This window comes from Acomys minous (assembly GCF_964271855.1).
Source record: "Acomys minous genome assembly, chromosome: 14".
Lineage (NCBI taxonomy): Eukaryota > Metazoa > Chordata > Mammalia > Rodentia > Muridae > Acomys > Acomys minous.
In genome coordinates, this window is record NC_140496.1 from 104,371,258 (window position 1) to 104,515,436 (window position 144,179).

The 144,179-nt window shown below is 36.0% G+C and overlaps 1 long non-coding RNA gene across 1 annotated transcript; it reads right to left on the minus strand.

The window, feature by feature from the left end:
• Positions 1 to 15,537: 15,537 nt before the first annotated feature.
• LOC311582823 lies at positions 15,538 to 74,435 on the minus strand. The gene is made up of 4 exons (XR_014774257.1): positions 74,359 to 74,435; positions 61,372 to 61,433; positions 17,786 to 18,042; positions 15,538 to 16,077 (listed from the first exon to the last, which is right to left on the minus strand). It is a non-coding gene; the product is annotated as an uncharacterized lncRNA (long non-coding RNA).
• Between the last annotated feature and the right edge of the window lie 69,744 nt (positions 74,436 to 144,179).

Consider the following 144,179-nt stretch of genomic DNA (forward strand, 5'->3'; position numbering starts at 1 on the left):
CTTCTTTACTCTGCTGATGAGGGTGGCAAGGAGACCCCAACTAACTGCAAATATAGAAAAATAAACGTATGTGTTTTTTTTTAAATGGTATGTTTGGTGCTTCCATCTTTGATTTTTCCATTCCATATATCTTTAAAGATACAAATCAGTTCCCGCCTCATAGATACTGTTTGTATTTACTTGGATTGTGGAAATGGTAGAAGCTTTTTTCTTGTCCTAATCAGTTCTGTCTACAATAGGAATGTGCCACAGACTAAGTGATATAAACAGTAAAAGTTAAGCCACATAACTATGAAGGTAGCAATTCTTAGCTAAGCTTGATAGTTTGGTGGGCTTCACAGGTCTTGTACATATTCATAGAGAGCTACCGTTTATTTTCTCATTCTAGAGGAATTAAAAAAAAAAAAGAAGACAAACTAACATCACACATCTCCTAGTTTCCTTTATCATGGGATGGAAAATACTTATAATATTTATACCCTCATAGCTCAGCAAACTTCCTAAAATTCTTTCTTCTAGTCCCATCACACAAGCGATGAAATTTCAGCATATACTTAGGAAAGACCAAAAACATTCATTCATTACATTCCACCAAGGTCACTGATGTAATGCACATTTATGGATACACAAACACTCATTGTATGCTGATCAAAGATGCAGTTTTTATATATACACTAGCTATAGATACACTGGTGGTCACAGATATGCTCATCATGAGTTCAATGGCCATGAATGTACTAGTGGTGTGCATTTCTTATGAAGATGCAAAAATCATGGATATACAAGTTTTGAATGCACAGTTCTTGGGTCCATTGGTCATCAATATAATGTGTCATGAACGTACTTGTCACAGATATATTGATGATTGTTGTACCAGCCATCGATACACAGGTCATATACACAAGGGATGCATTGGTCATAGATAAACTACAGATTAATGTACAGCATTAACACATTGATCAAGGATCCTATATTTTTCCACACTATTGTAAAATGCAGATGTTAATTCACGAATGTCTACAGACTGTCTAACTCCCTCCTTGTCCTTCTAGAGAACTATATTGACTATTTCTCAAATAAAAGGTTTACTATCCCTGACAGATAAATTTATTACTGTATCCATAAAATAGTAAATAAGACAGCCACAGGTCTACTTTCACAACTCAAGGAATTTTGTGAGCACTGGATTATTTTGTAAAGCATTGCTGATTATACAGGTATATGTTTTATGGTTTTATTGTTTTGTGCTTTGAATTTCCATGTGTAACATTAAAGAGCAATACTTGTTGTGTGACTATGGAAGGCCATTTTTGAACTCTGCCAACTCCACACTGGGCAAATCTATAGATACGAAGACATATTCACATAACATGTCCCTACACCATATCTTAGTTAAGTATGTTACTGACCCTCCTAGTTTCAGTCATGTGAATTGTATAAAACATGGCTTCAATGTAGTGTTCTATTTCAAAAATCAATATTGTTCAACACAGGAAAAACTTGACCTTTTAGAAGTTTCAGAAATAACTTTTCCAGTAAGGATGTCTTTCTGGATGGCCAAGGACATTAGTCACTGGAACATTTATCTCTCTATATATGTACATCAATGGGTATATCGATGTCTATAGAGATCAATCTTTACATCAATCTATCATCCATTGTATGATTTAAATATATTATATTGTGTTAATGCACCTGTAAAATATATGAAATACCATTCAACCACGTGGTAAAATACTGAAATCCTCTCATTGATGAAAATAGAAAAAGTAGGTAAAATTCTATTTCATAAATAATCCTGTCAATAATATTGTAGCCTGCATATTTTCACTTTGGGCAATGGGTTACTGTGGTCACATGATCTAGAATAGATGAGGACTAGTTTTTTTTTTATAAAAATATGAAATTTGTAACCAGTTTTTTTCTTTTGCTTTAAATTTAATTAAAATAAATCATACCACAATGTATGTGAGAACCTCTTTAAACTACAGTTAATTCTATCTATTCATTTGTCCTCAAACCTGTCTGGACGCATTTATTTAGATGTCCCAGAGGACCAATAAAAGTGCAAATATAGTTCACTTACATGAGATGCTGCTATGACCAATGCAGGCACGGTTGATCTTTTACAAAAGAAATAGGAAGATGATTGTTATCCATGCTTTCATTTGAACCAAGGACTGCCATCATTGGTATAATCAAAATGCATAAACTGCATGAAAATTTACCCAGACATGTGCAAACATATTATCACATACTTCTTCTGTTTAAAGAAAATGGCTGTTTAGTTCTCTTTGTGATCCAACTTGGACATATCTTTTTATACTTTTCCCTGTATTTCAATAGAAAGCTCCAAATCCACTACATAAATAGGCCACTGAATCCTAGTATGAGAAGAAATGTAACTGCATGACGATTGAAGTCTGGTTCATTACTCAACAGAAATAAGTAGTAGTGGCAATTAGATTGTGCCAAGAAATTTTAATTTTCATTTCCCTGATGACTAAGGACTTGAGCATTTCTTTATGTGTTTCTTAGCCATTCAATATTCCTCTGTTGAGAATTCTCTGTTTAGTTCTGAGCCCCATTTCTCAATGGGGTTATTTGATTTGGTGATGTTTAATTTCTTGAGTACTTTATATATTTTGGATATTAGAAATGCAAATCAAAACAACTTTGAGATTCCATCTTATACCCATCAGAATGGCTAAGATAAAAAAAAAATTCAAGTAACACCACATGCTGGAGAGGATATGGAAAAAGAGAAACATTCCTCCATTGCTGGTGGGAATGTAAACTAGTACAGCCACTTTGGAAATCTACCTGGTGCTATCTCAGAAAACTGGAAATAGGGCTTCCTCAAGACCCAGCTATTCCACTCCTTGGAATATACCCAGAAGATGCTCCAGCACACAACAAGGACATATGCTCACATCATGTTCATAGCAGCCTTATTCATAATAGCCAGAACCTGGAAACAGCCTAAGTGTCCATCAGTAGAAGAATGGATAAAGAAACTGTGGTACATTTACACTATGGAATACTAGTCACCTATTAAAAACAGGAATTCCCGAAATTTGTGGACAAATGGATGTAACGAGAAATGATCATAATAAGTGAGTTAACCCAGAAGCAGAAAGACTCAAATGGTATATACTCATTTATATCTGGACACTAGCCCAACAGGCATGTCCCATGAAAGTCTTCACTTACCAGGAAACTGGGACAGAGTGGAGGACATCCTATTGGGACTCTAGGTGAGAGAAGCATGGGAGAACGGGGAAATAGAAGGATCCAGAGTGTCCTAGAAACATACAAGAACATTATGTTGTGTAGATCTGGGCCCAGGGGTCCTGTTCAAACTATGGCACCAGCCAAGGACAATACGTGCAGTAAACTTTGAACCCCTACCCAGCTCTAGCCAATGGACAGGACATTCTCCACAGTTGAGCGGAAAGTGGGGTCTGACTTTCACATGTACTCTGGTGTCCCATATTTGACCACGTCATCTGGATGGGGAGGCCTGGTAGCACTCAGAGGAAGGATAGCAGGCTACCAAGAAGTGACTTGATACCCTATGAGCATATACAGGGGGATGACGTCCCACTCAGTCACAGTCATAGAGGAGGGGAGTAAAGGGAAAGTGGGAGGGAGAGAGGAATGGGAGGACACAAGGGATGGGATAACAATTGAGATGTAATATAAATAAATTAATAAAATATATTTAAATATCAAAGCAAAAAAAGAAAAACAAACAAACAAACAAAAAACCCAAAAGCTTCCCTGAGGTACACATGCTTCCAAAGAGTAAAGGCCCACATCCAGCTGACTGATAAGAAAAGCAACATATGCGCATCTGTAGATTAAGTATTTAAATTTGATTGACTTTTCCTTGATAATGTAGAGACAGCCAATGCATACTTGTTACTGTGCAGTGTTATGGTAGAAACAGAGAAAGTGCTTAGTATAGGAATTAATGTCCAAGAATCCCAGAATTACCTCTTTTATTCTTATTGAAATGCCAGGGACCAAAGGCCTGAGGCCGACCCCCACCCATTCAGCATTTGCAGCAAACATCCTGCTGGGCCACTCATTAGGTATGCAAGGCATCAGGCTTAGTCCTGAGAAGACAGCGATCTGATCCTAAGATAACCACAGAGACATCCTGCTTTGTCTCACCTGGAAGACCCCTCCCCTTGCAAATGTTCCCGGGGCTCACTCCCAGAAGATTTTGTACTTTTCCACTACTCTCCTTGCGTACCTCCGCCCTCCCTAAAGCAGGTTTTAAAAAGCCTGCCATTACCTTCAATAAACGGCTCTTGACAAGCAACTGTTCGCTTGAGCTCTGCGTCTCTCTCGCCCATGTCTTTAAATACAGGTTGCGACCCCCCTCGGCCCCCCAATAACTGACCAGCTGGACTGGTCGGTGGACTAGTTACATGGACTAGTTATCGTTACATGGGCTAGTTAATTGAAAGATGTTTTTGGTGGGGCTGGGGGGCTTATTTTTTGTTCTTTTTTCCCCTAAGTTTTCAAAGAGAAAAGTGGGTCTTATGCTGAGCAGGGATAGGATAGGGAGGCTGTCTTCTTTGGAGGATGTGGAAAGATGTGTGTCATATTAGAAGATATTTGACTAAGGCATCAAAATTTCTTAGGTGTTTTTCACTACCATGCTCCTCATCTGGCTGGTTGGAGAGTAACTTACAGCTAACTGCATCCTGTGCCTATCCTTTTTCTTATTTGTAAACATAATTTAATCTCACAATGCCCTTCTAATTGGTCTCCCATAATTGTCCCTTCTGACCACCTCCTTGATGTCTATTCTCACAATTCTTGGAGGATACTTGATTTTATGACATCATCCCAAGGAGCAATGTCAAAATCAGAGTGAAGTATCACCTATAACACTTGAAAATGTTAACTCTGCTTTTAAATTGGGCTGTAAAGAGGGTCGTTAATTGTTTTTTGTGTATCTTCATGTACAGGCGCATCACATGCACTACAAAGAATAAAACAGTGTGAACACAGAAAGTCCTTCTCTTCTTACCACTTCTAGCAAAGGTTGTCTGACAAAAACAGAAGCATTCCCTATCAGCGTAATAAAAGATTTTTTTACTCCAACACCACACCACCTAGGAAACAATATTCCATAGGATTTGAGCCACAAGTCTATACACTATTTTCTCTCTATATATTTATTTCTGTTCTGGAAATTACTATTCATAGTCAGTCATTTAGTCAAATGTTTGTTCCTAAAATATGTATTTGACGTATCTTACAGCAAAATCTGGCAGTTGGCCTGGAGTTCGTAATTGGTCCCAGAGAAGCCGGCATTCTAGGACTCCACACACATGTGCAGCCCTCTAGAGTTGGTCTTAGGTTTTCCACTCTTATACGTTGTGTGGTAATTCAACTTTACAAATATTAATTGTTTACTTGCATATGTGTTTACGTCAGCAGAGAAATAATTGTTGTGGAACATAGGAAAACACATTCCACGTGTATGTTGTAAAACTTTATTTTGCTAAATGGGTTTTTAAAGAAATCGTTTTTGTGGGTCTGTCTCAGGTGGGCTGTTCTGGAATCATCGTGTGGCTGACGTACGGAGCCTGATGTGAATCTGAAGGCCTATTGCCTCGCAGATGCCCTCCTCACCAAGAAGCTGCTGGACCATGGGCAGCAGTCATGTAACTACAAGCAGCTTCAATGAAGCCACCAAGACACTCAACAGGGGCATCTCTGAGTTTACTATGATGCCAACAGACACTGGGCCCTTGGAGGTCATCTTGGAACTTCCACTGCTGTGTGAAGACAAGAATGTCCCTTATGTTTCTGTGCACTCCAAGCAGGCTTTAGGACAGGCTTGTGGGGTCTCCAGGCCTCTCATTGCCTGTTCTGTTATGATCCAAGAAGGATCTCAGCTAAAGCAGAATATACAGTCCATTCAGATGTCTGTTGGAAGGTTCATGATGTAGGTCTCTGGCATCTGACCTTTCCTATCTACTTCTGCCCTATTTGTGTATCATATTGTCTTAAGGATGCAGTGTTTTCATCTAGTTTCTATTATAAATATTGTACTACAAAGAAAGATGTATGTTTTTATCGATTCTTTGACACTGCACCCTGAATGCTTTGGGATATAGTTCTGAAAGGATCCCCACAACTTCTCTGGTGAGATTTGAGGGATAAGAAATTAAATCAACCTGAATTTTGTTCAGATTCACAAAAGACAATAGCATGCTATTAATTGTAACAAAGAAATCTCATTATAAGTTCCACTAAAATCATTAAGTATTGTCTTCTCTCTAAGAATAATTACCTACCAAATAGAATTTTGCTTTTCAACAATTATCTGTGATTGCTATAAAGTGATGAATTTAGTCTCTTAAGTTTTAAGGCTTTTTTTTTTTTGTAGTATTTATATGATCTTTAAAATAAACTCATTTCTACTCTTAAAACACTCTTAACTTTTCTATTGACTATAATATTTACTAGTAATGTGAAAGATTCAGAAATGGATTAGTGAGTAAAATGCATTATTATTTTATACTATTTCTAACCCATGTGAATTTTCAACTTGTGCACAGACTAATGTAGTATATTTTAAAACATTGTTGCAACCTGACCTACAAGAGAAACATCATAGAATATTTTAAAGTCCTATTACTGTGAAAATTTATGCAAAATCCTATGGAAATGTAGACACAACTTTCTCTTCATCTGTAATGATTCATGTTTTCATATGGAATGCATGCTGGACCTCTTTGTCAGTTTATATTGCCTCTCTAGGGTACTCATTTTATAATACAGTTTGATGATGTTTCATAGAACAAATCCTGGTGTTAATTTACTTCAAATGACATAGGAATATTAAATAGTACATTTAGGTCTAGACATATACTCTTTCCACTTAGTCCATGAAAGTGAAGGAGACAAGGAGGAGGTTGCTCAACAATCATGAGTTAAAGCAGAATTTGATAAATGTACAAGTTATTGTGACATTTGTCTCATTTGAAGGACGTAGCAATGAGATGTACAATACAACTTTTTCAGGCTCTCTATATAAAATATACATCTTATTAGTACACATGAAGCATTAGTTTTCCACTCTAAATTACAATTATAGCTTTGAACATGGATAATGAAATAGCCAACCATGGAATGGGAAGCCATTTGTCCTGAATATTTTTCCCAAGTGAATTTTGAAACAGTCTATGCAGTATATATATTTTTCTTTTTCCTCAAGTGGCAAAGGAAGAACTCTAAAGATTATCATATTAAAACACATATGGTGTAAGACCTCTTTTTACTTACCAAAAATATTTTTGACAGGATAGGGAAAGGGATGGATTCTGAGAGGGCAAGTTGACACGTCACTTTTAAGTTTTCTTACATTGATTGATTTCATAAAACTAGCGAACTCTAAGCATTACATTTTCTTCACTTATCTCCTTGTAGATTTTACCAGATGGCACCCAGTGAAAGAGGCAAGCCATCAATCATTCTGTGTCTTGCCCAGCACTTTTCCTGTCCCACTTTTTTTGTGGGTGTGCTTTTCAGTGCCATTTGCCACTGTGGCAGCTACACAAATCCATTTGCTAAAGCAGTCAGCTGCAGTAGCTTGGCTTCCTTAATCATTTGGCCCGAGTTTCAGTCTCTCACTAGAAAAATGAAATACAATGTATCTTGTCCACATGTTCACATAAAGAAGTGACTGTCTTATCAAAGGGCATGTCAAAGGAGACGTAGTCTCCATTTGCTGTGAGAAAGGACTGCACACAATTCTATCCACAGGTATATGTTGTGGGCGTCTCATCTCCGTGCGACATCATTGGGTAGTCTGAGTCAATAAATCCTTGCATGCTGAAGCACCTCTAAGATTCTGTCAACGTGGCAAATTAATTTCACATGTGTCATGAAGTGGCCCTCCTGACAGTATCCTGTCATTCACTTGACAACAAGGTGCTTCCGTTGTCTGCATTACAAGTGTGATCTGTCTCAGAAGGGCTCTTCCAAAGGGCAATTGCAACCATGTGCTAGAGGAGAGTACGCATGAAGTTCAAAGGAGGCAGGAATTAACTTTCACTAGGTCAATGTAAGTCTAAACTCTTCATTGCTATTGCTTTGTTCTTAAAACCCTCTACTATCTGTCTGAGCAGATGCTATTTAGTGATGTTAGTGTGCCAGTTGAAAACATTAATGTTTTTCATGGAATGCTAATCAGTTTTGTTGGAATTGAGTGTAAACTCTATTTCTACATGATCAAAGACACCATAGGACCATTGGTGGCTGTAGTGATATGGTTTGTATAACCTATTCCTGTTATAGATGATCCATTCAATTCCATAGGAACATCTTATATGCAGGATAGACTGTAGGTGGAAGGTTTTTTGCCAGGGTTGGTGTCCCAGTGCCGACATTGGAAGCCTTGCCTGGTTACAGAGGATGGCCATTCAGGCTTCAAATACCCCATTACTACAAGTTCTCATTAGCATGAACATTGTAGAATCTTGGAAATTTTACCTGCAGGAACTTTCAACAGCACCATTCCAAATAGCGTCCAATCCAATCGTCTCTCTCCATACTCCATCCCTCCATCCCCACCAATTGATTCCTCCTGTTTCCATCCCCACATGTCCCCAGTCCACCCATAAAAATATATTCTATTTCCCACTCCCAGGGAGATCCATGTGTACCTACCCCTAGCCTCCCTTGTTACTTAAACTTTCTGGGCCTATGGGTTGAAGCATGATTATTATTTATTTAACAGCTAATATGAACTTAAAAATGAGTACATACCATGTTTGTCTTTCTGGGCCTGGTTACATCACTCAGGATGATTTTTTTCTAGTTCTATTTTCCTGCATATTTCATGTTGTTGTGTTTTTTTTTAACAGTTCCACTCTCCATTCTGTAATGCTCCATTCTGTAAATGTACCACATTTTTTTATCCATTCTTTTGTTGAGAGATGTTTAGGATGGTACCAGTTCCTGGCTGTTACTAATAAAGCCTTTATATACATAGTGGGACAAGCGTCTTTACAGTAGGATGGAACATCCTATCTTACTACTATGTGTATTAAATTAAAAATTGCAGTGGGTGATAATGTTAAGATGTACCTATTATATTGTTCCCATATAGAATTTCCAGTTGTCCTTATAAGACAAAAATTTGGATTCCTATAAAGACAGCCCTTATTTTACTGAAGATTTTATGGTTTGCATCCATTTTAAGTATATTTAAAATGAAATACACTTTATAACACTACAGTATGTTACAGAAAATGTAATGATATTCTTGAATCCTTCCTGTGTGGTAGAATTTTATGTGACAACCTGGCAGCTTGGAAAACAGAAGAATCCAGCCCAAGGTCACTAAGGCAAGCAAATGGTTCCCCAGACAGAACGATTTCATGCAATAGTTTTTTGTTTCCATGTAACATCCATATCACAACATCTATTCTCCCATTGTTAGCTTTCTCGGTAATTGAAGATTGCACTAAGAAAACCGCATCTTCTGTAGGCGAGGATAATACCTTCTCAGATTTCATCAGTGTTAATAATGGTCAAGAGGGAAAGTCAACACAAGTTAGGATTTACCCCAGGACCCAAAACCAGAAGGAATAATAAGGAGTGGTTTGGATCATTACTGTAAACATTTGTATTTATATGCTAGATTTCACCATGCTGTCTTCTGACTAAATTATTTAAACTGTACATGTTACATAGCTGGGAATGAAGACTGCAAAATCCATGTATCTGCAGCTAGATAGCCACGCAGAGTACACCTAGCTCTTTATGGATGTAGGAAATACTGGCTGTAACCTCAAAGGTCAATTAGCATTTTATGAACAGTTAACACATTTACAACTTTTTCATTTGTCTTTTTCCACACATCCTGATAAAAAGGTGAGGCTTTTAATGGTGATCACGTAGTGTTTGGATGGCTCTGTTTAGAAGATATGGTAGAAAATCTGAAATCTCTTCCAAGCTGAACACTTGCAAGGCTGACCCATTATTTCCAGCCACAGGGGGATAAAATGATGGTTTCCCTCATTTCTGAAGTGTGAAATGAGAGCTATGTCTTAGGCAGTGTTTAGATTTCTAACCATGTGAAGGATAGCAAGTGTTCTTCTTCTAACGCAAAATGAGAACTCCTTGTGTTTTCAGACTACTCAGCCCTGAGAAAAAGACAGAAAAACAACATTTTCCCCCAGGTTGTGGGCCATTTATTTATTTGTTTGTTTACTTTCTCTCTTCTGTTTTGATTTTCAAGGGCTAGCATGTAAACCACTTAAGAAAATCACAAACACCTTTCTCTGTATATTTCTAAGCCTTTAAACCACTGAGGCAAACTCCAGTGAAAAGGTGATAGCACGTTCTGCTTCATATCAACAACGAAACTGTGGTGGCAGCAACACTGGGTGTGGAGCCATTTTTCACAAGATCCAAGCAATAATTGCTGAGTGAATTTTCTTAGGTGAAAGATAATCTTCCATAAATGTAAAAGTATACTTTTTCACCACACCCTTTTGTTTCTTTGAATTATGTGCCCCCTTTTTGGCTGGTGCTGATTGTGATTGGAGATATGGCTCAGAGCTTAAGAGCAGTGGCTACTCTTGTAGAGGTCCCAGGCTTGGGTTACAGCATCAACATCTCAGCTCAAAATATTCTGTAACTCCATTTCTATGCCAACTGAGCCCTTTTCTGGTTCTTGTGTGTACTAGGCAAACACCATTGTAAAGGTTTGTGATCATAACATGAATGACTTTTGATATAAAAGGAAGCAGGTGACACATTATGGGTATAGATAGTTTCTGACATTCTGGAGACAGTCATCTCCCTTCACCTAGCTCTTACTATGTTTACTGAATGGTCATGCCTGAAAACTATGCAGAAAAGTAACATGATTTCTGAGAAGACTGTATTTCTGTGGGTATGGACCCACAATGTGACTTAATCGTAATCTCAAAAATAATTTACAAAGGAAGCAGAGAGAAAACTTAAAGGCCTCAAGCTGCTGAGAAAACTAGGAAAGAGCCAAGAGGAAAGCCACTAGACACATCTGATGAATTTCTCCCTGTAAAAATACACTTTCTTACATGACTAATGGCCTCTGGAGTATTTGATCTCCACAAATCCAGTAATGTTTATTCTTATGCAGATGAATACTTAACATTCTATAATTTTTAACATCTAGCATTTACTTGAAAAATATATACAGTTTCCAACTCTGTATTCCTGCCCTATGTAAACTAATGTTAGAGGAAGCATGGTCTGGCATTAGATCAACTTATGTCTGTGAATACAATAGCTCAGAGTTCCCTGAAGAACAATGCTTCGAATATTTCTAAGAACATTATTGGCTGGACAAGGAAACCCAGTTGCTGAAAAGAGTCCCAAGAGCAGGAAAAAGAGTCAGAGACCAACTGGCTCCCACTGTATAGAATCACACGGACTCACCAAGCTGGCAGTCATAATTCACACCCAGAGCACCTTGTGCAAACACATGCAGACGCCATGTTGCCACTTTAGTCTTTGTGAGCCTCTGTGAGCCTTGCGTAGTTGATTCAGTGGGTCATGTTCCCCTGGTATCTTCCACCTCCTCTGACTTCTACAGTCTTTGCTCCCTCTCTTCCACCTGGTTCCCTGAGTTCTGAGGTGCGGGAACCTAATGGAGACCTCCCATTTAGATCTCATTCTGCATAATGGCATAATTTCTGGTGGTAGGCCTCTGCATTTGCTCGTGTGTGTGTGTGTGTGTGTGTGTGTGTGTCTGTGTGTGTGTCTGTGTGTGTGTACCAATTGTGTTTTTTTTCTACGCTAGGTTTCTGAGTTATCTTGTCTCGGGTTCCTTGCCATCCAGGTAGTGTAGGGCATGGGATCCCTTTTAGGCCTCAAGTAAAACATGGGTTGGCGACTCCCACAGTTCTGCACCACCATTGCCCCCACACACGTTTCAGGCAGGACATATTGTAGATTAAGGGTTTCATAGGTGGATTGGTGACCAGGCTTCCCTTTCTGTAGCCTGCAGTGTACCCCTATGACCCAAGGAACATTCTTACAATGCCTTTAAATCTATAAAACATAGATTATCTATATACAATATATAAATATATATTAATTTACTCTTCCTAAACAAGCAGTCAATTTATCTTTCCTTTCCCTTAAAATAATTCAGTGTTACAGCAAATTTACAAATAAAGCTTGACCTCAAAAATTGCCAGTAAGGATTTTCTACAAGATCTATGGTGATGCGTGATATGTATTTTCACCTGTTCATTTCTTTTTTCCCATAGGATTTTGACAATGGCAGTCTTTGGCACATCTGATTTTTCTGGATTATGCTTATTTATTCCTTACATGTTTAAATTTTGATTATTTTTTGGAGGGAGGCTAAATCAAATTCTAATTCACAATCTTTGCATTAAATTCACCTTACATAATCTCACTTTTCTGATGGTGCTGTGATGGTGCTGACCTCCTCTGGGTATTTGCTTCTTTAAACACAGTACAATAGTTTTCCATAAAGCAGAGCATGCATACATGCCTTATTTCCCTCTCTCTCAACACATGTTCTCAGAGGTTCACATCAAAATGTGTTACTGTCTCTAACATAGCAGGACCATTTGCTTAGCCCTTCCAAAGTAGACACACACACACACACACACACACACACACACACACACACACACACACACAAAATTAAAATAATTTAAAATAAATATGTATATATTTAAATAACAAGGAGAGATTACAGTAAACCTAAGGAAATAGTCAAGAATGAATTCCTTGCTATTTCTAGACTCACACAGAAGATGTGAACAGAAAATAGAAAGTGGAATTTTTCTTTCATTAACATAATAAAATTTCATAATAGCCTCCAAATATTATAGATGATTTATTAATATAGAATAGGCAATCACTTTTTAAGGAACAACTACGTTTCCTCTTCACTTCTATCCACAGTATGACTTTCATAAAGAGTTTACATTTATGAAATTATTTGAACACTTGGATATTTTAGAAAGAAACCTTGCACAATTTTGCATTTGGGAATATATTAACATCTTTAAAATTCTCACAGGCATATGATAATACTAAGCTGTTAGCATTACATTCATCTAAACCACAATCCTTGGCAAATTCTGGAAATCCCTAATTTTGAGAAGTGCTATGACCAATTTCAGTTGCATATTTCATTGCCCACAGCTTTCCCGAGGAAGGGAACACAGTGACTCCACATACCCAGGGTATCTTGAAGTAATTCACATTCACAAACTAGCCCTGCAGAGAATATTAGAAGAGTTTTAGAATAAGAAAAAATAATGAGCTTATCTAATAGACTATGCAAATAAAACAAAGGGCACCATATTAACTGAAACACAAAATACAAATAAGAACACAGACAAGACACAAAACAAAATAACACCAATGAAGGCACTTCTTTCAATAATAACTTTTAGTATTAATTACTTTAACTTCCTCATTCAAGGTTTGTGGTTACAGTCTGTATAGAGATAATTTGATAGTGGGGTAAATGTGATAACATGCTTTTTGGAACTCTTTTGATTGACCTAAGCAATAACTTTAATGAATCATTCTTGTGCAAATTCCTTAATCTTTTCCTAAATATATTCTTAAATGAATTGAACTCCACAATTATAAGAAGCCATTGTTATTTCTACAAACTTTGATAAAAATACATCTCCATGAGCAATGAAGCAATGATATCTTAACAATAATACATTCTAGTGGGTCTCTAGATGAGAGAAGCATGGGAGAATGGCAAAGTAGAAGGATCCAGAGGGTCTTAGAAGCCTACAAGTAGAACATTATGATAGGCAGATTTGGGCACAGGGGTCCCGCTCAAACTAAGGCACCAGCCAAGGACAATACAGGCGGTAAACCTTAAGGCCCTACCCAGATCTAGCCAATGGACAGAACACTCTCCACAGTAGAGTGGAGAGTGGGATATGACTTTCTCACATACTCTGGTGCCTCACCTTTGACCATGTCCCCTGGAGGGGGAGACCTGGGGGCACTCAGAGGAAGAACAGCAGGTTACCAAGAAGAGACTTGATACCCTATGAACATATACAGGGAGAGGTAATCCCCCTCAGGAGCAGTCATAGGGGAAGGGAATAAGGGGAAAATGGGAGGGAGGGAAGAATGGGAGGATACAAGGGATGGGATAACCATTGAGATGTAACAAGAATAAATTAATAAAGGAGAAAAAATAAAAAAATAAAAAATAAATAAAAAACAATAATATATCTCAAAGTCTTACAACACTTTGCTACGTGATGCAGCCATATAGCTTCATATGGGAAGATGGTGGTTTGCACGGCCATTGTCCGTCCCTCGAAAGCCTTTCCACAAACAACAGTGCACAGCCACTGTCGGTGCTGTCCTCGCTACACATACTCTATTTTGCAGGAAAATTAGAAGACGTTTTTGAACTTGTAAACTTTGAAAGAAACAAATTACTCATGCTTAGCTTATCTACTCTTTCCTGCTGAAACGCTTCACCATGCATATTTATCAAATTAGAAAATTGTTCCTATTCTGCATTTGATTATCAGGGGCAGTGTGATTTTAATAGTTTCAGTTATTAGATGGTGAGTTAGATATGGTCACAGGGTATAACCTGGACGTTATTAGTATAGGAGGAGCAAGAAGCAGACCAGGAAAGTGTGCAGATGGGTGTAGGGAAGAAGCGGGCTGTGAAGCGGAATAAGAGGGAGAGGAGTAGGGAGGAGATGGAAGACAGCAGAGAATTAAAAAGAGGAAAAGAAGTGCAGAGAAATGGGAGTAGGAAAAATAGAAGAAAAGACAAGATCCTTTTAAGATATACATTTCTGTTCTCTTAAAAAGAAAAACCTATACTTGCCTTTTTGGTGGAATGAGTATTAATAGCATCTAATTTTTTTTTCTTTATCACTCCTAATGTGCTGCACAAATCTATGGAAATGGGGGTATCTTAACCGTTATGAATCTGATATCAGAGTTTCATGGTTTTCCATGGTAAGATTTCATGGATTTTAATAACACGAGCCTCATTTTTATCAAATTTGAAGTGTTATAAATGTATCCATGGTAATCTGATATTCTCATTGGCAGAGATTAATAAAATGTGATTAATAAAAGCAAGATATATTTTTCTCTTTGACATTTGAGATGATGGTGTCTCTGAAACCTTAATGGATTATGCCAAGGTTATGAGGCAGAGAAATCTTCCAGGATTATTTGAAGCCATGTTTGTGTTAATGCAGGGATAGCTCTCTTTCTACTGTACTGGGCTGCCTGTTAGGAGAGACTGTATATTATAACTTGGCGAAATAATAAAAGGATAGTGAGGAATATCTCATTACTGAATATTCTTTTATTATTCAGTGACTGTTCTTTTATTACATAGTTAATTTTTAATATATATTCATGTGTAAACAAGGTTTTTTAAGAAGATAACCTTGCCGAGAATAAATTTTACATTTTAAAGCATTTGAAAGGCTCTAAAATAGACCATAAGATAAACAATAATTTTTAGTGTGTACAACAATGATAAATCTTATCTACTGAGTAATATGAAGCCTGCTTGAAAATGGAGCAGAGGGATTAGATGTATTTCCTAAGATTCATTTCTTCTCTGAAGCCAGGCTGTTATTACTGGTCAAGCTGCCCTATCTATCTTTTAAGATTCATTATTTTACATTGCAAAATAGATCGCATGATAGGCTGTGCCTACAGAACAGAGTTTGATATAGTTTAAGAAGCAGCTGTATGCCATTCTCGTGATAAGCACAGAAAATAAAGCAGGAGATGTGATGCAATAGAATATTCAGCAATTCCTGAAGTTGTGGCCAAGATCAAGAGAGAGATAGGCAATCCTGAAGCTAGGATGTCTGGGATGGCTTTATAGACTGAAAATGTGGCTTTTCCATATTTTCTGTGTTAATGAATTTGAACTCTGTTGTCTGACCCACATAGTGCAAGCTTCAGCTGGTTAGTCCATGATTTTTTTGCTCGGATTTAATGAATGAAGTTCTAAGTGGTGGTCCAGAAAGGCACAAACATTCCCTGCATGAAAGAAGCAGCAAGATTATTAGGATGTAAATCTTTCTTTTTTTCTGTAGTGCTGGAGAAAGACAGATACAATTCTACTGTATACAACTGCCTGTGCAGTCATTTTGTTAACTGTTACTTTGATAGCTTCTGTGATGACCAACCTAATTCTTTGATTATTATTGGCTATAACATACAAATTCTTATTCCTGACACATGTTTTTATATAATGTTACTCATATTTGTTTTCTGGGCTGACCATCTGGTATGTGATAACCAGTTTGTGTGCTCTTCTCTATAGAATATTATTTATCCCATTCTCACATTCCTTACTTGTGTATCAGTCTTTTTGTATGGTTGGGCCTCATTTTAAGACAAGGAACTTCAAAAAGCCAGACACATCAATAACTGGGGATAATCATGTACTCTAAGTAGTTTAATGTGCAGAACAGAGAATTCACTAATGGATGAAATGAATATGTGATACCACAATGTATCTAACATTATATATGATGGGAAATAAATCTTCAAGTGAAAAACAACTATTTAATATTTAAGAACTCCCATGACAACAGACAGAAAAGTGTCAGTCAGGTCTGGAAAGTTTTTGAAGGTGCTCTGTGTTCTGAAGTAGCAAATGTTGACATGATTTAATTCTTTATGTAAAAATAAACAGACACACGTCTCATGAATATGCAAGTTTGGCTTTCACCATTAATAAATGAAAAAATCTTTAACAAACAATAGCTATTAAATGGTTTTTATGATTTATTATCTGTAAATGTTTGATTTGTTTATCTATTTTATGTGCCTGGAAGCATCTCTTGAATGTAAAAGTGTTCATGAGTGGCAAAGGATTAGAATGTTCTGTTTTCATACATTTCAATATAAGGAAAATACGGGAACAAATGCCTCTGTAGCATTTACTCAATGCCCTTTGTAATTGAAAAATAGTTGTATTTGAATTGAACTTCATAACCATGGGACAATAGATTTAATTATGCTCTACCTCATCTGAGAACTGGGCTTTCTATGTCAGTAAGCACAAATAAATTCTAGGCACAGAGAATCAAGTCTTTCAGTAGCTCGCATGTCTCCTTGCTGTCTGACAAACAAAGAAAATGTCCGTTATAAAAACCATTCCTCACTTCAAACAAGCTGTAGCATTTTGTCCTCACCACATCACCAAGGCAGAGCTTGTATAGGTTACAGTAATCAATCAAAGTCCCTGTTAAAAAGTTATCTCTATTTTAACTACTCTAGAAATTCTCATTTGGGGATTCAATTCACTGAGCCATATCAATCCATACTAATGCAGACATCGTGACCTTTATCTTTATTTTCCTCTTTCAAAAAATGCAACAGAAACATAAATAAAAGAGAAAACAATTCCCATCAAGTGAACTGTCATTCTTCTTTTTTTTTTGTCATTGTTGACTCGTGTGTGTGTGTGTGTGTGTGTGTGTGTGTGTGTGTGTGTGTGCGTGCGTGCGTGCAATGCAATTGCCAGCACTAGCCTGAGAAACCATAAAGTCACTTTCAGCCTTTGGCTGTTGTTATGTGACAATATCTTTTTTGTGGGGAGAGACACAAAACATCTGTGTTCTCAACCCAGATATGGAGCCTATGAGAGGCCAAAGTATGAACACCAATAAAGTCTGATTGGTGAACCAGTGAATTTTATTGGCATTACTTACTAGAATATGAGTGAGTAAATACTTACAGGAGCAAAAATGACTCAAAGACAGCCATCAACAGAGTCCACCCCATATGACGAAGCTAGGAAGCTGGATCACACTGAACAGCATGTAGGCAGCACAACAGGTTGAAGGAGGCCCTTTCTCAGTGACTTCATTTATCTTAACCTCTTCCAGGCAGCTAGGCTGGTTTCTGCTTCTTCCTGGCAGCTGGTCTGGTTTCAGAGTCTTCTTTAGAGATTAGTGCCTCTGATTGTGCCCTTAACAGTGTTCATTGTTTACTCTAGAGAGAGAAACATACTGAATTGCATCAGTTTCAGGGACTTCCTGAAACCTTTCAATATCAGGGGAAGCTGCTATGGAACAGCTGTGTGGCAGATGTAGTAGAATGAAGCCCTGCTCCTCCTGAGAGGAATGAAGTTCTCATATCAAGGCTGTGGATGGTAGAGCAACAAGGTGAAGGTTGTAGAAACTGTTTCCTCCCAGCTTGATACCTCCTAAGAACTGACCCAAAGCACCTCACCACAGATATATTATTTTAGAATTCCAGTGATTACATATACAGAAGTCAACTTGACCTCAATATTAGAATAGCCAGAGGGCCATGCTTGCTTTTAAGGTTGAGAGCCTTGTAGCCTTTATATAAGTATTCATCTTTCCTCTCTCCTCTTGTTTGTACTTCTCTGGACATATGCTAATTCTGAGAAGATGAGTGTCTTCATAAGCTTAGAAAACTGACGTAAGATGAATATCATGAGCAAACTCCATAGATCATATTTGAAAAATAAAGGAGTTCTCCCTTAAGGAAGCATTGCTCTTGTTATGGCAGGCTTATTTCACATTATGTAAGGTACCCCAAATTTATTCATGTAGTCTCAACTGGAAGACTTTTCCTCAACTTAGCCACTGTATAAAACTCTATTGTGGTATTAAATCACAACATAGATCGAAACATTAAGAATCTTTTATGTCTCAGCTACTGTAAACCATGTTTCTATCCATATGGTAGCCCCAACATTGGTTTACAATAGTACTTACTTACAAATTTTTGTGAATGCTATTTCAAAAATGAAATGATGAGTTCTATATTGGTTCTATTTTTTTTTTTCATTTCAGGCATCTCTTTGCTATTTCTCCTCATAATATCTGCACCACTTTACACTCACAAACTACAGAATCCATTCTTTGAACTTCTTCACATCTTTTCCACTTCTAATCTCTTGTTATTTTATAATAGTCATTACGGCAGGTGTAGAGTGATGCTATTTATTTTTTGTATCTATTGAGAGGATGTCTATGTAGCTGGAACTTTTATCACTCTGCCATACCCTTCTATGCCTGAGCCACTAAGGCACTAAAGCTATGTCTACTGTGCAGCTTTTGCAGATCCTTCTCACAGTTTAAGTAAGACACGGAGACTTCTATACAGTTATGAACATATACAGGGGGAGGTAATCCCCCTCAGGAACAGTCATAGGGGAGGGGAATAAGGGGAAAATGTGAGGGAGGGAAGAATGGGAGGATACAAGGGATGGGATAACCACTGAGATGTAACAAGAATAAATTAATAAAGGAGAAAAAAATGAAAAAAATAATAAAGCTTTGGCCTTTGGCTGGGGCTGTCTCCCAGCTAGATGTCTAAACTTAGCCTGACTTCTCGACCCATCCAGAAAAGTCTGTCCACATGGTCCTTCTTCATCGCTTCCTTCTAGCTCAACCCATCCAGAAAAGTCTGTCCACATGGTCCTTCCTCATCACTTGCTTCTAGCTCCACACATCTCTCTCCTGCTCTCTTCTGTGTCTGTGCAAGTCTTCCAGTGAACAATTGAAAATACAGGAACACATCTTCTCAATGTGAGAGAAGATTGTCCCAACATATATTTCACTGTATTTTGATTGATATTCCCATCTGAGTTGCAAGAAAATTTTGCTAATTTATCTAAAGCTCACTAACTTGCCTTCTGTGAGAAATTCAGTGCAAATCTTTATGTAGTTTTGTTGAGTTTAAGTTTCTGTTACTGAGATGTTACATATCTTGGAATTTAACCCCTTCTCAGATATATGACTTGGAAATTTTTCTACCATCATCTTCCAATGAATGATGTTTCATTTTATCAAGAGTTTTTTATTTACAGACGTTGTTAAGTTTGACCTCTTTATATCTATCATGAGTTACATTAGGGAATTAGTTTCTGCATTCATTATATTAAGTTTACTGAAGTACAATAAGAGCATTTGCCTACAAGTGTTGACTGACTATAGTTGTCTAAAAATATGAAAAGCAATTATCTAGCCTAGAAACTTTGTTCTCCATGGGTGTCTTAAAAGTACAAAATATATATTTTGTCCTAAGTTGTGTATTATGTATTTTCTGTAGATAGTTGAATATGATTTATATATACTTTTTATCACAGGTATTAGATTTGTAGGGTAAAGTGTTATCAATGAGTTAGGATTAAAACAACTGACTAAAATCTTCATGATAACAGTATAAAATTTATCATTCTAAAATTATGTCCTAGTTTTTAAATAATATTTGTTCTTAGTAAATAATAACGCATCATTTTATTTGTTTTATAACTATCTGAAAAAGCCAACATGTAAAATTGCTTCTTATAAAACAGGTTTTCAAACTCAGTCTAAATTAATAAAAAAATGTACAAAGCAGACTTATGCCTCAGGAGGATAAACACATTTATGTGGTTGACATACTTAACTACTAACATTAGTTTTTTAATCTGATTGATGAAGTTCTTGTTTCAAAGTACCTCCTTTAATATGATTTCAAACTCCTCCAAGATGTCATCTTTCTAAATACCTCTAACTGCAGTTCGAATGTGAATTTGAATTTGAACTCTGAGGCTTGATTGTCATGCATGCCAAGTGCAGACAAAATGATAATCATTCAACCATTTATTTCACTTTATTACCATGTTAATTCAATTCATTCAACATTTGTTGAGTGTCCATTATGGGGCTGTCATTATGCCAAGTACTTATAACAAAATTTGTGTGAGCTATCAATGTTTTAAATTTGTTTAACAAGCAACAATAATCATATTTCAATTTTATATAGCCCATTATTTTTGTAGCTATAATCTATCATTTTTAAAAAAGAAAAGTGTACAAAAGTGATTGTTGTCACCTATGTATAATTTATGGCCTTGAAATAATGATAATGATTACTGGGTTTCTATTACACTTCCATTCTGAAGTTTCTAGGGATGTCTTACTCATGCTGCCCCTTTAATTCTAAGGTCTAAGAAAGTTTGGATCAGTAGAAATGAGAATGATAAAAAAAAAATCTAATATTTTAAAGGTACTTTACATCTGTTCTTAAGGATTAGTGACAAATTGATCATAGTTTCAGCCCTTACATAGAGGATACAAACACTGCACACACACACACACACGCACACACACGCACACACACGCACACACATGCACACACACGCACACACACACACGCACACACACACACACACGCACACACACACACACACACGCACACACACGCACACACACGCACACACACACACACACACGCACGCACACACACACACACACACACACATGGCGGTGTGAGGTGGTGGTAGCAGAGGAGGAGGGGGATAAAGAGAAGGAGGGAAGGAGGACTGGAGGTTATAAACATCAAGACAACAGAGATATCTAAAATGTAGGCATCACCACCTAAACGAGTGATGTTCTTTCCAAGTTGATATCCTTATGGAACAGTGATATACTATAAAACTATCTATAGTGATGGAACTTTACAAAGAAGAACATAAACTTTTAAGTCATATTCATGGAAATTTCATGTACTTTTGTGACTGTTGCTAATTATAAGAGCTGTAGCAGTAATGAATGTATCCAAGCATAAGCCTCCGACATCCTTCAGAGTCCATCTTACAAGTCGGGGTTAGCTCAATGTAAATGTCGGTCTTGTAAGGATAAGGACACTCAGAAACCATCTAAACATCTATATAAATATCCCCAGTGCTGGTAGGACATAGACTGGCTGTAAGGCAAGGCTAAAGTAATTGTAGGCTCCAAGCCATTGAGAGACTTGTCAGAAATGGAAAACCACAACTTGTTTCCCTTTTGTTTTCATTATTTTTATTGAAATATGATTATATCACTTTCCGTGCTTATCCCTCTTTTACCCCTGCCATACCTGCCATTCTCAACTATATAAAAAAAATGCATAAATCAAGAGCCTGAGCAGCTGAGCGCCAATGGAAACATCTATATCCAGGCTCCTGCATCTATGACTCAGGTAACATAGGGAAAGAAGAGCCAGAAAGATTGTGAGTCAGATTATAGAGAAGTCTTCCTGGAAAGAGTCAGTCCTTCCTAGGAATGGCTATAAAATAAGACTGGAACAATATTAATAAGTGTATTAACATAGAAGGCAAATTTTCACAGGTCCCACCCTCTGTAAACAGCATGTCTAAAGACGACATTTGAGGTTGTTCTCAGTCTCCACATGTGTGAACAAGGACTCCCATATTTAGCGCGCGCACACACACACACACACACACACACACACACACACACACACACACACAAATATTCTGTCTCATACTAAGCTCAGACTCTGTTATTTAGGCAGCTAGACCAAGGATGATTCTGTGCCCTTTGCTGTGTCTCCATTACACCTAACCTAACAATCTCCCATTTACAAATACTTTACATTTGGTCCTCTCTATGTGACTGGAAAGAAAAAGTGCGATTTTTAATAACACTGCTTTTGGAACGTCTCATGTGAGGTTGATTCCTGTGGGCTAACCTTAAATTACTTTCAAACCTCCTAACCCACCCCATGGCCGTCATCATGATTCAGTAGTTCCTGCTGTCACTTCTTATAAGCTGAACACACAAAGCAGAATTTCTGGTGGAGAAGTCAGGCAACCACTCTTTTGATAGTTCAAAATTGGGCGACTCCAGAATTTGTCCTTTGTGGGATAAAGGAATGCTAATCCGCCCACATTGCAAAATTCAAAGGCAAAGGACTTCTAAGCAGTAGGAAGACTTTATCTCTCCCTCTCTGTCTCTCTTTCTATCTCTGTGTCTCTGTCTCTGTCTCTGTTTCTGTCTCTGTCTCTCTCTCTCTCTCTCTCTCTCTCTCTCTCTCTCTCTCTCTCTCTCTCTCTCTCTCTCTCTCCTTTCTTTTTTCACTTTAAACCATATTCATAGACAGCTTTTACTGAGTGGTCTATAATACAGACAGGTTTTTTTTTTTTTTTGAGACAGGGTTTCTCTGTGTAATCCTTGGCTGTGCTAGACTTGCATTATAGACCATCCTGACCTCAAATTCATGGTGATCCACCTGCCTCTGCCTAACCAAAGTGGGTGGTGAAAGTGAAATGCTTGTTTTTCCTCCAGTAGATCCCAATTTGCCTGCTACATATCATTGTTTCCTGCCACTTTCCTTGCCTGAACTGTCTTTCCTACATATTTAAGACATACTCATAATTTTTAAAGTACATATCAATATTAGTAATATCCTACTTATTACATCTACCTTGGTTTTCCCCTGGACCTATTGAATCTGTAAATTCAGATAGTGTTCATGTGTCTCTCATTTATGGCTGTAATTGATGCCCCAGATATCTTTGTGACCTGAATACCACATGCAATAGAGCCACAATGAAATAAGGCAGATACTACATACGAGGAATTCACAAAAGAAGTAAATGTGTGTGTGTGTGTGTGTGTGTGTGTGTGTGTGTGTATGAAAAATAGTAGAGTAGTGGAGAGAGGAAGAGAAGGAGAGTTGAAGAATGATTCACAAGGACTAGCTGAACACTAACTGACAATGTTATGCTTTCTGTACAACTCTGTACTAAGCATTAGTATAATGTAACCCATTGTAGAAAATAACAGGGATAGTGTTGACTGACCCTATGGAGAATTCTTAAGGAGATAGCACTCAATGCAGTTAGGTATCCTTGGAACAGGTGGTTTTTCTTTTGGCTGCTTTGGCCTCCCATGGCTCATAGATGTTTGCTAACAGCCCTAGGAATTACATAGTTGTTGGATAAGTTCTACTGAAAAAGCAATAACTTTTGCAAAACTTACTAAAAAACATCAGGGCTGACTTTGGCTTCTGGAGGTAATAGTTCAACTTAATAACCTAGGTAACATTTTCATATTTTTAAACTTACCTGATTTGTAAATTTTCAAGGCCATTTTCTACCCCCTCACATCAGTGTTCAGATCCAGAGAGGAAATGTGTGTTGAGGGACAAACAGCAAAGATTCATTTAAGCAATGCATTTGTGTTTTAATGCATTATATTGAGATTGAGTTCTGGTTTAAGTAAACCATATATCACTTTAGATGGAAGTGATGTATCCTCAGTTTGAGGATCTTCTGAGTAAGGAGATGTCTGCACATAACCAGTGTTCATGGCAGGAAGGATTTTCTATTGCATTTTCTCCCAGCCAGGGTCAACAAGCTTTGTCTATAAAATGTTCCTATTCATAAGCCTGCTAAATGACACTCCTAGTTAAGATTGCTGGAATGGTGATACTTCTCAGAAAAAAATAAATATTTTTTGGCAGTTATACGTCATATTGACAATGGCTCTTAGTGCAAGGACACATGGCCTCATCTTACCACTTATCAGTGTATTGGGGAGAAAATCGAGAAATGTCATTTTCTCCTTGTCATATCCAGAGTATTCTGTTTCTCCTTTGATTTAGTCTTCAATTTAGTTCTACATTTGTAAGCCTTGGTGTTCTATAAAATGTGTAGTAATCTCTTTCCATCCTTTGCTTATGGAAGACAGTCTCGGTTGGTAGCTAACAGGGCAGGACTAGGAATCAGAAAGGGTGATTTCCTGTCCAGGATCCAATCCTTAATTAAATGCTGTTAGATTCAGTTCCCTGATCTATAAAATTAAGTCATTTCAATGGGTTATTGTAAAGACCAAATACAGCACATAAACTACACATAAAGCCCAAGAATTGCTATAGAGGAATGCTCATTATCATGGCCGCTGGCACTGTTTCTTCTCCATTAGCATATTAGCATGTTAGGAAGGAAGGGGTTTGTTATTCAAGTTTGACACATTTTTTTTCAAGAATCTCAAATACATTTTGAGTACCTATCTTTTTAAGCTTTATTTTTTATGTATATGAGTATTTTGCCTGCATGTATATATGTGCACCATGTGTGTGTCTGGTACCTGGAGAATCCAGAGAAGAAAACTGGATGCCTGGAAGTGGAGTTATGGAATTGTAAACAGCCATGTGGTTACTGGGAACCAGGCCCTGGTCCTTTGTAAGACTTACGAGTTCTCTTAATTACTGAGCCTTCTCCTCAGCCGCTGATATCTTGTCTTTTTATTAATTTGAGTATTTGACTGTGGAGATCAGGATATATATATGATTTAGCTTATTCTAATTGTTTAGCTATACATTTTTATAATAACAGAATTCATCCACCTTTTATTTGTATGCTGCCATTATTATATTCTTTGTTTTTAAGAGCTTGAAATGTACAGCAATGTTGGTGTCTCATTCGGAGTAATTGAAAAGAATCTAGCTCATTAGAAAAAATAGAAAAAGACTGATCCTGCTTATAAAGTATATCTCTACAATGTTACTTTCTGAATAACTCATAAAATAAGAAATAACTTCTACTCACTAGGCCACTGGAATTTTTGAAAATCAACTTAATAAATTTTTCTAAATATTTCTTGAATCTTGCTCTTACTTGGACAATTATAGAACCAGCCCTAACCAGGATGCCGTCAGGAATGCTGCATGCTAAGGTTTTAAGCTCATGGCCCAGTTTCACTACTGGCAGCTAAAACATGCTTCTGTATTCTAAGGGAAATAAAGGCTCTTCATCTCCACCAGAAGATATCTAATTATCTAAAGAAAAGTGATTAAATGATTATGATGAATAAATTAATCTCTAAGGAGATGCACAAATTCAGACATTCTTAATTAGAATAATTTTCTTGGGACATGTACAAAAATTCTCTGTTCTTATTAGCCACAATTACCAGAACAATAACTAATTTTTGGCAGCTCCCTACAAAATTATTAGAATCACCCTTAGGACACGGATTAAGGAGCTGTAAATCCATATCAAAGTTGTTTTAAAATACATGAACAAAAATGCCAGGCTGCAAGTGCAATCTCTATTTCCACTCAGAAGAATCGCCATTTTCACTTGTTATACTACTGTCATAATCTTCTTCATCTTCATCCTTATCATGGGTATTTTAGTTGGCTGGGAATAATTTATATTTTTTATATGATGAATTAAATGTTCAGCAGCCTCAGAAGTCCAATGTTAATATAGTAAATCCAGTTGCTCATTTAAAACTTTATTTAGTCCTATTTATTCTATAATTTCTCTTTTATCAAATTGTATTAATGTTTCAAAATTATTAATGTATCAAAATTATTAATATTTCATATCATTTCTGAATTTTTATGAATATTATCATTTGTATCTTAAATTCTTTTTAAAATATGCAGAGTACTTGACATAAATATATTTAAGTCATTGAACTCCTCAGACTGGTCCAGTTACTGTTAAAATATGTAAAAATAGATTCTTTAGGGGAGGATTCAAGACAAAGGCACCAATCACACACCTTGTCTGATTAGCAGGACAGCAATGACTGACCAGCAACCTAAGGACCAAACTGAGAACTACAAAATACTGGTGCTGGTGATTTCCAGTTTAAAGGGGTCGGCATTGTGAGGAGCATGGGTGGGCCTGGCCTCTGGATACCCATCTAATTCACAGAAAATCCCTGCATTCCTGTATGTCTATACATAGTCTCCAAAGTCTAGCCACTCATCTCAATGCATGCAGCGCCTGTGCTCTTGGTATCAGACTGAACTGGAGTGTCCATTGTTCTACATCCAAGGAGGCCTGAGGGGCCACCAGAACAGCTCTCTCTTCCTACACCTTTCTGCTTGCCCCACCACTGCCAGGCCCACCTGGGTCACAAACAGCAAGCAAGCAGAGTCAGGAAATGATTTGGGCTAGGGATCAAAGCCTCATTGTCTACACTTACTCTGAAACTCTCAGACCATCAGAGACCATGAAATATGCTAATGCCAGAGACATCAAATGGGAAGAGGTCAGTGTAAGAACATAAGCAACAATTCCCAGTGCCATTTGACATCACCAGAAAGTAGCCTTTCTACCTCAGCAACTCGATAGATACTCTGACACCTAATGCAGAAGAGGACAATTTTGAATCTACAGTTATAAAAATGATAGAGACTTCACAGAAAGAAAATAAATTCCTCCAAGTAGGACAGGATTATATAAATAAAGAGTTAAAAGAATTTAACAACTCACTTAAAGAAATTAGTGAAGGACAAGAAAGTACCATCAAACAGGAGAAGAAAATGAATAAAGAGGTTCAAGACCAAAAAGTTGAGATAGAAGAAATGAAGAAAACACAATCTGAGACAATCCTGGAAAAGGAAAACCTAGGGAAGAAGCCAGGAATTACAGACACAAACATCACTGACGAGATACAAGATATGGAAGACAGAATCTCAGCGGTATAAGATATAATTGAAGAAATCAATACAACTGTCAAAGGAAATGTTAATCTAAAAAGCTTCTCACACAGAACATCCAAGAAACCTGGGACACTGTGAAAAGACCAAACCTAAGAATAATAGGAATAGAAGCAAGAGATGACACCTAGCTCCAACGCCTAAAAAATATTTTCAACAAAATCATAGAAGAAAACTTTTCTAACCTAAAGAAAGAAATGCCCATACATATACAAGAAGCCTATAGAACTCCCAATACAGTGGAACAGAAAATAAATCCTTCTACCACATAATAATCAGAACATTAAAATACAGAACTTAGGAATATTAAAAGCAGCAAGAATAAAATGCCAAGTCACATAACAAGGCAACCCTATCAGAATTATATCCCATTTCTCAACAGAGACGATGAATGCCATGACAGATGACATATGGACACTTGGAGACCACAGATGCCAACCCAGACTATTATACACAGCAAAATCACCATAGATGGAGAAAACAAAATATTACACACAAAACCAAGTTTAAACAGTATGTAGTCACAAATCCAAACTTACAGAAGGCACTAGAAGAAAGACTCCAAACTAAGGAGGGTAACTTTACCCAGGAAAACAAAGGAAATAAATAACCCTATATCCAGAAAGCCAAAGTAAAGGAAACACACACATACACTCTACCACTAGCATCATTAAAAGAAAATAACAACACAAAAACCAAAACCAAAACTAAACTAAACAAAAACCAGGAACCAGCAACCACTGGTCATAAATATCTCTAAACATCAATGGCCTCAACTCCTCAGTATAAATGCACAGGCTAAAATATGTAAAAATAAAAACAAAATAGTTCTTTTGATTCTCAATGTATTCATAAAAAATTCACCGAATGCTTACAATAAACTTTTTTTTGCTTTTATTTTGATAAATAAATGGGACTTAGAGTAGGGTTGAGCAATGCAAGAATAGAAGTTTTATGATATCTTAAGAACTTTGTAATAATATCATCTATATACAAGATTGGGTTCATCATAAAGCCATTAGAAATATAAAAGGAAGCGAAAGATACAGGAAAAATCATTTAAAATAATGATCACATGCTTAGCTGAAACACAGTATGTTTTGGGTCTCTTTCATCCACCAGTCACATATACGTCACCTTCTCCATAAATGCAGTACATTTTCTCAATGAGATGATGTCTATGGCATTCATGTAGACTTCTGAATAATGAATGCTCATCAGAATAATTGATAGCTTTTCACAAAACTGAGTCCATCAATCAAGAAGACACATACAAATAGTATTTGTCAGACTATTTAAAGTTTGTAATGAATCCACATGCACATCAAATCTAGAAAATAAATGTGATAATATAGAGTCAACAGTCAGTCTGTGGAGACAAATAAGTAAAGTGTCAGACATGCAAGTAGAATTCTTATAGCAGGTTATTATGAGATTGAAAGAGCATGAGAATTCAGATAATCTAAAGCAAATGTGTCCTGTGACACTCACTGGAGAAATGCTTGAAAAAATGAATCAGGACACAGATACTATCACTAAAGGAAGAAGAGCCAAAGACTAATATGTTCTTTAAAAACAGCCATAACATATCCCCCTGGCTAGGCTGCCTTGTCTAGCCTCACTGAGGGAGGATGTGCTTAATCCAGCAGCAACTCAATATGCCAGAGTAGGTTGGGACCCATGGGCAACCTCCCACTTCTCTGGGGAGAAAGGAGGGAAAAATGTGGGAAGGGATGGGGGATGGGGTCAGAGGGACTGGGAGGAGGGCTGAGATCAGTATTCTAGATGAATAAATAAATAAATTGAGAGAAAAACAAACAGCTATAACCAAGTTCAAACACTCCTTCTCACTCAGAGTAAACCTCAGGCCCATACTGTGTCTACTATGCCTGCTTCTCCTTGTCTCTGCATGAGGCTCCATCCGTGATGGCGTCCCAGTTCTTCCAGTTGATAGCCAGGTTACATTCATATTGCATGGAATCTCTACTTTCCCTTGACTCTTTCTGGGTTCAGTATTCCCTAATAAATCATGGGTTTGGTGATTTCCCTTTCCAAGAGGTGGAAGCAACTGTTATACATTACTTCATTTTTATTAATTATCTTGCAAGAAGCCCTTTCAATAAGGTAGAAATCACTGAGACCTGGCCACCCTCTGCTAGGACCTATATTCCAACACAGACTCTGCAAGACCCCACATGACATATTCTGCAAGACTCCACATCATATATTTCACTGTGGGATAACTTCAACAGGGAAGATGTCAAGTTAATTATCTCTCTTCTTTTTTTTTTTAATATAAGCTTTAACATGCAGTTAGTATTCACATTAGTAGTCACAGAAATTTAACTTTGTAAAGTCTCTGTGGACCAGCCTCAAACACTATAATCTAATGCTTCTAAATATAATGGACCTAGTTAATTGTCATGGAATTCTCTAACAGTTGCAATACCTAAGAAATTTATGTTTAAATTTCCAAGAGTATACTTTCTATGAACATCTTTGTCTATCAAAACTTTTAAGAGAGTAGAAAAAATCTGGCTATTAACTACCTTTACTCTTAAAAGCTAATAAATTCACCAATTAAGATGAGGCAGAATACAACAGGATATTTCAGTACAGAGTACTCTTAGGAATATTCATGAATGAAAAGATAGAAGCTATCACATCAAGGGGTTAAAGATGATTCCACTGCCAGAAAATCACCGAATGGGAAAGTTCTGATACTTACTATGCAAACAGAGATGTGAGGCACTGTTGGTTTCATTGTCAATAATATCTTGAAGATTGAAAAAAAAAAGGGCTGATCTATGAGCATATACAGGAGGAGGAGGTCCCCCTCAGTTACAGTCATAGGGAAGGGGAGTAAGGGGAAATGGGAGGGAGGAATGGGAGGATAAAAGGGATGGGATAACAATTGAGATGTAATGTGAATAAGTTAATAAAATATAGTTTTTTTAAAAGGCTGATCATTTCTTCTGAGAAGGGAACTCACAGTAAATAATTTTGTAGTGGATACTGAGTCCTGCAAATCTTAGGAAGTTATGTTTTAAATGGTTCTCTTGCTTTGCTTCTTGACTATCATGGTTCATGAGTGGTTGAATTAAATAAAAACTGTAGATTTCTGACATGAACATTCTACCAGGAAGTCACTGTTTTGTGCCGGAAAAAAAAAACCTTTAAAAAAATTTTGGATTAAAATGTATCTAATTAAAGTCTACATATCTTGTGTGCAGAGAAGTAACAACAGTTTTAACTTTCTTAAGGGTAGATTTTATGATCTGCGTTTTTAATTTACCTCACTGAAAAGAGGTCAGAGTTACCCAGAGGTTTAACATTGTCTGTAGGCTTTACAGTCCAAGATTGATTTAAACCACCAATAGTACTAAATTTAGATACAATATACAATAGTGTCTCTTATATCAATAAAATCTGATAAAGTTTAATTTTTAAATAAGGCAATAAAATAAAATAATATATTTAATAAAGATTATTGGAATGTGGACTCTATTATAATATCATCATAGGTTTTTATTTTATCAAATTCCTTCTTTTTTCATGTAACATTCACTTTCTATGAGAGAATGACACATTCATTTTAATCTAACATTAATCTACTGTATCAAGGTTATCTGACCACACAAATTGTGATTTTATGGCAGATGTGTGACAATCAATTATAGCTATAGGCATTTAACTAGTTAGGACTACAGTACTGCTCTAAGTAGATGGATGATTTACATCCTGGTAGCCCAGAGTAAGATAACACTGAATTTTTATCATATTTTTCTGAGTGGCATGCAATGTATACATTACTACTTGAATTTTTACATTTTTATTTTAGTATTTTTAAATTCTAGTTAACTGGCAGTCGAACTATTGAGGGTGACACTATAGATAAGAGACTTTCTACGTTCAATTCAATGTTACCCTCAAAATACAGCAAAGAAATTTTGTCTAATACATAACCCTTTCCCTTAAAAGATTTTTAATAAAATGTTCATGATTTTATATATTAGACATACTAATTTTTTTTTCATTTTTTTGCATCAAGAAAGTAGCTATTGCTAGGACTATGTTGGAGTAGTCACCCTTTGGCTGTCTTAACCTTTATATTAAATATTTAAGTCTTAAAATATCAATGTATATAATGTAAAAAGTTTTCAGCTTTCGTAGCCAGACATCAACATAGCTTTTCAGGACATAAACACATGTTAATAAATATTAAGAAATTAAGATATATTTGCTAAATATTGATTGAATTGTTCTTTTATTAAAAGTTCATTTGTAGGCATAAGGATATTGTCTTGATTTTTGTACACCCTTCCATGCCATTTCTGGTTGCAATCCTTGTTCTGAGAACCTCCTGTCTCAATATTGTGTAAATACTACTCTTCACTTGTCCCCTGCTATGCCAATAAAGCAGCTTACAGCCAATCGTTGAGCAGGGGAGAGAATAGGGCTGGACTTGCTGCCAGCCTGGGGAGGATGGCTTAAAGAGAAGGTAGTGTATTTAGACATAGGCAGATGTCCAAGAGGGCCCAGGAGAGAGAGGTGCTGGAGCAGGAAAGCCACAAAGTGAAAGTATCTCTTGGATGTATGTTGGGAGTAAACCAAATTAGCTTAGATGCTTAAGAATAGAATAATAACTGCTCAGTACTTAGGCTGGAAGCTTGTTAAAATAATAGAGTCTCAATTATTTATGTAATAACCAGGTTAAGAGAGAAATCGAGAAGCAAACACAGTTTTGTACCACTTGGCCTTGGACATACATACATAGAAAACAAAACTATGTAGCAATTTTGTAATTCTGATTATTAAGAGAGCAGCCGAAGTTTCTAAGGCAGACTCTCACAGCTTCCTGACAAGACAGATCCCTGCCAGAGAAGCAGGCTGAAGAAAACAAAAACTGATACAAACTCCAGAGAAGCAGGTCTTTTAGGAAGCCCCTGCCTTAACACAAGCAACCTTCTTAAAGCCAGACTTTTCTAGACAAAGCATGAAGCTGAATCCGTTTTGACATGAGGCTCTATCTGACCTGACTCATGCAGGTCAAAAGAGCAAGTACTTGTGGTTCCAATAACTTCCCAGAGTGAGGAGGAGTCAGCCTCAGGTGAGGGAGGCAGAAAAAAAAAAGCCTCTCTCTGGAAGCAGGAGCCAAAGACAACCTGAGAACACTCAAGTATCTGGACTGATAAGGTCTAGAAAGAAAGCTCGGTCTAAGTAAGTAAGGTCCTTAGGAAGAAGTCTTGAGATTCAAGTTTATTTTTTATGTTTAAAATGGAGAAATACATGGTGTCCTGGTACATCTGGATTCCACTTGAGTTTGTTTCTCTTAGCAAACAAATAATTTCTTCAGTGACAACCTCAGTTTTGCAAATCCTCTTTGGGTGAGATCAGTATAAGACTGACTTAGAGAAAGAACAGACTGAGTAATTAGATGCTAAATTAAAGGCCATAGGACAGAGTTTGGAGGAATCTTTGAATCAAAATAGAGAACCTTCAGAGAAATCCAATCTGGAACTTATAATAATACCAAAAGAGGTCATTCCAGAAGAGAAAAGTCCAAAAGGCTTAAAGAAATTGTTGAATGGCAGCTCACTGGGATACTGAATAAAAAGGCGTCAGCTATAGGACAGTGTGGTCAAATTAGATAATGTAAGCATTGTCAACGTTCAATTACTGGATGAAGATCTATCCACTAAAGTACAAATGCAGATTCTGTTTGGTGTTGCCTTGGCACAAGATTGTACAGTGGCTTCTTACTCCATTTTGCAAAGTTTTGGGACCTGAAATATACATACCATGCCATAGATTCATATTCAGAATTCCAATGGGTTTTTGCCATAAATTCTGGAAAGTATGATTTTGAGGTTATATTGGTAGATATGGTGACTGTCTTGGAGATGCCTCTGCAATCAGGGGCTGATGGTGCTTCGGCATGTATATCCCTTGGACTACAATAAATTTTTTTAGACATTATGACATGAAACCTGTCATTTACAATCCATATGTCAAATAATTATGAAAATATCTAACAATAATTTTTAAATAGTGATCATAACACAGAATGGAAATATAATACCTCCATAAAATAGATTAAGTAATGATTTATTGATTAAATTTTTTAAAATGAGACAAGTAGCACACCTGCTAATATGCACTGGATTTTAGAAAGGACTGCTGAATTAGACCAGGGAGTAAACGTCCTAATTCCAAAGTGGAAGGCAGGAAATATGTAGCAAAAGAAAAAAGGTATGTAGTCTATCCAAACTGTTGCAACTCAGGATTGACAAGGAGAGATCTCCTGAAGATCTTGGATGCAGACAGATGGCAAAAATCAGAAAAACCAAACAGGACAGGTAACATAATTTGCTGATCCTTCCAAACAGGAACAGCTCGGAGACTCACCAAGACATGAAAACACCTCGAGCCGGGCTTTGGTTATGCATGGCCAATATATATTTGGCCACAAAATCCTCAAGATGTATTATTTCATTCTTTAGATCTCATCGATAAAAATATATATCACAGTTTGGTTCCTCATCTGCTTGAACAGAGAGCAGAGAATCATCTTTCTCTGAACCCTGCTCAGTGCATAGTCCATACATATGTTAATACAAAAATGTATAATACTTTTAAATGTGTATATTTAACAGAGCAAGAGGATAAAAGACCAAAAAAAAAGTCAGGACAAGTATCCCAGATGAACCTACCTCACAGACATCCTCAACAACTGTTTCCTCAAAGATCTGTATCTGGAACAATATCAAAATGGCTATCTGGCATCACAAACTGTTTCATTGAAGACTTCAGTTAAGCTCTGAGCTATCTCAGCATTCAAAGGCTGCACAGCAAATGTTACAGCTACACTTCTTAAGACTGGAAAATATCCTAAGTCTTCTTTGGGCTTCAAAAAGAAAAGCTACATCCTAAATCACCAGGAAGCAATTTATGCTGCATTCCCGAGGGGTGATGGATGGGTTTTGGTCATTGTATGGATGATAGATTTTTGTTATTATTTTAAAGGGGTTGGTATAGGAATGATTAATAAGCCAGTAGATTATTGAACCTACTTTTAGACCAAAGAACATTAATAAGCCAAATTTTATATTGGTATAAATCTTTGTATATTGATATGGATTTAAAATTATATATGGTTACAACATGCTAAGGTATTGTACCAAGTATAATTCCTAAAAATGCAATATAAAATTTTACTCATTTCAAATTCTTAAGTATAATTAAGAAATGTCTATTAGCATTTAGACAACCAAACTCATGGTCATGTTAGATACTCATTTAGTTAACTACAAAAAATATGCTTCCTAGACTGAGAGATTAGAAACAATTCAGATAAGATAGATAGGAGCATGGTTTGCAAAACCCTCAGAGGTCTACAGAATATGGCAATTAAAGATTTTTATTAACAAGGTAAGACTCTTTTGACAATGAGAAAGGCCTGCTTCTGGCAGTACCTGCTTATGCTTCAAAGAGCATCAAGGGCTTTGTATGTAGCAAGATAGCCACTGCCTGAGAAAAGGCCTTTCAGCAATTACAGACAGAATACACTGTCCAAACTAGACAAAATGGATTCAGGAAGGTGGACTGCTGAGCTTTGGAAACACAAGGTAGGCAAGTCCTTTAAAATTCCTGCTTCACAGTAAAGTCTGTCAAATATTCTGGGCCAGAAGGATGAAGATGATACTCCAGTGTTATGGAGAAATTTTGAGGGACTGTCCAGGCAGCCAAATAGTTCTGTCATTTCTGTATTTTTGGAAGCTGCTTGTCTGCTCACCCTACATATTTATGTAATATTTATTCCTTCTTAAGTCTCTGATGAAGTTGAAGACTAAATAGTTATACTACCACAGTTAAACTTAAGTTGTTTAGTATAATAGAAACTAGTAGATAATAGAACACTTTATACAAAGGTACCAAAAATACAAATGTAAATCTTACCTAATAAGTTTTATAATTGTTATTATTACATATAGTTTGTTATTTTAAGAAAAAGAGCCCTTTATTTGACTAAAATGTAGAGATGTAGGTATAAGATTATTTTGTTGATTTCTGTGCCACTCTTATCTGATTACAATCCTTCTTCTGTAAATCCCCGGTCTCAATGTTATGAAAACACTGCTCTCCAATTGTCCTTGGTGTGCCAATAAAACAGCTTACAACCAGCCACTGAGCAAATAGGGCTGGAAGACCTGCCAGCTAGGAAGGAGGAGTTACAGAGAAAGTAGGGGATTCAGCCATGGCCAGATGTCCAAGAGGGGCCAGGAGAGAGAGGTGCCTGAACAGGAAAGCTACAAAGTCCATCTATCTCTGGGATGTATATTATGAGGAAACCAAATTAACTTAGAGGGTTAAGAATAGTTTAATAACTACCCAATTCTTGTGTTGTGAAGCTTGTTAAAATAATATAATGGAATCTTTATTAGTTGTTTGATAGCCACATTTAGAGAAACAAACACAGTTTTATAAAAATAACTGTTACAGTAGTTTTCTATTTTTATTTATCTTTATGTATGTGTGTTTTCCCATTTTATGTGTACCATGTACATGTAGATGCCTGGACAGGCTCTTTTATATCTGCAAATCTGTAGGTACAGTTGGCTGTGAGCTACTTGGTGTGAGTAGCTCAGTTTCTTGGCAAGAACAGTGAGCTTTCTTGTCCATGTGTGCTCTTCTTGCTCTTGAATGTTATGTACTCGGTCTTGAGACAACACTCTCAGTGGATTCACTTTTTCTAATTGTGTATTTGGTATATACAGCCTTCATCAGGACTCATGACAGCAAATGAATCTATGCTTGATGGTTGTATCAAATGTATCTTCTTATCTATATAATAGCAATCATTATCAGCTACTGTGACAATGAGTAAAAAACAGTATTTTTTTTTTGTCATTCATTGTAGGTGCTTTAATCACAGTGAACTGATTTGATTTGAACATGAAAACAGTATGTAATGTCATTGGAAGTCCATGGCAATCTAACAATAAATTGTGTCTACTATTGGCATATCATTTTGAGGATATATCATAGAACATTAGTGCCGTCAAAAGTCTTCTACTGTGAATAAAGTAACAACAAGGCAACAAAAGCTGCGGGGTTTTTTGTTTTTTGTTTTGACTAAATATTAAGGAAAGTGAAAATGTTCCTAAACTCAAAGACTAAGTTTAAATAAAAAACATGATTTTTTGAAAATATATTTCTGTAATGATGACAAAGGGCAGAATTATTTTAAAAATTCCCACTAAGATAATAAAGAGTGAGACTGTTAACTCACAAATGCGAGGCTGTATAAATTGAAGGCTACAGAATATTAACAACAAAAAATCATAAGCATTTTGTTTCCTACCTTGAAATAGATAACAAGCATTATGTAAGTTTTTGCTAAAACTGTACATAAATTATAATATATTATAATATTCAATTAACTTTTGAAATTATTAATATTAAAAACTGTACTTAAGTGTGATGACTTATATACAACCCATTTGCAATTTTTAAAATTCTGGTAATTTAACAGAGTATCATCGTAGGATGGTTTAGTCCATTCCAGTTTCTCTTTTTATTAAAAAATAGGAGATTTCTCCACGAATGGCTCCATTTTTCCTGGGGCAGGCTTGACTGACTTATGGTTGTCATGGGCTTTGTCCTCATATGTTTCTGTTGTACGTCAAAGTGCCTTTCCCAACCTTGAACTTATTTCAATCTGGGTCTCGTTTGTTTGTTTTGTTTTTGTTTTAACTCTTGTGTTTAAACCCACTTTGCTTTGTTTCCTCAAATAATTGCTTTTTCCCCATCTAACTATCTCTTTTGAGACTCTTTTGTGTTCCTTTTGGCAAGGTCACTTATAAGACCAGAAGGGAATATTGTGCCCCTATGGGAACTGAAAGGGATTGCTATCTGCTTCATTCAAGGAGTGTTAGGCCCACCTCAAAATAAATAAATAAATAAATAAAAATTTAAAAAAGATCCAAAAACTGAATTAGTTTTGTAGCAATGGTCAATCACCTGATTCCTACATCTTGATTGTCCCTAGATCGGTATAGTTTTATTTATATTTTTATACCATCATATTAAGTTATTTTTAAGCATTTACTGATACAATGTTTTAGCATCAACATTTCACATTATTTATTCCAATATTTTTCCAAGACAGAGAGAAGTCTGTTACATGATATTGATGTTTAGAAGCCATGTTTTACTTGATTGAAAATGAAGTGAATGAGTCAGTAGGCAGGAGTCAAGATTTTGTATGTTGTCATTTAATTACACAGATCAAACTTTTTCTCCTCTAATGCCTGTATTGGGAAAGAGGTTTATATAAATAAAATTTGAATGTTGTTCCATTCTAATTTCTGCAAATGAGTAAGTTTATACTTGGGTGAAATATTGAGACACTCCATAAATGTCCAACTGTGTATAATTTTATCAAAGACAATGCTACAAAAAAAAGTCAACCTTTGAAATTCTAACTGAAAATCATTGACTAACATATGTTACTAAACCCAATCACTTCCATAAAACCAGTTTGGTGAAAACGTAAGGAAAGAAAGTTTTGTTTTCATTGTTACTGTCTTGTTTTAGTTTTTAGATTAATATCAGGAATTACCACAAGAAAATACATGTGTTATCACCAAATATTTCTTGAGGTAAAAGAGCTGCTGCTGCTCATGATATAATATTTCGGTTCAATGTTTAACATGTGGCATAAGGGACAAAGCATTTGGTCTCAGGAATTTTCATGATAGATTATCTTTCTATATCTATCTAACTATAATCGTGGCTTGAACAATATTTCTTTATACTTTTTATGCTATTTCTGCACTATTAATTATAAAATTTATTTCTATATGTTGCAAATACCACACTTCTGTAATCATGTTTTGTCATCAGGAACCTTTGTTATTTTAGGTGGAAGAATTATGAATGCAGTTTCTTTGAGGAGTAATACTTCTGAAATGTTGATGGCTTCAAGTCACAGGAAATGTCAAGTGCTTTCAAAACCATAAGAGGTAGATTCATGTTCAATAAAAACTTTCAGAATCTCAAGCTCAGTAAAGCAGCAAGGCTGAGATTTGATCCATTTTCCACCCTCTGTCATTACCTTCTCCACATCTGTGACATTTTGACATTTTTTCTCTGATCACAGGAATTTATATATTATTCTTCAATCATTCTCTTTTATACTCAATAAAAGAAATATAATGACATAATTCAATACACTCATAGAAAATAATACCTTATTTCAATTATATTCAGACATGGCTATTATTTTTGGCAGTGTCCTTTTGTTCAAATAAAATATGAGATGCTTTGGAATATTTTTAAATCTAACTTTAAGGATACAGAAATTTTGTTGGGGAATGGTTTTGTACACTTTGTATTCAAATGCTGATTTCTGGGCTGGAGAGATGGCTCATAGGTTAAGGGCACTGGCTGCTCTTCCAGAGGTCCTGAGTTCAATTCCCAGCAACCACATCGTGGCTCCCAACCGTATGTAATGAGATCTGGTGCCCTTTTCTGGAGCACAGGCCTACATGTAGGCAGAACACTGTGTATGTAAATTACCTTCTATCAAATGCTGATTTCTGTACCAGGAGATCTCCTTACAGTCTGACGTTGGTTTTGGTACATTATTGAAGCATGTCCTGTCTCAATGTTGTGTAAAAATTGTTCTCCATCACTTCTGATTAGTTAATAAAGATCTGAACAGCCTATAGCTGGGCGAGAGATTTAAGGCAGGGCCTCTAATCCCAGGAGAAGTTCACAAGTGGAGGAGGAGGAGGAGGAGGAGGAGGAGGAGGAGGAGAGAGAGAGAGAGAGAGAGAGAGGCCGACACAGAGGAGGGGGAGAGAGAGGGAGGGAGGGAGGGAGGGAGACAGAGACAGAGAGACAGAGACAGAGACAGAGAGACAGAGAGACAGAGTCACAATGAGAGAGTTGCCATGAGGGTGTTGTCATGAGGACAGGAACAGTGAGGGCAAGACTACCATTTTGGTTGGGAAGTAGACCAAACAAGCATAATTGGGTTAGAGTAGATAAGTATATACCCAATCATAGTGCTGGAGGCTTATTAATAAATATAATAGGTCTCAATGTTATTATTTGGAAGACTAGAGTGTGCATAGAAAACCCTAATTCTATAAAAATTATTTCAGATTTTTGTTTAAAGTTACCCAAATTACTTATTTCTCCATGTGGTGAGAATTTAAGGCATTTTGCCTTGCAGATTCCGGGTCCACTTGTCCCTTGTCTATAGCATGGTCACAGTATTTCTTAGGGAAAGCTTTCTAATTCATAGCCTTAACCTTGTAGGTAGTGTTTGCTTCACCTGTCTGTTGACACATCATTAGTATGAGTTTTGAAAATTTGTTTAGGGTTTTTTCCATGAAAAATTGTGTTTTCTTATATGTTGCTGTGGTTACAAATCAAATAATATACTCTTGAGTACCAAAGCAGTAATTGCATATTTCATTTAATTGTGGTTGTTTTTGTTGTTTTAATTTGTTGGCTTTCTAGATTGTTCTTTTTAATATAGTTAAGCAGGTTATAAAACATGTAATGCATTTAATTAGATTATCATATTCTATGATATCTTAAGACACAACAAAATTTACAGGACTGAGTAAATATACACTTATCAATATAAGATGTAAGAGAATTTTTATATATAAAGGAATATTTGAAATTGCATGAATAGCTATATATTTAAACATGTCTTAAGGACTGAGAACTCTCCTGTCACAAAATAGCATTGACCCTATGGCGCTCATTTCTCATTCTCAAGGTCCAAAATATATATGCAAACATAAAATAAATCATAGCATGGGAAGAAAAACAGCAGTCTATACAGGGCTCCAGAGTTCTTAAACACACAACTGAATTGTCTTTCCTATATTTGGAACAATAGAAACAGTCAAAAAGCCAAAATACTCTGCTGAAAGTTCCTCTCACCTGTTGACTGCTAAAATATGGAGACGTTCCCTTGAAATTTCCCTAAAGCATTATCTTCAGTAGAATCCCAGCCGCACATTCTTGTGCAAGGCAGCATGAAAACCATGGAGAACACTTGACCCTTTAGCTCCACAACAGTGACCAGAGACATTCACGAGTGTGGACTTACCCACTATGTTGCTCAAAGTCTACTGCACAACTATTCTCATATAGAACTTGATACTTTTCTAATTTTAAAAGTTTTGCATAACGCTCACTTCACTTCAGTGATTTTTCCATTTGTAATTGAGAAATGTAACAAAATAATATAACACAAATCGGCTCATTAAGCACACTCTTTCTCTGAACCATAAAGGTTGTTCACATCCTTCCACTTTGACATTATGTTATTATAGTCAATTAATTGCAGATATTCTAGCTGTTGTCACCAGAGAAAAATATCATAAACATAACATTGATCAAATAAATTCTAAATACATCTGTAATCACCAGTTTTTACTCAAAATTCATGTACTCATACTTAGCTAATGTAAACCAAAATCATCAAATAATAAACTTCAGTAGTAGGTAATTTTAACATTTGAGGAAAAAATTATGTTGAAAGCGCATATTATACCATGTAAAAACTGTTTTTTAATATATCAGAAATTAAAATATACAATGCAAAAGGTTTTGCTTTTGTTTTTTAAGGAGTACTATTGTGTTCCAAAATAGGTATGATTTGTTTCCACTGTTTACTTTTTTTCTTCCTTTGTCACTTAGGTCTATTTTGAATTTAATCTTTGAAAATTTCCATACTGTATATTTATATATATATCATATTATTTTTATTGTATTATTCATGTTCCTCTACTTTTTGTCCAAACAGAAAAAGCAAACAACTAAAAAAGAAAAAGCCGTTAAAAGTTATGGAGTCTCGCTGGCCTATCACTTGTTCTTGAGCTTGGGGACTACACTGGAATGGAGTTGGTATACTGTTACCCCACTGAAGAAAACTGACTTTCTTTCTCCCACAAGCTTTGCTTGTAAAGCATTTCTTGGATAGGTGTGATAGTTTGTGTCCATTTCTCCTCTTTCATGTGAGGATACTGTGTGGCTTGCATCCATGCAGATCTTGTGCAAGCTGTCACAGTCCCTTCGAGTTCATATGTACATTTCCTGTGGCCCTATTGTGTCTGGAAAATGCTGTTTGCTTAAAGCCATCTCTCAGCTGTGCCTCTTAAAATCTTTATAATTTCTTTCCAAATAGATCCCTGGGCTTTGAGGGTAGAGACATTCTGTTTATGGCTGAGCACTTTAAATTATCCTACTGGTTCATTGCACACAGTTAGTAATTATACCATGTACTGCAAGAAGAAGCTTCTCAGATGAGGGTAAAGCATAGCAATATTTCATTACAAGCTGTTGCATTGCTGTTTATTTAGCAGAATAATAGTATTCTTTCCTGGACCATGAAATATCTAATCTAAGGTGCCAGATCTCGTTAACATTATCAGATATGGGTTCCATCTCAATTACTGAGCCTTAAATTCTATTTTTAAAAAGTGATTGGTTACTCCCATCACCTTTGTGCCACTACTGTATCAGTGGGTGCATCATGCAAGCCGGTCATTTTTATATCTTTCAGGGTTCTTAGTGGGATGAGAATGAAGTCTATTTCTCCTCCTTTAGCATAAACAGCACCTGCCAGCACTATACATGCTAGTCAGTAGAGATGGAGCTTCCAGTTGAGTGACAGCTAGATTTATCCATTTTCTAACTCATAAGTATTTGGTGTCTTCAGAAAAAGAATCTTTTTTTTTTTAATTTAATCTTTTCTTTTTTTTCTTTTTTTAAAATTTCTTATTAATTTATTCTTGTTACATCTCAATGGTTATCCCATGGGATACAGAAAAAGAATCTTATGGACACATTTTACAGGTTAATACTTTAATAGCCTCTTGTACTAGGGGGAATTGAGTAATCATGTTTGGTAAACAAATCAAACAGATGAATTTAATTCTGGCTCAAATTACTTTCTTAAACATGTGTACTTAGGAAGGTCCTAAAGTAGTAGGATTCAGTATGGCTTTTCAAAGAGTTTTAGTGTCAGTATTGCCCCACTAAAGTGCTTCCTTTATCCTGCCTTTCCTTCCTCTTTGCCATTATATACTCCCATTATGGTTTCTCTTTATCCTCCCATAACACAATGTTCTATATTTCCTTTCTTGAAATATTTTTAAATTTCTCTGGTTCCCTTACTACCTACATAACCTCTGTCACTATTTTTTTTTCCTGAGACAGAGTTTCTCTGTGTAGCCTAGACTGTCCTTGATACACTTTGTAGACCAAGCTGGCTTCTCACTCACAGATATTTGCATGCCTCTGCCACCTCCAGTACTAGGATTACAGGAGTGTGCCACGGTGCCCAGCATCTGTCTGTATTCTTTTTTTTTTTTTGGAAAAATAAAATCATTCATAATACATCTCAATTGCTATCCCATGCTGTACATCCTCCCATTCCTCCCTCCCTCCCGCTTTCACCCCATTCCCCTTCCCTATGACTATGACTGATGGGGACCTCCTCCCCTTGAATATGATGCTAGGATATCAAATTTCTTTTTGGTAGTCTGCTATCCTTCCTCTGAGTGCCATCGGTCCTCCCCATCTAGGGGACATGGTCAAATATGGGGCACCAGAGTTCATGTGAAAGTCAGTCCCCACTCTCCACTCAACTGTGGAGAATGTCCTGTCCATTGGCTAGATCTGGTTAGGGGTTTAAAGTTTACTGCACGTATTGCCCTTGGATTGTGCCATAGTTTGAGCAGGACCCCTGGGCCCAGATCTGCCCATCATAATGTTCAACTTACTTGATACCCTATGAGCATATAAAGGGGGGAAGGTCCCCCTCAGTCACAGTCATAGGGGAGGGGAGTAAGGGGAAAATGGGAGGGAGGGAGGAATGGGGGGATACAAGGATGGGATAACAGTTGAGATGTAATACGAATAAATTAATAAAATATATTAAAAATAAACATTTAACATTAAAAAATCTGATTTAGAAGGGTGTCATTCTAGTTTGAAAGTGAACAGCTTTTCCTATATAAAACTTAATGAGATTAAAATATAGAATATTATATAAAAACCTGAAGCTAGATTCTTCAATTAGAACTGAATCTGGTGTATTCTAGTGAGAACTTGAAAATATGAAATGTCTAGCTCAATCTTAAACACTGACAACATTTTGAGGATAGTATTTATGTCTTTACATGCAGAGCGTAAAATTAGTTCTAGGTATTGGGATACAAAGAGTCAGAGCTGGGCTCATACACTGCTTTCCCAGAGGACAAACTGCTTTGGCTTGTCTGGACATTTCATTGGAAATTCTTATGAAAAAACTTTCATTACATGATTACTTTGGTAATTTCTCCTTTTTATCTCTCAAGCACATGCAATGTGATGGTATATATTATGTGTTCAGATATCTTATAGATGCATTTAAGCATGGACTGTAGACAGAGCAGATGGCAGACTTTACAGTTGCATTGAAGCTGTGAAATAATGGTTCAAAATTTGCATACAAATTTTATTTTACATTCATTTTCATAAGATTGAAGTATCACCATTTTGACCCATTTTTTAAAAATAATAACGTATTAAATATAGTTGTGAAAAATTGTGGCTAAATTTAAATTGAATATTGCAAATGCAACCAAATCAATTTTTATGAGTGATTGAATAGAAGTCAAAGACATAAAATGGAAATCCACCAACTATTTTTGATATTTGACTGATAGTAATTGCCAAGTTAGGGTACAGCACCCACAGCAATGTTAATTATGCTTTTAGTCTGTCTCTTTCTCTCTCTCCTTCTCCTCCACCCTCCATCTCTTTTAATTCATAGACCTTCAGCAGAAGTGAATATATTAACCCTTTTCATTTTTTCTGTAATTCTGATTTTGTTTATTTACTAAATTCTGTTTTGTAGTATTGTTTTTCTATTTCCATATTTTAAATAACACTTGATATAGTCTACTGTAATCTCTCTTACTTCAAAGAGGTTGGAATTTTTATTAAAATGAAATGTGTTTTGCCTGGTTATTGAACAGGTTTCTGATATATAGGTTTTTATATTATTTTACTTTTTGATATTATACTTTAATTACATTTCTCTCTTCCCTTTCCTTCATTCAAATCCTTCCAGATACCACTCTCCACTCATTTAAAAATCCTATGACCTCTGCCAGGCACAGCAGTGCACACCTTTAATATCAGTACTCTGGGATGTAGAAGCAGGTGCATGTCTGTGAGTTCGAGGCCAGCTTATTCTACAAAGTGAGTCCAGGGCAGCCCAGGCTACACAAAGAAAATTTGTCTTGAAAAACAAACCAAACAACAACAAAAACCCCAACCAAACAAAAATACAACAACAAATAACTTCTAACCTCTTAATTTATTAATAGTTACTGTATGCTTATATACCTTTACATATAAATTTATATCCAGAAACATAACCTGTTAGTCTCTATAATTCTAACTGTATGTTTTGAGGGGTGACCATTTGACACTGGGCAACCAACTGGTATGCTCTTCCCTGAAGAGTACCAGCTTGGCGCCAACTCTCCTCAGTTATTTGTAGTCCTTTGGGTAGGGTTGGGAACTTTTAGGATTTTCTTTTTCCTGTTTGGAATGTTCATTGGAGTCATAGATCTTCATATAACATATGCTTTGCTTTGTTTTTTATATATTTTATTAATTTATTCATATACATCTCAATTGTTATCCCATCTTTTTTTTTTTTAATTTTTTAAATGTATATAGTGATTTGCCTGCATGAACACTTGCAGGCCAGAAGAGGGCATCAAATCATGTGGTTGCTGGGAATTGAACTGAGGGCATCTGGGGGAGCAGTCACTGCCTTTAACCTCAGAGCTATCTCTCCAGCCCTGCTTTGTTTTTATAGCTGAGAATTTCCACCTCCTGTGAGTAACATGTTGTCCTGTTTTGTTTTTGCTACTCCTGACTCGTGATGTGGCTTCTTTGTATTAAGCTTACATTTTGTACATTGAATACTTAACTACAATAAAAATTTTACATTGTTGATTCCCTAGAATACAGAATATTTTAAAATACTTCCTGTCTCTATTTTAAAAATTAGAATCACAGGTTTTTAATGATGCTAGAAGATAAAATCTAAGTACATAAGCAGTACATAACCAGTAATTTATAAGCTCTGATTACATGTGGTTTAAGAGAGACTCCACTTATGATAAGAAAAACAATAATTAAACTAAGTGTAACTTTAATGATAAAAAACAATAATTAAACTAAGTGTAACTTTAATGATAAACTAGAAAAGCTACCAGAAAGAACAGACAGACAGATAGACACAGACACACAGAGACAAAGAGGCAGAAAGGGACAGAAAGAAGGAGAGAGACAGAGACACAATGAATGAAAAATAAAAGATTTCCAAATAAAGAGCAAATGAGTGAGAAGGCTGATGATTTTTTGGCTAAAATGCCTTCACATCACAAAGATATGAATATTATTCCCAGAGCAGAATTTTGACTGTATCCCCTTTGAGTGGGATCAAGCAATCTCCCCCAGACCTTTCTTTTTACTTAACTTCTTTGGGCCTGTGCTTGCAGTGTGACTATTCTGTGCTATGTGGCTAGTAATCATATAAGTAAATGCATACAAAGTATGTCTTTCTGGGTCTGGGTTACTTCACTTAGGATGATAGTTTCTAGTTACTGTCCCAAGCTGACATCTACTCCATGGGGGAGAACCAGTCTCAGACACTATTACTGATACTCTGCTAGACTTGCAGACAGAAGCCTAACATAGCTGTCCTCTGAGAAGCTCCAACCAGCAATGGATCGAAGTAGATGCTGAGGCGCACAGCCAAATATTAGGTGGAGCTTGGGAGCTATGTGGAAGAGTTGGAGGAAGGATGGAAGGACATGGAGGGAACAAGCACGCTACAAGATGACCAACAAGGTCAACTAATCTAGGCCTATGGCAGCTCACAGAGACTGAAGCACCAACCACAGAGCAGCCATGGACTAATCCTAGGTCTCTGACATATATGTAACTTATGAGCTGCTTGTTCTTCTTGTGGGTCCCCTAGCAAGTGGAGCAGGGCCTGACTCAGATATGGACTCAGCTGCCTGCTTTTAGATCACTTGCTCCTAACTGGACTGCCTTGTCTGGCCACAGGGGAAGAGGATGTGCTTAGTCTTGATTCTATTGGATGTGCCTGGGTGGGTTGGAAAAGGGGAGGGTTCCTCTTTTCTAAGAAGAAGGGGAGAAGGGAGAAGAAGGTGAGAGGACAGGACTAGGAGGAGAGGAAGGATGGGGTTGAGATGGGGATGTAAAATGAATAAATAAATTTTAAAATATTGACTATAGCTTAATTCTAATAACAAAGATGAATATTCTTTTAGGTAAATTCCAACACTATTCGAAAAATATTTAAATGAAAAATTAAAACCAAAATAAACAAAATCTGAAACAATGTTAATATTATTATTATTAGAAACAATAACATATGACAAAATAAACTATAACTTAGTAATAAGAAATTATTAATAACTTTGCTTCTTTCCTTCTCTTATTTTTTGTGGGACTGTAACATAAAATTTGCCAAAGTCTTTTTTACAAAATATTATCATGTCTGACCTCTTTGCTCTGTTCCCAATTGTAATGGTAAACCAAAAATTATTTTTCATGTTTTCCTTTCAGTAAATTTATTCTTGCTAATTTCTTAGCTAATTTCTCAGCAAGAATGTCTTTAAATCATGTGAACTCCTTTCAGCCAAATCCTTCCAGATTGCTGTAATATAGCATCTTAATTATTCCTCCATGGTGAAGAATTTGTACTATTCTAAAGTTTCTTTCTTCATAGTACACTAATTTATCTATTTTTGACATTATACTATTTAATTGGGATATGTAGTTTCTTACTCATTAATTTTTAATGGTGTTTTACAAACATAGCATTTTACTTAAAATATAAATATATTCATAAAATATAATACAGAAACAAAAACATATCCATATTCTGTTCTGAGTTCAGTCTAACAGTATCTATATTTCATATATATATATATATATATATATATATATATATATATGAGAGAGAGAGAGAGAGAGAGAGAGAGAGAGAGAGAGAGAGAGAGCGCACATTAGGCTCTTGTCAGCATTTGGAGCTCACACCCACAAAGACTCAAACGTACATGCATATGCCTAATATTTTTAGGAATACCAATTTCCAAAGTATTATTTAGCATACTGAATTATTTCTTTGATATTATATTTGACAAATAATGCTTTTATCAAAGGACATACTGCAGGTTTTACCCAATCTATTGTCTTTATTGTGATGATGCAAACAATGCAAATACTCTTCTGTAAATGAGTATGATGTGCTGTCATTGTGAGGAAAACTGCATCCATTCTCATAGTTTCTTGGCTATTGTGACAAGCCTTTATTTTGGAAAAGACAGGGGTAAAATAAAAACATTTACCATGATGCATGTGTTGTGTGCATCTGTAGAATTTAAATAAAATAAGAATTGGATGTTAAATATTCACAAAGATAATAACATGATAGCCAGACAGGTGTTGCCTTATTGAAACACTATCATTTAACAGTGGAGGCTGAATAGACACACACACAGACACACACACACACAAAAAAAAAACCAGAAAAGGATGAAAAGTCAGATAAAAGGCCAAGATAAATACCAAAGACCAGTGCAAAATAAAAAAGGTCTCTAATAATATTGACAAAGGATAGCCATGCTTTTCATCTCTAGGGAAAGAAAAGAAATTTGAATGACATACCTTGTTCAAAATAATTACCCAAAATAGATTTAAAGTTTAAATAAGAACGATGCAAACATTAAGAGGACTCCTTTGATGCTTTTTAATAATTCACAAAAGGTAAATGACATAATATGGACATAATATTTACAATAAATAATCCCTGGAAACCAAACACAAACCAACCCTGTAGAAATGGCAAGCGGAAGTGGAAGATTTGTTTATATATCCTCCCCTTTTTTTAATGAGGACTCACATTGTCAATTGTTACTCTTTTGATTGGTTTCGTTTTGTTTTGTTTGTTTGTTTGTTTGTTTGAGACAGAGTTTCTCTGTGTAGCCTTGGCTGTCCTGGACTAGCTTTGTAGACCAGGCTGGCCTTGAACTCACAGAGATGCTTCTGCCTCTGCCTTCCTGAGTGATGGGACTTTAAGCATGTGACACCACACTTTGCCATATTATCAATTATTACCCATTATATATTTGCCCTTATATACTTAGAGTGTTAGAAGTATTCATAAAAATGCACAGTGATCTATTACCGAAATAAATGCTATTAATTGGGATTTCTTAGGTTGTAATGTAACAAAAACTAAGAAATTACCAAATAAGAAATTAATTAAATACTTTTATTCTCAGGAAGGGCTAAGCTACTGGAAGTGTTTGACAGTAATCATTTTATTTAAGATAAGGAGGAAGAGGAGATAAAATTCACTTTGAGCAAAGTCTACAAAGGTGAGTTTTTCCTTACAATAAACGACCGAAGGCAGATGATAAGGGGAGATCTCAGATTATATGTACAGTTTTTAGTATCTTCTCATCTGATTTTGGATGCTCATGTCTATCAGAATTGAGTGAAAGAATAAAATAAATTGAACTACTGTCAATATGTTTCAAATAGAATTTTAAGGTGGCCAGCGAAAAGAATACTGTATAGTATTGCAGTCCTAGTTTAGCTCGTTTAGGTAATGACATTGGTGAGACTTAGTGACAAGAGCTCCTGACCTTCTGACAAGGCACATTCTCACAGCATGGCTCTTACAGTGCTTACAGCTCTTCTTCCTCGATGTTCACTAGCCCTTAGGTTGGTGATGAAGCCACTGGAACAGGGCTCCTGAATTCTGCAAATTGATTAGTTGTGGCTTTCTATAATGGTCTGTTGCAAAGAGCAGTTTTTTGATTGAGAATGAGGACTATACTTATTTGTGTGTATAAAAGCAAATATTTAGAATGTATTTAGGGATGTGCCAGTGGAGTTAAGTGAAATAGCCTTCTCCATGTAGGAGCAAACCAATTGATTTTATAATATCAAGTCATCAGTCCTGAAAGGAGTGTGTGTGTGTGCGTGTGTGTGTGTGTGTGTGTGTGTGTGTGTGTGTGTGTGTGCATGTGCGTGCGAGCATGTGTGTGTAACATTATGTAAACCGAGCAGGTTTTACCTAGGTATATGTAATAATAAATATGAAAAGAGGCTATGAATTTGAAAGAGAACAAGGACTGTTATAAGGGAGAGTTTATAGAGTGAAACAGGAAGGAAGAAATGATATGATCCCAAGAAAAATGTAATTTAAAAATTAAACATACCATGTACAGGTAAAATTTCTTAATGGAATTTATTTAAATTATTTTCTGTATAGTTTGTTGGCTTACAATATTAGAGTCAGATACTTGTCAATTTTTTGTAAACCTAGGGAATATAAATATGTAACACATATTCATAAAAGCAATAAAAGCACACACAGCGAATTAATTGAAGCTTCCTTTTGGTAGACATTCATATGTTGTAGTCCATAAACACAAAACATTTCTGCACGTAGAGGAAAAGGAATACACGAAGTTTCAAAATTGTATTAATTTCTTATTATCTAATCTTTGAACATATTTATGGTGAAATTATTAGATCCGCGCAGTGCCTCATGGACTACATATAATTAGTTAGGTGTTTAACAAGGCTTACACTTATCATTTTACCTCCTTCATTGTTACGTCTAATATTCATTCATACTGAATAATGTTGAGTAAGATAACAGCTCATGTGCCTGTAGAGGTCTCGGCACCAGCTCTGTGCCGTCCTGCTCTATTTGCCTTCTGATAAACATGTCCTACAAGAGATGTCCTCACCAGTTCTTCTCATATATGTCGTGTATCACCTACTATATTCTGTATTGTCTACATTGCTCCCTGTGATAATGGAAACCATTAACTTAACATTGACTTACTCAATTATATTCACAGCAGCTTTATTCATAATACCCAGAAACTGTAAACAACCTACATGATTCTCAACTGAAAAAAATGGAGAAAGAAAATGTGATACATTTACACAATGGAGGATTACACAGCCATTAAAAACAATGGGAAATTGGCAGTCAGATGGATGGATCTAAAAAAGAATTACAAATGATGGAGGTAACTCAGATCCCAGAAAAGTAAACATGCTCACTTATAAGTGGATATTAGCTATAAGGCAAGACAATTATACCACAATCCACTAACTCACAGAGGCTATGCAACAAGTAAGACTTAAGTGGGAACACAAGAATCTCCAAGGAAGGGGAAATAGAATAGGTTTCACACTTTGATTGGAGGCTGGTGTGATTGAGAAGAGCATTGATTAGATGGGGTCATGGAGGCAGGAGAAAACACTAGAAGAATCAGCTGAAATTGGGGAGAACATTTCAGGGCAAAGTATACTAGTTGTAGAGGAATTTTAATCCAGGAACATAGGTGCTGTGGCAAGGGAATCACATTGTAAGACTTTCTAATCTATGTAGTCCAGCAGAAATAGAAAAATACCCTGGATTACAGTATGATCTGGCTGGAATACAGAAACACTCTTAATATACACCTTTAATCCCCAAAAATGTAAGAAAAGTTAGTTGGAAGAAGGAAGCAGCCATGTTTGAAATTTAAAGTCTAATTAAGGTTCAAACAAAGGAACAAAGCAGAGAGAGATTTGACAAAATTAATAAGTGAGAGGAAACTCCCAACTCTCATGATAGCAGCACAGAAAGAGGGGATTTAGGAGTGTGCAGGACGCGGCAGTTGAGTTGAGTTGAGTTGAGTTGAGTTGAGTTGAGTTGAGTTGACTTGAGTTGAGTTGAGTTGATGTCAGTCTATGGGCAGTGAGTGGGGAGTCACTTGCAGTTCAGTTTGGGCCATTTCAGATCAGTCCAGTCCCTTGGAAGTCAGTGTGGAATCAGAGCAGGGCAATTGAGTTTGTTTGGCAGTTCATGGCAGTTGAGTTTGTAAGTTCATGCAGTTCAATGCAGGTCAGCAGAAGCCATGAAGCCAGATCATTAGGACAAAATGCCAGAGTTAGTTTGAGGCCAAACAGAGCAATTAAGTCAGAAACCAAGGGAAGTCACTTTTAATCAGTCAGCTTGGATAGGCATTTGAGCAAGAACAGCTGTGTTGAACCAGCTAGGCAAAGTTTAGAAACAGCTAGAAAAGATTGAGCTTATTACCTCTGAGACAGTAATTAAATTAGGAGAATAAAAGTTACTTTTATTCCTAGTACAATAGAAACTCCGTGGAATCTGGGAGAGTAAACCTAGAAAAGACTCCTGGTAATAGGGCACATGGGTCTTAAAGTGGAGGGACTTGGAAAAGTACCTTTGTCCTATATATTGTCCTGCCTTCAGAATGTGCTGGAACAAGAGACCATAGAGACTTCATCCAGAAACTGATGGGAGCAAATGCAGAGCAAAACAGCCAATCATTAGGTGGAGCTCAGGAGTTCTACAGACGATGGAGAGGAAGGAAATGAGCAACCAGATGGGTAAAGAAGCACACCAAGGCCGATAGAATCAACTGACTGGGACTCATGAAAACTTTGGAAATCACGGAACCCGTAGGCATCTCACCTATGTTTTCTACATATATGTTATAGCTGAGTAGCCATAGTATTCTTGTGGCAATCCTTTTATTATTGTAGTTTGTTATGCCCTATTTGATTGATGTCCCTGGGAGGACTCTTCTTTCCTTAGGAAAAATGTGTGTTGGGGAACATTGGGGAGAGAGGGAGACCAAGAGAAGGGGAGGGAGGAGGAGAGGGTGGGACATTATGGTTGTGATGAGAGAAGAAAATTTTTAAGAAGATAATGCCATATATTGATAAACTAATACATTTAATATGAGTTTTTATTTACTCCTCTAAACCTGTAATATTAATATTTAATTTTTAGACAAGGTTTCATTGTGTCCGTCTGGCTGACCTGAAATTTAGTATGTAGGCCTAGAGCTCACAGAAATATGCCTGCTTCTGCCTCTTGAATACTGTGATTAAAGCTTTGCACCCTCACACCCAGCTAAATATTTTTATAGGTGTTAAAAAAAAAAGGAGAGGATTGGAAAAGGTAAGTGACTTGGTAAAGATATGAACTGAATAGTGGCAGGTCCGTTACCAAAGATGTCTGAATGAGTCTACTTAAGTCAGCTCATCTCACTGTTGTTTCTCTTAGCACAGCCCTTGGAATGAGGGAGAAGTCAGAAGGGAAATGCTCTGTCTAGGAGAAAACAAGGCATCGGCAGGCACATTATGACCACTGCATAAATTTCAAACTGAAACAAAAGAATACATATCACTAAATAACTGGCCAATCTTGAGATATGTTTATTTACTTATGTTTTATCCATGTGGCAGTACTCTTGTCTGTATGGATGCCCATGCACATATGTTAATGTCAGAGGATAAAATCTAGCATCATTCTCATGAAATCTGCCCCTGGGTTTTGAGACAGGGTCTCACATTGGCCTGAAGCGTATCAATAAGGCTAAACAAGGACCTCGCTTTCTCAACTTTCACCCACTGGGACTGCAGGGGTAACCAGCACTCTGCATGTTTCAGCATGAGCTCCGAGGATTAAACTCAAGTATTTGGAGCTGCAAGGCAAGGTCTTTACCAACTGAGCTACCCAGCCCATTTCGTATTTGTTTATGTGTTTGGTGGCATTGCATAAGATGGAGAACTCAATAACTCATGTTTGCTTTAATAGAGAATGAACACTCATAGGAAGTAACAGTATAAATAAAGGAGATGGATTTTGTATTGCATTTTCATTATATGCTTTCTGTCCATATCTATATCTAGTTTGAAATGAGATCTTGGCATTGAACTGGAATGTACATTTTAAAAATTACTTCTATCAAGTATAAATAAATGTTGATAAATTTTAAGCCAGGTTTTTATGAGGATTGGTCTCTCCATGTGCATAATAGGCTCTTAGTTGATAATGAAGTTTCCTCTGCAATATATTAAATCTTTATGTATTATATAAAACTCTATAATGAAGCATCTAAAATATAGTTGTTGTGAGCAGAGTCTGGATAAATGTTTTCTTTGTTATAATTGGTCTAATTTTATACCATCATTATTAATGATTTCTTAAGCATCCAATTCTTTCTCACACTTGAACTGAGAAATGGGCAATTTTTCAGGGCTATAAACATTTCTGTTGAATTATAACTGCACCCATTATCTTAAGAGTGAACTCTTCTTTAGGGTATAATCACTCTTTGCAATTATAAATAATACTAATTTTACCTTGGCTATTATAAACTGCAGGATGTCCTGCATAATTACTGTGCCTCCTAACCTATAAATGTTGTCCAACTGAAGTCCCTTTTCTTGCCTATTTATCACCAATGGCTTCTATTTATTATTATGGACTTAGTTATATGTTTTATGAAGATGTGATTTAAAAGAAAGAATATCTTTTGTCTAGTAATATAGAGACTTAAGACTATAGCTATGAAGGGCTGGGGAGGCATCTACCAACGACAAGTAAAACATAGATTAGATATTTAGATATTCTAGGAAAATAAATTTACCAAACTATGCTGCATATGATATGTTGAAATTTGTTTACTGTACCAATTTACAGAAAACCTAGAAAGAGGTTTACTCTTAATTGTATCCATTCTTAATGAGTTTCAAATTAAAATATAATTACATAATTTGCCATGCTCACTGAGGTTATTGAGCTCATGTATCTTAGAAGAAAACTAACTACTGTTGTTGTACAAGACCAATGTAATCTTCAACTACACTTTAAATACTTATTCTTATACCCACAGATAAATGTAGGTTTCTTTCACTTTTCATAAAAGAAGGCTTCCTTTGCACCAGATATAAGATATCACAGAAAACACTGACTTATCAGAACACAGAGAACTATTTGTAGTTGGTTGTCCAGCACCTACTGACATTTTGATGACTTGTTATTTAGTTAAGAATAGCTTTAAAAGATTTTGTATTTTGAAAATAGCACTCTATCTCCCAAATAATGACGCAGGTGTAGAAATCATTATAAATACATAGTTTATTGAGAAATAGTAAGAAAAAATTAACATGCTTATTTTTTTTAATTACAGTGGCTGAGGAAATGGCTCAGGAGATAGAAGTGCTTACTGCCTTTCCAGGGACACGCGTTCAGTTTCTAGAATCTAGGAGGTAGCTTACAACCATCTGTACTGCAGTTCCAGGCTACCCAATGATATTCTCTTCTGATTAACTATTATGGCCTCAGTCATGTATGTGTTGCACATTTATATACTTATTCGTATGTACCGTAAACCCTTTAAAAGTTCTTAATTTCATCTTCAAGTATTTTATTTCATAATAAGACCGCTATTACAACTAACAATTGCAAGGTAACTTATTTTACAATAAAGGTCCAATGGCTTCAACAAAAAGACTAAGCAAAATGCTAGCCATATGTATTTGAAGTCATCAGTGCTCTGTCAATGATCCCAGGATGGGAGGGGGTCATCATTCTGATGAAAAGAACATACCTAAAACCCTGAAATTGACTCTCTTTTTTTCTGTGTGGTATTTACTAACCCAAAAGTGAGGCTACAAGAATCTAAGCATCTGAGAAAAGTTTGTCCCAAGCTTTATGAGTCTTTCATGGCTCCTCGGAGTAAAATGGGAACTGAGATTCCCAAAGAAGAAAGCCCAACACCTCAGGCTTTCTCCTAGAGCTTCCAGGCAATGCTCTGGATAAGACAGAGTGCTATGTACATAGCACGGGAAAAGGCCAAAATCTAGCTAAGATTCAACCATTTAAAGATCTGGTTTCCCCTCCCATGCAAAGCTAAAGTAAGTCACCTCAAAGAATAGCTTCAACCCAGCACTCCATCAACACTGTTCTCTTTTTCCAGAACTGTGCATCTATTATGAAGCAGAATTGTACCTGCTAAAACTTAAAATTGAAATAGTTGCTAGAAAAATAAAATAAGTAATATAAAAGTGATTTTTTTCATTGAACATAGAGAAATACACATAGGTATCTATAACTTCTAGTAAGTGAGTTGAGAACATGTTAGGACAGGAAATAAAGAAACCAAGTCAGCTCCCTAAAATGTACTCACATATATAAGACTTCACACTCACTATTATATAATGCATGCTATCTGGAGTATAAGTAATAATACTTTATAAATTAGTTTCCAAAGGAAAATTTGAATTTCTAAATATAGTAATGAAAACAAGATCCTTTTATTATGTGTGATAAAACTGAAATTAATAAAAAAAAATACTGCCACAACAGCTAGTTACTCATGGAAGCTATAAAAAAAAGTGTTCTAAATAATTTATCAGTAAAATGATGAAAATCAACCACAAATGTAGATTCTCAAATGCATGATGAAAAATTTTAAAACTATATATATAAATGCATTATATATATATGTAGTTTAAAATATGTAGTTTAAAAAACTACATATATATAATAGTAGCCATGTACTTTTAAAAATAATTTCAATAAAACCAAGCCATTTTAGTAAGGTAAGATATTCTACAATAAATTAAAATATAAAAATAATTTAAAATATTTAGGATAGCTCTTCAAAAAGTTTGAAAATGTTTATTTAGAAATCAGTACATACTATCTCATTACATCAAAGATGAAAACATACCTATCACTGTTGCAAATGTTTAAAATGTCTTCAAGAACATTTAATAACATTTTTTAAATTTACAATAACAGTGAAGTTGCTTTACTGAAATTGGTTACCTTTTTAATCTGCATGATTGTATTTGTGTCAAGAAATTCATGTACCTGCATTTGAAGTATATATATATTCATATTGATATATGCTGACCAGACAGGAGATAGCTCACTACTGGTGTGCTGCTTTTTTTTTTTTTTTTACATTTAAACAAACTTTAATTATAGAGTTGACTTTGTGATCCACTTGAGTAACATTGATCTGGCTGGTGAATCTGTGTTTCATTTGCTCATCTATGAAGATGAGTTATTTTATTTTATTTTTGATATTTTTATTATATTTCTTTTTTACATATGCATTTATATTATTATACATAAACAAAATAAACTACATATGGCAGGAAGAACCATGAAACAATCAGGATTTATATAAATGTTATATTCATAGTGATTTATCTATTTGTATTTGGCAAACTTGAAGAAAACATCTTTCCTATCTTGGGGTGTCTAAGATTCTGAATGTAAATCAATATCATATCTCATCTCTATTATATTTACATAATCTCACAAGCATTAAACAGTCATAAATTATAATTGTATGAAGTGTGCAGGATGCACTGAACAATTAAGGCAATCTGCAAATCTTCATTTATGTCATATAAAGAATGGCATCGAATAGTAAGTCACAGGGATTCTTAGAGCCATCCCCATGTAGTGGGATTAGCAATGTTACCTGCTTGTTCTGCAGTTTGAATTCTTTACAACCCAGTTGTAGCTCCCTCCATCATTACCTCCCAATCCCACCCCCTCTCTCATCCCCTCTTCCTCCCTCCCATAGTATTCATAAAGGGAAGTCCCCCTCCCTTAACACTGACCTCAGCCTATTTGGTGTCTTCTGTACTGCCTGTGCCCCTTCCTCTGTGGCCTGGCAAGCCTGCCCTACCAGGAAGGAAGTGATCAACATTGGGAGGCCCAAGTCCATGTAAGTAGTCCCTACTCCCCATATTGTGGGACCCACAAGGAGACTATGCTGCCTATCTACTACATCTGAGCAGAGGGTCTAGGTCCACATCATATACAAACCTTGGTTGACATATCAGTATCTGTATTGTAATGTGGTTATCATGTATTAAGTGGCTAATATCTGCTTAGGAGTGAGTATATACCAGGCATATCTTCTGGGTCTGGGTAACCTCACTCAGGATGATCTTTTCTAGGTCCATCCATTTGCCTGCAAACTTCAAGATTTCCTTGTTTTTAATCACGGAATAGTATTCCATTGTCCAAATGTGCCACAATTTCTTTATCCATTCTTTGGTTGAGGGACATCTAGGTTGTTTCCAATTTCTGGCTATTACAAATAAAGCAGCTATGAACATAGATGATCAAACGTCCTTGTTATATGGTGGAATGACTTTAGAGTATATGCCCAGGAGTGGTATGCCTAGGTCTAGATTTATTCCCAATTTCCTGAGATAGCTTCATATTGATTTCCAAAGTGGTTGTACAGGTTTGTACTCCCATCAGCAACGGAGGAGTGATCCCCTTTCCCCCCATCCTTGCCAACATATGCTTCCGCTGAAATTTTTGATCTTAGTAATTCGGATCAGTGTAATATAGAATCTCAGATCCATTTTAATTTGCATTTCCTTTTTTTTCCTGGTTGTTCTTTTCTTTTTTTAAAAAATTTTTTTATTAATTTATTCTTGTTACATCTCAATGGTTATCCCATCCCTTGTATCCTCCCATTCTTCCCTCCCTCCCATTTTCCCCTTATTTCCCTCCCCTATGACTGTTACTGAGGGGGATTACCTCCCCCTGTATATGTTCATAGGGTATCAAGTCTCTTCTTGGTGACCTGCTGTCCTTCCTCTGAGTGTCACCAGGTCTCCCCGTCCCTGATGAATAAGCATGCTGTACTAGCGTGCTTCTTATGTAAGCATCGGGTCTTAAGTTTGAGGGAAGCATCCATGGAAAAGCCAGATGTAATGGCTTGTGTTTGGAATTGTAGTATTGGCAAGGCATCTAATCAATGAGTTTCAGGTTCTAGTGAAATGTTCAGGTTCTAAAATTAATAAGTAACTCATAATACTGAAAACAAACTGCTGTGATTCTGGGGTTCTCTATGGTACTATTTTAGCCAAAAACTCAGCAAGATGCAATTCATTTCTCACACTGGAGGTTTCACGTTGTGGCATGTCTAGTTGAGGTAAACAATCTCACTCTGTGTATCGGTGTCTCTTTCTTTTTCTCTCCGTCTCTCTGTGTCTTTATGTGTCTCTGTATCTCTGTCTCTGTAACTCATGTGTGTGTGTGTGCGTGTGTGCATGCACACACATGTGCATGTGCTCACATGTGCGTGTGTATGAGCATCTTTATTTTGTTTTGCTTCTGTATTTTTTTGTGTGTGTTCTTGTTGTTTGGTTGGCTTTAATTTTTGTTTTTATTTTTGAGAGAGAAAAATAGAAAAAAGAACAGTAAATGAAATAGTGGGTTGGAGAGGATAATAAAGGAGGAAATTTCAAATATATAGCATATGGATCAAAGTATATTTCTGAAAGATTTAATTAGTTAAAAATAAATAAAGCCTTGTGGCTATAGAAAGCACCTGAAGTTGGATTTTAGTCCCCATGTCAACAAACACACTCACACACATATGTTTACCCACACAACTATCGCCACATATTAAAAAAATAATAACACAAGAGCATGAAAACAAAGAAAAACATGATTCTTTAAAGCTTATCCTAAAATAATTAATTTGTGAATTACTTCATTATTCACAATTATAAAACTAAAAATAGATGAATATTTTAGCACCCTATTTTAAAATGGTAATAGGTACCCAAAGTAAGAATATAACACAAGGTTGAAGATTTCCCTCTGAGTCCCAAATCAGAATAAATCTCCCAACTTTTGTTCCACCTAGAACTAGAAAAATTATCAATGCAATTAAGCAAGCAAAAACATTCATGGCTTGCCCATATAAATACATGACTGCATTTTTATGCATTTAACATAAATCCTTCAAAACTTTCATAGTTGAATTAGAATTAGTGGAGATAATATGCTAGAAAAATTAATGAAGAGTAATCAGTTATACTATTGTATATCTTTGAAAATGAAATTGCATTCAAAATCCTAGATGTCCATGAAACAAATTAATAAAATATTATCAAAATATCTACATAGAGAATGTTTCAGAACTGTATACCACATTTGAAAAGCAATTTAACTCTATATTATATGAAGCAATATGTATCTGCAGTGCACACGGTCCCTGTGTGAGCATGTGGTCGAATCTCACAAACAGTTTGAATGAAAGCATACACAGGTATTCACACACAGTTTGACAATGATGCTGCATTCACATGGTCCTGGTTTCATACTTAAATGCTTAAAATTTTAAAAGTGGGATAAAGTTGTCTGGAGAAAATTTGGAGGAGGGTCAAATACATCACTGGCCAATAGGAAGTGATTGTGACAGTTCCTATTTCTTCATTCTGTATTGTATTTATGCAAGCACTGGCTACGGTAAGATTTTAATTTTGCACAATTATCCAACAGGGCTCTTAGAAGAGGGAATACAAATGCAACAAAGTATAAATCTAGACCTCTCCTCTCCCCACCTATGGGTGAAACATTAATATAGTTTTTATTTGAACATATCTTATCCTCCTGTCTCAAATACACAGATAACTAAACTCAGCATATGAAAAACTTCTGGGAAAAGAATTGCAAATTTCCTATTGTAGGAGTAAATACACTATAATATGTGTCTAGCTTAGTATATCTCTAACAGGCATCTGATTTGTGCAATCTAATTTACCCACTTGCTAGACAATCCAAATTATTATTCATATTTAATATAGAAAAAGACAGTATGGAAGTTTTAAACATATTTATGTATATGTGAATTGAAATAGAATTGTGTCACATTCTTCCCTTTCTTCCCTCCATTCCGCATATTATATGTATCACATATCAATATATATTATATATAGTGCATGATACAGATTTATAATATGTATTTATAATGCTGTGTGTGTGTATGTGTGTGTTTAAAAACACAATCTGTGTGTCTGTTGTTTATTTGCATGTGCTTTCAAAGCAGAAAACTGTGCTCTGCACTGGACAGTTAAAAAGTAGGTGCATCCCCTGGTGAAGCTAATTCTTTCTCCCAGGAATCACTACTTGTTTGTATTTCCTGTTTTAATTTTGTGAGAATTTCATACATGACTACAATATTCATACCATTTCTACCTGCCCTCTTGCAACACCTCCTGTGTTCCTTCACTCAAGTTTTGGTTCAAAAGTTTAAAAAAAAAAACACCAAATTCTCAGAGTCATGGTTGCCTTAGCATTGGCCTTTATTTAAGCCTGGGTCTTCACTGGATAGTTGAAAGTTGGAGGTTCCTGGATATCTCTAGTTTACCACAAAAGATATCACAAACATACATGTAAACATAATGTAACTAAATACCTTGACATACAAATTTGGCTTTCTTCATTTATACTTGGTATAATTAGTCTAATCTCTCATTGATTTAATTTTTATATTTCTGTGGATTCACTGTAGACATCAGAAAATATAGGTTGACATATCTATTACCTTATTTTAACATATAAATCACAATTGTATTACAATAGCCTCTTTTGTTCTGAAATACCAAATATTTCTTTAGACTGATGAAACAGATAAATTCTATTGGTTATATTATTATAAAAAAGGTGAAAATATTAAAAAATAGTTGGATGGTATAATTTTATAAATTTGTATATGGAGTAATAGCTATCAATACATACATTTAACCTGTTTTAAATGCTCCCTTTAGAAATCCATTAGAATATGATCCTTTTTGCTAAGTTCTGAAAATATATACTTTGGTTTATGTTATATTCTTAATGAATCTCCCTTTGCACAAGCTACAATAAATGATTTTAAATGAGAAAATAATCCTCATAGGTAATATGTAACAGGTAATGATGTCACCATTTTAATATCTTGCCAGTACATGCAGAAACATATAAAACTTGTGTAAAAATTTTGATGAAATTCCCAAATTAGTTACTCTTGGCTACTTCAAAATCACCTCTCTATAAGAAAACACAACTTGGAACATTTAAAAACCCCTCAAGTTATCTTCACATTCCATAAATGTCTTTAAAACTTCATCCTAACTAAATAGCCCTGGGAATCTTCAGACTTCCAAGAGTAAAGAATTTTTAATAGAGGCACGAGATTAATTTAAAATATTTCTAATTCATAAAGAACATTTGCAACTTAACATCATAACACTTAGTGATCAGTTTCTGCTTACCATTCAATGATGAACCAATCTCCAAGTAGCTGTGTTCATTATATGTATTTTGTTTTTTAAATCTATAAAACAAAAATGATATTTTTCCTGGTCAATCAAAGGTTTTGGATTCTGTCAGACAATTACTTGTCTGAAATGATACTTTCTTCATCAATACTGAGCCTATAGCATACATAGTGATATAAAACATTGTTGTCTGAAACTGTCAATATTTACAAGAAAATATAATAATGATTATAATAAAATTCCTCTGTGTTTGTTACAATTGGGAGCTAATTAGGGAGAGGTTGTCAAAATATTACATTTATGTTTATTTCACTAATAAAGCCTTTACTGCATTATGATAAAAATAAAATATTAATTGTGGTATTTTTGGAGAGTATAACATATTCAATGATAATTACTTTATTATTATAAATGTAGTGAACCAAATGGGGTTTACCCTTTTACATAAATTTAAATTTTTTTCAGATTTAATTTGAACCAATAAAAACATGGCCAAAAGTGAAATTGTAATACATCCTATTTTAGAATTTAAGCTGTTGTCAATTTAATGCCAGTTCATTTTTAAAAATTGACTTCCAACATGCTCAATAGACAATATAAAAATAACCAAGAAAAACATGTGGTTGATTTTCAGAATGCCAAAGAAAAATTTATGTTAAATAATTATTACAATAATTGGCATTGGGTATGGAAGAAAATCTTAGAGATGATTAAATTGAATATTATATTGCATATTTTATATTCAACAATAATTTTTATATCTGATGAAATGCATTAGTAAGAATGTTGATTATAATACAAACCAGTAGAATGCATGCTTTTTGAAATGATCATTTTTAAAGTTTAGTGGTGTCTTAAATTAATCATGTGCTTTACTTGAGTTCTTTGAAAAACTCATGTACATATATATTTATTCAGGGCACAAGTTTTAGTTTCATATTTATATAATAATACCTCATGAAAATTAATAACCTTCCCATTTTATTTTTCTCTGGTTTAGAGCCTTCTCCTCTCCCATCCAAGGCATATATTTGATTAGGAAACATTGACTGTGCAGTTCATGATATCCAGTGATAAATATGATTCATTATGTGGAAAATAAAAATAATATTAAGGAAATTCAATTCCTGGAACAAAGAAATATGATTCTAACAATAAAATAACCTAGAAATCCACCCATTGATTTCAAGATCAGCATTATTATAAAAGTCACGATCCAAAGAAGTGAAAGTTCTGCCCAGGGGTGCATCCTGTTCTGTGATAATGGAAGATTATCAGTCAAATAAATACTATGGTAACAAAAGTAAAGGATATAAGATAAAAGAGGAGTAAGAGGAGAGAGGGGGGCATTTTCTGTTAAATAGGCAGATAGAGTTCAACTTTTATCTATTCCCCCACTTGGAGTGTGGGCAAGATTCCACCATGAAGCTGGCAAGTCTATTTACAGATCCAGAGACATTACCAGAGAAAGATAGGAGATGCTGTGGCTTCCTAGATGGTGTTTGAACCTGTGTTTTAGAGATTATTAGTTATGAGTAGTGGAGTTGGTTCAATGTTGTACCAGACGACAGTGAACACCAAACAGGTGGAAACTGCAATGGAAAAGAAGCTGTTCAGTTGTCAGAAAGCATGTCTAGAAAACAGAGAATGAAGGAAAACCATTCCACAAATTCGGTCAGCTTTGTCCTAAAAGAGAAAGGCTTATTGGTTCACTGGTCACACTTATGTGAATTAGGAACATTATCCATTTTTCTGGAGCTTCGGTATTATCTGCTCATAAAAAAGGAGCAGGAAGAGGAAATATGACTCAAAACGTAGACCCATATCCAGCTGTTAGTCAGCAAGAGATACAAAATTGCTGCTTTCCAATTCAGAGTATTTATAGGGTTGTAAAATATGGTTAGAGTCAGTTTTTAAGAACATATTTAGAATGCAGGGGGGAAAAAGCTTAAATAATTGACTAGATACTTCAGACCATCTAATATGTGCAGGAGAGGTATAAAAAGGGGGAAGAAAGGATGCTCGAGTAGGTAAACCATCCTTAATGATAAGGAAATGAATATTTAACTGATGTCAATAAATGCCCGCACATATAGAGCACAGAAAGATTGAGAAGGAATCATGGTATAATCTAGAGCCAAAAGCATATCTTCCTCATTGTAAGCTTGTTGAAATGTTATGTAGATTCATGTACCTGAAAACTCATGTGCTGCAATTACAGCACTCAGTGTCACTGTCTTATAAGGAGGTCATTACTATCAAGTGAGAGCACACTTGTGTCTGCGACACCATGGCTAGACCATTACAAGAAGACACTGAGACAGAAATGGTCCTCTACACACGGCATTGTGTGCAGAGAGAACAAGGGGGTTGACCTGTAAACCAAGGAAAAGAGGCTTCAAAAGAGCAAGCCTAGTCACACCGTGATATTAGACTTTCGGTCCTCAGAACTTTGAGAAATAAACATCTGTTGTGTGAACTACAGAATCCTTGTTATTAACTTAAAGAATCCCTAGAAAAGTAGGATGTATGTGCTTCTGGAACAAAAATCAAACACTGTAGAGTTCACATCAGAAGGAAGTCTGATGTTTCCAGGCATAGGAAGGTATGGAGGTCAGGGGAGAAGGGTACACAGCTACTAACTCCAAAACACTTGGTTGTTGCTGTGTGAGGAATGAACTTAAAAGGATGCACAGTGCCTTTTCAATTAGGAGTTGATCATAAGAATCCCAAAACATCTAAATAAAGTACCTTCAGCCTTCCTGTGTTAAGTTATGGTGCTTGGAAATGAAAGGTATGTGGAATTGTGCACAAAAATGAGACAGTGTCATGCTCTACAGACAATAGATGAGAATATAAGAATGAAAGTAACTTTGGAAAGAATTCTTCCAAGGAGAAGTTCACTCCCAGTTTCTAAATAAAAATCAATCTTTGTCGTAAATGTCAGTAAGAGCAAATATTCTTTTTTGTTTGTTTTGCTTTGTTTTTTTATTTTTAATTTGGAAAAAGAATAAATCCTTAATTTTTCAGTTGAGATTTTCCAAGCCTTGAGCATCTTGTCAAGTGTGTCCTGGGAAGAGCAGGGAGGGGATCTCTTCCAACATCTACAGTACTTTGAGAATGCATTAAACACAGTCTATGTAGCTTTGTCCTGAATACCTATTCCAGGCTTTAGCAACAGTTACAAAGACTTCCCTCATCCGTGGTTTCTACGAGACATTGGGAAGCTAGAATCTTTGTGGAATAAATCAGCAGTACATTACTTTTTTCTGGCCATCAAGTCTAGTCCTGAGGGACTCTGCACATGTTTGGGCACCTGGTGCATAGGGCTACACTGAGCATCCACAGCACTTGAATTCTAACTTGAAAGACTGTTCTTCCAGCACCCAGGGTTCATAATCTGAGGTACCTTGACAGTTTGCTATTTCTAAACCACGTAATAAACTTAAGTATCTACTACTGACTGTAGCTGCTGTATGACTGTGTCTTCTACTCTGTCAACAACAGCACTGCTTCTATCCAAGTGAATCTATTTTTCCTGGCTTCCTGGATCAAAACTTGAGCATCATGTCAGGCTCCTGTTTCTTTGTCACTGTCTTTTTTACCAGACTTCCAAGCAAATCTTTGCTCTACGGATGAAAAGGCCTTCATTTGTCCCTCTTCCCCAGTGCACACTCTACTTGTAGACTTCTCTCATGTTCTGTGGTGATCTTTCAGGTGACAGTGTCTCTGACAAGTCCTACATTTCTTCATTATTTTCAGGCACAAGACAGGCCATGGTCAGTATCTAAGGTCCAGTCCACAAAGTGTCACACTCCTGAGCATATGAAACTCAGGAATTTCTCCAGGTCCAATTATTAACCTCACATAGTGGTCTGAAGATAAGGAGGCATGAGGACAAATGTTTACCATTTTTAAGTGTGTTAAAACAGTTACTTGCTTGGTTATTGTTATCAGCGTTAGCTACGTAAGTTGATGGATGCATAATTCCAGCACATATAATTCTAACTGGTAAATCCTTGTAGAAACACTTGGAGTGAGTGTTTTTGCTCAACATATCTGAGCCATGAGGTCCTTTCTTTGGAATTGGAGTTGTCAAATTTAGTAATACTCTTAAAAGACATCAGACTGCATGACAGTGGTGGTCAGCTCTACCCTCCCCTCCACCCACCCACCCCCCAAAAAAGAATCCCTTCTATTATATCTGCTTTTGGAAATCTATCAGTGTCTATCAATTTCTCAAAAATGTTAGATACATATTTGTGGCGCTTAAACTCCAGCCATGTGCCACCTCTTCTTTACATTTCTTTGAATCTCTTTTCCCTTGACAATATGGAAGTCATGCCACTCCAGTGCTTATGAGGTCACACCTCGCTGCCACTCCACTGCTTATGAGGTCACACCTCGCTGCCACTCCACTGCTTATGAGGTCACACCTCACTGCCACTCCACTGCTTATGATGTCACACCTCGCTGCCACTCCAGTGCTTATGAGGTCACACCTTGCTGCCACTCCACTGCTTATGAGGTCACACCTCGCTGCCACTCCAGTGCTTATGAGGTCACACCTCGCTGCCACTCCACTGCTTATGAGGTCACACCTCGCTGCCACTCCACTGCTTATGAGGTCACACCTCGCTGCCACTCCACTGCTTATGAGGTCACACCCCGCTGCCACTCCACTGCTTATGAGGTCACACCTCGCTGCCACTCCAGTGCTTATGAGGTCACATTTCGCTGCCACTCCACTGCTTATGAGGTCACACCTCGCCCATCCGCTGATAGTACTCTATAATAACAAGTGCAGCTTCCCCATCATTTCTAGTCAAACTTGTGAATATGGTTAAAGAGCTACTATTTGTTCATTTTCATAATGCTTGGCTTGTTCTTTATTAATAATCTGATCTTGTTGTTTTATTGTTGGGTTTTTTTTTCCTCACAACTCATCAGAGAAAGAATCTGGCTCTCATATTAGTGTCTTGTGACAAAATCTATTTTTTACTATGTTTATAAAAAGGGCTTAAAACCATAATAATAAAGCAATGTCAAAATAGAGAAACACCTACATTGGGTCAAGTATGTCAAAGATCAAATCCACAATTTGCCCCCTACCCCACTAAGGAACATATTGCATTGATAACTTCCTTTAAGACATGGTTGTTATTTCTATATTATAGGCCTTGATGTGGTGAGATGGCTTAGCAGATAAAGCCACTTGCTGTTAAACATGGGGAGCTGATTTTGATCTCCAGAATCCTCATTGTGGAAGGAGGAAAGGTATTCCTACAATTTGTCCTCTGATCTTACATGCCTGCTATGGTGCACTCTGGCATGTTCACAAAGCACACAATCACCCTCATACCCATTCACACAGGGAGTCATGAAATAATAATAATAACAATAACAATAATCATATTGATAATATAATATAAAATTTGTATTAAGTAAACATAATGTATCACTACTATATTACTTAAGAACATTATACTATTTAATAATATGGTTTGTTTGATAATTTAATAATATAATTATTAACATTTATTAACTTACTAATAATTGATTTATTTTTTCTAATAATTGATTTAATAACATATTATTATCACTAATTTTGTGCTTATAACAATGAGTCAACATTCAGTTCTTAACATAAAACATTTATTTAATGGTGTATTTTTACTTCTATTTTACTTCTATTGTCCCAATAATATAACCTACGATGTGATACTTTTCTACGTTTACTGATAAGGCATACACATGTTAATGAACATACTAAAATTTACATAGATAATACGGTGCCCCATGGCAGGTCTGAGACTTAAGAAATTTCTCCTTTCAAAATCCTTGTCAGCCACCAGGCACTAACAGACAACCTTACTGCCCTATTGAGAGGATTACATAAAACATGTTTTTAGCATTTATCTCTGCATTTCATATAAGCCTCTTGTCACCTCCTAATCAATTATAGTCACCCTCATATAATATCATTTTCTCTCCTTCATTTTAAATAGAATGTTCTCTTCTCATAAGTTCTGATTTGTATTAATTAAATAATTAAAATAAATAGGTGAATCATTAATTGCTTAGCACTTTATCCCCTCTAAACATATTAGTTGTTTCCATAAAAATGTCACCACATAGTAAATTTTAATATTATTTGAATAACTTTATGTGTAGATTAGGTATTTTACCCAGGCATAAAACTCACTAGGAAAGTGAAGTGTACTAATTTCAAGTTCCATAACACTGAATAAATTACAAACTTTTCTCTTTCTTTCTTTCTCTTTTGTCATTACTGTAAATTGTCAGGACTGATAATGAACTTGTTCTGTAGCATAGGCATATATGTGATCCTCATGCCAAAAGCCTCAAGTGGGTTAATTTTTGATATGTCCAGAAGAAAAGTAGACTCAAAGAAAGAGGCCCAAAATAACATTAAAGTAGATGAAGAATGGTAGCAGCCAGCATGCACTTTGTTTTGGAATTGATCATTTACAGTAACTTAGTTTGTATAATTTCTCAATACACTTTTTTACATTTTAACACCACACCTTCCCTAGTAAAGGTGTTTTCCATAGTGTAGATATTCAACTTATGTTGTTTAAAATGAAATTCATTGACACATCTTATCACTGGTATTCAGATGAAGAAAATTCTGCTTATAAACATTAACTTGATGACCCAATGTAACAAATCTTGTAAATGATTTTCACACTGTAAATACTGGGCATCTTCACAGTAAAAGTGTTAAGTACCTCCCTGATGGGTTCAGTATTGTCATGGACATGAGAAAGTTTAAAGTCACTGACATTTTGGTATAAAATGAATTATTTAGAAGTCTTGTACCGTGGAAAAAATAAATGAATTTAGTCATTAATTTTATAAATGTATAGACTGAAGTAAAACTGTGACACATCTGTTGTATTTTTTTAATTGAATTGGCTACTTGTGCTTGTTAATGCTTCCCTTACAATGTCCATGACTATCACAGCCCATACTTTGTAGGGGACTTACTCTCTAAGGAATTTCCCAAAGAAATAAATCAACTCCATATTCAGTATAACTTAGATCAGGAAGAAAGGATCCCTTGTTTGTTTTAAATTTTCAGGAATATTCTCAGTTAAGTTTTTATAACATAAATCACTGATTTCAAATCTAATAAACAATAGGTAACTTCCTTTGTTTCACAAGATTTACATGACTGTCACCTTTCCAATATCATTTTCATGAAAGGTTAGCATGTCCTCATTTAGAGTAAAATAAAATCAGCACACAAAATTGTTGTCATTTATGAATAATACAACCTAGAAAGAAAAAGTAGTGGGTTGCAAAGAAGACAAATTATTGAAAAGCAGCATAAGTATGCTGAAGGGGGATAATACTGCTTGTGGATACATCTTTATCAAGGTGGTCAACGAAAGACTGCAAAACAGAAGATTTTTTTCTGTAGGTGTGAAGTGATGCATAAATTATGTTAGTAGTTTGGTGAAAGGATAGTTCTAGAAGTTGAAACAATAAATACAGAGATGGTGCAAGTGAACAGAGAGAGACAATGATAGAGTGAAGAAACAGAAGGAAGAGTCAGAAAACAAGGCAAATGACAGGGCATTGGAGAGCTCTGTTGAGCCTTACAGCCATCGCATTTGTATCCTAACGTACAGAGTAGTTGAGAATTCAATGATCCCTTCTAGATGGGAAGGGCATGGGAGTGGTTTTCAGCTAGGATAATAAGTATAGTTATGAACAGTCTTGCAGTTTGATAAAAATGTAAGATATATATTTGATATGTATCCATGAATGAAATGAAATATCAGTATGCTTTTTTGCAAACACAAATTCTTTGCTTGTGTAATATGCTATAGAATGCAAATCAGTCATAAGTTTAAATTCTATAGATCAGCCACAGTATCACAAAAGTATTTCTGTGTATACCTGCAGGATAACACACTCAGGATCTTCAGACAATTGTATTCAATGACTAACTCAACATTTCTATTTTCAGCATCTCACATTAACCTAACCCTGAGTTCTTGGATAAAACTAATCCATACATTGGGGTATAAATGTGATGATGGCTGGTTGTGGCTGTCAGCTTGACACACCTTCATAGAAGGAATATCAGCTGAGAAAACTGACCCATCAGTTTGGCTTCCGGGTTTGTCTTCAGGGGAAATTTCCTGACTATGAATTCACAGGAGATATCCCAGCCTACCCTAGGCAATGGCATCCCTGGACAATTGAGCCTTGGCTTTATAAGAGAGATAAGCATGCAAGCCAGTAAGCAGCTTTAATGCACGGCCCCTGCCTGTGTTTTCTTGAGTTTTTACTTTGACTCTCTTCAGTAATTGATAGGCTGATACCTAGAAACAGAAGATGAGGAAATTCTGCCCTGCCAGCGGGATTTTAGTCATGGTGTTTATCACAGCAACAGACCCAAAGTGAACAACTATATAGTAAAGTAGAGTAAACTATATCCACCTACAGGGGTTATATGTATGAATAAAATGAATAAGTCACACACACATATTGTTGGACTAAAGAAAGAATCAGAATTACATACTGCTATTTTCTATTTATGTAGAAAGGGAAAAATAATGTGAGAAGTAAAATTTGATTATTGCACTAATACTGGATGAGGAGTTGAGGAATTCAGTCGTTTATCTAATCACCAGCTTAATTCTTACTCTTAAGCTCAGTCTTAGCATGTCATAGTGATTTTTGAAAAACCACAACTTCAATTTTACTTTAAAGATTTGTGGCCCTATATTTCCATATGCTATATTTTTATAAACTATTTACATAATAGTACCTATTAATCCTGATCTTCACCTACTAGTGTTGAAAATGTATATATTAGGAAAGGGCACACACACACACACACATACACACACACACACACACACACACACACACACACCACATAAGAAAATAATTTGAAGTAAGTTCTGTATGTTTGTCTGATACATGGTTTCTCTGTGTAGCCTTTGCTGTCCTGGCAGTGCTTTGTAGGCCAGGCTGACTCACAGAGATCTGCCTTTTTTTTTTTTTTTCTCCCTAAGTGCTGGGATTATAGGCATGCACCACCATGTCCTGCTTAAATAAATTCTTTATATAGATTAAGGAGATAGGAAACAGTAGAAAAAATGGCTTTTGTAGTGACAGAAGAAAAAGCCAAATCTATTAATATGGAGACAAAATGTGTGATAGATGCATGTGAGCTTGTGGACGCTTGTTTCAATAAACATTGTCAAATATCTGGTTGAGTCTATCTTCAAAGGCAAAGTAGATGGGTTAAAGTAGTGTTACGGTGGAGTGTTAGAAGACAAAGGTGAGAGAAATCAACTAACTGCCCCTTCAATAGGAGGCTGACTCATCAAGAAATACATCAAGATTGTTTGTGTCCCCATGTTTATTATTGAATTTAACACAAAGTCTCACTCTGTCTCTCTCTCTCTCTCTCTGTCTCTCTCTCTCTCTCTCTCTCCCTCTCTCTCTCTCTTCCTCCTTCCTCCCTTCCTACATCTTTTCTTCCTCCCTCCCTCCCTGTCCTTGCCCCTCTCTCTTTTCTCTCTGTGTCTTTCTCTACCTCTCCTTCTTTCCCTTCCATATCCCTCTCTCCTCTTCTATGTGTATATCTGTCTATCTAAGATTCTCAGGCATCAGCAGCCAAGGCACTGGACTATTTTACAAACGTTCTTTAAAAAAATGGATACAAAAAAAAATATGAGAAGAGTAAAAGTAAAGGTCACAAATGAGGTAGATAAATTTAGTGACTGAACATGGAATTTAGTGCATTTTAATAAGATGTGAGAACATACACAAACTCATTCTTGGTGAAAGAATTCTTGGTGTAAAACTACTAAGATGATGGATGTGGTCACTGTTCACACCTTTATAGCCTGGACTGGGGAGGCAGAGAGGCAAAAGAGGAGGAGGTGATGATTCGAATTTGAATATCTAAGGAATATTTACATTTATTTCTTGAGGGACATTTACCAGTGTATTGCCACAGAAATAAATTAATTAACATGATTTTGTAAGTACAAAAAACTCACGATAATAATTTCTTGTTGGTGTGTAAGACGAGAGTCCATATCAGCAAATGTGAGGTGTCTACAAATTTCTCAGGCTGTCATCCATTTGCTAAGTCCACAGCTACTAAAAACATGGAGACCTGGCTCTTTCCTGGTAGAGACTGGATTACCACAATAACTTCTTTTATTTAAAATAAAATAAGATGTACCACTCCAGCTTAACATACAGTTGGTTTCTCCCTGGCATTAGACTTTTGATTCATGTAAAGGCTTGCAGAACCACCAAGGATTGTCTCCATTACCTTTCTAGCCTGCTCACCTGTCACTGAAAACTAATATTTATGAAAGGGATGGCTTGTAAGGCTTTAAAAAATGTCAAAATTGTGTTTAAGAAGGTTAGTTAATGTTCTACAGTTCTGTGGAGAGTGGGAACTGACTCAGACATGAACTCTGGTGTCCCATATTTGACCACTTCCCCATGGTGGGAGGCCTGGTGGCACTCAGAGAAAGGAAAATCAGACTATCAAGATGAGACTTGATAGATAGCCTACGACCATATAGTGGGGGAGGAGGTTCACCTCGGTCATAGAACTAGGGGAGGGGAATAGAGTGAAAGTGGGAGGGAGGGAGGAACGCGTGGATACAAATGAGGAAAAAACAATTGAGATGTAATCTGAATAAATTAAATATTTATTTAAAAAATGAAAAAAAATGCTAATGGGTACGAAAATTAAGTAAGAATAAAGAAAAAGGTTAAAACAAAACAAACAAAAAAGGTTACTTAATTTCAGATGAATGTAATATGCCAATACATAAAATAAATACATGTTCTTCTGGCAAGCATTACTGAGAAATACCAAAATATACTTAAAATGAAAATGCTAATTAATTAGCTGTTTTCCTAGTACAGGAACACTATTAAGGAGAAATAATATAGGAACATTCAACGGGTATATCTTAGCTCTGTAACCTGAGCGAGAAAGAATGAGTAACTTCAGAATGTCTTTTAGATATTAAGAAGTTTGTGCACATATTTGACTTTGAAGAGATAGTTTTACGAATTGTGTGGAATAATTAAATTTGTAGATTCAGTTATTTCATTTCATCTACATATCCTTTTAAATATACATGTTCAAACAGTTTCTACAATTGTTACATGTTTTATTGAGATGTGCATATTTATATAGAGTGTAGACTCCCCAAGAGAATATTGAAATGCAGTTTCTTACTCCCAAGGATTTTTTCATAAGAAACAATAAAAGATTGCTGTGCAAGTTTAATGAGTTTAAAATTCCTTTAACTTTTATAAAGTTCATTAAATTCCCTTTCTTTTGTACTATTGATAGAGAAGTTATTTCCCTCATCTCTAGTACTCTGTGGAGACTCCTTCAGAATGCTGCTGGTTGGTGAAGGGCAAAATTGGACATTAAGATTCTGTGCTTGCACTTCTGCCCATGCAGCCCCACTCTGATCTGTTTGATCATGGTGGTAATCTGCTGAATGTGCTGTTTGGAACAAAAGCTTCATCAGGTGAAAAGAATAAACTTTTAAAAAGCAAGAAAGAAAATACCTGGTATAAAAACAGATAGTGGTCAGTTTTCTTCCATGCAATCACCTTTCATTGTTTATAGTTAATTTGTACTTGATACTTTATTTCATGTCTCTCTTTACTGTATTGTTTATTCATGAAATGGAACTTTATCTGCTTTTACATCTTTTTACATAGCCTACCAAACCATTGATCTTATTAGTACATAGTTATGCATCTATGATATTGCTTACATTTATTCTCCTTTTATAAAGAATGTTGTCATAGTAACTTCACATTCATTTAATGCTCTGAAAATATTTGTGAAACATGTCTAGAGCCAGGGCAAAGTTATACAATTATTAATCCTTCAAAGATTCTATTTTTTTACAGGAAGGAAACAGTAGGAAAAATAATGTTTACATCAATTGTGGAGTACGGGGAAGACAAAATCCACAGAAACACTTTAGAAACAGTTAAATGCTTCTTAAAATGCATTATTTTTTAACTTCAGACTATTATGTTCTAAATAAATGGGGTGAATTAAAATCATCTAAAGTGTTGCTGCAGGTGTGTGAGTCATTGCTGGTGTCTCATGGAAGGTTTTCTTCAGGAAGGAACGAGAGTTAAGCGGTGGCTGCTTCTCTTCTATTGTCAACACCTCTCGAGGGATTTTTTAGATGCATTTACTCATTTATCTCTCACAAAATACTAAGAGTCCCACATCATTTTCCTCATTAAAACTCCCAAACAAGCAAATGACTGAGCAATCTGAAACAAGCAGGACCTTGGCAGCTTGGATTCTAATTCTCCTGTCCTGGTGTCTCTGCAATGTCTTTCTTCTATATTAGAAAAAAAAAGGGGGGGGGGATGTTTCAATGAAAAGTGAAAGAAAATAATTTAAAAAAGAATGTACTGATACAAAATACTACAAGTAAATTATATTTATATAAGATAATACATTCAAAATATACCCAGAAGTAAAAATGGTATCCACTAGCTAAAGAAGATCACTTTATTATGAAGCAGATACTAAAAAATATATGCCATTATATTTTGTGAGTATCTCAAAGTGTCTGTTGACAATAGTCACACCTACACAATGATACTTATTTACAACATTCAGTTTAAAACATAAATATAATCGATACTGTAAATTAGAGACTTTTTACCTTTTATAGTCTCGCTAAGGTTTTAGTTTTAAGCGATAGGGAAACATGTAAAGTTCTGAGTTAAATGAAAATTTACAGTTTTGGGGGTAAATGTAGCATAGCGAGAAGGAAATTATCCTTCCCTCGTTTTCTCAGAATCAACAAAGAAAATAAATGAATGTCTAAAAACTTTCACAATAGAACTAAAGGATGAGAAAAGTTAGACCTTCACAAACGTGGACTTCAAAACAATGCATTAGATCCAGCATACTTTCTAAGTTAGCGCCAACTTCAAAAGAACTCACAGCGAAACCGTCCTTCCTCTGGGTTGAGGGGGCAGGGCCAACCACGGGCAACAGGAAGTAGAGGGTAGAACAGGACCTGATGGGGCGCATGCCCAGGAGCGCAGGGCACTGTGGGAAGGGAAGAGCGTGCTTTGCTGCCGTAGAGGAAGTTTCTGTTCTGAATCTTGAAAGTTACCAATATTCTAAATCTTTTGAGGGGAAAATGCTGAAAATGGATGATTCAAAACAGCGTGACTCATTCAGTTATGAGCAATATGAGAGGGCGGCCCAGTCCCCATGCAACGATAAATGTAATGCTTTTTTTTTTTTTTTAAGTCACATTTTCTGAGAAGCCCACAGAAAAATCCTGGCACTGAACCTACAAACTTGTAATAAGGCCTCATGGATGATACATAAAATGACAAACTAACCAGACTAGGCAAGAAATGTGGTAACAGCTAATATTCTTTTTCTCCGTGTGTTTCATCCGGCCCCTGATAATGTCTTTTCTACATAGGAGTTAGAAAATTAAACAGGAAGATTTCTGGAACGCATTGAGATGGAGACCTATGTCTTCTAAGTGAAGCACCTCAGTCTGCACTTCACACAATTATTTCCTGGACTTGGAGGGAGGCAGCCATGTGTTTGAACTGCGGTCATTATGTGATTATTGGCCATTTTCTCTCAGAGCTTCCCAGTGGAGACTTCACAGATGAAAGACTCCTCAGCAAGAGGAGAATAGATTGGTAAACACTGCACTTAAGTGCTGCTATAGGCATATTTCACTTCATCTATTCAAACACTGTGAGCTTGTTTTGGACTGTAGGTTCAAACAAGCTTTAGAATAGCTCTAAGAAGTCACTTTCTTAAATAACTAAGAATAAACTTTTGTCAGCAGAAAAATTGTTTAGCTAAGTGTTCACAATCCTCAGCTGTGGTAGGACAGAAGAATCAAACTCCATCAATTGCATGATAAATAGCCCAGGCTGTTGCACATCCCAGTTGAAGATGGCCAGGTGAGAAATGCACATTTGCTACAATTTTATCCCTTAAAGAATAGCAATGAGATTCGGGTCTGAAGTAATGGCCTCATTCTTTAGGTTTGAAAAAAAAAATCTTTTCTAGTTTAACTTCACTTTGATTCTGGCAGCAAATCCGAAAGTCTCCTCTTCCAGAATCCATACAGGTGTAAATAGCTGAGTCCCAGGGTACCAGTTCAGTGCAGCCTCTCATCTCAGCTAACTGAAATGCACTGACACCCAAATTGATCTGCTTGTTTTCTTGTTCTCTTTCGGCTGGGGCAGAAAGGAGAACACACTGAGCTGTATCTGAGCATAAGCTTTTGGGTAAAGAGAAAAGGTTAGACACTGAAAGTTGTCTATGAGCCCCCCAAAAAAGGTTCTGAGGTCAGAAACCATTTTTTTCTTTATTGCTTACAATAGCAGCCTACCAAGAAGAGACTTGATACCCTATGAGCATATACAGGGGGAGGAGGTCCCACTCACTCACAGTCATAGGGGAGGGAAGTAAGGGGAAAATGGGAGGAAGGGAGGAATGGGAGGATACAAGGGACGGGATAACAATTGAGATGTAATATGAATAAATTAATAAAACGTATTTTAAAAATGGCATGCCTAAGTTAACATAATTGTAAACAACCAGTTATACACATGCATGTGTATACTTAAACTGTAGTTTTGACAATCACAAGCTTTTGAAATATTTTAATAGATTGGCTTGATTAAAGTTTTAACATATTTTCTAGACTACTTACTGATTCTCTAGGTGCAAAGATGTAAACTTCTCAATCAAACTTTCTTCAGTTACACTAGCCTTCTGAATCTGCTCATGGGCAGGTTTAAATAATCATGGTAGTATTTATTTTCTGTTATTAGTATGTTTAATCATACATTTAACAATACTTGTGCTAGACTAATTTAATATCTCATAAATCTTCGATATTTAGTTTAATTTTTCAAATTTATTTTTTCATATTTATAATTACATTATTGATGCCTTTGAGCTCACTGAACCCTTATTTTATAAATTCTCATTTTCTATTAATGCTTTCATTTTTTTCTTTTGTGTTTCTGTGAAAAGAGGACCATTTCTGTGCCATCACTGAGCTGGATGGGAAGCCCCTGGAAAAGAATGAAGGGCTCTATTGCTAGGGGTTGCCTGTTTATATTTAATTTTTAAATGTGTGATGCATGTGTGTCTATAGATGGGTTTGTGCATATAAAGGCAACGCTCCTAAGGGCCCGAGTTATCAGCGAGTCATCTGGAGCTGCCATAGCAAGTATCTGTGGATTACATCACCTGGTTCAGGAGAACAGACTGGGACTTCTACAAGAACAGTATGCACTGTTAACTGCTAAGCCCAATCCACTTTTCCCACTGAACTTTCCTCATTACTTCCAACATTTCTTTTCAATCCCCACCTCTACATGTAATGACAGAAAGTACATGTTTATCAATGCCAACAGAAGATTGTATCTCAAACTGAGTGTGAGTTCTAAATTTAAAGTTTGCATTATTTTCTTTTTTAATATCTATTTTTATTATATTTCTTTTTTACATATACATTTATATTATTACACATAAATAAAGTAAACTACATACAGCTAGAAGAAGCACAAAACAATCAGGAATCATATAAATGTTACATTCAAAGTGTTTTGGCTATTTGTATTTGGGAGCCATGAAGAAAATATCTTTCCTATCTTGGTGAGTCTAAAATTCTGAATGTAAATCAATATCTATGAAATCTATCATATCTCATCTCTATCAACTTAATACATTTATCTAGACCTAAAAACATCTTAACCCTTTGATGCAATTATTTTACCAGTATGGCCTAATACTGTTTATTATTAGGCCTATAATTATTATGCCAGTATTTTCTAACCCACTAGCAATCAATCAAGAAACAGATACTTGTTATATTTTAAAATAGCCTCGGTTAATCTGGGGAAGGGCAGATATTGATCCCTTAAACTACTTCCCATAGTGGGGAAGGTATAGGATACCTGTCCCAATCCCATGCCATCTGGTTCTAATAATTTCTATCAAGCTACCTCCCATCCATAATCCTAAATATTTGCTAATGTTCTTCATCTGGTCCAAATCCTCCATGAAGATGGCTATGTGCTTCCCCTCATCTAACCCATGATGGCTCAACCTTCTTCTTCTCTCTTCTCTTTGGGTCTCTTCCCAAGATTCTCTCTGTCCCTCCAAGCCCAGAAATCTTGGCCATGCCTCTCCCATTTGCCCTGCCCAGGTGTGATGCTCTTTTATTAGTCAGATAGATTAGGCTCTGGGCAAAGTGCAGGTGGGTCACTGAGACAGCAAGCAGTGATTAGCATCAAAATACATCAGACCAACCTCCAAAAACCCTTAAACATTGAAGCTAAATTGTAAGACTGAACTATTTGGTCTTCAACCTCATGAGACATGAGAAGAAATAAAACTTAATTACCAGAGTAAACCAGAAGTACAGGTTAGCAGCTTCCAAACTGAAAAAAAAATGACAGACAGGTTGCTGCCTAAACAGTCACCTTAAGGCCTTAATTGTTACTCACAAATAAGTTATTTTTAATTCATTGATATGGAATTTTGTATATTGATGCAAAATAGGTTTAATTTTGATACATTGGTATAGAATTCAAATTTAAGATTATTCTTCACCCACTTTATATATATTTATACTCTAGTATGAGGTATTGTACACATACAACTCAATTGTAATACAAGGTTTACTTTTAATACTTTGAAAGTGCTATTGCAGGCTCTTTAGGATAATTAAGTAATACAAGCTAATTGTTAGTTAATCAAATCATGGTCATGTCATTTACTGGTCTATTTTTATCACAAGATTTCCTTAACTTCGTTACATATCATGTGGAACTTGAATATTTCAGGATGCCTATATTGTGTTATTTTCCTCAAAGATTATCAATGTTTGTTCTATTAGTATCTTCTTAAATATAATAAATTTGCTTATTTGTTTCCTTTCTTTGGAATTTCATGTCCTATCTTTAATGAAAGGCAGTGTGCTTAACGAATGCCACAGTGTTTGGGACACCTGAGTGTAGGGGTGCTGAGCTAGCCCAGTCTCTGAGAATCACTGGAGGCTGAGCTAGCCCAGTCTCTGAGAGTCACTGGAGGCCATCATCATTAAGGTGTCACGACCTCTAGTCTTTTTTCTCACATCTTGTGCCTCTTCCCACTTTTTGCTGTTTAGTTTAATGAGAACACTCTGCACATATGCACTCGCCCTAGGCGAAGAACTCCAGGAACTTCTGCTCATATTTCCATGGCTCTCTTTTTTTCTACCATCTCATTCATTACTCAAATCCTAACTGGCTTGGCTCTTCTAGCCCAGGAAAACCCATCATCTCACTAGGACATAATTCAGGAAATATCCTCAGACAGAATCCTTAGAAGGACACCATATTTATCTTTCATAGACCTTGGCTTTGAGGTCAAGCATCGTGGTAACATATTCCATGAATTTTATCTATTTTTATATAATTATTACCAGGAAGGTATATCAAATACCATGTCAATTACTCTTTACTCTGTTTGAATTCTGTTATATTTATAACACTTAACTTCTAAAATATTTTGATTCCCTCTGACTAAGGAACATATCCCTTCTTTTTACACTCAGGGGATTTTTTTTAACTCCAACTGGTCTGAACATTATCTGACACATTCCTCATTTTCATGCTCCGCACCCAATCTGTCAGCAAATTCAATCTTTTCTACCCATAAGATAGACCCATAATATTGCTCTTCTGCTGCACTTACAGTGGCTTCTGTGCTGGAGTACTTTGCTTCAACCTTGAAAAGGCCACTATTTTCTGCACAGCATTTTTTGGATGTTGGAAAGGACACAGTCTATTGACTCAGGCTAACAAGAGAATTTAGATGAGCAAGTATTTATAATAGCTTTTCATGCTATGACATTTGCCTTTTCCTTTGCTGTAAAATTGCACTTTCACTTTGAGAGAGCAAGCTCTTCATATTACACATGTGTGTGGTAGGATATGTCCCCATGTTAAGGCTAGTTAATAGTTACTACCTTTTAAGTAGTCATTACTGAATCTGCTGTAAGCTATCATCTTCTTATTTCTTGTGATTCACGTTATCCAGTTAATTTTAAACGCCTGAAACTGTAAACTTAACAGAACCTATTTTTACAGAACTATTTACTGCCTTTTCTTCTGGAAATGACTCTTTTCTACTCCAAATAAGAGCTGTCTCCTAATATGTTATTTTGATAAGAAGAATCAAGCTTTTAAAATATATATGAACGTTAATGATACCAAAAGTAAAAAAGCATTAAATTACACAATCATTGCTTATCAGGGTAGTGTACACCTTCACTTGGGAAATTGAGGAAGGAAAAATACTGGCTCCAAGGTAGCCTGGGCAACAAAGTAACAGCTTGTGCATTTTTTTTAATTGTAGAGTTTAAATATTAAAGGATCTCGCTATAAATTGATTTGAACATTATGAATTTGTAAGTTATTTTTTGTGGTTTTATTCCATGTATCTTTAATTCTTCAAGGTTACTTCCAGATAGTAGATCTGATGGAGTGACTGTTTGGTCTCCTAAAACTACATTGCGATTTTTTTAGAGGGATTAAAGTCTATACAGCTTTGACCACTGAAAAACCTCACTGCTCTTGTAGCTGCCATGCGATGATGGCCAATCTGTTTCCTCTCTCTCTCTCTCTCTCTCTCTCTCTCTCTCTCTCTCTCTCTCTCTCTCTCGCTGTCTCTCCTGTCACATTCTGGCTCATCACCATCAGACAGTGATGTGCCAAATAACTGTGGACTTAAGGCAAATAAGTTGTTCTTAAGGTGTTTTTTTCAGATGTGTTTCCATAGTGATGGAAACCAGGTAGTAGATATTTTAATATTGCAAGTGATAAAGTATGATGCCCCACAAACCACATTGAATTATTTCAGAACGTGATGGTTTACAATATGAAATGCATTTGTGAGGTGTTTTTACTTTGTGAGTTCAAGGAGCCACTCTTTTTAATTTTTAATTTTTTTAATGGAACACCACTTTGTCTACAAAACAGTTCATTATATTTTTTGCTTGTATAACTAACAATGAGCTGTTTCACTTGAAAGAAAATGAATGATAGCCTTCATTCTTTTTATTGTGGTTGTTGTTGTTTGTTTGTTTGTTTTTGTTTTTGTGTACAGAACACTTTTTAAAGCATAATTTTGAATTGGATAAATTTGCATCCATTACCATGAGCTACACAGGACTAATCATTTCTGATAATATCAAATTTTGCAATAAGAAGTAAAACTTGGGGCATTACGTGATGAGGCATACAAAATTCCGAAGATCTGAGTAACTGAGCAAATTGACAATTTTTATAATATTATTATGTGATGTCACAAAGTCATCATTCAAGTTAAAGACAGATAGCTCTTAGAATAACTGTTGAAAGGGCTATATGCTTTATTTTTTTATGTCCATCAGCCGAATCCTGGGACCCCAAGAACTCTGTTTATGATAATTAGCATATTTCTGCCTATTTAAATTTCAGCCTGTATCAAACTGTTCAGTTCTGAAACACTGTCCTAATATCATATACAGATATTTACTTTACAAATATCTCAATATATACTAATTATATTGCAAATGACAAATAACAACCAATTATGCTGCTTAAATAGCATAACTATTTTATGAAATATAATGAATGAAATATAGATTCTAGATGTATCCTGGGAAACAGCTTAAGTGAACTATACATGGGTATGTATTTTCCTCCTGCTGTTTGTTAAAATTATTTGTGGACATCTTTTCTGTTGTTTCTCTGGTTACTAAAATATTTGCATTCTTAAAATAATTAAGCTATTGTCTATCATTTTCATATTATAGTAATATACATTTCATTATATATAATTAGCATTTTATTAGCTGTCACTATAAAAATTTTTTTCCTTCAAAATTAACCAAAATTTAAGACTAAAAAACAGCTGAGCTTAATTGTGTGAGGTGAGTTCTTTCTATTTTAATACAGAAATTATGAGCAATATCTGAAAGCTGTAAGGAATCTTTAAATACATAATAGCTGTTTCTTATAAAACACAGTGCTCTATGAAGAATTATCTATATACGCCTGTATGTGAAGCTGTCTAGATATGAAATATAATGAAATCAGTGCAGTCATTAATTAGGCCTTCTTTAAATTTTGTTATTGCTTGGGTCTTTGCCTCAAAATCCACAGAAATTTTTAATTCTAAACCTGTGATGTTTTCTTTATGAACAAGGGAGTATCCTTGTATATTGGTTCTACAATTTTCATCCATAAGGATTATATGTCATGTCTCGGAAATGTTTTCGAGAAAAACTGTCTAAGATCTCTAATCTCAGGAGAAACTCAATAAGCCTGGGTCATGACACTGTTGGAAAATTTCTTTTGGCTCTAATGTTGAGTGTGGGAGCTCCAACAGGCTTCTCCCTGACACTCTGAATGAGGTAGTCTAGGCATCCTCAGCACAAACGCTGCCAAGTTGTCCTGGTTAATCTGCTGATAACATCTCATAGTTGTACTGCAAAGATGCACTCCTACTTGCTGAACCCACTCTGACCTTCTCAGGATGGTCTATGAAACCTGATGTTTCTGTGCTGTCCTTCTTTACATCATAGGCAGAGACAACTGGACCAACTCAGGAGAGTCAGTCTGAGGATTGTAGTGTATGTTAGCTAGGTAGACTCTGAGCAGAGCTGGTGTTTCAGTCCCACACTGAAAAAGTCCAGAGTAGGCTGTCAAGATGCAAGCTTGATCAACAATCGATGTACTTTTGAGGGAGACTATCTTCTTTTTCTTAATGCCCATAACCGATTGGCTAAGTCCATCGACATTATGAACTGCAATATTCTTAGTTAGCTGCAGGTGATAATCACATCTGTAAAATGCCCTCCTTGCAACATCTGAGCACCACAGATAGATCATGCCCTTATACAACATTTCACCATTGCAATTGCAACACATCTTGGCACTGCAACAGAAATGTAATGACATAGATGTCATTCCAGGCTCTTGATCTCTGTAAATGCTGATATTTTTCTGCCTTACACTGTACCCCAACATTACAGTCCTGAAGCATTCATAGCTCTTAAATGTAATGAGAATATTAGGAGGACAGTTTCCTTTGCATCTACAATATGTGTTTTTAATTTGAGGTGATAGTGTTTTAGCTGTCTTTGTTAAATGTACCACTTAGATGCCCATAAGAAAGTCTTCAAGAATGGATTCATGACTTAGAGGTCTGTATGATTTTCTTCCTCCAAGCCTCCTTCTCACACATCATCAAATGGTCTAATAATAAAAGGGCCTGGTGCATAGTTTGTCGTTTACTCTGGTCACATCCTATCTACAACCAGGAGATAGAACCCTGAGTCCATGTTGCTGATCAGCTCTCTTTCTCCATCTTACGTACTCTAGGGTACCATCCCATCCCACCCAGGAAGGTCACCATGCACAGTGGATTGTTCTTCTTACTTCAATTAATGTGGTTATCATAATTCTGCACAGGAATTTCCAGAAACCCATCTCTCGTGGGTGATTATAGATTCTCTCAATATGACCACCAGTAGTAATCATGTAAAATACGTAATATTAAACTTGATATAAGCTACCTAAAACAGAAATGCTTTGAGCAACTCATGTATCATATAGGGTTGGCAAGAGACGTAACTACTAAGTGCAATTTGTCATTAGGTTAAAACTGTCATTGACCATTTTCTATAAAAATTTGGAGATTTGTAAGCCACTGAATATTATATGCCACAGTTCTTATACGCCGGGTTAGTTTTCTGGTAAAAGCTGCTCTTTTCTTCTCAGATGGCCTATCAGTGGTATATCCTCAAGAGGAAGGGCCCTTTGTATTCTTACACAAAGCAAAGCATATATTTTACCCCCACTGATAAAAATACGAACTTACTGAGTGAGTCACTCCCTGGGGTCTTACCTCTTAATCTCAACTGGCAGTATTTCGGTTTAAAATATCAACCTACAATGACATTACTAAGGTAATCCAATATGGTTTCACGTATGATCACCTTACAAAAAGGTGGTACTGTTAGTGATTTAGTTGTGGCAAAATTACTAAAATAAAATATGAGGCTAATCATCGGGCATATTAGATGTAGTTACTCAGGAACTGGCTGAATTTTGTTTTCTAAACAAAATGCTTTATGAAATAGAAGTATTCCATAAAACAGAAAAGGCAAAATTATCTAAGTTATTTCACTGGAGTATTTCTGTGGTTTATTCCGAACTACATATTTCTGATGTAGCCACTTCCCAAGCTGGCTTTTGAGAACTGCCCAGAATTGTTTCTTGTAGAACTTCTAACAGTCTGTGAATTCTTTACAAAGTTTTCTCACTCACCTTGACAAGGAGAAGAGCACATAGCAAAGGCTTATTACTATATTTTTATCATAAAATTCAGATCACACTGTTAGCAATCTAATTTTTCATTAATATTTTAATAATTTATGAAAGTATATTCTAGCTTATTATTATAATTCTGGGTATAATCTTGAGGAAATATGCTTTTTTATTCATAGTCCAAAGAAATCAGCTTTTTTATTGCAAAATATTCCCAGGAGGACACAGGACTTTCTTGTATAAACTATCTGTAATTCACCTCCAGATCTCAGGAGGAATGTGAAACAGAAGAGTTCTTAAGAGTGATGCTCAGATTATCCCCTGCAGAAGGGCACATGGGACAGAAGAGAAGCTGACTAGCAAAGGACAAGGACAAAACAAAAATAAAGGCGAACCTATAGTTGATGCTGCCCCTGAGATACTCCAACATCATGTCCTGTAAGAATGTGTCAAGACAGGAGTAGGGGGTGGGGGGTGGTGAAGGAGAGGAAGGTCACTGTCACAGAAGACTTCTGTGATGCCGTGTCATGGTGGCAGGAAGTGAGATGAAGGCCTGTGTGTGTTGTAGTGCTTGAAAGTGGTAAAATCACAATGACTGTAAAGATTTATTTATTTCTATTTTGGAAAAGTGTGAGTCATGATTAATACTTGTGTTGTGACTGAGTCAGTGCATGCCCTTGGTTCATACTGTGTCCTTCTACTTTCTCTTCGGAAGCTTTTGATAAAAAAAACACGTTTGGCCAAAGATACATGACTATTTAGGAAAACAAAGAATTGTAAGAATTTAATAATTTGATCCCAAAGAATTGGGTCCAACAGATTATATTTCTGAGTGAACAATTTTCAATACTTGGTTATATATGATTTTGAAATCAAAGTAAAAATAAGATCTTCTAAAATCTTTTTGAGGAATGGAAAAGCTTTCTATTTTTTTCTGAATAACTGTTTTAACAATAATTGTTATTCAACACTAGTGACTTGACACAAAATTGAAATTTGCTATTTTTTGACATTAACACTGTAATGATGTTGCTTACAGTATTATAGAAATTTTAGGAAACTAATGAGTTAGAACGATCTTCTAGGGGAAATTCCCTGATACTGCCGCTTGACTATAAAAACATATTCTTCTGACCCCTTAAGTTGTTCCATGTTGCTGTAACAAAATACCAGAGTTGGGGACCTTATAAGACACAAAGCTTTGTGATTATAGATCTCAAGGACTGAAAGACTGACATTTGGGAAATCCACCTTAATGTACTCTTTTGTTGTATAACTACAAACACAAGTTGAGAAAAAATGCAGAGACAGAGATAAATTCATCCTTCTAAAAAATTCTATTTTTAACCATACGCATAGGTGGATTTGTGTGTGTGTGTGTGTGTGTGTGTGTGTGTGTGTGTGTGTGTGTGTGTGTGTGTGTATCCACATACATGTATTCAGTGCCCATATAGGCCAAAGGTATTGTGTCCCTGGAGCCTGAGTTCCAGAAAGTTGTCAGCTACCCAATATGGACAGAGGACTCTAGAGGGGTTTTTCTTTCCATAAATGAGTCTGAGATAATCATATTCAACACTTTAATCAAAGCATCTGTGTAGGAAGAGTATATGAAAAAATAATGGAAAATTTCTTATCCTGAGATGTTTACATGCCCTTTGTTTTCTTTCTTTTCTTTTTTTTTCTTTTTTTCTTTTTTTTTTCCTTTTTTGCATTAATCATTCTGGTAAATAAAACTCAAGGTAAGGAGAAGTACCTTCTTTGTGTTGGGATTGAAAGCACTAAGCATACCAATAAGCTAGAGAAATGTTTGAAATTATGAGAAAATAAAAATTTTAACAGAAAAATACTGATGCAGTCAATATGACATATTAAAGAATATCATGCACAAAAATGTTCTATTGACCAATTTGTCCACATTTTGTAATGCTCATATTTTTATGAGAAACTTGATTTAATATGAACTACCACAGAAACCCCTAAAAGTGATTAAAGTTCCTGAATGGCGACGTCAATCAGCATAGTACACAAAAATTATTCGGTAAGTAAATGTGCATTTATGTATTACTTAAACATCAAATATACAGAGTTCTAGCATGGATGCTTTTCTCTTTTAACTCAGGAATATCCCCCCATAAGGAACAAAGAAAGGCACATTAGAAGAGGTTAATGCCAATTATAAATTTACAGCTTATTACACAGTGTTCAAACTAATACAAATACAGCATCATTTTAGGATTGGAACTGTGGCTAAAGGAATTAATCTGCTCTGCATGGGACCGGGTTTATTTAATCAATGTTGCCTCTGCTAGAAAAGTGGATTAGTTTCCTTCAAGACAGAGTTAAAAGTTTTGCAGTTAATTTATTTTAGTAAGCATCCTTACTGATGGTTCAAAAAAATGGGTGTGGGTGTGCTAAACAGTAATGAAGCACCAGGAAAGAAAGCATGACTTAATTATTTTTCTAGGGTGGATAATGAATAAATTAGCCACACTGTGGGCTTGCCAATTGTATAAAATTTATTATTTTTTCTTTAAGAACCGTATCCCCACAAAGCTAATTTTTCTCCTGACTGCAAGCTGACAGATAGAGTTATGCATGATGTCTAGAGATGTCCTCTCCACTGTTGTTCTGGTGAAGTTGATATCCTGAAGTGAATTTGAAGTTTTCCTGAGTCTTGTGCATCCACATAATTACAAATGACAACTATGTTAATGATTTTTGTAAGACATCCAGTCATGTATACTCCAAAACGACTACTTTAAAATGACGAAATCTGTGTAATCAGCTAGCTTAGAAGTGAACAGAAGTATTGGGTTTACATAATTTGGGAGAATTAGTCTTACATTTATTGGGAGAAAGACCTAGGCTGCCTACAAAGACTTAGCTGACAAGCAGTGCAGGCTTCATGTGGGTCCTCTTGTAAGGAGATCAGGGCCTTGCTCTGGCATGGACTCTGTTGCCTGCTTTTTCATCACTCAGCCCTCATGGGGCTGGCTTGCCAGACCACAGGGGAAGAGAGCTACACTCTAACCTGATGCAACTTGATGAGCTGGGATGGATGGGAAGTGGGGCTCCCCATACCTGAAGAATAGGGAAGAGGCATGGGAGAGAGGGAGAGAGGGACCGAGGAAGGGCGGGATTGAGAGGTGAGGAGGGCTGGGGCTGTAACCAGGATGTAAGAGGAATAAATAGATAATAAAAATAAACATAATAGTTTCTGTGGGTCTTGGAGCAAGTGACCATGTAGGGAATCTCTCCGTTTCTATAAAAAGTGACAAGTGTCTAAACTGGAGAAAGTCATTGTATTGTTTTAGTCTTTATAGTTTTAAAGTTAGAAATTGAAATATGATCATGTATTCCTTTTAGAATCTCTGAAACATTCTCTATTTTATTATTAAGAATAATTACATATAAGCGATAAAACATAGACTCAGGAGAACGTGTGTGTGTGTATGTGTGTGTGTGTGTGTGTGTGTGTGTGTGTGTGTTTGTACTTACATATACTTCCTCTATAACTCCATGACTATATTTATACAAATAGAAGTCATGACTCCGAGAAGGGAGGATGGTGTGAGAGGATGGATAGAAATAAAGTAAATATAGTGTAATCATATGTGATATACTCAGAAAATAATAATATAGATAATAAAATAGCATATGTGTTTGTCAAATTGGTTTGTTATAATAACCTTGATGCTAATTTCCATCACAGACATGAACATCCCTAGGAGGCCTATGGAAAAGCCTAACCCAACAGTGAACTAGGACATAAAGCATGAATAGAGCCAGTAACCCAAACTCAAACTTACAAAATCAACACCAACTATTTTCCTAATCATTAAACAACTGCTGTTTGTTGGGAGTTAGGGAAATAAAAAACCTACAGACATCTGATTATTCTGTTCAACAAAAACAATTATCAAAGAATGTATAGTTAGTGTCTATACTTCAACAATGAGGAAAGACACCAAACATGGTATTTTGATATACCAATCTTTCTCACATTTTTCCTACAGATTCCAATGTGATTGTGAATCTGAAAATTCAACAATCTTTTCTCAATGTCCAGCTTCAATAGAACAGAGTTTTCTCTAAGGAAGCAAAACTTAATTCTCTGGTGCTGTTGAAAAAAAGAACTCCCTTGTGCTGTTGAAAAGGATGGCAGAGCAAAACTTATTCTCTGGAACTGACAAAAAAGGAGAAACAAACACACACATATGTATGTATGCATAATATATATATATATATATATATATAAAATACATTATACGGGTGCACACATACACACATATACAACACAATGGTAGATGAAGCAAGGCTCCAACAAACTCCACCAACTTTAGTTTTCTTCTATAGATTATATTCTTCAAAATCCCCAAATTTTCACAAGCAGTACAAAAATTACAGTGTGGCTGTATTCTACTTTTCTTTAAGTGAATGAATGCAATTAGTGAAATAACAACATGTTCACCAATACCCTTAAATGATGAAGCACATTATATATTATGTACTACAAATTATCCCCAAGAACCCACTACATTCATGTCTAAGCTACTTTTTATAGATTAACAAAGTATAAGAAAGTAATTGTTTTCAGCCAATTTCTCTTACTGCCAGGCTGCAGTCTGTGGTTACAAAGAAAGGCTTAATCATCTTATTTATCTTAAAAATGTAATCTTATAAAAAATATCTTAAGATAATCACAAACCCAAACCTTTGTATATTAAAAAAAAAAGCCCTTTCTTCTTTAAACCTTCAGAGTACATATCTACTCACCAATAATTTTGTATTAATTTATATAAGGAAGCTGAGTACAAAATGAGCACAACAACTTAATCATATCTTCATGACCAGCTCAGCTTTAGCAAGAGAGGTGTGTGAGCTAGTCCAAGTGTGTCGGCAGCTGTTCTTGTTCCCTGACCTAAGTAAATCCCTTGCTCAATTATCAAGAGTCTGTCTTTCTGAAATTCAAATTGTTCCCTTAGATTTTCTACATCAAAGCTACTGTCAAAAGCATATTAACCTAACTTTATTGACAGTCTTCATCTCTAAACTTTTCTAATGGTGGTACTTGAATGATTTAATCTACTCCAGCAGACATACTTGGAAAAGATCAATCACTAATACTGTACGTGTCAATGACACTGCCCAGGGAGGGGCTGGAAACACCTTTAGGATTTTCATACAACTCATAGATTAAGAGGGATATGATGAAAAGAAAAAAAAAAAAAAAAAAGAGAGGGTGTGATGACCATGAGGGAAACAAGCAGAGTGCTAGTCCATAACAGCATTAAGTCCTCAAGTCACCCATCATGGTTGAGCTAACAGGTGGGCCACATTCCATGAGTTGTAAAGCTGTTTGCTGTTTTACCTGTACTGCCCCCGACACTTTTTTGTAAAGTGTTAATGTTTATTAAATATAATGCATATTTATCACTTAACCTGTAATTAGCTGTCTTGTAATACGTCTTCCATTCACGAAAAATAGAGAAAAAAATTGGAAGCATCAGAAAACAGAAATCAATTACACTTATGCGTACAATCATATGCATATGCAAACTAACCATATGCAGTCAAACACAAAACAAATCTTCAAAATGTATTTTATGAGTCCTTCATGATATTCTTTATTGATAGTAATCATCAAAAGCAAATATTCATTCCTTCTTTTAATGTTGTTAATAGCAAGAAGCATGCTGCCTGACTTTCCCTACCTGTAATGATTAAGTTCTACAGAAAGTTTCTTCCCTTGATGACAGTCATCCTTAATGACATGTCTGGGAAGGATATAAGAACCAGAGCATCAGATATTCTGAGACTTGGTCCTCGACTGAATACTAAATAGCATAATGCTGTTCTGAGGGTGCCAAAGCGTTTCAGAGCACTGGGCCTTGTTCTTCATAGAAATCTCCCTTTAAGAGTTTCATTATATTAAGGAATTACAAGGTTTTACCTATAGGACCAGGCGTCATTTGATGTTCTTAGTGTTCTGAAGCCCCCAGTTCAGTCTATCACAAGATCGAGGTTTAAGAGGCTCGGGAGATTTTTTTATTAGTAGTGCAATGCCAGCAGTGGGCACTGCCAACTCTAAATCATCTCTTGGACATTATTTCTTCTTTAAAGAAAATGACTCTATTCTTGGGGGTCACACTTAATATCTATGTTCTTAGATTATCTTGTTATTTCTTAACTTTATTTCCTAAGGAACCTACTTTTCCTTTCTTTAAAAATAATGGGGGGTGGGGGAGTTGGGAACCAGGCCCAGTAGTACCGAGGATGGAAGCTACACTTTACCTATGGGTGTAAGTATTAGCACTTAAAGGGCAATTAGAAAATAAACGAATGTAAAACAGTGATGTTCATAGTTTCTTCTAGTTATAGAAGAGGCTATGAGTTATAGCAGGATTTTGCTATTTTGTAGACTCTTTTTTCTTCCACCCTTCTCCACCCCCTTTCTTCTTCCCTTTCAAACCCCTAACACTTATATGAGTGAAAAGGAAGAGATTCCTGAGTAAAGTGAGCAGCTGGGAAGGTAGAGACTTTATCATCAGACTACTTTCTGTTGATTAGGGGCATCAAGTTCCTTGGGGTGAATTTGATCTTTGCCATCTGGATATATAATTTTCCTTGTTGTTGTTTCTTCCTTAGGCACAACTATTTAACAAACAGTAACCACCAACAACCAACAACAACCAAAAACCACCAACAACCACCAACAACCACCAACAACCAACCAACAACCAACAACCAACTAACAATCCCTGTCTAGGCTCTAGCATTTATATAGCCTCTGAAAAATTCTCAGAATTCCAAACATCACACAGTCATAGAAACTATCTGCAGCTGGCAAATCTATGCCTGTTAGACACAAGGCAAGTCATAGTCAGCTGCAGAGAAGCAAACCCATACTCCCACACCTGGGATTAAAATGAAAACATACTCTTATATTTAAGTGTTTTAAAATAAACCAATATTCCAAATTTCTCACTACAATGAGTCTTAAAAGGGATTGGGGAGGTGAAGCAGGAGGAGTTAAGGTATATACAGGGAGGGATAAAAACAGATCCAAATATGAAGTACTATTGTATGAAGTTCTTAAAAGATTCAAATCAAAATTCAAAAGAGGCTCATATAAGGAAAAAAAAAAGCCCCAAGTAGTGATGGAGGCAGAGGCAAGCAGATTCCTGTGAGTTCAAAGTTAGTTTGGTCTACAGAGTGAGTTTAGGACAGCCAAGCCTACACAGAGAACCCTTGTCTCAAAAAAACTAAAACTAAAACAAAACAAACAAAGGCTAGATGTGGCTATGCCCACCTTAAACTCAGTTTGGAGGTCACAGAGAGAGCAAGTCTCTGAAGCTCCTTTATTACCAAGCCAGAAAATTGGGAATTTCCAGGTTCAATGTGAGACTCTATCTCAAGGGATAAAGCAGAGAATAATAAAAGACATCTGCCATGCTCTTATGGTCACCAGCTATAATCGCACTGACACACACGTGTGCAAGTACACACACACACACACACACACACACACACACACACACGAAAGATCATTGATGGTAGAAAGTACTAAAAGGTAGAAAACTGAAGCATATTCTTATTTCTATGTTTTATATTTGTGTAGCATGTGAAAATAATAATAAAAATCCAGGTCCCCTTCCCTAGCATATTAAAAAGTATAAAATAGTAAGATAATAGTAGAAACAAGCATAGTGTCCCTTGTGATTATAGACATTACATGGTCCTGGAGACAGGGAGAGAGAGAGAGAGAGAGAGAGAGAGAGAGAGAGAGAGAGAGAGAGAGAGAGAGAGAGAGGAGAGATACAGAGACAAAGAGAAACAGAGAAACAAAGACCTTATGTCTTTAGACTCATATGTTTTTTTATTTTATACTTTGATTGGTTAGGCAAAAGCTTATGTAAATGAGCTACAATGCAGGGCCTAAGAAAAGTCATGGATGAGATAACGACACAATAGTGAGCTAGATTTTTCTCTTCTATTGGACCACTTCCCACTGGTTTTTTTTTTTTTTTTTTTGATGTAGTAAATCTATGTTTTGCCATTTCATACCTGTGATCATCTTTTTTTTTCCTATGGAGAAGCTCTTTGGCTTCTGGGATGAATATAAAAGCCTTAAATAACCTTGGCTAGCACTAGGAAAATGAGAACCCTTTAAGGACTTAAATGAGAAAGTTACGCGTTCCGTGTATCTGGATAGCTTGCAAAAAATTGATTTCTTTTCAGCTCCACAATTGGCATCATAAAATATAAATACACTTTTTTAACTGCTATAGGATCAGCCAAGGTAATATTTCAATTTGTATTGGGAAATATGTTTATTAATGTTCACCTCTGAAATTCCATGCTACCATCATAAAAGAAAATTATTAAAAAATAATGACCATAATAAAGAAAAGTTTAAATTCCTAGAACATATAATAAATGTTATAGTGTTATTGTATGAATATTTTTATCATTAAAGTGAATTTTTCCTCTTAAGACATTGTGCTGCTCTGCTCGTTTAGTTTCTATGATATTTAAAATATATCTCTTTTTTTGTTAAGTTTATTTTATAGGCTGCAACACTATAACCACAAAAATGTGTAATCATCAGACACTTAACTTTTTAAGACTCAATTAAATCTTTAGAAATAATAGAATGAATTTCACTTTTATTTGTGTAACTTTTTTAATTGTAGTAGTTGAATTTAAAGACATTATCAGCATAACATAACAATTTGTCAAAATTTTGATAATGAAAGGAAATGTTTTTGAAGTTTAACCTCATTTTCTTTAAAAAACATTATAATATGCTACTTTAGGGTAATTTTTATTGTATTATAATTTTAGTTTAAAAGTTGTCAAAAAGTTTTTAAAGCTCCTGTAAACTTCACAGTGTTTTATGGACCATTGTGCACCTATTATATTTATGGGATACTTTTATTCTTTAGGACTTTTTAATTTTATATTTAATTTTTGAGATATAATATGTTATATTTTTCTCCTTTCCTCCCCCAAAACCTCATATATAACCCACCCTGCTCTTTTTAAATTCATATCCCTTTTCTTCATTTATTGTTGTCATTGCTTTGCATGAATATATATTGTTACACTTAACCTATTGAGGCCATATAATGTCATTTGTATGTACATTTTTAGGGCTGGCCATTTGGTTGTGGACAGCCATTTGCTGAGTTCTTCTCTGGACACGGCCAGCTCTCAAACTTTCAACTTTCCACTATAGTTCCTTTTCTAAAAGTGAGGCATTGTAGGCTTTTCTCCATCCAATTTGGCATGTCCATTGGTGTTGTCCTTGTTTGGGCTGTCATGTTGATGAGACTTCATGATTGTAGTCTTTTCAAAGTGGGAACCATGCCTGGTACAGGAAGTCAAGCTGACTGCTCAGTGCTAGTGAGTAGTGTAATTGCTAACAACAACATAAACATATCTGTTCCTATCCCCACAGATAAGTGGGTTGAAATGAGTATGTAGGAAAGTATCCTCATCGTGATGTCATTAAATTGATTCATGTCTGGTGATGATGATCTTGATCACTGATTTAATATAGAGATGGCTAGATTTCTTGTGAATTTAATTTTTTTCTCTTTGTTTGTATTAAGTAAATTGACATATTTAAGTAGTTAAGTAAGCTGTTCTTAGTCAACACTCACATTTCGTATATTGTTTAGGTTTATCTGAAAGATATGAGTTAATGAATTCATAAATATGGGTCATCCTAGTAAATATACGAAATGGAGTGTAACTTGTATACTGTTCTCACACAGATGGAACCAACCAAGGAATATGAGACTGGGCCATATGCTCAGCTTTAATTTTATTTTCTTAAATTAAAGCAATTCATCTTTTAAATCTAGAAAAGACATTGTGTATAACAGTAAAAGAATAAATATAGGATGTATAGTTGATAAAGTCAAAAAGTATAGTATAAAGATATATTAGAAATTTCTCTTTTCCAATCACTGTCTTTTAATATTCCATAATATATTACTGTATAGACAGAGGAGAGGATGTGGGTGTTTAACTGATAGTGTGTCATCAGTTGTATTTTGCTTGTTTTGTTTTACAATTCCAAATGGATGAGTTCACCATGGTGGGGAAGATGACAGTGAGGAGCCATGGAAGCCAGAGCACAAAGCTGAGTTATCAATTTCTCCACCTTGAGCATACATCAGACAGAAGAGGGAGAGAAACTATATATACTCAAAGCCCTCCCTTAGTGACAAACTTTCTCAGGCAAGGCTGCACCTCCTAATCCGCTCACTAAAGTGCCACCAACTGGGACCAAATGTTGAAATCCCTGATCTTCAGGGAATATTCTCAAACCATCACATGCTATAATATACTACTCTAACACTACCGTCTGTGGATCACAAATGGGTGGACCTGTTGACTTCCTTGCATGAATTTTGTCGCGTCCTCCCGCCAGCAGGAATGACGCAGACACCAGGATTCTTCTCAGTCACGCTTTATTGGGAGCATCCTTTGAAGCTGAAGCGAAAGACCCCGAATGCCTGCGAGCACGCCGCTTAAATACTGTCTGGATGTGGCGTGTCAATGTCTCATTGGTTACATTCGGATGCCTCATTAGCATGCCTCATTAGCATGTCCCATTAGCATGCCCGCAGATGAGAGGCTGTGTTGGAGTACTTCATTTGCATACCCCTGTCGGGAGGGGTGCATTGAGAGGGCTTATGTCTGTGCATGTGCAGGAGCTGTAGCAACTGTAACAGTTGCCGTCTCAGGTCACTGCCATTATCAGGTGTGGCCGCGCCTTACAAATTTAAACGTAGTCCATATGAAATGTTTAAAATTGGAAGTTAATACACTGATCTCGATCTCCCTCTCCCTCTCCCTCTACCTCTCCCTCTCCCTCTCCCTCTCTCTGTCTCTCTGTCTCTCTCTCTCTCTCTACTCTCTCCCTCTCTCTCTCTCTCTCTCCCTCCCTCCCTCCCTCCCCCCTCTTTCTTCCTCCCACCTACCCCCATCTCTGTGTGTGTGTGTGTGTGTGTGTGTGTGTGTGTGTGTGTTCTTTCTTGGTACTTTAGCTGTAACTTAGAAATATAAAGACTGTCATAGAGAGAACTCTAGATTAAATAACAAATAATTATAATATTTTACAAAATTCTAACAAAATGATGAGATTGGACCATTGAACAAATAGAGAGTAATCTTAGTTTTTTTTTTTTTCAATTGGATGATATATGACATTTTTAAATCATTCCAAATAACAGTGTAGGAGACATTGTTTAATATCCAACAGAAAAAATTAATAAAAATTTAAGTGCTTAATTTAGTGAAAACCTGTACTAGAGGGGTTTTTTAAAATTTTGTTCCCACTGAAAACATCAAATTTTCACCTTTTGATAAAGAAATATACTTATATCCATTTTCAATATTCTGATGTTTAAATTTTGGATTTGATACACTCCTAGGATTAGTTATCTATTATTTTATTGATAGATTAAAACAATAGTTAAAGATGAAATTCCATTTTAATCACGTTAATGTACTTTTATCTCCTCAACCCTATATTCAAGAACACTTTTGTATGGTCAAAGACAAATCTTGTGGCATAATGTTTTATATGCATGCATATAGGCATGAAATTTAAAACCACTTCTCATAAAACTGTCTTACACAGCTAAGGATTTCATTTCTCATCATTGACTACTCACTGGGGATGATTGACAGGTGCAAGTTCTAGTGGCACCTTCTTTCATTTCCTCAGGCAGAGCTTGAGGGACCTTCATGTGCCTCTGGGAGACACAAAATAAGCTTGAGCATCTCCAAATCTGTCTGCTTTTACTCATCCCTCCTCTGTCAGAATGTGAGGTTACAAAAATGGCCCTATGTCTTACTTGACCTGGATCTCTCAACTTACTAACTGAAGTCCTAGGTAAGTTCTCCTAGGCTGCCAGAGAGATGAGCAGGTAGCCAAATGATCCCTCTGTAAGTAGATTCCTGACTCTCTGCCTTCTCTCATGTCTGCACTCATTCAACAATTATTTATGAGCCTTACTCTACTGTTTGAGGATAATTGTGGAGTCAGACTGTCTCATGTTGCTTCTTGACTCTTATCATTTAATTTTCTTTGACCCTGATTAAAAAAAAACATTAATTATTATGGGTCTTGGTTTCTTCTTCATGAAGTAAGATAAGTAGTTTTTCAAATGAATTGTTTTATGTTGTTTTTAAAATGAATAAAATTTAAATTTCTTTTGTTTTAGTCTGAGGATTTTATGTCTAAGCCCCAACACACCAGAATTTGTATACACTCAGAAGCTCCAAAATGTTTTATCAGTTTTCCTTCATATTTATAAATCCTGATATAGCAAACCAGGGGGGAATACTGGTCTATAATCTAATGGTATATTTTTATATTATTGAGTAAGTTGTATAAACAGAATGACATTTAAGATGATCCTTTAATGCTTTCTTTATTCAACATAATATTTTCACATGAAACAAGTTGTGTGAACTCACATGCCTCCCCCCCATAGATAGTGTTCTGTTGTATGGATGTACCAGAATTTTTAAAACGTTACCTAACTGAGGGACATTTCATTTGTTCCAGTTTATCAAAAGTGGAATGAGCTCTTATCAGCTCTGTGTGGAAATAAACTTCCATTTCTCCATTCAAATATCTAAGAAGATTAATTGTCACTTGCTGCATGTGAGCCAAAAGGACTAAGAATCTGGTTCCCAAAGAGGCCATTGTATTCTGCATGGCAAGCAGCATGGTATGAGTGGAGAATACTATTTCCTTCCCTCCTGACACCCTACTTCTAAGTCATTCTGCTAGGGAAAACGGAGCCTCTGTTTCATTCACAAAATCCATGAGGCTATTGATTTTAATATCCTTCTTTACAGTTATCTATCTGTTCTATAAACAAGGTTCTCTTTAAGTCCATGTCTTGATTTAAGTTTGACTTTTTAAATTAGCTTTTTAAGTATATTAACTTTATTTTTAAAGGAGTGTAAAGTTCACATAGAGTTTGCACACCTTTGCTGTTCCAGTGAACTTGCCTACAGAGGTGCTTGCATCCTCCCCAGGATGTTCCCCACTATAATGATGAAGTGGAATTGGCATATTGTTACTCAACATCTGATGTTTCCGTATGGGTTCGTTCTGGTGATGAGGAATCTGTCAGGTTTATCCCATATGTGGCACCCAGTGTTCACTATTATCGGTGTTTTACTTGCATTGTTCTCAATTTTTTCTAATGCCCCAAAAACTCTTGTGAACTTCTAATCGATTTTTAAATACACTTTTTTTTATTCTAGAACACTATACATGTAGAGTCCTATAAGACGTATTTTTTTAGATTGGCTTTTCAAAAAATTTACTAATAGAAAATTAAGAAGACAGAAATCAAAAGGCAAAAATGATGATTCATCAGTTTTATAACTATTGAAAACAAAAAGAGTCAGTCACTGGATGGTAAGAATATTATTTCTGAATGAATTCACTTCACAGGTTGTACACAGTCATGTGGCTTATCAGGCACTGGAAGTCATGACATGAAATTTGATAATTTAGAGAACTACCCACTAAACATATTAGTAGACTTTGGATTAAACAGCAGGCTACTGAGAAATTGTACTTTATAAGACTTTCTAATATTTTGTTTGACAATCAAGCCACTAGTTATTCTGTAATGCCCATTTTCTGTCAGGTGAGTTGTGGTTTTTCACCCAGGTGTTCAGAACTTTACCCTTCATTTCTGCATTGTAGCCAGATAATCAGTATTCAACAAAGCCTGCTCCTATTGGAGTACTGATTCAAACATGGGAGGAAGAGAGAATCAGCAAAACTCTAAAAGCAGCTACTTCGTGGTGGGCTGAAAGACACAGCTATCAGAACACATGTGAGAAAAACATCACGACTGGGCAGAGAAGCAGCAAGCAACTAGCCTCTCCGATGTGAACGAGTGTATTCACAGACTACTACACACACCACTTACAAGTTAACATAGCACCACTACAGAAGCCTGAAGAGAAACTCTATGTAGACATCAGACACAGATAGTTCATGTTCTCAGAAGTACAAAATACCTGGAAAGGGTTTTTTATGGAGTTATCCTCTTGATCATGCTGTAGAAAGGCTAAAAGAAAATAATTAAACCAGTTTTCAGGGTTCATACAGATCTGATTTTTTTACCAAGGTCTTTAACCCTGATCCGATGAAATTCATAATAATTAAATTTTATTTAAAAAATAAAGTTGCAATTTCAAACTTACTTCCTAGGAAGAGGACCCTGGCCTGCCAGCAGAGCTATTTTTCTGCCCTGAGTTCCTCTAACTTTAACTGTGCATACAGGTCTACTCTGCTGAGCATTTTAGTTCTAAGTTCTTGGAAGTCTTGCCCCAAATAATTGCTTAGTAATAATTTAAATGAGAATTATTACAATTAACCACAAAGATTAATGAGCATTTTGAAAACATTAAGCACACATTACAAGTATAAGTGTTAATGCCCTCTAGCAATGCTTAGAATCATATAAAAAAAACTTGTAAATTTCTTAAATGGTACCTGAAAAATATGTTATGATATAAGATTAGAAGTTTAAAGAATATAAAAAGTCATGCGTGTGAGAAAATAGATGTGTACACTGACTTAACTCTTTAATCACTGCAAAGTCCAAAGTAGTACTGATCAGATGTACCTGGGCTTTGGGACTGTTACATTTGTGTGGGCTAAAATAATGACAATGAAATAATGACATCACACACACACACACACACACACACACACACACACACACACACACACACACTGGGCCAAAGCATGAAAAACATTTTTCATCCAAACTAGAGGTGTATTTTTCAGTATATACATTTACAACTGGTAAAGCTAAATGTGTATATTGTTATGAGACCATATGTGCCCGTAGAATATATGTAGCCAATGAGTATATAATTATTTTCCTGCCATGATTTGAACTGATCTTGTGTAAGATACCATAGGTACATGGTATCTTTACCATGTACTTTCAGGGCTGTATTTATAAAATGAGCAGGTGTCATTCTATATTGAGTCCTAATTTAGTCTTACCATAACAAGCAACTTTTACTTCTGTTTGTTTTTCAGATTGTATTTTAGTTATGAAACTTCTCCTCTTTTCTCACTCTACATGAACCTATTTACACTCCACAGTTTTCCTTCATGTTCATGGCCACATGCATACAGGTAGCACTGTATGGGTTCAACATGTTATATTTAGGCATATAAATGTATAAACAAATACATATATGAATGCAACATCCATTATTTAAGAAAATTATCTATTCCATTGAAAGAGAAGGTTTGTATAAAAATGAATATGCCGCTGAATATTTTCATGCTGATTTAAATAATAAATCCTTGATAAGATATCCATCTACACTTTTAATCCTGTCTCAAAGAAAACAGGGTACCCAGTGCAGTGATTAATCACTGAAGGAACACCTCATGTTCTCTGAATAAACTGAAGCAGGTAAGAGCTTGGGAAGGACATTGCTTATGTTGGCCTGATGGTGCTTCCCGGATGCTGATGATGAGCACATGTGGATGCTAAAGCCTCACACCTGTGCTGACAAGAAGCAAAGACCAGAAAACACCATGCACTGACTGACCTGACAAGCACACAAGCTAAACTTCCATTTCCTTCTCTTGCTGTTTCAGTTCATATTAAGTATAATCTTGGATAATTACAAATATCTTATTGTATTTGTGTCAGAAGTGTGTGTGTGTGTGTGTGTGTGTGTGTGTGTGTGTGTGTGTGTGTTGTATGGTTATCTGTATATGTGTGTGTGTCTGTGTGAGTATATACCATGTATGTGGGTTGCCTATGGCTAGCAGGAGAGGATGTTGCATCCCCTGGTGCTGGAGTTAGGGAAAGTGGTAAGCCACCTAATGTGCATTCTAGTAAAGGAAGTAAGGTCCTCTGGACAAGCAGGCAGCACTCATAATTACTTAGCCACCTTCTCAGCTCTGAAAGAACATATTTTGAAGTAAGCTTATATCATTTGTAGAGTCCGTTATAAAACTATTGTTAAATGTGCTTTTTAAATTATTATGAAAAAGAGATTCTTCTCATGTAATATTTCCTCTCAACAGTTTCCCCTTCCTTCACTCCTCTTAGCTCCTCCCCTCATTTTCCCCCTACTCCTCTGCATCCCTTAAGAAAAAAGCAAGCCTGCTATCCTTTCTCTGAGTGCCACCAGACCTCCGCATCCAGGGGATGTGGTAAAATATGGGGCACCAGCGTTCATGTGAAAGTCAGTCCCCACTCTCCACTCAACTGTGAAGAATGTCCTGGCTACCAAGAAGAGACTTGATACCCTATGAGCATTTAAAGGGAGAGGAGGAACCCCTCATTCACAGTCATAGGGGAGGGGTATAAGTGGAAAATGGGAGAGAGGGAAGAATGGAAGGATACAAGGGAAGGAATAACAATTGAAATGTAATATGAATAAATTAATAAAATATATTTTTAAAAAAAGAAAAAGTAAAGAGCAAACATACCTCCACAAGAGACAAGGACCAAACATAACAAAATAAGATACAGTAAGAGAAGGCAACATCCCTCACAGCAAATGTGGACAGGACAACTCAACAGGAGGAACAGAGGTCCAGGAACAGGTAAAAGAGTCAGAGGCACACCCTCTCCCACTGTTAGGAGTCCCACAAAAACTCCAAGCTAACAGGCAAAACATATGAACAGCACCCTGATGCAGACCCCTGCAGGGCCTGTGCTTGCTGCTTCTGTTTCTGTGAGTGCATGTGAACTCTGTTTGGTGAATTCATGTTTTTCTGCATCTCCCATACCCCCTGATTCATACAATCTTCCTGAGCTCTGATGGGAGGGACCACATGGAGACCTCTAATTAGAACATCTCTACTCATAACGTCTGTCTGTGGGTCTCTGCACTGACTCTCATCTGTGGCTGGAGGAAGCCCCTCTGATGAGGACTGGACAAGGCATTGATCTATGAATAAAATAGAAGATCGCTAGGAAGCATTTCATTGATTTTGGAGGGTATTGGGAGTCCTGTTTTGTCGTACCTTAGGTCTCTCTATTCAGTCTCTGGTTCCTGGCCATGCAGGCAATGTCAGGCAAGGATGCATTCCCCCTCAGGGAGTTAAATCAGGTATTCATGGGCCATTCCCCCAAGATACAGACACCCTAGAAAATCAATACACTCCTCAGCTCTCAAATTCATTCTGTAACCAGATGTCAGTTTTGAAGATCACAGAAGGTCCAAAAAGGAGAGTTATTTCTCAGTTGTCTCTCAAATGTCTATAAATTAACATAGATGATGGTACAGATGATTGAAACAAAGAATCTTTAACTTAGCTTCCTATATTTTTTCCGGAGAGTATCTCCGTAAATTCATTTGTCAGAGCTGGAACCAGCATTAAATGGTTAGATGTAAGCAACTTCAACACATGAATAGCCAGCTTGCTATGAGGAAACTGTTTCCCCCTGCTTGTCTATAAATACCTTTTACATTGTTATGGTTCCTATTTCTATCCATGTCAGAATGGAACACATTTTTTGAAGAATTTTGTGAAAGAAAATCCAATCAGCATGTGTAGGTATACTAAAAACTGAAGTCTTCTTAGATTATCAATCTATTCAACACTATACCTAATGTGTTATTTTAACTTGGATTTTATATATCAAGATTATTTAATTCAGAGTTACACACATATCTGTGTGTAATGAAGATTTTATATAAATGTAAGAAAATTAAAATGTATGCTTTAGCTTGAATAAAAAGGTTAAAAGGGGCTTACGTACAAAGATAAGTCTTTAAATTCTGACTTGTTCTTAATGAGATACTAAATAAATCAATGTCAGCCTTCAGATAGTGGGGCAGATTAACTTCAACCATTGCAAACAATTTGGCTCAAATTGATTAAGAAACTCAGCACCCAGTTTTGGTTATACTTTACAGACTCATGTCTGTTGCAGTTTTGCTCTTAGAGAGTTGTTGAGAGTTTATAATTCCACCTACTTTACCCCAATATTCTGCTTCTTGTGCTTTTCTGTAATTCGGGGTCACATCCTACTTTTAATTTAGATTCCTAGGGTACACCTTTAGCAGTTCAACCACACTACATCCTGGAACCCAGGCCCGCCTCCCCTCAAAGAATTGAAGTGATATCAGATCGTTGTTTTCAGTCTGTGTTGTCAATTCTTGGCACGTATTGCCTAATGTAAAGCAAACCTAATAGCTGTTCATTGGAATCAAATTAAGAATACTAATCAAATAGGAACAAAACAGTATCTTCTGCTTACACTGATAAAAATCACAAACAACTGTTGTATCTTACACAAGGTCTACAAGAGATCAAGACAGTTAACCTTCTAGCATGGTGTCAGAGTGGGTATGAACATATTTGGGATCCTTTATAATTACTGATGAAATTCTGGAAGAATTCATAGAAATGCATAATTTTAAAGAGTATCAATTAGAAAAAAATAGCTTCAGGTTTTAGAAATTGCCTCTGTGGGCAAAGTTATGATCTAGGTTATAATGTATGCAACATTTGAAACTAGGAAATAGTGAAAATGTTAAATCAGGGAATATCTTCATTTCACTTTTATGTATATTTATTAAACAATGAGACATCAAACATCTACATTCTAGATTCTAAATTCTAGGCTAGATTATTTGATATAAAATTTTATGAGGTTACATCTTTATGTCAAAAATGTACAGATTAATATATTTAGTTCTTAGTAGCTCAAAAACAAGAGAAGATAGTAATTGAGGCATAATTAAGATGTTTAACAGGCTTTAAAAATGAAAGGCTGAATGTGGCTAAGACGTGGTTCTGAATTTATACCTTGGAAATCAACATTTTCTCATCCTGACATCAACACTACACAGCATTATGATTGAAGAACACTGGGATTATCTGAGATTGTAAAGTTTCCTATTAAAAATAAAGGCAGTAAAATAGTCTTATGTGTATTGTCTCTTCATTTTTCATTCACTTACTACCAGAGAGCAAATATATTCATAAAAATCATGGCTTTAGTTCTTATCTGCTTCCACATTTTTAAGCCAGAATAATGCTTCAACCTTTAACGTATCCATATTTGCTCATTTCTCCTTGACACCAACCTTGCAAGTAGAATTTCTCCTCACCAAACTACTAGATATTTCTTTTTTAATTGACTATTTTCCATTCTTTCTTCTATTAATTTTGAAATTATAGTATAATTACATCATTTCTACATTTCTTCTTCTCCCTCCAAACCTTCCTATATACTCCTCCTTTCATTTTTCTAAATCATTATCTCTTCTTTTTAGAAGCAATATGAAGTCTATTCTCTTCCATAAAATAAAAGTTTCTTTTTACACTAGTGATAATATTTGTTTTTTCGTATCAACAATATTCATGATTTAAGGATTTATAACTTCATGAAATGTACATCTATTATTCTGGCTATGTAGTCTTTTGTTTTCTGTACCAATTAGTGAAAAGAATCACATCCTTGTGAATTCTTTTCTTCAATATTCTCAATATTAAGTATTCCTGCCATCGTTTATAATCTCACGGAACTGGTAATAGTGTTTATTCATGGTATACATAATAATAATTAATGTATTATACTAAAAAGTTGAATTCATTATTATAATTACCATACTATATACCTTTAAATATATAAATATACAGATTGGTGAATCTAAAGAACAGGGAAGAGAACACAGCGTTTACTTAGGTTGAACCATCTATTTTTAAATGACATGTTCTGTCAGTATTAATGGTGTTTTATTTTGACTGCTATCTTGGCCCATTTAGTGCAGTGAGTATTTTTATACCCCATTCCTACAAGTTGAGTTTGGGTGTCCTTGAGACTCAACATGTATGGTAATGTGAGCCCAGACTATTTCCAGAAACGACCAATGTTTGTACATCCAGAGACCAATGTTTGTACTAACAAAGCAAGTTGAGGACCAATTAAATAATGAGCCACAGTCACTAGAAATTCCATAAGGTAAAAAGTACTGAAGAGTATGTGTTGGAAATACAGTTTAGCTCCTTAATCCATACCAGTGGATCAATGTTCTGACCACTATACTTCCTCATGTCATTGCACTCTGAGAAGCATAGGTGGCTGTGAAATATAGCTCAATAAAGCTCAGAAAACTGTAAATTCATATCCAAAGTCCAACCAGCCAGACCTTGTACATTCTCACTCATGTCTCTTTGTCTTTATGTGGGATTATCATATGGAAGACAAAAGTAGGACACATCCTGTTGTTTTTCTTTTCTCAGGGCTGACTACACTTATCATTAATCACATTACTTTTTCTTCTGATTTTATTTTGCTTTTTTATTCACCTTATCAGCCATGAGGATTCATATTGTCTACAGAAACTTTGGAATTGTTTGTAGCGAACAGTCTTCACAATAGAAACTAAAATATTTTAAATGTTGAGGAGGTAAAAATGTAAATAGAATTTTTTTATCTGTAAATGTCCAATTTTGAAAACTTGGTATTTATAGGGAACCTGAATTTGTTTATACATAGTAAAGGTTATTTCCTTCCCTCCAGAGTAGATTTGGGAAAATAAATAAAATACTTGTGGGTTTGACGTTTTAAATAATAAGATTTAAATTCATACATGTGGTTAGCAATGGGAGATCCACTTATCAATTACAAGAGGCAGTTCTATTGTCTGCACTGGAAAGTCTATGATCAGACCTTGATTCCTCTTTGCTTATTCAAATATTCTTTTTATATAGAGAGTAAAGTGGTAACATTTGTCTGTACAAAAGGAATAGAATAAAATCTCCAATATGTATTTATCTACAGCTGATTATTTAAGGGAAAAATTTAAGCAAGATATTTCTTCTAAGGTTTCATGAAAATTCCTGTTAAAATTGGCAAAATTATCTATGCCTATAAGGATTACATGCTATATTTACTCAATTATGTGCATACAAGACTCTCAAGTTTGAAAACATTTTCAAAAAGTGCCGTATTAAAGAAAAGTAAATTCTCTTTCCAATATTTTCTGGCAAGATATTAGAGACATGAGATGATCAACTATTTGAATATACACAGATTACATCATGATCAGCAGAACTTTACAGAGGATGCTCAGAATAGCATGCTTCTTTACAAAAATCTTGTTAATGATGTGTTAGAGATTTCATTCGGCATGTTCATTTCTCATAAACAATAGCTTTCTCCAATAATGCAGCAAGAAACCCTTCCTTATTTATTTAACTTTTCTGGAGTTTATATATCTTGAATATATCATTTCTGAAGAAATTACTGCTTTGGGTACTATAGATACAGACAGAAGTCAAATTTGAACCCTGTCTTTAAAAAATGTTTAAATGAGCTGGGGATTTTGCCCTGTTAGATCATTTAATTTGCACACTCAAGGCCTTGGGTTCAATCGCCTGAAAGTTGGATGGACATTGAAAGGTTATAATGCACCAATGGGAAGAATGCTTGAGGAAAATTGAATAGAATATAGAAGGGATGATTTGCTAACACAGGGAATAAAGAAAAATATAAATAGTTAACTAAGAAATCAAGGAAGTTTAAACCCTACAGCCAGCAGGTCAAAGCATTGGCAAACAGGCCTGAGAACCTGAGTATGATCTCTGGATCCCACAAAGCGACAGGACTCCTTACTCCAGATCACAGGCACATCTTCACACATGCACATGAGTGAGCACACACATGTGCACATATACGCACAGTTAATTAAAGAAAATAGTTTACTTATCATCACCAATATCTACCTGTATTTTTTAAAAGAATGCAAATAGCAGAAAGGAAAATGAAGTCCATTAGAAGATCACTGGAAATTACTGAATGTCTATTCACTAAGCTGTGAGCCCCACTAACAGAAGAGTAAATCAGAGCAGAAAGAAGATGGCAGAGACAGAGAAGAAACTATCATTTGTTGAGTTGAGATTTGAAGCAAAATTTTCTAATGACAAATAGACCTTTGAAAACAGTATTTCAATACAATCTGTGTTTTAAGAGTCACATCTACTATGAATACTATTTGAAACCAAAAAAAAATGGCTAATTTTAGAATTGATCCTTGGTTACTAAGATGGGTTAAATAAAGGTAAACTATTTGTTTCTTAGAAGAGACAATTTCTGAATTATGATTGTCTTTTTATAAGAAACCATGCTTTCCAAGTTAGAAATATGTGGGCCATCCTACTTCCTGATTAATGTTCTGATAAACAGTACAATTTGATACCAAATTTAAGTGGTATAATTCCAAAGCATGCCTTTGTCTGAGACAGTGTCCCTAGAAATTAAAGGAAAATATCCATTTTGAGTAATAATACAATTTTAAAAATTACATGGGAAGATAAAAATTTCAATACTTAGGAGAAAATGCATTGACAAAGGGTATGTGTCTTAGGATTTCTACGAGTGTCAAGAAACACAACCACTACAACTGTTATAAAGGAAAATATTTGGGTACCCAAAGTGATGAATCAGAGAAAAATTTATTGACAGAAGGAGTAGGAGATAGAATACTGCCAACTCTCGTGAAAACAGCACAGGGAATAGAAGATATTTAAGGGAGCGCAGGAAGAGTCAGGCAGTCAGTTATTCATCAGTTGAAAGGCAGACCAGTAGAGCTGAGTTCATGGCAGTTCAGTTGATGGAGTTCATAGGCAGTTTATACTGGGACAGTTTTAAAGTGACAGAATGCAGAGAGAACAAGCTAGATACAGGTGAAGACAGAATGAGCCAGAGAATGAGAAGGAGCCAGACGATTAGAGGACAATGCTAGAGATACTGTGAGGCCAAGAAGAGCAATTCAGTCCGCAGTGAGATAAGCCAGTGTGAATCAGTCAGCTTGAAGAAGACTTGCAGCAAGAACTGCTGAGTGGAACCCATCAACCAGAATTCAGAAACATATAAAAAGGGTGAGCTTATTCAGCAGTAAAATTCCAAGACAACGGCTACATTAAGAGAATAACAGTAATCTTTAAGTCTGGTGCCCAACATTCAGTCAAAAGCTGAGAGAGGCCAGATTGAATCAGTCAGCTTGGAGAGGAGTTTAACCCAGAATAGCTGAGTTGAACCAGCCAGTCAGAGTTCAGAAAGAGCTAGGAAGGGTGAGCTGATTCTGCAGTAAAGTTCTGAGACAATCATTACATCTGGAAATGATGGAATTTACAAGAAAACATTTAATTAGGGCTGGCTTACAGTCTCCTATGTTTAGTCCATTATCACCATGGTGAGAAGCCTGGTGGCACACAAGCAGACAGTGCTGGGAAAGGATTGTCAGGCAGCAGGAAAAGAGACACTGGATCTGGCTTAAGTATATGAAACCTCAAAGCATGCCCTTAGTGACACATATCTTCCCACAACTCCACACTTACTCCAACTAGCCCACACCTCCTAATATTGACATGCCATACAAACCTATGGGAGATATTTTCATTCAAACCACACCACATTATGTAACATGCAGTTAAAAGTAGTCTTCAGTAAACAACAAAAAATAGTCCCCCCCCCTTTTTTTTCCCTATGCTCTTCAAGTCCCATTGAACCATGAAATTCCTTAAGCTATTCCCAGGCAGCAGAATGCAGTAATAACATTAACAATTTGTCATTACAATTATAGTTGTGCAAAACTGCAGTTTAAGCTATTATAGCTCCACACCCATTGAGTGTGAATTAAAATTTATAAATATGCATTTTGTTTGATGGGACAGTTGTTGGATAAAAATATATAATCTGTACTAGTGAAATGCATCAGACATCTGAAAAGGTAAATTTTGTATAAATTATTTCTCAACAAAATGTTGATTAAGTTTGGGCAATGCCTATGACATAATTTTGTAATTTGTCAATGTGTAAGTGGAATTCTATGATTATAAATATCTATTTAAAAGGAAATTGAAGAAATTACAATGATTATTTTTGAAACAAAACAAAATTTTCTACAAAACTCATTTATAGTCATAAAACTAATAAAACAAATCCACCTTTGAAGTTCTTGTTTTCAGTGACAATATCTGAAATCCCGTGGCTAGGAAATACATTATGACTGAAGCTTAGTATCACTTCAAGGAAAGGGTACTTCTAGAATTAATCTACATTCATATAAAGCCTGAGATCAATGGACAAGGTTAAAAATTATCATATCATCATCTACCATTCTATCTCAGAATAGCAAAATCACATTACCCTATCATGAGAAGACTAATTGTAAACTGATTTAATCCCATATCCAGGGCAGGAATTGCCTCAGCAACATGGCTTGTCAAGGTTGGTTTCTATTTCAACACACATGCAAGAACCATTTTAGATCTCATTTTGTGAGTCTATTTTTAAAATTCTGCTTTAATTTAATTTCAAAGAGACAAATTAATTTATTTTAAAATATCATATTAATGTGAGGACATCACTGAAAACTACTCTCCCTGACAAATTATTGACTGAGCTGAAACACAGGATTTCCCAATTTTGGGGACATTTTGGCCCAGTTAACAAATTTATATGATGATATGATTTGGGTTCTAATTAATTTGTTTTATCAAACAACATTAGCACTTTGTACTTTTTTTGAGATACTTCCAAGTTTTTACTAATTTTATATGCCTACCAACCTGTACATGTTAAAGCAGAAGTAGATATTAAATACTTAAAATAGTGTCACTTTCAATAATAGCTAATATTGTTGATGGATTTGCTGTATGACTGACATTGATTTAATCCTTAGAGGCTTTGTGTGGAATAAATTTAACTTGCTCCTCAGTTCTAGAAGGTAGATGTGATTATCTTTACCTCCAATTTAAACATAAGTGTATGGCAGTAGGGCAGATTATAAAACATGTCCTGAATCACAGGACTTACAAAGTGATAAAAGAGTGGCTTTGACCAAAATATTGTTTTTCACAACTACCCACCACTTGTCAAAGTGTTAAACAAAGATCAGCCAAATTAACCAAATTTTACTGTACTTACAGGTTACTTTAATATTTATAAAAGATTGCCATCCTTTTCAATGTGTTGAGAACACACACACACACACACACACACACACACACACACACACACCTACTCCCTCACTCACACACACATAGACACACACACACATTCACTAAAGTTAACTTGTCATAGTCTAGATAAGCATAGCTTAAACTTTGATCCTGACATTGTAATTTCTTGTGAGATATGAAATCATAGCCCATGGCTTTTAAGAATGGCCAAGGGCTTAAGTCGTGAAAGTTTCCATTCTTTTCCCACATTAGAATTCTCACTTAATGCCTTCACTTTACTCTAGATATAAAGCTCCTGTCATTCTCAGTATATATGTGCATTGTTCTATCTTAATAGGTCTGTTCATGTATGGCAAGACACACATTGTCCCATAACATGAGTTTTAAGAATTCTATTATTTTCTTTTTTTAGGCAAACATAGGTAATTACAACTACAAGGAAACCTTCTTAATTATTTCAGGATCTGTTTTACCTCCTTAGGTCTGTATAGAAATACTCCAAATCCAAGCTTCCAGGTGTAAGACAATTTGCCAAAAACAAACACATGACCTGAGGGATTCATACCTCAGTCACAGATGGTCTGACCTGACCTAAACAGTATCTGCCCCCTTGGAGTAGAATGGAGTTATACCAGGTGCTTTTTTCCTCATTCATGAGCTTATCAAGTAACTTTTTCACTGCTCACTCTGCTAGTCATAAATTTCTGAATGTCTTTCAATTAACTGTCTTAGTTGCTCTCTAATCAGCCTGCTAGGTTTTCATTAGTGTGCACTTTCCAATCAGTTTAAACTGCAGGTGTCTTTGTATCTTCCTTCATCCTTTGTGATGGTTTCTATTACAGATGCAATAAAGAGAGCCCCTTTTGGCTCCGCCATTAGCAAACATAAAGGTATAGTGTCTTTGATATATTTCTACAAAGCGCACCCTACACTGTAATCTATAGGCTTGGAAGGTCCATCTAGCCCAAAACTTCACAAAGACTAATTGCAAGCATCACAGTGTTTGCCTGTTCAGGAAATGTGCTCTTTTATTTGATATCTTGGAGGTGATAACTTCAAGCCTTGGTTGAGTCTTACTATTATATGTTTATAATGTTTTGTTGTAAGGAGTCCCTTCCTTTGGGTGGCTTTTCCCTTAGCACATTTCTGATGACCAGTTACATATTTTCTCTCCCTCCCTGCTTGTATCTCCACTATTCTGTCCTCTGTTACATCTAGGGACTCTTGTCTCAGTCCTAGTCAACAATATTTTCCTCCCACACTTTTGTCCTGAAAAAACCTTATTCAATAGTGGGAAATACATGGGGTTTATTTGTTTGCTTGTGTTTGTTTTTTGATTTGTTTGTTTTGTTTTGTTGCTTACAAAGATAGAAATTTTCCTATGTTTAGCACTAAACCTTTCTAGGAAATCTGAAAAATTGTGGATAGCTACATATATCAGATTCTCAAGAGATGAGACTTGACAATTAGGACATTTGAATAAAGTTTATTCAAAAGCTGATTTGAAGTTCTGAATAATGTAAGATGCCATAGGATACTGCATCAGACTTGAAGAGGAATGGAAAGAAAAAAGTTAAAGTAATCTGAATAAACAGTAGGAAGTATGATCTTAGTTGAAGGTAGGTAAAGGTAGATACCAACTCTAAATCTGTGGGGAAGCAAGGGAGTAAATATGCACTTGGAGATCACCACTACCTTACTCAACTATCTACCATAAGTCCTCTGTGTTAGCTACCAAGAATTAGGAGTAGGAAAGGTGGTGTTGTTGCTTTCGAAACCAGCCATTCTGCAGAAAGCTATGTGTATGAATTAGTGTCCTACATATTGAATAAGAGTTTTCCATGTATGCAACAGATGGAGAAGAAAATGAAGAAAGTTTACACGCCAACATACAGCTATGTGTTTCTGACACAAAGAAATAAGAAAGACAATAAGTATTATATTACATGCTCTACAATGAAATCAAACATCTTAAAAGTTAAAATTTAAGTCAGAGGATTTATTTCAACACTCATATAAAGTGAGCATTGTATTGATTGAGTTGAGAGCTGGCCTTGAAGTCAAAGGAGCAAGGCAAAGGTTTACAAGGATTTGCTGTAGATGAAATTATAGTCAGTTGTAAGCCATCTGATGTGTGTGCTGGGAGACAAACACTGACTTCAACAAGGGAAATACATGTTTTTAATAGCGGATTCATGCCTCTGTCAAAGACGGTATCTTTGTTTTTGTAATATCTCAGATCAACAGCAAAACATGGCTAATTTCTGCATCCCAACCTTTTTCTTCTAGTTGTCTTCCACAAATCTTTTTCTTATGTATCCTCATAACACTTTATGAAGTAAAAGCTTGTCAAGCAAGTTGAAGAAAAGTCTTTGAACATTATTGAGAAAAACATTCCAGGCAGTGAAATGTGTGTTAATTTTAGAATTCAGAATTTTGGAGGGTACTTAGTAGCATCAGGTAGTCTCATTTTAGATGAGAGATCAGATAGCTAGGTAGATACTTATGTATTTAAGTATCTAACTAAATTGTTAAGATAGCCAAACATTATTTAAAATAAGTAATGACTATTAAGTGTAGGAGCTGAGAAAGTTTCTCCAAAGATTAGAGTGTAGAATGGTTCATAGGGTTAGCAGAAGCTGATAGATATTTGGGAAGATGGAAAGAGACAAACAATACAATACGTTCTGGTCAATATCACAATGAAGATCCCAGCCCCAAAAGGTCAACCCTTCTCCCCCTCCCGGGGCCCTTGTTCCCAAGAAACTCCATAAAAATAGTAACACATTTAAAGTTAAAGCCTGATCTACGGGAAACCACAAAGAACACGGCTGCTGGAACTGCTAACATTTCATGAAAGAAAAAGAAATAGAAACAAAACCACCTCAGTGCCTTCATGGAAACTGAAGCAAACCCACAGAGAAACAGATGTTTCCCCTTAGCAAAGTTTGAAAGCAGCAGGAACTCAGTTTGGACAGGAAACTGACAGAGACAGGGCTAGAGCTCCTTCTAAGTGGCTCTGAGAGTTGAGAGAAAGTCCTTAAAGATCTGTGCTCCGGTGAAAATGGAGACAGGGGTGTTGGCAGACTGCATGTTGGGCTGCCTGCCAGAGAGGCTGAAAAGTATGACAGCTAGGGAGGCTGCCCAGATAGTTCTTTGGCTGGACCACTGGCTGGAAGATGTGATTCTGAAAGAAGTCCACACAGGAATTCCATTTGGCCAGCATTTGCTTTTCAGCAAGGCTGTGGGAAGTCTTGTTGAATAAGCATTGAAGAGTAAATTATGTATGCCTCAGGATAAAAGTTTTGGAGGGTAGAGAAAGAATCAGGCAGGCAATTCTACAGAGGCAGAAAGTTTTCAGACTGGCAAGAGACACTAGAAATTTGATAAGAGTAAAAACGACCCAATGCAAAAGAAAAGCTGGGATATTCTTCAAAGGAGCTAAAGGGAAAAAAAAATGCTGGCTTTCCTACTTGACCTGTGTTTTGCAGCAGGAGACCAATGCTGAAGATCACAAGCACACCTCAAGTGAGACAGACGGTGTTTATCCAAAGGAAGTATTTATGGAAAATAGTTTAAAATATTTTGAATTATTTAAAAACAGGTTTACAGTATTGAAACCAGGTAATATTCTCACGCTGTACTTACAGAATGCTGACCTAAATTTGAAAGCGCAGCCTGTTCTGCTTTCTGGTATCTCACGTCGTTTGAAAAACCATCTACGTTTGGGTTACAATTCTCAAATCACTGAATCCTGGGTGTAGCCTTCAGTCATGCAATACTCAGGTTGCCTGCCAGTGTTCACAGGACTTCCTGGAAAGTGACAGGTCATCAGAATGTCAACTTTCTCTGTGCTTATGCAGTGTCTGTATACAGAGAACAGCATGGGCTTCTGACCCAATAAGGTCACAGTGACATTTTATTCCATTTTTCTTGTTATAATAGTCAGCTATGACTGCTTGAGTCCTGTGAGAACATTGCCAGGTCAAATACGGATGGACAATTTAGTTTCCATTTTAGGTAAACAAGGGCATTTCTCCTTTTGTGCATGTTTATGTCATGACGCAAACTTAGCTGAACATTGTGCATATTATTTTCTAAGTTGGGCCACAAATTTTAGGATAGTTTTATGAGTATGGGAGATCTCCGGTTCAGTTTCTCTTGCTATTAAGCATATAAACTTCTTGGATGAGGTCCATGTCTTAACAAGAAAGTTTGCTTTTCATAGAATATTGAGAGGGAAGTTCACATATAATCGGTTCCCTGGCCTGTGAACTTATTTATAGCTAAGAAATACACTCTTTGATATGCCTTCCAGGAAAGATGCTGAGGAGAGAGCGACAACAAGATGATTACAGAGGATGGGGGAGGCGAAAGGAAAAGCAGAGAAGGTCAAGGTACATTTTTTAATTAAGCACATGGATTTGAATATTCTGCCAACTGCATACTTCTGTAGCCTTGGCTAATGATGCATTAAATAAAATAAGCTGCGACAATTACTGAGGATGATGTTTGGCATGTAATTGGTGTTAAAAGAAGAAGTGTCCTGTCAATGATTTTACAGTGATAGATTTTGGAAACGAGACTTAAATCAAATCTCCTTGTTCCATGAACAGGGTTCATAATATTAACGCTTTTAACTTGTGTCAGGAAAGAGACATTTGATTGGAATGCAATGGAAGAATCAAGGCACAAAATGTAATTATAATTTAAAAATTAAACAGACGGCTGCTGTTCAGTCTTTCTAGAAAATGCTTAATCAAAAGGCAATTTTACCCAGTTACTTGAGGGTATTTGACTTCCATGGCTAATTGCCCAGTGTAAACTCAGAGGACACATATTTACAGTCAGCGGTTTGAACAACACTCCCACAGAGCACTGAGTCTTCCTTGTAAAATGCACCCACTCCATATTTAGGAGACTAAGTGCAAAAGATCACTAATGTCAGGAGTTTATGATGTTATTGATGAGAATATTTGAACATAGCAATAAGGCCAAAGAGTTCCTAAAGTGCTTATGAGGAATTCCTGAAGAAATATTCATTAAATACCAACATTTGTTGTATGCATTCCTACTACCAGAATATGAATGAGTCTGAATATTTTATGCTTATATTATCAGGGTCTTTACAACATATATAACAGAAACATTACAATAATAGCAAATGGATAATAACATAAATGAATGAAGGAAAGTATTAAGAAAGAAAAAAGTCCATTTTCAGTAAAGTATAAATATGTAACCTGTAATAAATTTTAGTGTTAGGCTATGATTACCATAGTATTCTTTATATTTATCTTGAAAACTGAGGATCATAAACCATTCTATAAGTTTGTAAATATGTAGGCTTTGTTTTATTCTATAACTTTCTTGACGAAAATTAATAGTACAAACAGGAATCTAAATACATAGCACAATTAAATTTAAAAATGTGGAATCTAACGTGAATTTGTCAGCTTATATTTAAGCATCAGTTTTGATAGGTATCAGCTCATCTCATTTATTTATTTATTATTTATTTATTTATTTATTTATTTATTTTTAGGGACAAAAGATTTCATATACTTTATGCTGTATTTGTATAATCAATAGCTCTTTCCATTCTCAGTTATTTCAAACTTAACTTTTTCTTTTTTAAAATATATTTTATTAATTTATTCATATTACATCTCAATTGTTAGTCCATTCCTTGTATCTTCCCATTCCTCCCTCCCTCCCATTTTCCCCTTACTCCTCTCCCCTATGACTGTGACTGTATCAAGTCTCTTCTTGGTAGCCTGCTATCCTTCCTCTGAGTGCCACCAGGTCTCCCCACTAAGGGTACGTGGTCAAATATGGGACACCAGAGTTCGTGTGAAAGTCAGACCCTACTTTCTACGCAACTGTGGAGAATGTCCTGTCCATTGGCTAGATCTGGGTGGGAGTTCAACGTCTACTACACGTATTATCCTTGGCTGGTGCCATAGTTTGAGCAGGATCCCTGGGCCCAGATCTGCCTATCATAATGTTCTCCTTGTAGATTTCTAGGACCTTCTGGATCCTTCTATTTCCCCATTCTCCCATGCTTCTCTCACCTAGAGTCCCAGTAGGATGTCATCCCCTCTGTCTCACTTTCCTGGTAAGTGAAGACTTTCATTGAACATGCCCTTTGGGCTAGTGTCCAGATAAAAGTGAGTATATACCATTTAACTCTTTCTGCTTCTGGGTTAATTCACTCATTATGATCATGTCTAATTCAATCCATTTGTCCACAAATTTTGGGAATTTCTTGTTTTTAATAGCTGAGTAGTATTCCATAGTATAAATGTACTACAGTTTCTTTATCCATTCTTCTACTGAGGGACACTTAGGCTGTTTCCATATTCTGGCTATTATGAATAAGGCTGTTATAAACATGGTTGAGCAAATGTTCTTGTTGTGTGCTGGAGCATCTTCTGGGTATATTCCAAGGAGTAGAATAGCTAGGTCTTCAGGAAGCCTTATTCCCATCTTTTTGAGATAGCGCCAGATAGATTTCCAAAGTGGCTGTACTATCCAAAATTCAAGTGACACCACATGCTGGTGAGGATGTGGAGAGAGAGGAACACGCCTTCATTACTGGTGGTAATGCAAACTAGTACAGCCACTTTGGAAATCTATCTCAGTTATTTATAACAGCTGAAATACAATCTTATCTTAGAGATAAAGAATTTGAGTTCTTTAGATTTTCATCACTGTGACAAAATGCCAGGGATACTCAACTTAAAAGAATGAAAGATGTTTTGGTTCCTAGTTTCTATGGTTGAAGTTAATGAGCTGTGAGCAGGTAGCAAGGTCTAACATCCTAGCAGGAAACATAAGAGTCATTTGCAGGAACCAATATTCCCTTCAATGCTGTATGCATGGTGACATAATTTCCTTCCACTAAGCTCCACTTCTTAAACTAAAAACACTGCCCAATAGTGCCATGACCTTGCCTCCAAATCTTGGATAGTAACACAGTAACACATGAGCATCCACAGGATTATTGACATCCAATGGAAGACAAACTTATATTTGCCTCATAGTGGACATATTTTTCAGGAAAGGTAAGCATGTTATTCATCAGAGAAAGGAGTGCACTTTGGTCTAATCTCTTGCAGGAACATTAAAAACCTTCTTCACAGGATAAAAGGAATCCATACACAATGCACCCAGAGGAGTTCTGTTCCATACAGACACCTTAAGTACAGTGTTATTGTTAGATTGGCTTTTATTATAATGTTAAACAAGTCAATCCGCTTTACAAAAATATGTGAAGAAGGATTAACTGCAATAGAAAGAGAAATCAACAAATAGAGATGAATGCCATGTGTTAGAATTACTACTGAGTTTTGGACTAATTAATTCATTTGGTGGCTTTTTCTTGTCTGTCTCAAACTGAATACTTCTTAAGAAAACCAAGAAAATGGCATTAAAGGGGAAATTGTCAGTCCTTTGAAAAGAACATGCTATTAGAACTTGCCAAACATTATCCTTTCATGTGGCAGGATTTATCTGGAGGACATCATATTTAGATCAATTAATCCTAGAATAAGTTCAAAACTTAAGGTAAAGTAAAAATATATGTCCCTGTATTTCTACAAACAACAGGACTAGAAATGCTGAGCACCTTCCTTAGGCTCATCCCGACCAACATACCTGTCCACTATTGGGTTACATCCCGTATAGGGCCTCTTCGTCATGTGTAGCTGCTTAAATTAGGTAAACTTAAACTAAACACAATGAAAGCATAATGACCTCATTTGCAATATCCAAATTCTAAGACCACAGGTGTTGATTACTCTGGTTAGGATCAGGATACCCAAAGATGAAGTTTTTCCCTGCACCCAACCCTTTTGTAAATAAATAAAGAAGGCTTCTTTTAATGTGGGTTCTCCTCTGTTCTTTCCTTATCTCTCCATCAAAGAGTCAAATATAAGCCAAAATATTATAGTACGAAATCACACCATAGATTCTCAGAAATCAAAGTTCAACGAGAGAGCAAATGACAAGGGAGATGTAGAGGTCAGTGTGGCAATGGAGGAAGAACGGGTAGGAAGCATATTTGGGTTATCAAGTTGTATAACTCATCAAACACTGAATACACGAGACTTGATATCAGTGGTGGCCAAAAGGGAGGTGAGCTCAATAGGAAAAGCAGAGAAATATAAAAGACACAAAGAAATGTAATGGGAATTTAGAGTGAAAAGAAAAACAGCAACTGCTTTACAATTTTGAAAAGGACTGGCTGTTTGCTTAATAATAACAAGCAGGAGAAAAGCAGATTTTCAACAAAAGTACTTTATGTGGAGAAATCTACTGAGCCGAGTATACTTCAAATCCCCAGCAGACTCTCAAAGAGAAAACATTTTAATGCTACCACTTCATGTCTATACAATGCATTCTTTCACTCAGAAGCCAGACAAAATTGTAATAATTTAGTTCTGTAACCCACTTTACCTCTGGCATTATGATGCTGAGGTAGTAAGGTGAGAGTTGAGCAAAGTGACAGGGAGCTTGTTGTTGTTATTTTGTTTAGATTTTTGTTTTGTTTTGTTTTTCTTTTTCTTTTAATGTACACTGCAGTACAGATGGTCAGACAGTGTTATCTCAGGGATAAACTGTGCCAAAAAAATTGTGTTTTACAGGATTTTCCCTGTTTTTAAAATTTAGAAACAGATTCTTATGAGATCTTAAGCCATTTGATCGTGGTTCTCAGCAGGCTGCAGCCTTTATGTTTACAAGTCATACTGTAAGATCATGGTTAGTTCAGAAACCTTAGGATTATTTTATATTTTCAAAGTCAGATATAGCAGGATGATTTAAAGTCACTGACATACCAAATATGAAATATGTGCTACACCACAGATATAATAATGAAAGTTTTATTATGAGAGCATTGGGAAAGAAGGAAGAGGGCACCCCAGAAAAAGAGAAAGAGACAGAGACAGAGGAAGAGAGGGGAGGAGGGGGAAAAGAGGTACGAGATAAGAGGTTAAGAGAGAGGTAGGGGTGTAGATGGCCTGTCCTTTTATATATTGGGTGGGGCCATTACAGACAGACAGAGTGGGCCAGAATCCTAACAGTCAGATCCCACCAAATATACAATAAAAAGAAATAAAGGCATTTCAATAGAATAACTGAATCATTATATCCTTTTTACAGAAAGAAAAATTCAAAGATGTTAATTGAGGATTTCCTTTATGTCACATGGTATATAATTGACAATGGAAGGTCTGAATTCAACTTTATCTAATCCTAAAATCTAGGTGGCAAGACTTCCTGGGACAAAAAAAAAATCATGAGTATGAATGCAGAAAGAAAAGTTAGGTTCAGTTTTGAGGATCATCTACAAAGTAAAATGGATTAATACACAGCATAAAGGTAGCAATCAACTGTCATATTAAATTGGAGAGATCCCATACTAGGAACTTAACAGCACATCTGAGAGCACTAGAACAAAAAGAAGTAGACACACCCAAGAGGAGGTGAGAGCTGGAAATTATCAAACACAGGGATGAAGTGAATAAATTAGAAACCAAGAGAACAATTCAAAGAATCAATAAAACCAAGAGTGGTTCGCTGAGAAAATCAACAAGATAGACAAACACTTAGGAAACCTAACTAAAAGGCAGAGAGAGAATACTCAAATCAACAAAATTAGAAATGAAAGGGAGGCATAATGACAGACTCCTAGGAAATCCAAAGAATTATTAAGTATTACTTTAAAAGCCTATATGCCATAAAAAAAATGAAAGCCTAAATGAAATGGACAATTTTTTTGGTACATGCCAATTACCAAAATTGAATCAAGATATGGTAAAAACATTGAATAGTTCTATATCTCCTAAGGAAATAGAGGTACTTTTCAGAAGTCTCACACACACACACAAAACAAAACAAAACAAACAACAACAACAAAAAACAAGCCCAGGACTTACTAGACATTCAGAGAAGAGCAAATAGCAATTCTCTTCAAATTATTCTGCAAAATAGAAACAGAAGAAACATTGCCAAACTCATTTTATGAGGCCACAATCACCTTGATACCTAAAAAGCAGAAAGACTCAACAAAGAAAGAGAATACCAGACCAATTTCTCTTCTGAACATTGATGTAAAAATACTCAATAAAATACTCACATACTGAATCCAAGAACACATCAAAACTATCATTCACCATATCCAAGTAAGCTTCATTCCAGGTATGCAAGGGTGGTTCAATATTTGGAAATCCAACAGTGTAATCCATCATATAAACAAACTCAGAGTACCACAGACAGAATTCTTCCTTTAAAAGGGCAAGCAGAGAAGCAGGCAGAGTCAATGGCAAAACCCTGCCAAGACTGGGTAAGCAAATGCTCAATAGTTTCTAGCTCACAAATATGTCTGTCAGGTATACTGGGCCAGAGGGCTGAAGATGATGCTCCAAGGTTATAGAGAGCTTTGGGTGATGCTTCAGGTAGCAAACTGTCTCTGTTATCTTCTCATTTGGGAAGCAGCTACCTTGCACCCCCCGTATACTAAGGTAGTTAATTTTATTCCTTCTCAAGTCCCTGATGGGGTTGAAGACCAAATAGTTTCATTTTACAATTAAGCTTAGTTGTGTAGGAGTTAAAATATTTTTAGGTCTAGATAGATGTTTTAAGTCGATAATGACAAAATATGATAGACATTGATTTACATTCAGAAATTTAGACACACCAAGATAGAAAAGATGTATTCTTCAAGGTAACCAAATACATATAGCAAAATCACTATGAATGTAACATTTATATAATTCCAGATTGTTTCATGGTTCTTCTTGCTGTAGGTATCTTATTGTATATATGTTCAATAATATAAATTTATATGTAAAAAATAAAAATAAAAATAGAAAAATAAAAATTTACATGGTTATCTCTTTAGATGCTGAAAAAACATCTGACAAAATCCAACACCCATCCATGTTAAAAGTCATGGAGAGAGCAGGAATACAAGGCACATACCTAGAATGGTGACTGGAACATTAAAATTAGACAGTGATATTTTAATTAACAAATAAGAAAATGATGATAATAAAAGCACACTTTGCAACAGCTTGGAAGTCCATATTGAGGAAGGAGGGTATATCATATATGACTTTAAGGTCATCATTCTTGAAAATGTTTCTATGGAAGTTCTGAAGAAAAAAAAAAGAGAAGTTTGAAGGAAAATGTTGGAAGAAGACGTATCTGTGTTTTCAAATGCTAATTTCAGTGCCTTGAAATCGGGCTACTGCCTTGCCATGAGCATTCTATGAATGTTGAATTATCTATTGTAACCATGTGATGATATGATCACTGACTGGCTAAATAAAGACACCAAAGCCTGTCACTGGGTAGAAGACAGAGCGGTAGAGTTGTAGATGCCTGGCTTGAGTTTGAGAGTGGAGAAAAAGCAGGGCATGAGGAGGGAAGAAAGCCAGAGGGAGAGAGGAGTGGCTTTGAACAGTGCCTGGAGGAACAGGGTTATGGAGCAGTAGGAGCTCCTAGAGACATCAGATTGGCAAATAATTGGCTTTTATGTGGATTTTAAAGATCATAGTATGACCAGCATAGTACTTAGAGCTTAATAATAAATCAGTCTTTTTGTGTCAGTCATTGGAGAACTAGCTGACTAAGGAAAACTGTTGCTGTAATAATTTACTGCATTATTTAATAGAAAAAGAATAAGTCATCTTTCTACAACAGGAAAACAAGAGGTGATATGATTAGAAATGCTCTCATTGTTTGAATTGAGTTGAGTTGCTTAGACAAGATAGAGGCAATTGTAGCAAAAAGTAACTTATCAGTACTTTATGTTGTAAGCAGTTTGACATAAAAATGGTGAAGCACTACTTGTGTAATCGTTTTGACAAAGCATAGATGATCACAGAATATTGTAACAATAAATACTTAAGGATATAAAGTTCCTGGATTTCCCAGCAGTATTTGGGGTACTGAGCCTGAATGAAGTCAACTCACCTATCTTTCTACCTTACACTTTTACAAGAGAGTTCATTTTTAAATAAGACAAATTCAAAGTCATGAGTATTAAATAGAGTTTCATCTTATTACAATATACTAACGATAAAGATTCAGCTTATTTTAAAAAATGTATGTATGTATGTATGTATGTATGTATGTATTTACTATGTACAATGTTGTATTGGCATATATACCTGCACACCAGAGGAGGGTACCAGATCTCATTATAGAAGGTTGTAAGCCACCATGTGGGTGCTGGAAATTGAACTTAGGATCTCTGAAGGAGCAGACAGTGCTCTTAAGCTCCAAGTCATCTCTCCAGCCCTAAAATTCATCTTCTTCTCATAACAGATATATTTATGTCTAGGACCACAGCTAGGAGGAAACCTGAGCTGTGCTCAATCACAAATATGGCTGGCTGGTGATGATGGTCGAGCCACGTTCATTTGGCCCCTTTTCTGTATCATAGTCTAGTACAATATACCTACACAGAAGCCAGTAGTCAAGGCATAGAGGGGATGAGGTTTCTAAAGAGACCTGTGCATAGTAGTTGTCAGGACTACTTGGCAGACTGTTAGAGTCTCAGGAATCTCACAGTTGGTTTGTTTAATACCCACACAATTAAAAATTGAAGCAGACTTATAACTAGTTTGGCAAACTGTACTAGAAATATATGTAACAAATGCTCAAAACTAAGCACTTTTTATTTTTGTAAAACATCATTGTTTTCTATTTTGTGAAGTCATTTATATAAATTTATCTATGCTATATAATATTATGGAAATGACAATATTTTTCCATTGTCTCCTCAATGATACCATGTAAGTACCTTGATATATGTCAAGGCAAAATGTTTTATAACATGAAAATAGTCAAATGAAAATTTTATTGATCTCCTTGCACATAGTAAGTCAGTTGCTTAACTCACTTTATCACCTATCTATCATCTATCTATCTATCTATCTATCTATCTATCTATCTATCTATCTATTGTGACCTATTTTAGTCTCTTAATTCCTCTCTTACTTTGATAGGAGATTTAGATATAAAAATAATAGCACCTCCTTTTGTAACCATAGTGATGGAATAAAGTAATATATGCTGGAATCCATATAATACTCAACTATAAAAAGAGCTATCACCAGCCTACATGTCGTACATTTCTAAAAATTAGAAGAAAAAAATTTACATAATTTTATAATTAAATTTCAAAGGATTTCTGATATATATATAATGATTCATACAAGATAACAAAAGACATCCTTGAATGTTCATAATCATAAAGTTCAGTGATCACAGATCCTGCAACAAGTAGACAAAGTTTAACTAACTGCAGAGAGAAGGTCTAATCTTCTCCTTTGTTCACCTTTGTGGTTAGAAGTACCAGACAATTCAAAGTCTGAAGAAGTTTAAGTCTTATAATGAATTATATCTTCAAGACTCTTCTGTTTGTTATGTCTTTACATATACTAATTCTTGCTGCAATCTACATTTTTACACTAAAAAATTTATCCCAATAATACTTATAAAATTCTATTCTAGAAAGCCAGAATATATGTAAAATGTTTAAATACCTCTGCCTTCCCACCCGCAACTGCATGTAATCCTGACTGAGTACATTGCTATCTTGGGGCTTCTAATGTATGCAAGAGAAGGAAGGTTGGCTGTGATGAGAATCATACTCCTGTAGCATTCATGTCTTTAGCCATGCTCTGGAGCACTTCTCAGTGATGCCCCTTGTGAGGGTCCCTTGGGCTTTTATTTGCTATCCATGGTCTTATAAAACCAACGAACTCAAAGGCTCACTGTGCTTGACTTTTGTGGATTTTTGTGTGTGTGTGTGTGTGTTGAGGCACTCTGTCTGGAATGAATAGAAAAAATTTAGACAAAGTAAGATAAACCAGATACAATAAGACAAAACCCTTATGATATTACTTATATATGGAATCTACATTTTTAGAAATTTATAAAGAAAATATTCTGTTGCTAGAAGTTGGTAGAGGGCAGCACACAATGCTGAAATGTTGCTTTAAGGTCTGGTTTTAGGTACATTGATTAATAGCTGGAAATTAAATGTATAAAAAGAAGAGTTATCATTAAAACACATTACCAAAAGTATAGATGATTTTTATTCTCACCAGGACAGAATAAAGGACTAAGAAAGGCAAGTAGTCTTTAATCACTGATACTTTCTTAATAAATAAATGTAAGAAAAATGTATACCTTAAACATGCCAGTTTTTTTTAATTTAGTTTTAATATTTTTCACATCATATACTGGTATTGCACTCACTTTCCAGTCCTCCCAGGTTTACAACCCTCCTCCCATGTGACTTTCACCAAAAGAAGAAGAAGAGGATGAGAAGGTGGGAAAAAGTCCAATTTGTGTTGTCTATATACTCACTAGAGCATGTTCAAATTCACAGTGGCCAGTCCCTTAAAGAAAACTGAGTCCTTTCCCATCTATACCCATGGGAGAAGACAACAGTTATGGAGAGCTAAACTTCAGCATCCTTATCCGATTTTTAAATAATTTCTTGTAAGGCTTTCTATCTAGGCTGTTAGTGTTTAGGGGAGATGGGCAGGGGTAGGAGTTTTCAAAGAAGCCTTCTATGTCCCTTTTCCCAACTGTGAGTCTTCAGTCATCAATACAATGCAAAAGTAGCTTCCTTGCCCTTTATAGTCAGCAGAACCACAGATCATGGCTTGCATATTGTTTCTGGAGATATCAGGAGCTGTGAACATTCACATGGTCTCCATTGTCAGCATATACAATGGATCTCAGCATGGTTTCCAGTGGTACCTCAGACCACGGACACCAATATACACCCTTGCTAAAGCCCAGCCCATGGACACCATATCCCAGACCATCAGGACATACCAAGGATATCATCACGGCCTTCAGGGTGACACAGACAACAGACAACCATATGGTCCCTAGTGGTAGCTCAGCCCATGGACATCAACATGCCCTTCTTTGATAACATGGGCTTAAACTCCCAGGCCACAGCCATTCATTTATGGGATATGGGGAGAGGAATTCAAGTCAGAACAGAAACCATTCAACTTTCTTATTTGTTTATGTTCACGCTAATCTTGCTTACCTAGCTTTCTTATAGAGCTCAGAGCCATTTGCACAGGGAATAGTGTTGCCCAAAGCGGACTGGGCTCTCCTTTACCACTTAAAATGAAGATAGCCACCATTGCCAGTCTGATCTGGGTGATCCCACAATAGAGATATCCTCTTTATTTACTCAACTCAGTGGGACAAGAATAATTGGATAAGTTAGGAGATTTCAATTTTTGATAATGTTATATAATTTTATATTATACAAAGTTAGATTAAATGCAACCTATACATGAGGAATGTTTATACTATACTAAAAATAATTAAATTACAACAGTAGTTTTATTACCAGACATCTTTTTGAGCCTGTAACTAACATAAACATTATTAGTATATTTAATTTTCTGGGATCATATCAGGGGCTCTTACATTTTAAACAATCTGTTTATTGGGAATAATTTTCAAATAAAAAGCCTTTAGAGAAATTGTGAATGAGTAATAATACAATCCACATCATTTCTTCAAAACAAAGTTAACATATTAAATGACTTACTGTTAGCCAGAAACAGCTTCTTGAAGAAAACCATATTCAACACATGTAATATGTGTTATTCCTTTTCTCTTTGAAAAGTGTCTTTGAGCAAAAGCTACCCATAAATGGTTGAACATGTGGAGCAGATTTGAGAGAAATATTCCTAGCACCTGGGCTGCAGTCACACTCTAACTGTCTGCCAGTGGAATATCTGTACTCAAGGAGGATGTGCTCATAAGTTGAAGTGTTTTCTTTTTCTTGATCCAGACCACCCTGTTCCCTTTGCACCCATTCTTATCCCCTTCTTAAGCCTCTGCAATCACACTGAAAGTGTTCTCATGCTCAGTTACACAGTAAGCCAATTGACTTTCTGTTTTAATTTTCTACTTTGATTTAGAGTTTTAAGTATCACATGTCTCAAGACTATGTGGCATCACTGTTACTGTGTGCAATGACACCAAATATTTTGTGTACAAATGAATCAACTAAATCTGTTATTCTCGCAGTACATCTGAATCTGTAAATTGCTTTTGGTAAGATGGCCATTTGTACTGTGTTAATTTTCCTGATCCATGAACAAGGGAGATCTTTCCATCTTCTAATATCATTTTAATTTCCTTCTTCAGAGACTTAAAGTTTCTTTCGTACAAGTCTGTTACTTGCTGGGTTAAGAGTTACACCTAGGTACTTTATATTATTTGTGCCTATACTGAAGGGTGTACTTCCCCTAATTTCTTTGTCTCCATGATTGGCATTTGTATAGAGGAGAGCTACTGACTATTTTTTAGTTTATTTTGTATCCAGCCTCTTTGCTGAATTTGTTTATCAGATATAGGAGTTCTCTGATGAAAATTTTGGAATCACTTATGTACACTATCATATCATCTGAGAAGACCTTGAAAGATCAGTTCTCAACTTCACATAGAAAAACAAACAAACAAAAATATCCCAGAATAGTTCAAACAATCTTGTATGATAAAAGATCCACCAGAAAAATTTCCATTCCTGATATCAAGCTATACAATAGAGTAACAGTAATAAAAAACAGCATGGTATTGGCAATAACAGCATAGCAATAGGCTGGTTGAACAATGGAATAAAATTGAATACCCAGAAATAAATCTATACACTTATGGCCACTTAATTTTTGAAAAAGAGGTCAAATATATACAAAAGGAAAAGGATAGCATCTTCAAAAAATGGTGCTGGTCTTACTGGATATCTTCATGTACAAAAATGCATGTAGATCCATATTTATTACTCTGAACAAAACTCAAGTCCAAGTGGATTAAAGACCTCACCATAAAACCAGATACACTAAATCTGTTAGAAGAAAAAGTGGGGAAAAGCCTGGAACTCTTTGGCACAGGAGACAATTTCCTGAACAGAACAACAACAGCCTAAGGTCAACAAATAATAAATGAGATGTCATGAAACTCAAAAGCCTCTGTAAGATTCAGGACATTGTCAACAGAACAAAACAACAGCCTACACACTGGGAAAATATCTTCATCCAACCCTACATCTGACAAAGAACCCAAGAAATTAAACACCTCCAAATCAAATAACCCAAGTAAGAAATGGGGTTCGGAGCTAAACATGTAATTCTCAACAGAGTAATATCAAATGGTTGAGAAACACTTAAAATTTTTCAACATCCTTAGTCATCATAGAAATGCAAATAAAAATGACTCTGAGATTCCATATTACACCCATCAGAATGGCTAAGATAAAAAACTCCAGTGACAGCACATACTGGCGAGGATGTGGAGAAAGGGGAACACTCCTTCATTGCTGGTGGGAGTGCAGACTTGCACAACAACTTTGGAAATCAATTTGGTGCTTTCTCAGAAAATTGGGAATAAGGTTACCTCATGACCCACCTATACAACTCCTTGGAATATACATGAAAGATGTTGCACCACACAAAAAGGACATTCGCTCAACTATGTTCATAGAAGCCTTCTTCATAATAGACAGAATCTGGAAACAACCTAGATGTCCCTCAATCAAAGAATGGATAAAGAAACTGTGGTACATTTACACTACAGAATGTTATTCACCTGTTAAAAACAAGGAAGTCTTAAAGTTTGCAGGCAAATGGGTGGAACTGGAAATGATCATCCTGAGTGAGTTAACCAGGACCCAGAAAGACACACATGATATATATGGACTTATAATTTGATACAAGCCCAACATAGATGTTCTCTGAGAGTTTTCACTAAGCGGGGGATCAAAGCAGATACTGGGACTCGCTATTGGGACTCCAGGTGTGAGTGGTATGGAATAATGGGGAGATATAAGGACACAGAGGGTCTAAGAACCATACGAGAAGACCATCAAGGCTGTAAAATCTGTAGCAAAGGTGGGACTGCACAAACTGGTGTACCAACCAAGGACAATGCATGCAGTAAACCTAGACCCTCTATCCAGATCTAGCCAATGAACAGTGCATTCTCCACAGTTGTGTGGAGAGCAGGGACTGACTCTGACATGAACTCTGGTGCCCCCTATTTGACAACTTCCCCTTGGTGTGGAGGCCTGGTAGCATTCAGAGGAAGGGAAAGCAGGCTACCAAGATAAGACCTGAGAAGCTGTGGTCATAGGGTGGGGGAGGAGGTTCCCTACTGTCACAGTTCTAGCAGAGTAGAATAGCAATAAAGAGGGAGTGGGGGGAAACGGTAAGATACAAGTGAGGGGATAACAATTGACATGTAATCTGAATAATTTATTTAAAAAATTAAAATTAAAAGGAAAAAATAGGAGGCTTCTAAGAACTCTTTATAAAGTCTATAAACAAAAATTAACAGATTGATATTTTCTTCATTCATAATTAATTACAGAAAAATTAAATAAGCTGGTGAATTCTGTGGACACAGAACAAATGACAAGTGATTCCAAGACATTTATGTTCCTAGTGTTCTCTGGGTTGGTAGTTTCTATTATAATTATCTTCCGAGGTTTTCACTTACCCATTTCGCCTATTCTCTCTTTCTTATAAAGAACAATAAAAAATGATTTTGGTTTTGTTATGTTTTCCTCTTAACTGATATTTGATCAACTATTTAACCTCTATCTTTACAGCCTACATCACCAAAATCTATTTTCTTTACTTAGATTTCATAAGCACACTGAGGATTTGTGTTTCTGTAATCATTTAAAAAAATTCCACATGATACAGAAGATAGATGTAATTTCTTCCAGTAAGGATACATTAGGAGCAGCATCCTCTGTTCAGGAAGTGGAGCACTGACTGAAAACATGTGCCCTAAAGACAGGAAACATCCTAATGTAAGAGCAGATGAGGAACCATGTTCTGTCCCTTCTAAAGCATTTCCATTCATGATGATAACTCTTAAATCCAGAAGTAAATGGGGGAGCCTAGCCAGCAGTTTTCAATCTGCATGAGCCTGTCAATTCCAATGTGTGATGTCATATAACCCTTCCTACTGAGGGTGAAGTTTTTATTATTGTTTTAACCTGCAGAAATCCTAGAGGCATGCATGATCTTCATCCTAACCTCAAACATTACAGTCAAGGTTCAAGTCAAAAGACTGGCCAGGGGGAAGCTTTCTTGTCTCCTGCGGCATAACTATAATCTCCTTTCTCCTACCCCTTTAAACACTGAAGGGCTTTTTTTTTTACTGTATTTGCCTTTTTGGGCTATTTCTATGTGTCAATCAAAGAAGGATGTGTTACATCTCAGAGGAAGCTATAAAGTACCCTGTGCTTAGGGTTAGGCATAACTCTACAGAACACATGCTGTTAAATCCCTGGAAATCATTCCCATCAGTTAACATATAAATTATCCAGTAATTGCAAATTTAATACAGATTGGCTTCAGCACGTCATCACAGAGCACTCAATTTATTGTGAGGTGCATTCATATACACCATTAACAAGGAGAAAAATCTATCTGCTATTTGCTGAAAAGAAAAAGAAAGGCAAGAAAAATAATGTGACAAAAACTGAATATGTCTCTGCATAAAGAAGTTACTTGGCCCCAGGAGTTTCTTACCATTAAAGGTGTTTGCCAGGTGACATAACATCCACCCTGGCAGATTCTGCTGGCTACTTGGAAGGCTTCACTGCCACCTGCAGCTGCACCTGCTGAGAGATTTTACTTGTAGATTCCTTGTGAGCACAAAATCTATTGCCTAGATTAGTAAAATGAGCATAATCCTAAAAGCAATTTTCTAACATTGTTAAGGAATTTCCCTAGATAGAAATAGAATATACAGATACATTTTCTTTTATAAATCTTTCTGAACTAATGGATGCATAAACAATAAATAAATTGTGTGTTGGGACATAATATTCTTCATTAATTGGCATTACTGCAATAAAGTTGCTTAGGTTGGAATTCACCATAGAAGTAGTATTTGGATAAATAGCCATCTTAAGAAAGGGAAAAAGAAAAAGAAAAAAGAAAAAAGTAATTATATCTGAATCACCACCCATGTGTGTGTGTGCTTGTGTGTGTGTGTGTGTGTGTATTCCCTGTAGAAACTTTTAAATATATTTGTCTTTGTTTTGTTTTGTTTCTTTTCAAATAAGTAACCTCTAACTCTTAAGGCAAGACAATAAGACTGTAAGATTTATTCTTTTCCCTGCGTTCTTCAAGGCACTAGGGACCTTTAGTCCCCAAATAGCTCTGATACTTAACAGTTTACAGTAGTCCAGTCTCATTAGCCTCTTTGTGATGTTCAGATGTATTAAAGGGTTCTTACCTCAGGATTTATAAGTCTTCTACCCTAGGTCAAAAACACTCCTTCTTGGACTAGCTGCATGGCTGTTCTTTTTTTTTTTTTTTTTTTTTTTTTTTTTTTTTTTAACTTTAAATTCATTTATTTAATTTATTAACTTTACATTTCAATTTTCTTATGACTGTTTTTTATTTTTATTTCTTTTTTTATACTTTATTAATTTATTCTTGTTACATCTCAATGGTTATCCCATCCCTTGTATCCTCCCATTCTTCCCTCCCTCCCATTTTCCCCTTATTCCCCTCCCCTATGACTGTTCCTGAGGGGGATTACCTCCCCCTGTATATGTTCATAGGGTATCAAGTCTCTTCTTGGTAACCTGCTGTCCTTCCTCTGAGTGCCACCAGGTCTCCCCATCCAGGGGACATGGTCAAAGGTGAGGCACCAGACTATGTGAGAAAGTCATATCCCACGCTCCACTCTACTGTGGAGAGTGTTCTGTCCATTGTCTAGATCTCGGTAGGGGCTTAAGGTTTACCACCTATATTGTCCTTGGCTGGTGCCTTAGTTTGAGCGGGACCCCTGACCCCAAATCTGTCTATCATAATGTTCTACTTGTAGGCTTCTAGGACCCTCTGGATTCTTCTACTTTGCCATTCTCCCATGCTTCTGTCATCTAGAGTCCCACTAGAATGTCCTCCCCTCTGTCTCGGTAAAAGCCCTTCTCTCATGGCATCTTAGCAGGATTTCCCCTCAGTAGTTCAACCAAAATGCCCCCCCATACACACTCATCCTTCGTCCTTTAACAAAGCTTATTTTTCCTATAATTTCCATCATCAAAATTATGCATAATTGATTTGTGTACCTGTCTTCCCTGAGCAGGAAGAGATCCTCGGAACAGAGGTTGAGATGTTTTGTGAGAATATAGGAATTCTCACATGCTCCAGATACTCTGTCACTTCTACTCAGCAAATACCTGAGTATGTAACATCTTAGATGAGGATGAGGCTATTAAAGTATTTGTTAAATATTATTAATAAATATTAGTGAATAAATATCTAGAGGTCATCTGAAGAATTAAATTATAAAGTTCCTTATAGAAATCACATACAGGCACCTGGTTTAAAGTCAGTGCTTTTTCTTTTTTCTTTTTTTTTTCTTTCTTTCTTTTTAGATTATTCTTTTTTTTTTCTCTTTTATTAATTTATTCTTGTTACATCTCAATGGTTATGCCATCCCTTGTATCCTCCCATTCTTCCCTCCCTCCCATTTTCCCCTTATTCCCCTCCCCTATGACTGTTCCTGAGGGGGATTACCTCCCCCTGTATATGTTCATAGGGTATCAAGTCTCTTCTTGGTAACCTGCTCTCCTTCCTCTGAGTGCCACCAGGTCTCCCCCTCCAGGGGACATGGTCAAAGGTGAGGCACCAGCGTATGTTCTGAGCATTGATTTGAAACAAAGTTTTCATTTATTGTGTATGCTCAGATGAGAACTTGACAAGGTTTTCGATTGCAATGATGTTTGTAAGAAGACTTACTTGCCAAAGGAATTTCAATAACTTACATTCCTAATAAATATTCTTCATTTTTGAGACCAAGTGCTTACAATAAAAAGCTCATGTTATGTTTTATATTCCCTAGATGTCTATGTAGCAAAAAAGTAGTCAAATTTGGTATTTTAGATCTTGGTCATAGAAAATTTCATGGATGTCAATAGCTACAGACTGTGAAAAGCGTAAGTGTGGTGAGGGCAATGCGGTTCAGTGTTGTTGTACACAGTACACTTGCATTCTTGTTCTACATTTCCTGGTGTGCATCTCTTAATGGTCAGTGAGTTGTCCTTATTATCCAGTTTAGATCAAGTGCTGTTTTGTTTGCTTCCATTGTTGGTGAGAACATTAGATAGAAACTGGTCAAGTGGAACCAGGAACCCTAAAGCAACAGTTCTAAGGACGTCCTTGCTAGAGAACAGAGGTGCCAGGAGATAACTCCGCTTCCTCTTTTTTTTTCTGTCTCCTGTATGAGCACTCTGTCTAAAGGCTGTGTGCAATTCCTTGACTGAAATTCAGAGATGGAGATTGGACATCTGGTTGGGCCAACAAGAATGACCAATTCTTCTTTCTCAACCCATACATCCTTTAAAAAGACCCTGACTACTCCTCTCTTCCTTCCTCTCTCTGTCACCTTGTCTTTTCCTCTCTGTCTCCCTCCTTCCCTTCCTCCCTCCCTCCCTTCCCTCTGTCTCTCCCACTTCTATATACCTTACTGTCTGTGTTCCTCTTCCACTTCACATTGCTTTTCTTCCTCCTAGTTTCCCTTGTCTTTTCCTTCCTCCTCTTCCTCTTCTTCCTCCTCCACTTCTTCTTCTTCTCATTTGTTAATCTCTACTGTATTCTAAAACTCATGTTCTATAGTTCACAGATTTAACTCTTCATAATTTTAAGACAAGACACCATTGACTCTGGCCAGACTTGGTGGCGGTCCAATGTTCTGGGCTGCCTCAACATGCATGGCTTTGGGAACGACCTGAGTTGGGTGGCATAGAAATGAAGAAATGACAGATAAATGCAAAGAAAAGCTGCGTTTGAGAGGGTAGTGTACACTGAGGGAGCAGCAGCAGCATAACATACAGAATATTTGCTAGATTGAAGCTGACTGAGCAGTGGTTAGCCAACTTCAGGAAAGGATCTCTTAGGGAACAGTCTGGAGCTGTAGTCAACAGATTTTTACCTTGCACCCACTTTGTCAACTTACTGAGCCCAGACCAAGGGAATACATTGCCATTGCTCCGAGCCTGATCTTGAGGAGGGCTTGCTATGGGCACAATGTAATGGGGCTTTACAATCTTTGCTCATGTCAACTATACACACCACCTAGGACTTCATCCACTGCCTGTACAGAACCCTATTACCCTAAGGAAGAACTGGTAGTTCCTAGAGACACCCAAATATTCCTATATTACTGTTTGTCCTTGACTAACATACATTATCTTACGATCTCTACCTGAGTTGCATTTTGAATACATTTGTAGTTAAAATAGCGTTATTCATTCTTAGATAAACTAAAACAAAATGTTAAACTCTAATAATATCATAAGTGTTACTATATTTAATAGATCCTTCTTGATATTTTATTCAATTTTTGAAATCCTATTCATAAGATTGAGTAGAGAACAACAGATGATCATAAAAAATTATTTGATTAGATTAGAAAAACAATATTTTTATAAATCCAATTTTGTAAATAAAACTAATTTATATTTTTTCTGATTTGCTTTATCTCATTGAGTGATAAATATATATTTCACTATTTAAAGGTGAAATAGTATAATTTAATTCACCCCTTTTAACACTATATACTGTAGAGTTCACAATTTAGTGTGTATTTATTTATTCTCATTAGTATAGTGTTTATTCAGTTTTGGGTTCAGAGATGTTATTTCATTAGAAATTATTCTTTAGGGATAAAAATATTAAAAACTGAATACTAGAAAATGAGTGGTTTTTTTTTAAAGCACAGGCCATCAAAACAATAGCTTATCAGGAGATTAGCTGTGAATTTCTCTCATGTAAGTGGATTCTCCTGGTGAGTATGTGTTAGTATAAGTTTAGTGTCTCAATAATGTTAAGGTCAGAAAGAATATGTGCTATTTTCCTGGCCATTTCTTCATGGTAATCAGCGGAGAATCTCTGACTTATTATTTTTCCCAGATGAAAAAAATAAAACTCAAGTGGAGACTATGTGTTCCCTAGGTACTCCAAGAAAGCACTTATGTGCTTGACTCCTAGCTGTCACATATTTATAGAGAGATGTGATGAATTGAAAAAACATTTCATTTCTCCCTCAACCTCTTAAGTGATGGGAACAACTCTAAGCAACAATGACTTCCTAAGGCATATGTGACATGATACCAAAGGAGTAGGAATTAGTTTGGATGTGATGGGCTGCACCCATCCATTGGTCAACAGAAGCACTAAGGCATTAGAATTCATTTGAAAAATTCCAAGAACCTGTTAAATATTTTACTAAGAGATGAAATGTCATGAGCTTTGCAGTGAGAGTTGGTTAGTCTGGCAATAACCTGGAGTACATGCATTAGTTACTGAAAAGACCACTGAGGGAAAAAAATAAAGAGAAACAACAAATATTCAAGTAAAAAATTATTTATGTAGGGCTAGAAATTCAACAAAAAGGAATTTATCTTACATTTGTGAGGTTTCCTTTCAATCCCTGGTGCTAAAAGCAAGAAGGAACAGGAAGAAGAGGAAGATAAGGTTGATTATACATAGTAATTTTATCTGATATATGTTATAATAATGGCAAAATTATTGTAATATTGGAAAGAAAACAAATGCTTCTTAAGTCAATGTGCCAGGGAGATACTTGTACACCCATTGTTATGTCTGCATTATTCTCAATAGCTTGGAAATGGAATCAGCCTGGACACATGCCAATAAATGAATAAATAAAGAAACAGTAGAGCAGACAGAGGGAGAGTTTATGCATCCATAAAGAATAATAAAATGAGATTTGTTGGGAATAGGAGATCATGAGGTTAAGTGAAATAACCATACCAAGTACAGCAAAAACCATGTTTTTCTCTTACATGTGAACTCTAGATTTGTATCTATATTTATACATATATGTCTATTATAGATAGATACTATATGACCAAATCATACAAAGTGATAGATGATCACACACTGATTGTCTATCATTTGTATTTGCTCATGAAAATTGAATGGAGACATTGTGAAGTGAGGAAAAAGTCTCAAGAGCGGGGACAAAATAGACTTTGTATTGCATAATGAAAGTACATGAAGGTGTTCTTTGACAGTAAGAAGGAAAGGATGCCAGCTAATGTAGTATAATGGATCTGAAATGACAGTAGTTGTGAGTAGACAGGTGTGTTCTGGTAACCGGACCCCAGTCTTCTAGAACAGCAACAAGTATTCTTAACTCTTGGTTTTCTTTCTTTCTTTCTTTCTTTCTTTCTTTCTTTCTTTCTTTCTTTCTTCTTTTTGAGACAGGATTTCTCCGTGTAGCCTTGGCTGTCCTAGACTTACTTTGCAGACCAGGCTGGCCTCGAACTCATGGAGATCCACCTGCTTCTGCCTCCCTGAGTGTGATTTTCTTAATTGCTCCAAAGTTGTTGATTTTTAGAAATGAGATCTCAAAGATGGTGCTGCCTAACACACACCTTGTTTGATCAACAGGAGAGCAGTAACTACTCAGCAACCTAAGGAGTGATCTGAGATCACAGATCACCAGTCCTGGTGACCCACATGTGAGAGGGGTCCAAATTTTGTGGAGTATGGTTGGGTCTAGCCTCCAGCTACCCGACAAAACCACACAGTCCTGGGTCCCCACAGAATTGGACACACAGCCTCTGAAGGCTGGTGCCACATGCCTGGCTATTAGGCAGCTTATGAAATCCTGGAATGTAGAGTCCACCTTGGCTTGCAAAACACCAGTGACTCTGGGTTCCAGCACTGAGCAGGCATGACAGTTCGGACCACAAGTGTATCTGATGTCATGTCACCCATAGAAGCCATAGAAAGCACCCACCAGGCACTAGCCTGAGTGCCACATACCTGGCTCTTGAACTCCCTGGGGTGCAGAGCAAGCCTGGGCCTGCAAAAACACCAGCATCACTGGATTCTAGCACCAACCAAATACCACAGTAGGGAACACTAGTGGATCTGACTTCAGGTCACCCAGAATCATCCACAGAAACTTCAGGGTTCCAAGCAGGCACTGGAAACACACTCTGTCTAACCAGAGACATCACAATGAAAAGAGTTCAGCATAAGAACACAAATGGCAATGACAATCCCCAAGACCATTTAACACCACCAGAAACCAGTACTTCCACCGCCACAAGCCCAGGAGATATTATCACAGTCAACAAACGAGAGAAGGATTTCAAATCTGAGGTTAGGAATATGATAGAGACCTTAAAGGAGGAAAATAAATGCCTCAAATGAGAACAGGAATACACAAAGAGAGAGATGAAAGAATTGAACAAATCCCTTAAAGAAACTACAATCAAACAGGAGAAGGAAATGAGTAAAAGGCTTAAAGACCTAAAAATAGAGACAAAAGCTATGAAGAAAACACAATCTCAGCCAGACATGGTGACACATGCCTATAATGGCAGCACTGGGGAGGCAGAGACAGGTGGATCACTATGCATTTGAGGCTATCTTGGTCTACAAAGCAAGTCCAGGACAGCCTCAAAAAAAAAAACCACAAAAAACAAAAACAAAACAAAAACACACAAAAAAGAAAAACAAACAAACATACAAGCAAGCAAGTAAACAAAAACAAAAGAAAGAAAGAAAAGAAAAAGAAAACACAATCTAATATAATCTTGGAAATGGAAATCCTAGAAAAGAAGACAGAATCTCCAGACACAAGCATTACCAACGGAATACAAGAGATGGTACAAAGAATATCAGGGATAGAAGATATTCAGAGGAATTGGATACAGTAGTCAATGAAAATGTTAAATCTAAAAAGTTCCTGACACATAATATCCAAAAAATCTGGGACACTATGAAAAGACCAAACTTAAGAATCAGAGGGATAGAAGAAAAAGTAAGACTATCAACTGCAAGGCACAGAAAATATTTTCACCAAAATCGTGTAATAAATCTTCCCTACCTCAAAGAAAGGAATGTCCATAAATATCCAAGAAGCCTTCAAAGCTCTGATAGATTGGACTAGAAGAGAAAATCCTCCTGCCACATACTAATCAAAGCACTAAACATACAGAACAAAGAAAGAATATTAAAAGCTGCAAGAGAAAAAGGTCAAGTCACATATAAAGGCAAACCTATCAGAATACCACCTGACTTCTCAATGGATCTTATGAAAGCCAGAAGGGTCTGGACAGATGTCCTGCAGACACTAAGAGACCACAGATGCCAGCCCAGACTACTATACCCAGCACAACTTTAAATTAACATAGATGGAGAAAACAAGATATTCCATGACAAAACCAAGTTTAAACAGTTCCCAACCATGAATCCAAGTCTACACAAGATACTAGAAGGAAAACTCCAACCCAAGGAAGATAACATTACACAGGAAAACAAAGGAAATAAATAACCCCACCTCCACAAAAACAAAAGATATGAAGTTCACGCACATACTCTACTACTACAAACATCAAAATAATTTGAACCAAAAACCATTGGTCATTAATGTATCTCAACATCAATGGCCACAACTCCCCAATGAAGAGACAAAGGCTAACAGAATGGATGTAAAAACAGGACCCATCAATCTTCTGTATACAAGAAACACACCTCAGCAATAAAGATAAATAATATCTTAGAGTAAATGGCAGGGAAAAGGTATTCCAAGCGAATAGACCCAATAATCAAGCTGGGGTAGCCATTCTAGTAGCTAATAAAATAGACTTTCAACTAAAACTAATCAAAAGAGATAGGGAAGGACACTTCATATTCATCAAAGGAAAAATACAGCAAAGTGATATCTCAATTCTGATATCTATGCCCCAAATACAGGAGTACCCACATTCATAAAATAAACATTACTAAATCTTAAATCATACATTGAAAACCATGCTTTAATAGTAGGAGACTTCAACACCCCACTCTCACCAACAGGTAGATCATTGTGGAGGAAACTAAATGGAGAATCAACTAAACTTATAGACATCATGAATCAAATGCACCTAATGGATACATATAGAACTGTTCATCCCAACACGAAATAATTGACTTTCTTCTCAGCATCTCAGAGAACCTTCTCCAAAATTGATCATATACTAAGTCACAAAGCAAACCTCAATAAATACAAAAAGATCGAAAAAAATCCCTTGTATTTTATCAGACCACCATGGATTAAAGCTGGAACTAAATAACAATAGAAACAACAAAAAGCCTGAAAACACATGGAAACTGGACAATTCCATATTCAATGATATCTGGGTAAAGAACAAAATAAAAAAAAGAAATTAAAAACTCCCTAGAATTCAATGAATCTGAAGGCTCAATATACCCAAACTTATCAGACATAATGAAAGCTGTCCTAAGAGGAAAGTTTATAACATTAAGTGCCTTTATAAGGAAATTGGAGAGATTCCATACTAGCTGAAAACAAAACTGAAAGCCCTAGAACCAAAAGAAGCAGACTCACCAAAGAGGTATAGATGGATGGAAATCATCAAACTCAGTGCTGACAATAATAAATTAGAAACAAAGAGAATAATTCAAAAACTACACAAAACCAGGAGCTGGTTCTCTGGGAAAATCAACAAGATAGATGAACCATTAGCCAAACAACCTAAAAAGGAGAGAAATACTATCCAAATAAACAAAATCACAAATGAAAAGCAAGACATAACAACAGACACTGAAGAAATTTGAAAAATCATTAGGTCTTACTTCAAGAGCCTATATGCCATAAGATTTGAAAACATAAACAAAATGAACAGTTTTCTTGATAGATACAAACTACCAAAATTGAATCATGATCAGGTAAACAAATTAAATAATCCTATATCTCTTAAGGAAATTGAAGCAGTCATCAAAAGTCTCCCTACCTCCCCCCCTCCCAAAAAAAAAAAAGCCAGGGCCTGATAAATTCAGCACAAATTTCTACCAGACATTCAAAGACAAGCTAATACCAATTTTCTTTAAACTATGCCACAAAATAGAAACAGAAGGAGCATAACAAAACTCATTTTATAAGGCCATAGTCACTTTGATACCTAAAACACAGAGAGACACAAAAAAAGAGAATTTTGGAACAATTTATCTTATGAACAAAAATACTCAATAAAATATATGCAAACTGAATCCAAAAACGCATCCAAAATATCACTCACCATGGGCAAGTAGGCTTCATTCCAGGCATTCAGGGGTGGTTCAATATATAGAAATCCATCAATGTAAACTGAAAGAAAAAAAAAAAACAGAATCATCTCCCTAAGTGCCAAAGAAGCATTTGACAAAATCCAACACTTATTCATGTATAAAGTCTTGGAGAGAGCAGGGTTACAAACACATACATCAGCATAATAAAGGAAATATAGTCAACATACATTTAAATCAATTCCACTGATATCGGGGACAAGACAACACTGTCCACTCTCTCTATACCTTTTCAATATAGTACTTGAAGTCCTAGCTAGAGCAATAAGACAACTAAAGGAGATCAGGGGGATACAAATAAGAAAGGAAGAAGTCAAACTATTGTTACTTGCTGATGACATGATAGTATACATAACTGACCCGAAAAACTCCACCAAGGGACTCCTGCAGCTGGTAAACACATTCAGCAAAATGGATAAATACAAAATTAGCTAAAAAAAGAAAACAGTAGCTCTGCTTTACACAAATTACTAACAGCTGAGAATGAAATTAGGGAAACTAAACCCTTCACAAAGCCACAAAGTACCTTGGTGTAAATCTAACCAAGCAAGTGAAAGATTATAGTAAAAAAAAACCAAACAAATAAAAACAAAAACAAACAAAAAACCCATCAGTTCTCTAAAGAAAGAAATAATGAAGATATCAGAAAATGGAATGCTCTCCCATGCTCGTGGATCAGGAGAATCAACATAGTAAAAATGGCTATCTTACCAAAGACAATTTATATATTCAAGGCAATTCCCATCAAGATTCTAAGACAATTCTTTACAGGCCTTTAAAGATGAGTTCTCAGATTCATATGGAAAGACAAAAAAAAACTGCAATAGGTAAAAGTACAGTACTGTACAGTAAAAGATCTTATGGAGGATTATCTATCCCAGATCTCATGCTGTACTATAAAGCAACAGTAATAAAAACCAGTATGGTACTGGCATGGAAATAGGCTGGTTGATCAGTGGAATCATATTGAAGACCAAGAAATAAACCCACACACTATGGACATTTGAGTTTCGACAAAGAAGCCAAATCCATACAGTAGAAAAAAGATAGCATGTTCAACAATTGGTGCTGGTCTGATTGGATGACTACATGTCAAAATATGCAAATAGATCCATATTTATCACGTTGGACAAAGCTAAAGTTCAAGTAGATTAAATACCTCAATTTAAAGATGGGCATCCTAAACTGTTAGAACAAAATGTGGGGAAGAGACTTAAACTCTTAGGCACATGCAACAACTCTCTGACCTGAACAGCAACAATTCAGGCTCCAAGATCAATAAAAAATAAATGGAACCTCTTGAAACTGAAGAGTTTATGTAAGGCAGAGTAAACAGTACACAGAATAAAACAACAGCCAAAAGACTGGGAGAAGATCTTTATGAACCATACATCATACAAAGGGCTAATATCTTAAATATATAAAGAACTCAAGATTTTAAACAACACCAAGCCAAATATGCCAATTAAGAAATGGGGTACAGGGTTAAACACACAATTCCCAACACAGGAATATCGAATAGCTGAGAAACAGTTAAAGAATGTTCAACATCCTTAGTTGTCAGGGAAATGCAAAACAAAATGGCTGTGAGATTCCATCTTACACCTATCAGAATGGCTAAGATAAAAAGTTCAAGTGACATTGTCAACAGAACAAAACAACAGCCTACAGATTTGGAAAAGATCTTCACCAACACTACATCTGACAAAGGGCTAATATCCAAAATATATAAAGAACTCAAGAAATTAAACACCACCAATCTAAATAATCCAATTCAAAATGGGGTAAAAGCTTAAATAGAATTCCCAACAGAAAAATATCAAGTGTCTGAGAAACACTTAAAGAAATGTTCAGCATTCCTTCTTATCAGGGAAATGCAACTCAAAAGGACTCTAAGATTCCATCAAACAAACAAACAAACAAACAAACAAAGAAAAAGCTTAGGTGAAGCATATGCTGGAGAGAATGTAAAGAAAGACGAACACTCCTCCATTGCTGGTGGGAGTGTAAACTTGTACAGCCACTTTGGGAATCAATCTGGTGCTTTCTCAGGAAATTGAGAATAACTATACCTCAGGATCCAGCCATTCCACTCCTTGGAATATACCTGAAAGATTCTCCATCATAAAACAAGGACATTTGCTCAACTATGTTCATAGCAGGTTTATCCGTAATAGCCAGAATCTGGAAACAACCTAGATGTCCCTTAACTGAAGAATGGATAAAGAAACTGTGGTACATTTGTACAATGGAATACTATTCAGCTATTAAAAACAAAGAAATCTTGAAATTTGTAGGCAAATGGATGAAACTAGAAAAGATCATCCTGATCTAGGTAACCCAGACCCAGAAAAACACACATGGTATGTACTCACTCATAAGCAGATATTAGCCACATAATACAGGATAACTACACTACAATGCAGAGACTGAAATACCAAGTAAGGACCAGGTATGATGTGGACCTAGACTCTATGCTCAGATGTAATAGCACAGTCTCCTTGTGAGTCCACACGTGGAGAGTAGGGACTACTTTGGACATGCAGTCTGGCCACCGAACTCAGACCACTTTCCCCTGGCAGGACAGCTTTGCCAGGCTACAGAGCAAGAGGTTACAGGGAGTACAGATGAGACTTTATAGGCTAAGGTCAGATGTTAGAGAGGAGGGTTCCCCTTTTGGAGGTCTAAGGGAGGAGAGGAGAATGGATGAGGGAGGGAGGGACTTCAGGAGGGGATGAGATAGGGGGATACAATTGGGATGTGAAGAATTTAAACTGCAGAACAAGCAGGTCACTTATATTGGTAATCCCACTATATGGTAATAGCTCTGAGATTGGCTGAGACATGAATGTCTAGACATAGAAAATGATTCTTGTTGGCTACAGAACCCTTATGAGTTACTATTAGATGCCATTCTTCATATGGCAGGAATGAGGGTTTACAGGTGTCTTTTTATTTCTTTTCATACAAAATGCCAAAAACCAGGCTTAATTATTATGTGTATCATGTACATTTTATACACTTATAATGTTACAACTGTATAATGCTTTTGAGAAATTATATGCTTTCAGAACAAAAGAACTGGACACCGACATAGGATCAGACCTGACAGGTTTCATTCCTCTCAGCATGCTTGGCAATGACATGCTGTATCCTTCATGTTCCAGCACCAAGTGCTTCAATTGTTGTTCCTCATCAGAACAAGACAGGTCCCAGACACTTTCAAAGAAAACTTCCAATCCCAATTGGTCCAGCATTTCAGACTGTCCCACACTAAACTCCTATTATGCCTGGAATTTCTCAACATTTAGAAACTGGACCACAAATGCTATTCCTAGCTTGTCTAACCATTTTCCCAATTTTATTTGAGCCCCTTTCAAAGGTATTGTTTGCCACTAATCGGCCAGAAGAAACCCTAAGAGAACAACACCGCATTTCCCTTAAGGGAGGTTGGATAGTTTTTGTTTACTCTCTTGGACCACAGATGCCTATTTTCATTGGGAGTTGGTTATAGGTTATTATTGGTCTTGTTCAGGGAGGAAACGAGGTTGGACTCAGGGATGTCTCTCTTTTCCTACATCTTTCTTTTATAGGTGTGGAGATAGGGGTTGAAAACAAAGAAGGGTGATATAGAAGTATATAGAATTGGTAGAACAAAAAGTAGATTATTGAATCTACTTCTCCACTTGAGGCCTTAATTGCTACTCACAAAATGATTATTTTCAATACATTGGTATAGAATTTTGTACATTGATACAAAATAAGTTTAATCTTGATCCATTGGTATAGACTTCAGATTTAAGATTATTCTTCGTACACATGCACAAACACACACACACACACACACACACACACACACACACACACACACACGCACACACACACACACATTCTCATATGAGGTATTGTGTCCATACAACTCAACTATAATACAATGTTTCCTTCTAATACCTTGAAAGTCATATTACAGGCTGTTTATGACAATTAAGTAATACAAGCTAACTGCTAATTTATTAAATCATGGTTATGTCAATTACTGATCTATTTTTATCACAAGACTATACATTCTAGGTATGACAGATAGATATGATGCTGTAGATATATAAGGTAAAATAGATAAGGTCTTCAAAAGCCCCAGAGCACTACAGAATATGGCATTTAAAGACATTTTTTTTTTATCATTTTAAGATTCTTTGACAAGACAGTTAACCCCTTGCAACACCTAGCCTACCTCAAAGAAGGTATTGAGAATTACAGAAACTCCTCATGAATATGGCTTCAAGTACAGTAAACAAGCCATGGGACAAAATGTCCTCATTTCTGCTATAGACAGAATTCTGCCTAAAAATGGGCAAGCTTGGATACAGGCACAGTTGACAGCCAAACTCTGCCAAGACAGGGTAAGAAAGTCCTCAATAGTTCCTGCCTCACACACTTATCTGTCAGATATATTAGGGCAGAAGGCCGAAGAAGATGTTCCACCATTATACAGGGTATTGAGTGACTGTTCAGGCATCAAATTATCTCTGTCATTTTTTTCACTTTGGAAGCTATTAACCTGGACTTCAATTTTAATCAGGTAATTAAGTTTTATTCCTTCTCAAGTCTCTGATGTGTTTGGAGACCAGCTAGTTTAGTCTTACAGTCAAGCTTAGTTGTTTAGGAATGAAGATATTTTTAGGTCTAGTTAGATGTTAGGTTGATAGAGATGAAATATGACAAATATTGATTTTAATTTAGAATTTTAGACTCATCGAGATAGGAGAAATGTTTTCTTCCAGTTGCCAAATACAAATAGCCAAAACACTCTGAATGTAACATTTGTATTCCTGACTGTTTCCTGGTTTTTCTTGCTGTTTGTAGTTTATTTTATTTATTTGTAATAGTATACATGTTTATGTAAAAATAAATATAAAAATTGCTAAAAAAGAAAGAAAGAAAGAAAGAAAGAAAGAAAGAAAGAAATGAGATCTTATGTTGCCTCAAAATTACTATAGAGTTGAAACTGTCCTTCTATTCCTAAGATTTTTTTTTCTTGCTTTCCCCATGATCCAGGATTCTTCAGAAGAACTACCATGTACAACTTCTACTGAGTATTTTATCTTTTTCCTATAAAGTAGCTGTGTAAATGTTGGTTTTTTTTTTCCCTCAGAGGATGAAGTGAGATCTCTACCCAAGGTTTACTAATACATGGCTTGGACTGACCCCAGAGCATTATTGTCTAAATACCTCTAGGCCTAGCCCTCAAAGCTTATAGCCTCCATACAATCTAATCATCTACAGGCCTGGACCTCATAGGCTTCTACCTCACAATCCATTCATTCCTGGATGCTGATTGAGCTTTTCAGGGTCTGATAACTTTTTCTCACTCTGTATTTTCATTTTCAAAAACTACAACTTCAATTAATACACATCTCACAGCTGCATGTGGTATTTGCTGCAGCTTCCCTATTTATAGTTGATGCTGATCTATGTAATAAATCAGTAAAAGTATCTCTGGAGCCTTGCATAATTTTTGTAAATGACATAGATTTTTTTTCTTTTTTCATCTGCCTTATCACAGCATCTTAAAGCTACTAAAGTACATTGTATAATAATAGAGTCATCAAATTGCATCTGCTTTATTTAATCAGCATAATTGTATTTCACCTCAAAATTGATCTTTTATGATATAAACAGTTTTAGACTTATTATGATTTTCTATAATTCAGCTTCTTCTTACCACCATGTCAGCCATTGTAGTTGAGAGCCAACTTCTATTACAGCTGTTGCTAAATCTTCCCAGCATCGTGCGATAATCCTGCTTTACGTCACCCAGGTATTAAACATCAGTCTCACATAGGGTATGTGCGTTCCATAAGTTATCATTGTTTCTCTAAATGTTTACAATCTCTCATTTTAATAGGATTCCAGGGTAGTTGTTAATTTTGTGAATTTTCACCACTTTCTAGCATTTATTCCCAGGTAATTCAGAAACCTAATGAAGTGTTCATCTTTCCTCAATTTCACTAAAAGGTGGTGCTGTAGGTCCAATCTATCTTTATCCTCAATTTCAATAGGTACTTTTGTACAATTAAGTACTTTCTGTTCTTTTACTTCTTATTTTTGTTTATCAAGGCTTTGTACCGTTGTGGCTGCTTTTCGTGTTGTACAGCTGA